We start from the raw sequence: 144,179 nt of genomic DNA on the forward strand, positions 1-144,179 counted from the left end.
TTGTACTTAAAAAGTAGGACATGTGAGTTTAAGTTTTACATGTCCTGGCAGTGGAAAACTCCTAAAGATTTTTTTTCCATGGTTGTAAGGCCTATCTCTCCCATTGACTAACACTGGGTTGCCCATTTACTAACACTGAGTTGCCATATTACATTTAATAAGCAATAACATTGGAATGGGAGAGATATGCTGTCTAGACCCAGATGAATTGCAATTATAAACCCTCTTTAATGGCAAAGGCAGATTTTAAGTCACAATTTTGAAAAAACCACTTTTAGAATTTAAAACTTTCTTATCCTAACCATTTGTGCCTTTCATCAATGTCCTGTGTCACATGACTGTAAATGGCTCAGCTGTTGGAGTTTGTGTATTGCTTTGAAACCGTGACAAAAAAGGGGATTAGGTGTGGACCGGATGCAGCATGCTGCCCAGATAGTTGGCGGCAGTGTTGTACCCAGTCCCACTTTTACTTCAAAGGGCTTGACTTGAGCACACACAAAGGAACCTAACACTATTTGTTTGTCACTCCAAACTTCTTGGAGTCCTGAGAAGGGAAGGGAAGAACTTTATAGAACCAGATGCGGGGAGGGGAGGGAAAATGTCCACTTCAAAGGCTGGCACCAGGTATCAATACTGCACTCCTGAGCCACTCTTCAGTACACTTCTGAACCTATGGATGTTACAGAAGAAGGACTGCCTTCTTCTACAGAGGACAGTCCAACTGCTTGAGGCCTGACTTGTTCCTCAGATGACTGCCCTGCTGTATGAGGCCTGTCCTGCTCTCTGAGAAGGTAGACTGGACTTGATCCATTCATCCAAGCTGCATGAGTGACTCCAAAAGTCAGTTAGCTGGCCTTCTCTCTGGTCTACAGGGACAAAAAAAGCTAAAAAAGTCTTGTTGCAGCTGACCAGCTGTATTAGACTTTCCTAGATCTGCAACTGAACCTGCCTGAGCCCAGTTGACCTCTGCTGGAGTGAGTTCCTGATCCTAAACGGTGTCTTCCAATACCCTTGGCTGGCATAGGTGAAAGCTCCTCCTTACTTAAACTGGATTTTCCATCAGTTCCAACGTGAGGCCAAACAAAGCCTTGCCACACAGCTGAGAGCTTCATCAGTATCAATGCCAAGTGATGCAAAGCATGGCAAAACCTCGCTAGACGAATATGTGACAGAACAACTAGGTCCTAAACAACTATAGCCTAAACCACTACTGCTAAACAACTAAAAAGTCTCTACAACTAAGTACTGAACAACTACTGTCTGAACAACTACTGTGTCTGAATAACAATTGCCTGAACAACTAATATATATATATATTCTAAACAACTAATAAACCATAAAAACCAAAAGGAAAACCTTACCTTAAAATTAGTTGTTCAGGCAATTGTTATTCAGACACAGTAGTTGTTCAGACAGTAGTTGTTCAGTACTTAGTTGTAGAGACTTTTTAGTTGTTTAGCAGTAGTGGTTCAGGCAAGTAGTGGTTTAGACCTAGTTGTTCAGGATGTTTCCCTCGCTGGACAGTTGAAAGCTTCATTGGAACCATTGAGAACCGATGCAAAGCAGCTCTGTGCAAAACTCATATATAGTTCTACTGATTGGACTATTGCTGTTCTTGCATCATTTTACTTATTAAAATGTATTCTATAATTATAAATCGGGTTGGGATTTTTCTTATTTTGTGTTTTCACTTTATTACTGTTTATGTGCTGCATCCATACTCAACATAGTACCTTTGAGCAAAGCCTGACTGCCTGTGTGCCAAGTTACCAGAGGGTCAGCACATGTTAATTTAGTTTGTTTTGTGGTTCATCCTGACAAGGATTGTAGTTATTATTTGAGAAGGGTTCTCCCATCAACAAATAACCCAGTTTATTAAACTGCTAGCATTAATAAGTTGAAAAAGTAGCACCATCCCTTTTTATAATTCACGCACCGATTCAACTTGACCAAAAGAAGGAGTAATTGTGCAAAAACATATGTAAAAAGATAAAAGGTTGCATACCTTATTTTTCCTTTAAAAAATCAGCAATGAAGAAAAGCATGAAAAGCGTACGTGGTCTGAATTTATATTCCCAGATGTTACACAGAATGAAGTCATTTCAAGTTGGAATGGAAGCAGTATGCAACAGCATGTTTGCCTTTAACTTCCCTTCATTGGCATTCAATGTCTGTTTCTAGGCCTTTTTGTTGCTTTGCCAATGGTAGAATTCCCAGTAAAACTTCTACTTGGCACTCAGTGGACCTCAAAAAGGCCAAATCAGTTTTACACATACATAACCAACATGCACTATTTTGCTTCAACAGAAACTGTTTATGTTTCTGAAAGAGCAAACTTATTATATTTTTATTTTTCATTGATAAACTTATGACTAACTCCAAAACGGGCAGCAGAGTTCTGTTCAAAGTCTTTCATGAGTGAATAATACTTGGGAGGAATATTTGGAAGCCATGAGATTGAACAGTTGGGGGATGAGGTATATTTTCTGTGCAAGGATTTCCAGAGCTTTGATACATTATAGTTCTTTCATTTGTTGTTGTCTAAGGGGCTTATTTACAAGTCCTGTGCACCCCTGGTGTGTCTTTTTTGTATCGCACAGGTGGCATATTGTACAGGCCCCTATCAACAAGGCCACGCAAAGCCGCTTTGCGTGATTTTTACAACCTTGTAGATATGGTGCAAGGAAACCCAGCGCAAGTTGTTGCGTTGCCTTACACTGCCTCAGGGAATCATTCCATGGGTGTTGCGATGGGTTTTCCCACAGAACACCCATGGATTTTAACGCATACCCAGATTTACATGGCATTATAAACCCGGAAATGTGTCAAAATCTTAAATTTTCCCAGGGGAGATGCAACAAGGAGAATTGTCTTTATGTCTCCTAATTTTTGCCTCTTTCTAGATGTGCTGCATTCTGCAGCACACATTTAAAGAGGAAAAGGCATCCATGAATTCATTCTGTGCAGGAAGGTGCAGGAAAGATGGGAGATGGATCTGGAAAGGAGTAGGAAATGAGCTCCAGACTTTCAGGGTTTTTCAAGAGAAAATACAGTTTAGACTGAAATGGGATACATAAAGAAACTTTATTGTCATGTTACTATTGCACTATTTTGAATTTTAAATATAATATCAAAATAACAATAAGCAATAACGCTTTGATTTTTTCAATAATTTGAAAAATGTTATTACATATTTTGTGATGAAATAATTCATATATATAATTGTATATATTTTGAAAAATGTATTTATTTCTATGGTTAACTATTTTAAATAATTTAGTTACATTTATTCACATATTATTGTTTTTATAATTCCATTCCACCATTATTTTCTATGAGAAGGTGTTGCAGAACCAGTGGTTGGGCATGTGTAGTGCTGGACCTAATGCAAAAATGTAAGTTTCCTCAAAAGTATAAGTTACTACAAACCTACAGTTTATGAATATAGAATAGTAGAAAATGTACTCCAAACTGTAATCTTACTCAGAAGTGCAGCTTGTAATCGCTCCATATATCTTTGTCACCGGGTACAAGCATAATATCCACTACAATGCACATTGCTCGAGGAATGAAACACGTGTAGTCTGGCACATTTTCACATCTAGTGATGGACATTGAGAATGCTATAAACACTAATATTAGGGGCAGGTAGGATAACTACATGAACATGCACATACTTGTATTGCATGCTCAATACAGTTACCGCAACTTTGGCATGCTAATATGAAATTTGTGCTATATAACTTTATCATGTTGTTACTGCAAGTATGCTGCACTTCTTTAATTTTGAATTGTCTCTGGGAAAGAAATCAATGAAATGTAGCGTATGCATCGTGCAGCATTTTAGTAGCTTAGCTACTTTAACCCTTCACATTTTCTCCAGAGTTGTTTGGAATTATATGCTATTCTATACTTATGTGTGGGGTTGGGGATGGTGCATATTTTTGCATCATCCAGTTGTGAGGGGCAGGGCAAGAAACTACTGTGGATCTTTGTTCTTTTGCCTCAAGCATTTTACTCTGTAGTACAAGTCAATAGTAGGCAATAATCCCACACACTCACATTTAGTTCTTGTTTGACAACATATTATATTTGCTATTTTCTCAGAGGGAATCACTGAATTTTCTGTCATGAACCCACACTTTCAAAGGAATGGATTTGACATGGTATTATCACTGGAGCAATCTCTCTTTGATTAGTATAGTCTCATCATAATTCATAGACCTATCCCAATTATCAGAAAATGTTATTTCCATACACCAGTCTACCATATACCATGGAAGTGTGGGTGTTTCTCTTGTGGCTGATTATGGGATCTATTCAACTTGGTTTAGGTAGTGGCCACAGGATGTGGGACAACAGAAAGGAGAGAAGGCACCAGAGACGTGAAATTGTTGGAGTTGTGTTGTTCTGAGGGGATTACTGTGATTATGTGTTGATTTGTGTTTATATCTACCTGTGTGTGTGTGTGTCGCATGTGCATGCATGTGTGTGGGTGTATGTATATATATGCATGTGCATCCTTTTTGTGTTGGTATCTACATGCATAGAACATGGTACTGTGAAATATAGTAATGACCACATGCATCAAGTGTCCACACTTGCATTTGTTGTTCACTACTCACCTCTAGTGACCATTATGGGTACATGGTCAACATCCCTGACGTCTTGCCCCCATCTCTAGCTTAAGGTAACAGACAATCCTTGGATTAAGGATGACATTCAAGTACAAGGGAGGCAAAAGTTGCCACCTATTTGGTACCCATATATTTATTTGGTCAATTTGTTTAAGGAATAGCCTACATGAAATAAATGGGGCATCCCTGGTAGTCGATTGCAGGCTATGGCATCTGAAGGTCAATCCTGATAACTAGTGTCTATCTGACGTTGCCTCCCACTGTGTTAGTTTGGCCTCCTTTTCAATCTGCTCACTGCTTCTAATGTAGGATGAACACTTCTAGCGTATTATGACCAGCTGTGATATCTTGTCACTATCACAGGCAGATTGTCACAATTCTAGACATCTGATTGCCACACGTATCACCTTGTGGCAATTTCCAGTTTTTAAGTAGTAAATCTTGGAAACTGATCAGCAACCCTGAGTTCTGGTGATCAACCCATGAATAGCAAGCACATCCTTATTATCTGATAGCCATATTTGTGTCTCATTGGCACCTAAGTATAAAATGACCATTTATGACATACAAAGCCCTCATTATGAGAAAGTCAGAGAAGGAGCAGTGTCCCACAGGGATATTGTTCCACTGTATTACAATGTGCCCAGTATTTCCTGGCTATGAATTACTGGGTCTAAAAAACATGTTTTTACTGGAGGCAGGTTCAAACCCTGTAAATTCATTAGGAGGTCCTAGGATCTCATTACCTGTGTTATTGTGATGGGGCCAGCAACAACCAACCCTATCAAAACAATGGAATCCTTAGGAACTTGGCAGATCTGTTTATTTTCACGCAGTGATAGGGTGAAAACAGGCCAAAATGTCCAGGTGAAAGTCTGGGCCAAAATGAAGGACTGCCTTTGGGAATCAGGCCAAGAGTTACTAATTCTCCAGTAATTACTCATTTGTTAGCTAACCTCCAGGGTTCATCTTTTCATGGGCTAGATTTTACATGATCCCCTCAGTTACCAATACTCTTAGTATTGGCATCTCTGGGGAGGGGAAATCTCAACCTATTTCCTGGGCCCCTGATAATAAGGGGCTTACTGTCCTTACCTGTTATAAGGTGCGAATCACCACTACCTGGTGGGCACCTCTGGTATCCTTCTGTGGTCATCCTTTCTGAAAGATTGTCAGGTCTGAAGTAATGTGCCCACACCAGGAATCTAGTGCCCCTTCAGGGCATAGGGTAATAAATCCAAATGTTTATTTATTTATATTATGAATACAGTGTTCGTCCACCTGCAGTCATCTTGGGACTAGCTAGCGTAGTCTAAGTCTAAATCCCAATTTAAAATAAATGATAACCTTTCAGCAATAAAGAAGGTTTTTTTTTAGACATTTACGTAATCTTTACAGATTAGCTCTTGATCAAATCTGAAATGGGTGACTGGTCAATAATTTGAGAACTAAGAACACAGTTCTTCTTTCCTCTCTCCTTTGTATAATGTAGAATATTCAGAGGCTTTTACTTGCAGTGTAAGGTGGAATTACATTAATATTTTGACAACCCAGTATCAGGATATAAACTGGCATGCTTTGTACCTATTGCAATTTCTTGAGGTGGGAAGCTGGAACATACAGATATATAGCGTTTCAGCAGTCTAATCTCACAGAACATTTTAAAGCAGCTGAGGCAGCCTCAAAAACAATGGTAGGCAGCCTAAAAAACAATGGTACTATAACATATTTAAAAGCGCATCAAAGAATAATCGAAGAAAGGTGAGTAGACTGAATACAAATTCCTCAGGAGTGGAAATTCCCTTGCGTAGAGAGAGGGAAGCATCACAGGGAAACATAGTAGACCACCTGAATGGTACTAGCCAAGTAAAATCAACGTCTCCAGAAGACATCCAAATGTTCTTGTCTACAAACTTGGGGTGTGAGTTAAACGAGCCAAATGAAATACAAACTTTAAAATGAGAAGCTTCATGTAGAGAGCATACTCACATTAAAAGATTTCTGACAGGCCTCAGGATTATTGGCAGTCAGGTTACTGCAGTAGGTCACAAAAACGTGTCAACCAGCATGGGGAATGTCACAGATCAAGAAACCACTACCCTAGCAAGCACTGGGTCTATACACGTGCGATCAAATGATCAGCTTGCACATGTTGGACTTGACACAGCTGTAGCGACTTTTGTTGCATACCCAGCGCCTATGGAAGATAGCTCAGGCTTTGATCCGGAAGTCCAAGGAATTGTACTAGTTAGTGACACGACAGGGATGTCACTTTCAACATCTGAACATGGGAACAGGGCCTGTGCTGATAGCATTGACAGTGAAAGGGAGATCCCACAAGGGCCAGCAGTCGATTTGGATGGAGGGCAAATCTTCAATGCTGGACACCTACGTATAGGTCAAAGCGTCAACACAAGTAACAGAATGCTTTACTGCTGATGTGTTCCCAGAGAAAATAGGAGAAAATTTGGAGAAAATAGTTCCTGCAAAGAGGCAGGAGTCCAGCACTTGCCAGCAACAGCCACAGTCACTAATCCACCAGAGATTGTTTGTGACTCAAATTCACAAGATGATGCCTCAGCTGGATCAATATAGTTGAACGTAGTTCCAGAAAGAATACCTCCAAGGGCTTCTGACCATGCAGTACCAAATGAAGCAACTAGGCCACCTCTCCCGCACATGACTAATTCAAAGCGGCATGACGTAAGAAGTTCTGGTGCATGCACTGCAAAGCCCAAGGTCAGGAGGCAGAGCCTAGATGTCAAACGTCAACCGGCAATTTTATTATTCACCCCAATCTATCGATAATGAGGTCAACATGATATCTAAACAGGAGCAATTTTCTGAGAGTCCTGCATTTTGTTGAAGAGCTACATAAGTTGTCATCAAATGATCTATTAAGAGTTGGCTTTACACACACCCACCATACTGGAGAGGAGGACTCTGCAATCACTTGGTAGGCAAATAAGCAGGTGACAGACAGTATCTCTGGCAAGAGTGAAACATTGCCTAATTGGGGAATACCCGTCCAGGAAGTTAGCCCACAGCCGTACCCTAAAATATTGGAACTGGGGCATGAAGAGGCACCAGGCCGGTGAATTACACAAGGCAGGGGTCCTGTTGTCAGCACTAGGCACTACTAGTAATATCTCAAAAGAGAAAGCACGCAGCTTAAAAGTTAATATACATCCACTTAATGAAAGCCCCAACCAATACCTTGTTGAGACCAACCAAAGTCAAACCAACAGAGGCCATTTATTTAACCTACGATGACGAGCGGAAAGGTCATGCATGACCCCAATTTCCACCTTATTGTATTTACCTCCCATAGGAACAGTGAATCCTCAAGCCAGGCTAAAAGTACTCAGTTGGAATATTACCGGCTTAAAAGCAAACATGGATGATATGGACTGCGTGAATTTTTATAAATCAAATAGTGTTTGTTGCTTCCAAAGAACTTGGGCCCTAGGTGAGCTTAATTTGGATGGGTTCACTGTTTTTTCGACAAGTGCCACAAAAGGCAACAACGGGTGAGACTGAGAGGTTGCCTCACAATTTTGGATCTCTACATGACTAAGTATTGGCAGTTAAGTCTTCAGCCCCAATTAACCAGAATCTTTAAAAATTGGTAATCTTGAGCAATCACTGGGTGTTGATAGTGGAAAACATCTATTTTCGACCAGGCATGCAAACAGATTATCACAGGCAGATGGCTGTCCTCTCCACCACTAAACTTGGTGCAAGCAAAACAAATTTCATACTGGTATGTGGGGACTTTACCACAAAACCTGATAATGCGATGGCTAAGTTAGATGTACTTCATAATAACACCTTGGGTAAACCTACATATCCAAGCTTTTTGTTAACCCGCCCTACAAAGAGCGGATTTGCAATTACATCTTTTGCGCTTAAGTATGATCTTTGGCCAATAAATGCAGCCATTCCCTCTGATACCCTACTCACCATAATTTTTAAGCTTGGGGAGCACACAAGTCTGATAGACTACATTCCAATTAATTTGAAATCTTAGCACCCAGTTGATGACTTCAAAATCGAGCAAAGAATTGAGAGTGATCATAATCCTTTGATAGCCCACCTAAAGTTCCACTGAAGAATCACTTGGTAACTAAACATGTACCTGAGCACCGGAAAAACACCTTTCAAGTGTCCATTAATAGAAAATCAATTGCATGGTGCTGGCTTCTAAATTCAAAGCCATATTCAGATCTATATTCTGACAGAATCTGCATTCTTGTGGCATAGGCTTCCAGGGATTACACAGATTTGAGTGTCTGATTACTACTTCACGGGGGCAGAGTGCCCGTCAACAACCCAGTGGATGCAGAGCCGATTGTAAAGGCATATGGAATATGGATTGGTTTAATGAAAAGTGCGGCAAGCTAAAACATGAACTCTCACTGGTTTTGAAATCACAGCATTCCACTCCTGATGGGGAAGGACAGCTGAAAGAGTTAAGGAAGAAGTACAAGCACCTTATTAGGATTAAGCAAAGCCAAAATGAAACTCAAAGCCTGGAAGGCCCTTATGGAAGCTATCGGTCAGAAAAACAGTAGGCACTTTTGGGAGCTAGTATGGTGGGGAGTACAAGGGACTCCCAGGCAACTGGAAAATGTCATTACTTCCTTCGCCCGGTTCAACCACTTTTTATCATTATCTAGGCTCCCAAGTCAGGTTAGTCCAAGTCTCCAGGACCAAGTTCTAGGAAAGGACGTAGACCAAATGCACATCCATCAATCAGAAGAGACTCAAGATACTTCACCTTTAATTATGTCGGAGGTTGAAGCAACAAATGAGAGGGAATTCTGCGAAAGAGAGGTACGCCTGTCAGAAACTAATCAAGGCACCAGGTCCCGATGGGATTAGAGCGGAGGTATACAGAGCGGAGATCAATCATTGGAAAGCTGTACTGACTATGGTATATAATGCAATCTGGTACCAGGAGACAGTTCTAGCATCCTGGAAGGTGGCAATAATTGTACCTCTGCACTAGAAAGGCCCACAGAATGACCTGGCAAGTTATTGCCCTCTTTCCCTGTTGGATGTAGCGTGACAAATATATGCCAAACTACTGCATACTCGTTTAGATGAATGGCTATGCGAGCCAACGGTGATCAATAACATCAAAGAAGAGTTTCAAAGAGGGCAAAGAACAATTGACCAGGCCATGCGACTATTTAATATCTGCTTGAAGTATGCAGGTGTTAAAACATTCAAACTGTATTTGACATTTGTAGACTTAAAAACTGCCTTTGACACTGTTGACCCAGATCTGCTCTGGCAAACATTAACAACATATGGCAGCCCTGTGACATCATTAGTAGCTATTACAGAGCTTGACAGTAATAATGAATCATTAGTCAGGTACAGTGAAAAAGAGGACGTCACCAAGAGCTTTGATATAAATATTGGGGTCTGACAAGGTTGTATGCTGGCCCCAGCACTGTTTAACATCTTCATTAACAATGTTGCCGATTTTTTGGGGAGCTTTAAACTTTAAACCTTGATGTCCCAGTCTGCGTAGGCAATAAAATATATGGTCTTGCTATTAGTGGATGATACAGTCCTTTAGTCCTGCACCGAGCTGGCCATGTATAACTCCTGCATGCATTAGAGACTTAGGCCCTCATTACGAGGCTGGCGGTCATCTGACCGACAGCCTTGCTGCGGTGGTCTAACCGCCGCAGACCAGGCATTAAACACTTCCGCTTTAGAAGTTGTAGGGTTTGGCTGAAGCCAGACTGCTACAATGCCGCCTGGCCTGCCGGTGCAGTTGCACCGACGTGGGCGGCTGTGAGCTCTTCTGGGCTGGAGGCAGGCCGCTGTACGCATTATGAGGCAGCAAACTGCCAGGATTTTCATCACGAAAACACTGGCGGAAAGGCACCTGACAACAGGAATCCCCATTCCTGTCACCAGCACATCCCCCCTCACACGTCCACACACCTCCATGCACCCCCCACCCATCCACACACCTCCATGCACCCCGCCCTTCCATGCACTTGCAAACACCCCCACCCAACCGCACATATCCATACAAACATCCCCACCCACTCTCACACTGACCTACACACACCCCGACTCGCACTCACAAATAGGCACCCACCCCCCCTTTTGGACGATCAAGTTGCCTTTTCTGACGAGGTAGTCAACCGGGAGGGTATGGGTCATGGCATTTTCTACCACCAGCACAGCACCGCCGACAGGACTCCACCACGATGTATTACGTATCGTCATATGACAGGTGGTGTCTTGTTGCCATGGCGGTGCTGGTGGTGGAACCACCTCTTCAACTCTCACGGCCAGGCCGACAGAGTCGGATTTCCACCTGTAAACGGGCGGAAGTCCTTTCATGTCTCCTAATATGGTGGTCAGCAGCCAGCCAGCACTGGTGGTCTGTTGACTGCTGCAGCTTCGGCCGTCTTTGACAAAGACTGCTGAAGTCATAATGAGGGCCCTATTGTACAATAAAGGACCTGAGGATCAACACATTCAGAACACTGTGACTATTTAGGGGGTGAGTTTCAACTCCAAGTTGTCCTGGTCTCAGCAATTGATTAAGGACAAGGCATTATTAGGTCAGTATGTCAGTGGGGTGCTTGGCTTCACTAGGAGCCAGTGGAATAGGCAGATTGCCCCTCCACTTGAAGCCTATAGAGCTCAGGCTCTTGCCACAGGCTTGTAAAGTTCAGAGGTCATGGGGTATAAAAATGCAAAAGGCTTAGCCAAAGCAGAAAATCATTTTATGCATCGCCTCCTCACACTTGGTCCTGGGACACCAAAGGATGCTTTACAGTATGATCGGGGTATGAGATCAATAGAGCTGCATATTGCACTTTGTCCAATCTTATCCTGGGTAAAGGTGTGGACCAAACCTGAGCTGGAATCTTATGTGAGCATTGTATGCGAGGTCTTGTCCTTTGCCAAACAAATTAACTTACCCGTATATAGTCATGTGGCCAGCGTTTTGCAGACAATAAGTTGCTCCGCATGCTGGTTTGCCCCAGAGAGATTGCGGAAAGGAACTGTCCAATTTGTTAAAGAAGCGTGCTTGAACTAGGTGCCCACTAATCAGTCAGGTTGGAAATTGGAGCAGCTTTGGGACTTTAAGCCTCTTTCGTCCTTTGAAGCATATTTGGACAAACTCATTCCCCTTTTTAAGAGATCCTTGTATGCCAACTTCAGACTAGGCACTTTACCAGTTAAGTAGCACACCAGGTTGTGCCACAAAGATGGGATTAGCTCATCTAACTGTGGATGTGCTCAGGGAGGGGAGGAGACTGTAATGCACTTTGTGCTGCTATGCACTTTCTCAGCCAGAATTAGCAAAGAATATCTCCACCCACTCCTTTTAGCACACTTGATAAGAAGTTGTAAGGATGCTTTGGAGCAAATTGTAAATCAAGGCCCATATTTATACTTTTTGACACAAAACTGCTCTAACGCAGTTTTGCGTCAAAAAAATTCGCGCCGGCTAACGCCATTCTGAAGCGCCATGCGGGCGCCGTATTTATTGAATGACGTTAGCCGGCGTTAGCCGCCGGCGCCGTCTGGTGTGCGTTAAAAAAAACGACGTGCACCAGGCAACGCCGGCGTAGGGGGAAAATGGAGTATGGGCGTCCAAAAATGGTGCAAGTCAGGCTGAGGCAAAGAAATCGCCTCAACCCGATTTGCGCCATTTTTTTTTCACTCCCAACCCCCATTGAAATGACTCCTGTCTTAGCAAAGACAGGAGTCATGCCCTCTTGCCCAATGGCCATACCCAGGGGACTTCTGTCCCCTGGGCATGGTCATTGGGCATAGTGGCATGTAGGGGGGCACAAATCAGGCCCCCCTATGCCACAATTTTTTTTTAAAAAAAATACTTACCTGAACTTACCTTAATGTCCCTGGGGTGGGTCCCTCCATCCTTGGGTGTCCTTCTGGGGTGGGCAAGGATGGCAGGGGGTGTCCCTGGGGGCAGGGGAGGGCACCTCTGGGCTCATTCTGAGCCCACAGGTCCCTTAACGCCTGCCCTGACCCAGGCGTTAAAATCCGGCTCTAATGCGGGTTTTTTAGACCCGCCCACTCACGGGCGTCATTTTTGCCCGGGAGTATAAATACGACGCATATGCATCGGAGTCATTTTTTAAGACGGGAACGCCTACCTTGCATATCATTAACGCAAGGAAGGTGTTCACGACAAAAAATGACGCTAAATCCATGAACTTTGGCGCTAGACGCGTCTAACGCCAAAGTATAAATATGGAGTTAGTTTTGCGTCGAAAAAAACGACGCAAATTCGGCGCAAACGGAGTATAAATATGCCCCTCTGTGCGATTCCGTGGAGATCCACTAGCAGACAAAATTAGACATTATCTAGCCGTAATGTGCTTGCTACACTACTTACGGTTCCTACAAGGAACAGCATGCTACCAAAACACAAGTGAATCACGCTGCCGTGAACAATCGCATTTCTGGCAAAACTGTGGAATTATGTGAAAGATGTGTTTGCTTACTGCATGCTCAGTGTTGTCTGATCCTGCACCCTGAGCCGTATTTCGCCTGATTTTCACCTGTAAAGTAACAGCCCAGGGTAGAGATAAATAAGGGAGCAGAGACTGGAGGAGCCTTGTGGGACTCTACAAGTATCCATTTTTAGTGACAGAAAGGGCCTAGTGTGGGCTAGTGTGACTGTGAACTAGCCCTCGGGGGAAGGGTCGGCAGTGCCGTTGTGAACCTTCTCAATCTGGCTAACACAACTTCCTGCTTCACTTTTTTAGTAGCCGCATGGAGATGAAGTTATTTGCCCGGAATCACAGGATGTTGAGCCTACATCGGGACTCAAGGTTCCCTAGTTCCAACGCCGGCAGCTCTGTTGATGCGTGCTGGATTGGATTAAAAAACATCTGTATAACTGCCACAATTATTTCAGTCACCCATAGCGTATACAATAAGCTACTCAAACAAAGGATGAGAAAGTAGACAGCCTCAATTAATTTATGGCTGAGCAGACAATGATTATATATCAAGTGCAGCTGCATGACAAAGTTTAATTATTCTATTGTTTACATCTCCTGCCCTTTGTCAGTATCTGTTTATCAAATGCCCACAGAGCTTCCGTCTTTCAGTCAGCCAACCTCTGCATATTCTGGGCAAGCCCCACAAGGGCTGGTTGATCATGTAACTCCATTCCAAATCAATACAAACCAATTAGCAATTGCATGCAGAATCACAAAGGATTCTCACTTCTTATTGACCAGACAATGACAGGTGATCTCAAAGACTGCACTCACCAGGAGTAGTAGTTCTGCTTGGCCATGGAGGATGCCAAAAGAGCTGCCCTGAGTGCTGCTTGGTGTGCTGCCCCTCAGTGGGCCACAGCTTGCTGTGCCCTGGCTGGTCAAGTTGGTGGCAGCTTTGAGGAGAACAAGAAGAGGCTGTGGGCCCGGTTATGCAGTATACAGACAGGTAGAGCACAGATTAGACTCACTCCAGCACTGCTCTGCTCTGCTCTGCGGCCATGCTGTCCAGGACCTACGGGAGGCCAGCTGGGTAGGGACAGTCGGAGCGTGCAGTCGGGTGCTTGGCTTTAGCTCTCTTTAACAGAGGCCACAGGTTGTTTCGCTTTCTCCTTTGTAATCGTTCAACAAGAGATTTGCTTGCACAGGTGGGTGGATCTATGTCGGCACACAGGTGCATGTTTAGGTTGATCAAATTGATGGGTTGGGCACCAGTAATCTCTGCCTTTGTAGCGTCGCGCGGGGCAGCTTGCTAGCAGCTACAGTGGAAATAATACACGGAGGCTTCTTACGAGTGCTGATAACTCCGTTTAGTGCGTCACTCCTTAACTAACTCTTCCCGCTCTCCTTTTCTCTTTTTATGCCCTCCCTCTCCCGTCATGGTGCAAACCACCTTGGAGGGGTCGGGCTTCAGACCCCCTTTCCTACTTCCTTTATTGGTGTTGACCACATCCGTTGTCAACACTACATCCCTCCCCAACAGGGAAAGGGGTGGAGGTAAAACTTCAAACAATAACAAACTTGGTTACTTGAAAACGGCTCATTGTTCAAAAATCATTTATACGTGAGGCTTACGTCAGAGCAGCATGTTAGATGATCAGTCACATGCGAAGTCAGCATACCGCCGTGATGGTCCTGGGTTGTGTCGTAGTAGGTATCTCCCCGCACCCGACTGCCCTGATGTTTGCGCGCCTTCTCTGTTTGGACCCGACGTCTCTGCTTCTGCCGCTTGTGCTTGTCCTTGTTCCGTTGGTAGTCGGTCTCTTGCCTGTTCCTGACAGTGTCCTGTTTCTTCTTGTGCGATGCTCCAGTCGCTGGGTTCTGTGTCTGACTCGGCTCTTGTGTCCGTGTAGCTCCCGCCCTCTCTGCTGGATGTTTGTGGGGTCAGCCGCTTGAAAAACGCCACGTTCCTGGTTACCTTTTCTTGCCCCCTCTGGGCCGTCACCATCGTACCTTTTACTGCGGTCACTGTCCATGGCTTGACTTCAAAAGGTAGTCGGAATTTGCTACTTGGATGACGGTCTTTTACTAGCACCGTGTCTCCAACTTGCATCCTTGTCTGTTTGGCTCTTCTTTTGTGGGAGGCGTATGTGTTTGTAGCATTCCTCCTGGTTGTTGACTTGCTGGGTGGTGGTGTATTCACTGCCCAGGACGGATGGTGTGGGATAGCGTCCACTACCGTTCTGCCGAAGCAGAGTTGACTGGGTGTGACTCCTGTGGTAGCATGTGGTGTTACTCTGTACTCCCTTAGGAACACATAAATTGCTCTTTCTATGTCTCTTGCTTCCGCCACCGCTATGCGGATAACTTTATTGAGGGTCCTCACAAACCTCTCCACCTCGCCATTTGCTTGTGGCCACCTGGGAGTGATGCGTCTGTGCTTCGTGTTTGCGGATGCTAGGAACTGTTCCCACTCGCGGCTGTTGAACGGGGGTCCATTGTCTGTGCGGATTTCACCGAAAAACCCGTGAGTGGCCATGATCTTCTCCACCTTGGGGATGACTGTTTGTGCTGATGTTGATTTTACCACTTCCACTTCTGAATACCGCGAGAAATCGTCTACCATGATAAGCATGTGCGAACCGTCTGGTAGGTGCCCAAAGTCCGCACTCACTCTCTGCCATGGCGCTGTTGGGTCTTGCTCTGTTATGATGGGTGCGGGGGGGTCGGGGTTGCCACTGGCTTGGCAGGCCAAACACCTTTGGATTGTGTCTTCCACTAGTCTGTCCAGGCCTGGGAACCAGACTTTGTTCCTGATGCGGGCTTTGGACTTGACAATCCCTTGATGCGCTTCATGAGCTAAAGACACTACTCTGTTGGTGAGGCTAGCTGGTATTACTAGGCGGAGTCCCCTGAGTAGGCAGCCTTCCTCGCTTACTGACAGTTCTTGGCGTACGTTGAATAGTGCATGCAGGCAAGCTTGGGCCTGCTGCGTGCGAAATGAGTCCGGCCTTTGGAGAGGTCTCCACTCTCCTGTGCGGGTTGCTGTTATGGCTAGTTGCAAACACTCATCCAGTTTGGTTGCTGCCACTACTTCACTAAGCGGTATGGGTACCGGCCGTGCGCTTTCCACTATCAGTCTCACATATTCTTCTGTATCTTTGGCTTCCTCGATCTCTTTTGACATGGCTGGGCGTGCATGTCTGGAGAGGAAGTCTGCTGGATTCTTTGTGCCAGGCCGATATGTGAGCGTGAAGTCGTATTCTTGTAGCTGCAGGATCCACTTCTCAATTCTTGGGGGTGGCTTGGATGACGACCCTTTGAACAGAGGTAGTAGTGGCTTGTGGTCTGTCACTACTGAGAACGAGTTGCCATAGAGGTATAGGTGGAAATGGCGGCATCCCCAGTGGATGGCGATGGCTTCTCTTTCAATTTGGGAGTACCTTTGCTCCGTGGGCGTGAGCGTGCGGCTTGCAAAAGCGATGGGGGCCCATTCGCCGCAGTCTTGTTTTTGCCCAAGTACTGCCCCTAGCCCCGTGGGGCTTGCATCTACCATGAGTTGCGATTGCCGCCGGGGGTTGAATTTGAAGATCAACATCTTCACTATCTACATCAGCTGAGGTACTGACAGAAGTGCTCCTAGTGGTATAACTATCAGAGGAAGTACTGAGGGAATCATCTTCCTCCTCAACGTCCTCTTTCCCGATGGGGGTTTCTTTTTTTGCCATGGCCATATCAAGTTCTACTAGCAATTGTGCAGATGGACCTTTGTGTTTTGGATTTAGGGCCCATGTCAAGTTCATCTGCCTGGCACAGGGCCTTTAATTGGACCAACATAAGAGTTTTTGTAGGGGCCCAGGTTAAGCTCCTGGTAGGTGCCAGGGTTGGGATCTTTTTAGAAAACTTACACAAACATTCCAAACAGTTTTTAAGGCCTAACTATATTGTCACTTTTTAAATTTCTAATAAACAAGGACAGGGGACTTAACCAAGATCCTAACAGACCAGATAGGAAATTTGGAAAAATAAAAATCATTTAATACTTGGGTGTTGGGACAAAGCAGATATTGGCTGTTTTCAATTATTCTTGTTTTCCCGTTTTTTTTTCTAAGACTTTGGTTATGGGACTACATTTCTCTTTTTTACTCTTTTGATTGCTTCTCTTTTCATATTGGTGGCGTGCATACTTATTTTATGCTTTCCCTCATGCAAGGGGATATCACAATGTGGTGATTTCTTATCGCTTTACTTTCTAATAATATTGTGGGTAATATTTAAGATGGTAACTCTCTATTTAATAAAATGACATCAGAACATGTTCTATTCTTATTTGCACACTAAGTCACATATGGCATGTCTTGACTTGCACTAATATCACGATATGTTCTGCTCTTAACAGTCCTTTTGGATATTGATCTCAGATATAGTTGTGTTCTCATTTTTTGCAGCCCTGATGAAGTCCGTGAGAGGGTTCTCTCATAGGACGAAACACGTGTTGGCTGTGGTGGCTATATGATTATGAAATTCAAGGACGATTTTCAATTATTATGATGAACTGTGTGTTTCAAGAAATAAATCTATTCTGAACTATGGATGGTGTGATTGCCTTTCCACACTGAAGATTCGACATATCACTAACTTCAAATTCTATATTCATGGGTGCCCTGACAGTTGGTTTCTACATTGTTAGTTTCCTAGGAAACATTGGAGGAGTAAGGAAGGTCCTCTTGCCAGGAGCACCATGCCACAATTGAAACGTTAATACTACTATATGGACTTACTGTGAGCGCCCAATTTCCTATGACTCTCTTCCTTGGTGCTTTCGTCTTGAGTCTTAGAAGAAGTAGGACTGCCCAGCTAAACATCTGGTCTGCACCAAGAAGGAATGCACCGACAAGGACTGTGCCTGATTCACACTCTGGGCTTCACCACAAAAAGGACTTTGTCTTGCTTCTCAAGATTCAGGAGTGGACACCCTGTAAGCAACAGGCACAAAGGACCTACCAAGAGTCCCCCGCATCAATCTCTGTAAGAAGAGCCCAACTGACCAATGTCCTGTGGACTTTCAAGGATTTAACCAGGTGCATAGTAGGAATTGTACTCCCAACTCCCAAGGAGTATTTCAGAGCTACTGAATCCTTGGCCCAAGTGATTGGACACTGCAAGACCTCCAAAAAACCTTGTTGAAGAGGATCCATATGTTTAAAGACGTTTGGAACACTTTTGAAAAAAAGCTTCATAAGACCCTTTTTCAAGAGTCAAGCTGACGATGTTGAACTGTGACCTGCCTGAATTTCAGGTTCGTCCAGCTAAAGATCTAGAGCTTTTCACCATGGAGAAGACCTCCAGGAGTTCACCGGGACATCGCGCTGAGCCAAGTTGCCTTCATCGAACTGCAAGCCGGCCTGAAGAGGAGACCCGCTCGATGTTGAGGGAAAAAGCTCTGAAAAAAGACTAAGGCCGAAGGTGAAATTATGACGGAGGCCTACTACTCAGTGTATCCAACTTGGGCTCCATTACGGTTGCCCTCAAACTTTGACACCTTCAGACGCGACCAGATATCTGCAGTTGGTGCTTTTTGCTTTTAAGCACTAAATAGCACATTTGTTTATTAGATCTTTAAAAATTCACTTCTTTGGTTTCCTACATTGGCTTTTTGTTGTTTTGGTGTCATTTTCAAGATAATTTTTTTTTTTTTTTTAAATTAGTGTTAGATTTTATTGTGTGTTGTGCCTTTCCAATTTACTGTTTTGTTGATATTAAATGCTTCACACATCTGACCCCCAAGTTGATCCTAACTGCTTGTTGGCCAATCTGCCATGGGTTGAGCAAGGATTAATTTAAGGTTACCTTGACTAGACCTTAATTGCGATTGTGTCCTTATTACTAAGCATGGGTACCGACCTGCCCTTACTAATCAACCACTTTCCAGCAGTGAGTACAATACAGTGAAAGAGGTAGTCATGGAAAATGATATGTAGTGAGACCTGAAGTGGCCTGACCTTTGGCGGTGGCCAGATATCAGTGGAGATATCAGTGGAGTCAATAAGGAACACAGAGAGGCATGTGGGAAATGCAGTCTGTGCCTGAGGAATCCCAGGAGGATCACTGAGTTAAGTGCACAATGCACAATGAATCAGCCATATTAGCAACTTCCTCACTGCTCTATGGTGTTTATGTGTGTATGAATGAGTGTGCATCTATACAAGATGGTGCAAAATACCATTCTTTCTGTGCTCTGAAAATTGCACTGTTGAGTCCCTTTTCAGCAGCCAAGAATTTACATCCCTGATTTCTCTCGGCAGTGCCATTTTACTATTAACATCAGTTAGAGTAGCATCTCTTTTATGTAATCTTTGCTTGCTTTCAAATTAGTACTGTCAGCTCCCACCAAGTCACAGCAAACAGCTATGTCCTGGGGGTGGGCACCCCGGGACATAGCAGGAGCCGGCCCTGGTGGGTGGCTATCACCAGGGCCATCAGTGACTCTACGAGGTGGGACATGTGGCCCCCCTCAAACATCAGTAGCTTCGGGGAGGTGGTGATCCCAGGGCCTAGGGGTCCACAGCAGACCTTTTTTTCTTTTAAAATTAGCCTGTGGAGGTGGTTGTCCCCAGGGCTGCAGGGGATCAGGTGGCCCCCGTGTTCTATTTGTTGAAAGTTCCAGGGAGGTGGCAGTCCCCTGGGCTGCAGGGGGCCAGGTGTCCCCCTGTTAGTTTTGTTTAAAGCGCCAGGGAGGTTGTGGTCCCCCGAGCTGCATGAGGGCAAGGCTGCCCCCTGTGTTAGATTTATTTTAATCACAGGGTGGTGGCGATCCTTTGGGATGCCAGGAGGGCACGACATCTCCCTGTTACAACTGTTTAAAGCCTCAGGGAGGAGGTGGTCCCCGAGGCTGCGAGGAGACTCTGTAGCCCCCTGCGTTTCAATTGATTAAAGCACCAGGGAGATGGCGGTCCCTGTGGCTGGAGGGAGGCCAGGCAGCCTCACCGTGTTAGATTTATTGAAAGATCCACGGATGTGGCGGTCACTGGGGCTGCAGGCGGGGCCATTCAGCCCCAGCATAATTTTATTTAAAACCCCAGGAAGGTGGTGGTCCCCAGGGCACATTAAGAGGGTGGGCAGGGCAGCCCCTCCACATGATGGGAATGCTCTGGGACTTGGCCCACCTGGGGGCTCCAGTTAAACAAGCAAACACATTTTCAGAGGGTTCACCACTACTCCTTCCAAAAATGTTAACAAAAATGCTTTTTTGCTCTGGGGTGAGGGCTCTGTGATTCCAGCACCAGGGCTAAGGGGTTTAGGGTGTACCTACCCTGGCCTCTTTTCTTTTTTCTTCTTTTTTTCTGGGACTCAGCTGATACCAAGTCCCAACATGGCTGCCATCTCTTACTGCTTGAAGTGTTGGCTGCCAATCAGATCTCAGCACAAGATCGAAGGGGTTCACGGAGCCTTCACATCCCTGTATGTACAAATATGATTTTTCTTTAATTTCCCCAAAACAACTGAAGGGATTTACACCAAATAACAAAAAGGTCACTTTCTGAACCAAGAGCTACCTTTCTACCAAATTTTGTTTAATACCGTGTAGAGGTTCCGTCTATCGCTATTCAAAATTCCTATGGAAAAATTAATTTGGAAAACAAGATTTGGGATCCCCCCTTTTTCTCTGGACCCACTTGATGGATCACCTCGAAACAGACAGCAGCTGAAGGAAGCATTAGATTTTCTTGGACAATGTTGTGAAGATTCATCAAACGGCGCCGACCGCCACTAGTACGTTGTAGTTACGACCATTTTTACCATAGATGGAGTGTTTTTTGTTTTGCCAATAACGTTGGCGCTCTTTGAGGAATCTTCATGACATTTTCTAAACTTATATTTTTGTCAACTCAGCTGCTTTCTTGAATGTTTCTTTGAGATCCATCAAGCAGGGACTGAGAAAAAGGGGGCAGTCCTAAAAATGTTTTTTTGTCATTCTCTGTCAACGGGATTTATCAATTTTTTTAGCATGACTACAGCCCTAACCGCTGAATGGATTTACACTAAATTTGGCAGACAGTTAGATCTTGGTTCCAAAAGCACACTTTTTGTGATTTGGTGTAAATCCATTTAGTAGTTTTGGAGATATTTAAGGCTAACAAAATTGATATATAGGGATGCAGATCCTTCGTGGAGCCAACTGTCCCATGATAATTACTGATTGGCTGTCAACCCTTCACCAAGGAATTGTTGGCAGCCATCTTGGGCCTCGTCTTCAGCTGAGTTCCAGAATTTGGTTTAAAAAAAATAAGAAAAGGAGCCAGGGTAGAGTCATCCTGACCCCAAGGGAACCCTGCCAGGGCTAAAAAGACATTTTTCAAACAAAATCCTGGAAAAGTCCGTAAATTTTGGAAAACTATGCAGATTTTTCTGAGATTTTTATTTTAAAAAAGGAGGTCTCCTACCCTTTTGTTTTATGTGGCCCCATGTGGGCCACGACCCAGGGGCATTGAGTAAGGAGGGTGGAACTTAAATTAGTTCTGGGGACCACCACCTTCCGGGAGCTATTTATGTTATAGGTGCGAGGAGGCCACAAGGACCACCGCTTCCTGGAAACCAACATCTCCCTGGGGCAAAATGCTTTATTTGTGTTCGGGTGACCCAACAGCCTCCACCACAGCCCCAGGGACCACCACCTAACTAGCACGATAGATAAAATATGTGTGGGGGTGTGGCCCCCGCACAAAGGAGGCCACCACCTACCTGAGGCAAAATGCTTCATTTATATGGGGAAGGTCCTACAGCCTCCCCCACAGCCCAAGGGACCACCGCCTCCCCAGGGCGATTGATCAGATATGTACAGGGGGCTGTGTAGTCCCACGGCAGCCCGTGGACTGCCTCTCCCTGGGGCATTTTTAAAATTCAATGCTGGGGGCACATGCCCCCCTGCAGCCCCGGGGACTGCCACCTCCACGGGGCATTAATAAATTAGAATGCAGGGGGGTGCCCGGAAACTTCCCCAAAGCCCCGAAGACCACCACTTCCCTGGGACATAGCTGTTTGCTCTCAGTTGGCAGCAACTTTGACAGCTGCTGCCAAGACAGAGCAAACACTCCACTCACAGTGAGGGAGAGCTGTCAAATGGCATCAAACAGCTTTCCCTAACTGCAAACGGAGGTTTCTTCTGTTTCCCTGCCCGTGGGCAGGGAAACATTGGAAATAATTGCTTTTGGGGACAGGGAGCGAAATTTTTTCAAACTGGGACGGCAAGAGGCCATGAGGCTCCCCCGCAGTCCCCAACCCAACCTGGGTGAAGGATGGGGTCCCCAGGGCCAAAATCAGCAGGGGGAGAGAGCCACGGGTCTCCCTATCTCCAAAAAAAACATAAGTATTAAGGTCCGGCTCAGGGGGTAGTTGTCCCCGAGGCCAAGATCAGTGAGGAGAGGGGGGCCGTGGGATCCCCTACTTATTAAAAAATTCATTACTTAGGATGGCCCCCCAGGGATGGGGTCCCCAAGGCCAAGATTAGCCTGGGGAGAAGCGCCATGGGTCCTCCCCTCCCCCAAAAAACTATAATTATCTAAGATAGGCCGGGCCCTAGGGAATGGGGTATCTGAGGCCAAGATCAACCTGGGTTTGTGGTCCACACGACCCCCCTCCCAAAACAAAATCTATTTAGGCCCCAACCTTGAGGGAAGCGGTTCCCGGGTTGAGATTGGCCTCAGGTGGGGGGTGCGGCCCCCCACTCTAAAAAAAATAATTGGAGTATGTGGGCCCTGGGGGCTGAAATTGGCTTGAGGAGAGGGGCATGTGGACCTGCAGCAGAAGTTACTGAAGAAAAAACTGTGCATGGTGGGGGCACGGGTTATAGTTACCTAGAGCTATGAGTTATAGCTGTATATATATCTTATATAGCTATAGCTATATCTATATCTATATCTATATACATCGATATATATATACATAGATATATATTCACTGAAAAACCAAAGGTTACAGGGATGTTATAATTAGGTTCTGAATTTACTCGTACTTTGTACAAAACTGTAGAAATTCAGCAGCAATAGTTACCTGAGCAAATTATGACTTGCGCTCACACAATGCACTGCTTATGATCTCACATATTACATCACTCATGACATGGTCAGTGACATCACTGTTGACATCACGGATGACATCTTATTCTATTTCCTAACTATAATGTACCTATAACCTTAGTTTTTTTCAGTCAATTACTAAGGTTTTTTTAATTCTATTCCTTAATTATAGCATCCCTGTAACCTTGATTTTTTCAGTGAATTTCTAAGTTTTTTAAAAATTCGATTTCCTAACGTTAATATACCATGAAACTTTTTTATTTTTATGGAACTTCTAAGGTTTGTTTAAGTGTATTTTAAAACTATAACTTGTGTATAATTTTTTTTTTTTTTTTTAGGTAATTATATTTGTTTGTCATTCATACTTAGATATTAACACCAGGGGGCATATTTATACTCCGTTTGCGCCTGAATTGCGTCGGTTTTTTGACGCAATTCCGACGCAAAACTAACTCCATATTTATACTTTGGCGTTAGACGCGTCTAGCGCCAAAGTCCATGGAGTTAGCGTCATTTTTTTAGCGTGGACACCTACTTTGCGTTAATTATATTCAAGGTAGGCGTTCCCGTCTAAAAAATCGACTCCGAGGCATGTGCGTCGGATTTATACTCCCGGGCAAAATTCACGCCCGGGAGTGGGCGGGTCAAAAAAAATGACGTACGGCCGCCTTTGCGCTGTTTTTTAGCGCCTGCAAAAGGCAGGCGTTAAGGGACCTGTGGGCTCTGAAGGAGCCCAGAGGTGCCCTCCCATGCCCCGAGGGACCCCCCCTGTCACCCTTGCCCACCCCAGGAGGACACCCAAGGCTGGAGGGACCCATCCCAGGGACATTAAGGTAAGTTCAGGTAAGTGTTTTTTTTATTTTTTTTGTGGCATAGGGGGGCCTGATTTGTGCCCCCCTACATGCCACTATGCCCAATGACCATGCCCAGGGGACAGAAGTCCCCTGGGCATGGCCATTGGGCAAGGGGGCATGACTCCTGTCTTTGCTAAGACAGGAGTCATTTCTATGGGGGTTGGGAGTGAAAAAAAATGGCGCGAATCGGGTTGAGGCGAAAAAATTGCCTCAACCTGACTTGCCCCATTTCTTGACGCCCAAGCCCCATATCCCCCTACGCCGGCGCTGCCTGGTGTACATCATTTTTTTTAACGCACACCAGACGGCGCCGGCGTCTAACGCCGGCTAACGTCATTCAATAAATACGGCGCCCGCATGGCGCTTCAGAATGGCGTTAGCCGGCGCTAATTTTTTTGACGCAAAACTGCGTTAGCGCAGTTTTGCGTCAAAAAGTATAAATATGGGCCCAGATGTCTGGGGAAAAAACAGTTAAGAATCATTTCCTTAAGCTCTCTGCCACAATGAAATGCACCAACCATGTACAGTGATGCAAATTCAATTGAAAAGCCCAATCCTACTTATAAAAGTGCAGCTGTTACTGTTTTATATTTTATTCAGTATTTACACAATTCTAAAGTAGTATTGTAATATTACCATTTCTTTTATTTAATCTTGGAACCACAGCGCCATCTGCGGTTCCACAAAAGGAGAGTGGCGAAGCTCTATGGTTTCCATTCCAATCATGTGACCAGAGTTAATCCAAGGTTCGGATCGGATTTGCGCTAAAAAAAATAAAAATTGTTACAATATTCAATCTTTCCAAATCCAATCCAATATATACTTACAATTCACACAACCTCAATACCTACCTTCACCCCAAATCAATCTACAACAGTCAATGGAATCACTTCTTCCAGAATGTACCTACTGCCCTCTATTTCAACTGATTCTCATGTCATACCAGCCTCATTCAGCTGCAGCCATCTCCTGTGTGCTTCTCCAGATTACCTCCAAGATGCTCAAAGTGTGGGCGTGGATTGTGGGTCAAAGCTTTGTGTCTTGGGCCAGACAGAATGTAAAAGAAGTGGTATTGACAAGGACCTAGGTTTGTCTAATGTGGATATTACTAGGATTGGCCAGAGAGTGTTAATGTGGTATCATTTACTTTCTTCGGCGGAAACTACTAAGCATGGCCAATATCCAGACATTATGATTGTACACTGTGGTGGCAATGAGCTAGGTGTAGTCAGAGGAGTTGGTTCGGAAATCCTAATGAAAGAAACCTTTGGAAAATTAATGACACTTTCCACACACTGCTTTGAATTTTTCACACATTTGCCAAAGGCAGAAGGCAGAAGTGGAATTGATCAACTCAGTAATACCCACAAATTGAGTAATCCAGGAAACATGTCAATAAAACCGTTTCTGCTTTCCTCAGGGCCCATAACATGAGTTTTATATACCCCAACAACTTGGGTGTATACAAAAATGACAGAGTTCACCTAACAGGGAAAGGCAACAAAATTTCCCTGCATAACTTCAGAGACTGTATCCTCTATCATGTGTAGTAATAACCTAGACATCGTAAACACAAATGCTCTTTTTAAAGACAATCTATTAACCATATGCAATTATATTTATGTTTATAGTATTTTTCAAATCTCGCTCAGATCCGCAAATAACCCTGCAGATCTCGTAAATGGAAAAAAACACTTTTTTGGATGCAAGGGTGGGTGTGAAAGTGTCTCTCCGAGTGTGAGAGTGAGTGTGAGACTATCTGTTTAGGTGTGAGAGTGCTTATAACAGTGTCTGCCTGGAGTGTCAGTGTATCTCTGGGTTTGACACTACATGTGAGAGTCTCTATGTTAGTGTGATACTGAGCGTAACAGCCTCTGTACTGTGCAAAGGTTGTCATTTACAGTTGCTCAGAAACGGCAGAAGCACTATAAAATATTATTTGTATCTCCCCCGCCTCACTGCATATCTAATTCCTCCTTGGGGTCTTTGATTTTATTTTCATCTCCTTGCCTATGAAGACACAAATTTCATGTTTTAAGCCAAGGTCACTTCTATTATCTTAAGTGTGCGTTTATTGACTGTGTTCTTTTCTAAGAAAGCCAACCCATATGTTTCTTGTGAGGATGGATTTAGAGAGGGGTGCTAATTCATAACAGCATTAAAAAAGGGCGACCAGTTGTAATGCCAATAGGCTAAGTACTCCAAACGAGAGATGTCCTCATTGTATTATTAAAATGGCATGCAAGTATTAGCCTATAGGAAAAACAAACATTCATTGTGTTTATCACTTTCAACGAGACCCTATATTTCGTTAGATATGAACATTATTCAATAAAATGACTTCTCTTTTGCATCAATCACAACCATTAATGCCCTGCAATAATTTCCAAAGATGTTTGCCTTGCCTCGTACTATAAAACTTCGTCTTTGATAAACTGGCAGTACATTTAGTTCTGCCTGGTTGCATATAAAGCTTTATTTATATATGTCTTTTAAGACATCCGCACAGGAAAGAATAAATCTGATATATGACTGTATCCATCTGTTATTGTAGTTAAAGACATTCAGATATGCTGCATGTTGGAATTATAGTGTGAAATATATGTAAATATGCAAATATCGTTAGCAGCCGGACATTTTCTACCATAATCTGTAACAGGCAAATACTAATTAAATTAAATTCAAACATGTAAGCATTTTGTCATTAACAAAGAAGAAATCAGTCCTGTAAGCAGAGGTCACAACATTATTTGGGCAAACAATAATAGATTAGACTTTCCTTTACTTTAAATGGTCTATCTTCTTACCTGTGGTGTAAAACCCTGAAAAAAATTAGAGTTCAAAGTGACTGCATTAATCATTCTCGTTCTTCACGCTACTGAAAAATATTTTTGAGTCACAAAGCAAGGCTTCAAGGGGTTTAGACCCAGATTTACAAAACTTTCACGTAACCCCACAAGGGAATTTGCTGAGCTGAGTTGAGTGAAAGAAAAGAAAAGCACAATATTTACTAAAATAGGGTATACTTTTGTTCTGCCCTTGCACTGGCATACTTGGGCAGCCTAGTGCCAACACAGGCATCTTTGCACCACAATGCAGTGATGGCTGTGTTGTGGTTATAATGGTTTGTGTGCCTGAAAGGATACCTGCAACAAAAAAACAAAAAAACATTCCTAGCGGTTTATTCCTCTTTGCATTTGTCCTGTAGGATGCAGTACACATGCGAAAAGGAAGTATCAAGGAGAAAGATATTTTGTGGTATTTTAGGGTAAGTTAAACGTAAACCTTCTGTATTTTGTTGTTGGAAGATTCTGTTAGTTCTGCAATGTGCATCTTCAAAGCATCTTCTGTGCGCGACGGGGCACTGCATGAGGGCCCCTGCACTGCCCAATGCAAGTGCATGGGCAGTGAAGGAGCCCCCATAGGGGCCCTGGAGCACCCCTTCCGCCAGCCCTTCCCTGGCAGGGGACCCCACCAGGGAAACGCTGGGGGAAACAGGGTATATTATCCAGAGGCAGCGCAGGGGCCATGCGGGCATCCCTGCATGTAATAAACATTTTTTGCCCTGGGGAGTGGTGGTCCCTGGGGCACGACAGATCGTGCGCACCCACATATATTAAACTGACCTGGGGAGGTGGTGGGCTCACCATCATTCATTTAATGTTTTGCTCCGGGGAGGTGGCGATCCCTGGGACTTTCATAAGTCCTAGGAAAAGGGCCCCTTACAACGCCTCATATTTTTTTGCTATGCCCCTGTGACCTGGCCCACCGGTGGGGGGGGCACAATAAGAAGCAAGCACGTGAGACCACGCTTGCTTTTTGTTTTTTCTAAATTCACAGTAAAATTCACAGATTTGCTGCACTTTTTGCTGTGATTTAAATACTTTTAAGTCTTTGGGTGGTCCCTGGGGTACCCCTGCACCAAGGCTAGAGGGGCAGGGTAACAGTACCCTGTCAACTTACCTTTTCTTTCCTTTTTTTGATAGTCAGCTGCAGTAGAGTCTCAAAATGTCTGCCAACACTTAATATTTGAAAATTTCTAAATGTAATGAGCTACGATGGTGCCCCCACGATGACGTTTACCCACATTGATATGATATTTAAATGTTCTATACACTTCCATAGATGTTTGGTTTGAAATGGCACAACAAAAAGTCAGTCTGCCTGTATTTTGGTAAGCTTTTGATTTACAATGGATGTTTAAAGCAACATTCCAAGATGGTGCCCATTGAACAGAGCTGTCAGACACTTTCAGTGGTTCTGTCCTTTGACTATGTTAATCATACTGAGTGTGAGCCCTTTGTCTATGTTTATGGCATTATGATGTATATGTACAGTACAAATGTATTTTCACTGTTTATCCGTGATCAAGGCCCAGCTGGGCCTAAACATGTTGGGGGAGAAGCCAAAATAAACATCTAATCCAGTATGCTTCAGATGTGTCCATGCATATCTCTTGTGTGAAGATACCGGTCCTGCATGATATGGGACCCGAGCCTGGACTGCCGACTACAGAGGAGCACTGGTGAATTTGCATCATTAATACCCATCCTCAGAGGTCAACTGAATCTTTGATCTTGATGATGAAATCAGTAGTTAGGATCACACAATCACAAATCAATTGCATAAAACCCACTAAACAATATTAAACATCCATGAATAATTCAACACTAAAACAAAACTCCAAACTGAGTAAAGTTTCAAAGCTTCATTACAATCCTATAATCAATGTTACATAAAAAATGGTGTGTAAAACTAAACTATAAACATACATGAAGATTAGAGGCTGATCAAAGCATCTGAAAATATTCAATCTACTAAACATCAATACTGTTAGACACTCCAGAAGATGGAAAAATAAATTGGATATCATCTAACTAGGATAGCTCACTATATAAATATGTTGGTGTAAGATACTAACTAAAAAAGGGAAACAAGAAACCACATTTAGTTATACCTCTCCTCATGGGACGACAGTTAGCGCTGATTTGTCGACCTGAGCATTCACAATTTTCTGTAGTCTGCTGGCAGCAGCATCAGGTCGTGCAAAACACGGGCTGCACATAGGACATATCAGCAGTTCACAATTAGTTGGATGTATTAGTAACAAACCATATAACAGAATAGGGCAGTTAAGACTACGATGAGAAAACTCCTCAGGAAACTCAGAGAACAGAATGTGAGAGAACAGAATTAAGCAAGCATAGAACTGATTCTCAAAAGAGCTGGCGTTGGACCGACGTCTTCTGTTCCAAAGTTCTTCACTAATTAAAATAGCCAAAATCCATTCAATTGGTCCATTGGTGGGAACACACTGGGAGTAGATTTCAGCATCCAATCATTATACATGGCACCACCAAGTTCTGATACATTATGAAATTCTCTCAGCAAATGCTCATTGTTTCTATCATGACTTCACGTGGTTCTGCTAAAATATTACATTTTCTAATAATCTGCAACTAACATTTCCTTCCCCATGGCAGGCAATAAACTAAGCTAACATTATTTCACATAAGCTTCATGGATCTTTCAGTGCAACAGCTGCTAGAACAAATATTGTTACATTAACTAAACTTGAAGCATGCTCTCCTCCTGGAGTACAGTAGAACATTCAACATCACATTTACAGCCTAGAAAAAATAATTCAGGTTAAAGGACAACCTGAACAAATACAATTTTCCACAACTGTTTGCAAAATGAAGCTTCAAGCCTAGTCATGCTAAGAAAGCCTTAAATCAAATGTGCAAATCAAATTATTTTTACAGAAGCATCATTCATGTTATGTGAAAGTACTGTAGTTTTAAACGTGTTCTTATTTTCTAAACACATTATTCATAATGCATTTAATTAATACTCATGATACATTTGACTTTCTACAGTTTTCACTTGAAATAATACTTTCATGTTAATGTTTAATAATAATTCACAAAAAAATAAATGAGCAATATTTTCAGGTTAAATGTGTGTGTCAGTAATACGAAAGGTAGGCACAATTGTCCACTACATTTTAAACTTGCACGTTTTCATTCCTACATTAATCTTTTCTGTTAAGCTTTGAAAATGCATGTTTATTAGCTGCCATATGCTACATCTATGCCACTCATGAAACGTTTTGGCACAAAATCGGCCTTTTTAACACATGCTGAGCGCACTACTGTGCCCACCATTTAAGCAGTTGAGCAGAAAACATGGTACATAATCATAAAACTAACACTCTCACTGAGGTTATCTTCTTCTCTCATGCCAAAATCATAAACAAATGGCTAAACACAAATGTCTATTGCTTAAAAACTCTTATATATGTAAGTGCACTGGTGTATAGATATATATAGATATAGATATATATAGATACATATTTATATTTAGTTGGACCATGTTTCAATGGAAAAAGCATTTTTTGACTTGCCTATATCCTTGGCACTGTTTGACCAAATTTTCACAAAATGTTCCCAAAAAATGTGCCCTGGTGATTCTTGTTGTGCATGGAAAGTTTCAAAGTGATCCGTCATGCGGGGGCTGAGAAAACAGGGAGAGGCGCATTACAAAAGTTGCTTTTCCCATGTTAATTCCCATACGATATTTGAACACGACTACAGCCTGAACCAATGAACAGAATTACATCAAATTTGGCAAAAAGCTAGCTTTTTTATGCAGATTATACTTTCACTTATTGGGGTAAATCCTCTCAGTAGTTTGTGCGATATTAAAGGGAAAATAAATGTGTATATCACTGGCACGAAAAAAGACGAGCTTATGCACAGCTTTGATTGCCTGCCAAAACTTAAAACCAGAAAGTGTTGGCACCCATCTTGGGACTCAGCTTAATCCGAGTCCAACAAAAAAACAAAAAAAGGGTCTAGTGTGTAGTCGCTCAGACCCCTTAGTTCTGCTGCTGGTATCCCCCACATTTTCGCTGCAATCCACGGTGGATTTGCGGATCCGCTGAAATAAAAATAAAGAAAATGAAGTGTGGCATTCTGAAGTCCCCGGGTGGGCCAAGTCCTGGAGGCATTGCTAATTTAATGCAGGGGGTCGCCAGTCTTCCCACCAGCCCTGGGGACTGCAATCTTCACAGGATTTACAGAAATATTATGCAGGAGGTGTGTAGCACCCCACATCCCGGGGGACCACCACCTCCCCAGGGCTTTAAAGAAATATGGTGTGGGGGAGCCTCATGGCAGTTATTATAAACAGTGCCCAGGGGTCCACTGCTTCCCCCACAGCCATGGGAACCACCACCTTCGCAGGGCACTTAAGTCAAACAATGCAGGGGGGCTGCACAGCCCACCTACAGCCCCGGGGGCTACCACCTCCCCAGGGCTGCAAAATAAAGTGAAGTGGGTCTGTTTTGGACACCTGCAGGCCCAGGAACCTCTACCTCCCCGGGGCTATATTCATTGTAAGGGGGCCACAAGACCCCCATTGAGGACCAACTGATGTCCCTGGGGACTACCCCCCCAGGACCGACTCCTGCTATATTCCGTGGTACCGAACCCCGTGACACAGCTGTTTGCTTTTGCTTGTTGGGAGCTGGCAGCTCCCACGAAGCAAAGGCAAACAAAGTCCACTTTTTGACAGCGGGAGTATATTTTACATCAAAACATAAAATATTCTTTGTCTCTCTCCTCACTTTCTCTCTTTCTCTCTTTCAATCCTTTTCTCCCACTCACATGCCCACTCAGACCCATACGCACCCACTATCAGTCCCACTCAGACACTCACGCACCCACTCAGACTCTCACACACCCACTCTCAGACCCACTGACACCCTCATGCACCCACTCACAGACCTGCTCAGACACTGACACACCCACTAAGACATTGATACATGCACTCTCACACCCAAACAGAGACTCTTACAGCCAATCTCACACCTATTCTCACACCCAGAGAAACAGGCTGTGGCCAACTCCCATTGCGCAAGGCAACTCCCATCGCACAAGGCAACAGGTGCATACACAGTGTAGGGTTGGGTGGTTAGGGTGGTTGGTAGCAGGGTCTGGCTGCAGGCCAGGCATTGAGGGCAACCCCTGCACGCACAGGCAAAGGCCGTGCATGGTGCAAGTTTGGGTGATTATAGGGGGTTGGCTACGGCTGTGGTTGGTTGATCTTAGAGCAATTGAAATTGGTATACGTTAAAAAAACATTGAAATTCACTGAACAAAACAAAGGTTACAGGGACGTTATGGTTAGGAAATACAATTTAAAAAACCATGGGCTAGATGTATCATTATCCTAGTTTGCATTTACTGAATCACAATTTTTAAGAAATCGCTATTTAAGAAATGCAAAATTGGATGTATGAAAATTGCGATTCAGTAATATCGATTTCTTAAAAGTCGCAATCGCTATTTCCGAATTGCAATTAGGGAATGGGACTCCATTCTTCCCCATGGGCCTGTAGGTGAGAATGGTTTTACATTTCTGAATTTGCAAATTCCTGTTAGGAATTCACAAATTAGGTAATGCAAATCCCAGGGTGTTGGGGGCCTAAGGCCCCCTTTGATGCACCCCAAACACCATCAGTGGACATGTGAAGCGCACACATGCCATAGGGGCATGTGTGCACTACATGTCATTTTTAATGCATTTTTAGAATTGCACATGGTTACCACCAAATCGGATTTGGTGGTAATTGCATTTCCAAATGCCCAATTCGCATTTAGAAAATGCATGATACATGTGCTTTGGAATTCGTAAACAGGAATTTCCTATTTGCGATTTCCTATTTAGAGAATCACAATTTGCAATTCCCTAAATGGAGTCGCAATTTCAGGGAATCTCTATTTTAGTGATTCCTTAAAATTGCACTGAGAATGCCTTTCATGAATCTTGAAAGACATTTTTGCATTCGCAAACGGCCCAACTTTGTTTGTGAATGCAAAAAGCTTTGATACATCTAGCCCCATATCAATTCACGGAAAAAATAGGAAATACAATTGAAAAAAACAACGGTTACAGGGACATTATTCTTAGGCTCACATTTTAAACACCGAAAACCATGGAAAATCATCAAGTAACTATAACTCGTACCCTAAGGTAACTATAATTCTCACCTTGGGCATGCACTCCTAATTACCCCACAAATTACAGCACTCATGACACCTTTGATAACATAACTGATAATATAAATTTAATAATTGCAGTAAAACATTTATGAAAAAACTGTGCATGGAAGGGGTCGCCAGTTATAGTTACCTTAGGGTACGAGTCATAGTTACTTGAGATAACTCTAACTATAACAGGTGAATTTCCATGATTTTGTATGCTTAAAATGTGAGCCTAACTAAAACGTTTGGTTTTTACAGTGAAAAAATTAAATAAAAAATATATATATAATAATATTATATATATATGTATATATATATATAGATATATATAGATATATAGATAGATATATATATATATACATAAACAGTGCCCTGGTGCGCACCGCTCCCCCACAGCCATATATTATATATATATATATATATATAAAACCACAAGCACATAGACACATACAGTATAGTATCTACTGGTGGTCACTATTAGGTAATTATAGTTAGGACCTAGGGCCAGATGTAGGAAACACTTTGCGAGTCGCAAACGGCAAAATCTGCCGTTTGCGACTCGCAAATGCGTGTTTCCTATGCAGAAATGCATTTTGCGAGTCGTTACTGACTTGCAAAATGCATTTCCGAATCGCAAATAGGAAGGGGTGTTCCCTTCATATTTGCGAGTCGCAGTGGTATGCAACTCCATTTGCGACCGCATACGCGGTCGCAAATGGAGTCGCAGTTACCATCCACTTCAAGTGGATGGTAACCCACTCGCAAATTGGAAGGGGTCCCCATGGGACCCCTTCCAGTTTGAGACTGGACCCCAAAACATTTTTTCAGGGCAGGGAGTGGTCTAAGGGACCACTCCCTGCCCTGAAAAAACCGAAACAAAAGGTTTCGGATTTTTTTGAAATGCAGCTCGTTTTCCCTTAGGGAAAACGGGCTACATTTAAAAAAAAAAAAACTGCTTTATTTAAAAGCAGGTCGCTAACATGGAGGTCTGCTGACGTCAGCAGGCCTCCATGTTAGCGAGTGCCTATACTCGCAATGGGGCCGCAATTTGCGACCCACCTCATGAATATTCATGAGGTGGGTCATTGCGACCCCATTGCGAGTTGCAGTCGGTGTCTGAGACACCGTACTGCATAGCAATTTGCGACTTGCAAATTGCGAGTCGCAGGGACTCGCAATTTGCAAGTCGCAAATTGCTTTTTTGCTACATCTGGCCCCTAGTTTCTACTGAAAAAGCATTTTTTGACTTGGCTATATCTTTGGCGGGGTTGACAAATATTCACAAACGTTTCCAAAATAAGTGTGCCCATGGGTCCTGTTGTGCACGGAAAGGTTTGGGGTGATCTGTAAAGTGCGGGGGTCAATAAAGTGTGTTTCTCGTTTTTAAATTCCATAGGTGTTTTGAACACGACTATAGCCCGAACCACAGGATGGAATTACACCAAATTTGGCAGGAAGGTAGCCTTTGGTCCGCAGATCATAGTTTTTCTTATTTGGTGTAAATCCATTCAGTAGTTTTTGAGATATTAAAGGAAATCCGACTTTGTATATCTGGGCGGAACCTAAGCACAGGTGCCATGGTGAGATCTGATTGGCTGTCAGCACTTCAACAACAAAGTGATGGCAGCCATCTTGGGACCAATATATATGATAGCGCCCCAAAGAAATGTATTGTAGTGAATGGCAGGTTTTGAGGGTCACAAAAAGGAGAACATATGAAGGGTGATAATACATTTTTATTACAAAATAAATCATTTGTTGATGGCGTCATACTAATTTTAGGAATTGCTGTGTGTTCTAAGGTAATTTTACCCTACTGGGATTTCATGAATCATGTTTGAGAGAAAGCTGTTTTCTCATGATTTTCCAATAAAGGTTATGGAAGGAGCTTCAGAGGCTAAAATGAGAGCATATTTTCTGTAAATTCACACTGTCTTTCTCAGCCATATCTCAGCCATACGAGAACAAAGTCAGACATTATCAGTAAAACATGTACTTACAACAGCAGCAGTCTGTCAGTTGATCCCCCTGTGTTCTACTACAGCCTCCCAGTGTGTTCTAAAGAACAATTAGAGCACTAACAGTCTTACTTATGACAAACGTGTGGCACACCTGAAGCCATTCTTGATTGAATCAAACTGGCAAAACTTAAAACATTTAGAGGGTCATTATGACCCTGGCGGAAGGCGGAGAAGCTGCGGTAAGACTACCAACAGGCTGGTGGTCTTTCCTCAGCGTATTATGACCATGGAGGTTACCGCCATAGTCATCTGCCGGTTCTCCGTTCCGCCCGCCGGGCTGGAGAACTGGGTCTCCAGCCAGGCGGCCGTCACCATACCGCCGGCGGTATTTTGACCCGGCTTACCGCCGTGGATTTCCAGCGATTGGAACCGCCATGAAATCCATGGCGGTAAGCACTATCAGTGCCAGGGAATTCCTTCCCTGGCACTGATAGTGGTCTCCGCCACCCCCCACCCCCACCCCGACTCCCTCCCCTACACCCCTCACCACCGCTGGCACCCCCAAAGGTGGCAGGGCCCACCCCGACCCCCAACATCACAGAACTCACACACACACCGACATACATGCCTACATCCACACACACAGTCCGACACGCACACCCACATACAAACATACACGCACACATCCATACAGACATACCCACAGACATACACGCACTCATTCCAAATACATGCAACACCCCGCAAGCATACACGCACTCACACAACCCCTCTACATACACAGACGCACACCCCCATGCACCCAACAACACACAACACCCCCCACCCCCCTCCCCTAATGGACGATCGACTTACCTGTTCCGTCGATCCTCCGGGAGGGGACGGGATCCATTGGGGCTGCTCCGCCGACACCACACCGCCAACAGAACACCGCCACACCAAATCACAGGACGTGATTCGGTGGGCGGTGTTCTGTTGGCATGGCGGTGAAGGTGGAGCAACCTCCACTTCCCCACCGCCCGCCAGTATGGTTGTTGGCGGCTCTCCGTCGGAAAAAGGACGGGGAGCAGCCAACAGTCATAATATGCCAAGCGGCAAACCGCCACTACTGGCGGTCTTCCGCACGGCGGTCCCTCGTTGTAAATATATTAAGGTTGTAATGACCCCCTTAATTTAGAAAGGAACAAAATCAGGGGTTTCATTTTGTCATACAAATTATGGTTAGTGCTGTAGCGTTTGTGTGCTAAGGTAACTATAACTTGTGCCCTTGCCATGCACTGCTAATTACTCAAGATATTACATCAATCAAAACATCTTCCTTGATAACATTAATAATATCACTGTAACATTTGCAGTGAAATTATTGATGAGAAAACTGGGCATGGCGAGGGCCGAGTTATAGTTATCTTAGTGCATGAATTATAGTTACTTGCAATAACTCTAACTATAACAGCTGAATTGCTATCGAATCTGTGTGTAAAATCTGAACCTAACTATCACTCCCCTGTAACCCTTGTTTTCTTTGTGAATTTGTAAGTTTTTTTAAAATTCTAGTTCCTAACTATAAAGTCCATGTAACCTTTGTTTATACAAACACACTGACACAGGCACACAAACATATATATATATATATATATATATATATATATATATATATATATATATATATATATATATATATATATATATATATTCTACTAAAAAAACAGAAAATGTAATATGATGTTCTATTTCAGTTAGGTGCTATGACCTCATCTATTATTGAGGAAAAACAGAAATTCAGTGAAAGAACCAATGGTTAAAATGATGTTATAGTTAGGTAAAGCACTGAGAAATAACTAAAGTTAGAACATCTAAAAAACACTTCCAGTTATAGTTAAGTGAATTAACATCGACCTGTACTCCTATCAGACACTGCTTAAGATCTATCATATTACAATTTTCCCTTTCTTTAACAAATTGTAAATGATTGGCTAGATAGCATACAAACCACTCTAATACCTTTCCTTCAAAACCTATGCATTCTTAAATGTGTGACTGATTGCCTCATGGTTCACAGTGTGACAGTATCATACGATGCATTAACTAAAGGAGTGAATAAGGAATTGTCTTTAAAAAAAAATATTTTTTAGGATCTTTTTGCGGTCTGGAAGTGGTTGGGAATTGGTTTAGAGGTGCTTTAGTGCCAAGACCATTCTGACATTCTTAGGCTTTTTTTAAATCATTGAGTTCCCAGGTGTACCGAAGCACAGTGTAATATTATTTTCTTTGATAACACAGAAGTCCTCAATGATCTTGGGAACATGACATCATTAATGTTATTAGATGCATCTTTAATGCCTTGCTCTTCAAGGAAAGTAAGGGATACTGGCTACAAAGCAAATAACGAGATTGTTAGCATTAGTATTCTTGCTATGTCTGACTCTAAGTTTTGATCTTTTAGATTGCCCTAATGTCATAATTTTGAAAGACAACATAGAAAATGGGATGTTGTGGGACCTGGTGATGAACAGTGAGACTGAGGAATTTCTTGCCAATCATTCAACTATGGATGGGCCTCGGTTAAGCTGCAGGTGGGAAAACCGAGCTACTTCTCATGATTGAAAGGACAGCACCAATTGTCCTCATGTGTGAGGCTACCTCCTGAAACTGTCCCACATTTTAATCCCTGTTGGTCACACTTGACTACGAAGCATAACTATTGAAGATTTAGGTGACTGCAGTGGATGGCACTTGTCCCATAATGAGACCCAGGAACGAACGTGAACCCCCCCCAAACCAAAGGAAATGTTAAGGCCAATGTGCCAGAAACCCTCAGGCCCATATTTACACTCTGTTTGCGCCGGAGTTGCGTCATTTTGTTTTACTCCAAATCCAACGCAAACTTAACTCCATATTTATATTTCGGCACTAGACATGTCTAGCACCAAAATATTGGAGTTAACTACATTTTTTGCCTGCTGAAAACTACCTTGTGTCAATGAGATGCAAGGTAGGCATTCCCAGGCAAAAGAAGCCTCAAAGGCCCTAGCGCCTTATTTTATCCTCCTGTGCAAAAATCACGTAGGGGGAGGAGGGCCTTAAATAAGGGGGCTAAGCCTGTTTAGCGCCATTATTTAAGCCTGGGTATGGGTAGGCATAAGGGGCCTGGAGGCAGATTCCCATGGTCAGTGACCCTGGAAATTGCCCACAGGTGCCTTTCCCTGTCCCCAGGGACACCCCCACCCACTCCTACCCATACCAGGAGGTCACCTACGGATGGGGGTCCCATCTGAAGGTAAGGCTGGGTAAGTATTTTTTTTTTGTGTCCAACGCCGCTTGGGGCCCTGACTTTGGGGCCCCCTGCATAGTGATGGCCCCAATGGCCATACTCAGGAGACATTTGTCCCCTGGGCATGGCCATTGGGGTGGTGGACATGGCTCCTGTCTTTACTAAAGCAGGAGCCATGTCCCCTGGGCTTGTGCACCAGAAATTGGCGCTACACTGCTTAGAGGCAAGTTTTTTGCCTCTAAACAGTGTAGTGCCATAATTTGATGCACAGGCCCGATTCCTCCTACGCCTCCCAGGCCCTGTTTGCGTCCCTTCAAAGGACGCTAACAGGGCCTTAGTACCAGCTAGTACCATTCCTTAAATATGGCACCTGGCCGGCATCTAGGAATGGCGCTATCCGGCACTATACTTTTTGCTGCAAACCTGTGCTAACGCAGGTTAGCGGCAAAAGGTATAAATGAGCCCCTCAGTGCCCACGTAGGAGCAAACACCTCTGTGTACTATGGTATCGAGCTCCTCTGTGCAAAGTCTGCCATATCAAGCTCCTTTCTCTTTATAGGGAGAATGTGGTGGGAAAGTCATCGAGGGATTCACAATATATAAGAGCCATATTGAAATATCATAGTTATTTCATGATCCTTAAATCAAGAAAAAACAATAAGAGTAAACAAAAATATAAAAATTTATATTTTAATGGAAAACACTTGGAACGCATTTGATGAATACTGACTTCATTAGCACTTCAGTCACAACCTTCACCATTCTCTTTTATAAATACTTTGGTTGATTTTCGACTCATGCAGTGTATAAAGAACCATCACAGGGACAGAAATAAGATACTGCACAGCTTACTTTCCTGCACGGATTTAGGTCACTAGCACAAAAAAATTAAGAAAGATTTATATTCTGTTATAAGAACTGAAAGCCAGTACAAGCTCATCCAATAGGAAAAAAAGTAAAGTATTCATTCCAAGTTTTCAAATAGCTTGTTCCATCGTAAAGTGCTTTGGAAAAATAAATTGTTTTCAAATCTTACTCAATCACACACACAACTGTATTCAAAGGAAAGAAACAGGAGGTACTGTATATTATTGTTAAGTGTGATATCTGAGCTCTTGGCAACCAACTCATATAACAAATTAGACCAGATCTCTTCCAACAATATGTGATAATTCAAGCAAACAGGCAATTGGTCTCTGCTTCAAACCCCACCCTTGGATTGTGTGCCTGATAGTTCTCTCCTGTTAAATGGACTGCCAAGTATCTATCTTTATAGAAAGGCAGTCCTCTCATTTTTTCGTATTTAAACTGTGCATAGAAATAAAAGATAACTGAGTTTGAAAGCATTCAGAAAGCCAGTGGTGTTTCCTTTTTGTATTGTGTGTAAGCAGAAGGGCATGCAGGAAACAGGAACATATGCTCATAGAGAAGGAAAAATGCGCAATTTTAGTTTCTGTGAGAAGACAGGGCAGCCACAGAGTGTCTGGTGGGCCCTGTGCAACTAAAATGGGTATCCAGCAGCAGAGCAGGGTGCCTGTCCGAGGTTCCGGCATAGGAGCTCTCTAAGAAGCATCCACCACCTTGGGTGGTCAGGCCATGCCGACAATGTACCATTTTTAAATTAAATTAGTTCACACATTTTGTTAATTTAAATTTTATTCCTTGCAAGGTACTTACAGTGTTTTCTATACAGTTTTCGTCTTTGGTGGTCTGTTAGGAATTCGAGTGAGTATCGTTGTCAGGCAGGATTATTATTTTTCCCATAAGAAGTACATAGACTTTCTGTTCCTATTATATTGTTTTGTTAATTCATCAAGTATTTTTAATGGTTAGTTTGCTTTACAGTAACTTTCATTGGTTAGTGTTCATTTAGTTTGAATTTGTTTTCAACTATTACCTTTTATGGTGGGTGCTAATTTGCATTTCTGTTATAATGTGAAATATATGTTTTTGTTGTTTGTATTATGGATATATTTTTTATATTTAATTAACAGATTTTTCATTAGTTTATTTATTATAGGGTAATTTTTGTTTTATATGTGTTAATGTTATTTTTGATTTTATAATATTATAATATGTTTGATAAAATATTTGTTAGACCGGGCATCCTTGTTGTGGTTTCCCATGACTTTTTGCCTTCTGATTTCCTGTTTTTCTGATCTCCTTTTTGCTGGCTTTAGGATTCAGCAAAAAGAGCAAGTGATGGACAGAATGCTGAACAATATCAATCATTCACCCCCAGTCAGCGATCAGGGCCTACATCCATTCTTTGCCCACCATTCCCACTAGACAGTCACACACAAAGGGAGCTGTGGTGTGAAAATTACATCCTGATGGCCCATCACCAGGCTGATGGGCCTTCCTGGTCTAGATGGGAGGAAGGAGCTGACACTTGCACCTGAATAGAGCTGTGCCTGTCCCCACACAGAAATATGCGTAACTCCCTGCAGAGTGTCCAGGGAAGGAAGGGCAGAGATCTTGTGCACTTCAAAGTCCTCTCTTTAAAGTCTCGCCACATCAAAGACTCAACTGGGTATAAGTACTGGACCCAAACCCCACCAAATCAATATACTACTGGATCAAAGGACATTCTTCCAGGAAGAAGGGCTGCTGTGCTGCGAGGAGGGACTATCACTGTGCTGATCTGCTTTCCCATGTTGGCCTGCTGCCTTTTGCTTCTTGCCTGGGAGTGAGAAGGACAGGACCTATCTCTTTACATCCTCTAAAGAGCCAAGTGACCCGAAGGGCTTGCTGGATTTCCTCCTGTTCTTAAGTCTTAGGGCCATCAAAGACTTCCTACAAACCTGCTCAGTTGCTGGACTCTGCCAACTGTGATTTCTGTTCTTTCAAGAGGGACCAATTCAGTTTGAAAGTGGATTCTGCAGCTGTCTCCCTGAAAATAAACACCATTGCGCAGTTCAGAACTGCTGCATCCTCCCTCGATGATGCTGCTGAGGTTGAGGAATTTGCATTGCTGATTGCACAGCTCCATATCGCTCCTTCACAACCAGCCCTGGCTCATCGCTTTTGCATTCCGGCTGCACAGCTCGACAATGACGCATTGCCTTCATTGCAAGGGTTTGGCACAACTCCTCGTGGACATCGTATTACCAGCTGCACAGCTTGACAACAACACATCATCCAGACCGAGCATATTGAAACAGACACATCGCATCTGCATCACTTCCTTGTCATCAACACGACCCTCCATCCAAGGTACTTTTAAATGGGCCCTGCATGGGTCCAGTTGTCAGCCTGCCCTCCATCGCCGTCAGCCTGAACTTTGGATTTACACTGGTCTAGCACAACCTGAAGCAACGTTTTAGCATTATTGATTTCTAGGCACTCTATTGCAGCTGATTCTTTAAAAAATCATGTCTCAAGTTATTTTTATTAGATATTTGTCATTTTTCTCTTTTTTTTACTAAATATTCTTTATTTCCCTAAAATGATCACAAGTGCAATGAATACCTTGAAAGTGTCAAATGACTATGACACCTTCATTTTGGTACTGCTTTATCGTTCAGCAGTATTCTATTTGATTTGCGACTACTCACAGTTCACATTCTGAATGGCAGAAAGGAATGAAAAAAAACATCTTCATACGGTTAAAATCCTTTCTTTAATCTCAAAGTCCTGGCCCAATTTGGAGTTTGGTGGACAGGGTGCTCCGTTGTAACGGCAGCATAGTACCCTGTCAATCAAACTCTCAGTCCACTCACCCAATTTGGAATCAGGTGGATTGCCAGGTTTAGGCCGTTGTAGTAAAATTTACTCCATCAACAAAAAACATCCTCTGCTGGCCCAGTGGAGTATGGATCATTGGAGATAAGCCATCTGATCATCTGCCCTATTTTGGATTTTTTTTCTCTGTACATTACCATTGGAATATCCTGTCAGTGGCAGTCAAAAGAAAACAAATACCCTCACACCATGGGAGAATAATCCCTTGGTGTTGCATCTATTAGTTCTTACTTTTCCAAAATCAAACTTCTGCTTTAGGAATTTGCTTTTAGTAAAGTAAAAGCATTCAAATCATTTGTTTAAGTACCCATGATAAAAGCTACTATATGCCCATTGAGGATCTGTGGACATTTCACTTCAGGGCAAACATAAAATTACTCTTGATGAGGTGTTTGCCACAGGGTAGTTGACACTTTCTTCTTTTTTTTACCGGGAGTGACCCCCAAGTCAGTTTTCCTTTCCACCCTGCTGACTGGCATTTTCTTTCCTTCAACTACTGCCCTGCTTAATTAGGTGCTGCAGCACAGGTGGCAAAATTCCCACGTGCAAGAATGATGCGGCACAAAGTCTGCATGCCCCCACTGAGTTCACCAAAGGACTGGATTTGAACTTTCTGTTTGGTAGGGTGGAAAACGCAAGCCCTCTGCTTCCCTGACTGCCTTAACTCTGTCCGTCAAACTCAAAATTAAGTCCTCAGTTTTTAATTCTAGATTCTTTTGAACAAACGCTCGCCCAGTAAGTCTCAGATTTCTACAGGGTTCCATCTGCTTTCCCTGCATGATTCCTCTTTGCCTACATTATGCAACATATCTCAGTTCAACAAGGTGGATCTGTCCATAGACACCAATACCCTGACAATACCCAGCTGCACCTTCATGTTTAAGACTCCACATAACAAATCTGAAATCCTTCTTAGAAAATCTAACTGAATATATTCTCTTGCTTTAAAAATAAACATATTCCCCAGTACAAAGGAGGCTCAATGCTTTACATCCATTTGGCAATTTTTCATCTGTAGGGGCTCACAGAAAATCACTAGGTTTCATTAACAGCCAAAAGCTAAATCTACATGATCATATTGCCAAGCTAACCAAATCACCCTCCTATTAATTACTCCTATTCAGGAAACATCCACCTGGACAGAAGTAATGCAGTCCTGATGTGCATTCCCATATTCTCTTCTTCCCCTCCCAAATCAATACTTCATGAGTCCACCAGGCTCCTTAAAGACGCCAAGAAATCAGAAAATAGCATACCCATCTTGAAGCAGGTCCACTGACATCTCCTCCAACCAAGGACCAGCTTCAAGATTGCCTGCATACCCTAAAGAACAACCCATATTTGATTACACTTGTAAAAACTGAACCTCACAGTTGGGAATCACAACAAAAGGAACAGACTCAGGCTGATCCTATAAGTCCACAAATCTAAAAAAAATCCAAAACATTCAAACAGGTCTTCCCATGACTTCCACAATAATTTGAAACTCAATTCCTGATCACATCAGATTCTACCCTAAACCAGTGGTCCTAAATGTCTAAAAACTCAGCACTTCAAATTATATTTCATCCACAAAGACATAATGCTCTCTGCTATATTAGCCTATCCTCACTCCATATGACATTCTTCTAGCTGTTGGTTGTAAAATGGCAATCTTTCTATATTAGTTATACTATATGGCTCAGTTACTCTATAGTTTACACTTAACAATAAGAATCATCATCATAATTATAATAGTGGTCTTGCAAGTGTGATGGTCACATGTTCTAAACCATAAATGAATGAGCTGATGATCACAAGTTCTAAACCACAAATGAATGAACCAAGGGTAAGCAATATATTGACCCTTTCCATTGCTATATTTTTTAAAGTTCTTATTTATGCATTTACAAGAAGACATATATGCATTATAAACTAAAACAGATAATGACTCTGGCATTTATTTTCCATTGTTATCAACATATTTGTGCTAGTATGGTGACTTGGCCCTCACGCGAGTACCCCCAACTCACTCCATTGATGCAATTTGTCATCCAACTCCCTCAGCTACTATTATTACAAGTCACATTTTTTCCTTGATCTGTGGAAGTACTTAGAGGTCCCTCCTGTGTCTCTACATTCTCCACTATACCAGCCCTGATGAGTCCCCGGGCTACATAGGTGTTCAGATAGATGATTCAGATATAGATTTGTGGTCTGCTTTAGGAGTTCCTACCTCCTCAAATGGCACAAGTGTGTCCTCCAGACATCTAAGTCCTCAGTTACCTTTTCATGTCTATGAGACAGCCTTATGTGGGTTTTCTCTGCTACCGACTAGTCAATGGTGTCCCTTGCACACTGGTCTATTGCCGGTCTCCTATAACCTTGCCATACTTTAGCAACGTGCCATTTCACTGGAAGTAGTCTCTGTTGAAACAATTTATTTTGCATCTTTCCTTGTTAAGGTCACCCTACAATACACAGCAAGCACAATTTAGAGGATGGGCCTAGGGTCAGCTGCGTTGTTCCCATGACCCGCTCAACCACAATCCCCCAGTATGTCAATACCACATCACAATGTCATGCCAAAATGTAAAAATATTGCTGCTCCTGTCCACAGCGAGGACATGTAGCAGAGCGACCAATAGAAATCCTGGTCAGTTTAAGTTGCATAAGATGCATGCAATGTACATAAGTAAATATCAACTTAAATCTGGCATATCCAGGGACCCCCCTAAACCAATTAGCTAGTCCTTTTCCATTCAATAACTGAGAGTTCCCCCTTCAGCCTGCTCTAACCACCAACATTTTTCTGGGACTGTCCTCCTTAAGGGCTTTTATACATCCAAGACAACAGGTGTCACCCTCACCCATGCCCAGGAGTGCCTGGAGGGCCTCCAACTGGGCAGGTGCCTCTGAAAACTCCCTCCAAATTTATCTTGCTGTCCATTCAACTTCGACATACTATAAGTACTGATCCTAACTGAAGGAGAGAACCTCTTTCCCCTTCTGATAGGAGGCAAAGTATATCCCTGGGTATATATGCCATCTTACCTCCTTCATTGAGTAATTGACATGGGAAAACTAATATCCCTAAATGGCTTCAGTGCCCACACATCTAGATTCCTGGAGAAAGAAGGCTACCGAAAGACCCTGATGGCTATTTGTTCCCGGATCCAGGCAGTATATTACACCATAAAACAGAACTCCTCTGCCAAGCTCGAGTTCCAGATAAGGGAACTCCACACTCAGACTCGTGCCCTTCATAAGTAGTTTCAGCATGGGTGCATCCAAATGCATACCTTGCAACAAGTGACAAGGAGCTGCAGGCCTCTGCCCATGTTGTCCCAGATCTGACTTCAAATTGTGGTCCCCATATCCCCGTATAGCACATTTCACCCAGTGGAGGTCATCACTGAGTTCTCCATCCGATCTGGGGGCTCATCTCCAAATCGATCCCTCTCAGACACCAGTGTCTCCTCCACTGCCAGTTGCCAGTGTGCTGTCTCCTTGCACTATTACTCTTGGTGTCTGCCGGTTTCTTTTGTTTCTGGGCTCAGATGGGAACCATGCTCCCTGCTGCCTGCCCTTCTCTCTTTCTGATTGGAGGATCTCGTCCCTGAACTCTAGCCAGATACACACTTTCTCTGGGCACTCAAAGAAATGCATTTTATTTTATGCCACCACCTTTGATCTAGCAGGGTATAATAGCATGCATGGAAGGTTCCGAGCCCTGAGTTTCTGCATCACCTAAAAGAACGTCTTTCTTCTAGTCTGATCCTTTCTAGTGTGGTCAGGGTAGATTGCTATTTTCTGATTGCCATATTGGACACTTCTGGACTCCCTTGTTGCCTTAGGAATAATGTTGTGGTCCTGTTCATTGAAAATGCTGGCTCTGAGCCCTCATGAAGGGCCCCCAGCAGCAGCCTCACCCCCTGCTCCCTATGCACTCTCATGGAAAACATTGTTGACAATCCCTGGGACTTAAGTGTCTGTAGAATCAACTGCTTCAGAAAGTGATCTGGCACTGCTTGCTCCACTCCTAAAAATCACCGGTGTAAGTGGCACGCCATATCCTCCACTCTGTCCTCCAGTGTCTTTGCTGCCACCATCATCTTAGACATCTGTTCTTTGAGTGGTTTTACTTCCATTTATAGTTTTCCAGTTGATAACTCTGCTGATTTTACCTTATGTATTTCAGTAGGACGCAGGCTGACCTCGAAGGAGACGAGTCAATCTTTCCCTCCAGCACCAGCGGGGAGCCTTGAATAGCTGCCATCAGTTCGGCCCTCATGGGCTTCCCCAGAAGGTCCCTAAAGCCCTCAGATGTTGTGTTTGGCAGTACCTTGTGTGTACTGAGTGATGGTGTTCTGCTGAAATCATTCCCCATGGGCTAGGGTCCCAGTGGCATTCACTTATTGTGCAATTCAGGTTGCCGACCCCAGAGTCCCGGTAGCCCTCATCAAAAACTGTCTCTGTTCAGCACAGCAATGCCCAGGGAGAGTCACCCTCACACATTGCATGTCCTGGCAGACTGACACTTCTTGTCAGTGAATTACTTATGGGTGAGCCTCCTACAGCTAAAATCAGGTGGCCTATTCTCTTTCAGACTCCTCAATGAGAAATGCAGTTGTATGCATAAGTGTAGCAGCCAACTTTCTGGTCAAGTTCTCTGAACAGTCTTCACCACATCTATCATGTGTTCCCCATAGTGCCTTTGATGTTATACCCACTCACCCACATGTGTCTATGTGTTCTCACTCCTTCTCACTCTGGTATATTTTCCAGGGAGTTAGCCCTCCACACGGCATATCCATCACTGGGGGAGCCTATGTGTCCCTCTGACCTCAAAACCACACGGCATTAGGCGCCCAGCTGGCACCTCATGCGGGCCTCCCATAGATAGTGCCTATGGATACAATCCCACAATAATGTCTGCTGGGGAAGTTGCCCACAGTAGCCACTCCACCAGTGGCTGCAGTTTAGCCCCTGGAGTGCTAGGCCTTCGAGCTCTAGGTGAAGGAGACCAAAACAACATGGCAGCCATCAAGCCCCTCTGGTTACTGCAGCTCCCATACAGTCCCACCAGGCTCCACCCAGACAGCTGCCAGAAAGCTCCTCTTCCTCGGACATGGGTGAGGGCCTCAAAGGACCTGCCAGAGCCTGATCAGCCGCCACCCATTTAGGATGTAACCACCACGCCCACTGCACCTTTGGGGATCAACACATAGGTCTTCCCTCAGGACTGCTCCCCGGTGATTCCGGCTAGTTCACAGCTCCCACCCCTTCACATTTGTCTGGGTAGGTCTGGTTTCAGTAAGAAATGGTGCTTATTGATTTGTCGGGCAGGATTCTGCAGGATTAATGTAAGGGCGATGGAGCGCACTAATTTCGGGTCTCTCCGGCCATCATGCTTGGCCACGCACCTCCAATGGTATATGGCATTAAAATGATTCGATGCAGGACATTTGTAAATGTTTTGTGTCAGAATGCCACATTTATACTAATTTATAACAGTAAAGTAAACTGTAAAAGCCTGTATTGTTTTATGTTTCGATTTATGGCTGCTTTATGCTTTCGAAATGACATATTTGGATTTAATATGACCAGCATAGTTAGAAACAGATATGTGATTTCATTATACTATATTCTTACATACAGAGCCGCAGAATACTTGCTATTATGTGAATAACTCTTGCAGATTTCACATTTACAGTTACTGGTCACAGTTGTATTCTCGGAATCGGCCTACCTGACTTACTGACATTAGTAGCTATAAACTTTTCATATAAAAATTAAACACGCTTCTGAAGTGTACAAAAGGGAAACACTTTATTTTTTTTTTAAAGAAATCCGAGACCTAAATGCTAAACACAAAAGAAGTGAAACATTTGTATTAAATAAGGAAATGTATTTTTAAATAATTTTCCTGAAGTATATTACCAGCTGTAAAAACAATACATGAAAGCATGGAAATAGGCATGTCATGCTTAGGTGATCTACAATTTAGAGCAATTCTTCTATAATGCATGGAAGCCTGTGAGAGAGCGTAGCTTTCATAACCTATATTAAAATAAAACGCTTATATCAATGTGTAATGATGCTGCATAGAAAATAATAATAATAGCGGTTTTGCTTAAAAGTGCACCTGAATTGTGATCACGGTAAATGACCACCAATGTATACACAAACTAATAATGATGAATAAAATGTTTATGCTATGTTTAATTAAGCTTATATTAACATTTATGTTATTGCATTTGTATTGAAAAGCTTTATAGGCTTTAAGTTAGCGTGAGCTGCGGGTTTTAGCTGCCCAGCTCTCATATTAAATGCATTTTTCTGTTTTTCCAGTGAGCTGACTCGCAAAGGGCCATGCCCCTGCAAATGTTATTTTTCTTCTAACTTGGAAGACGAATGTATCTATGTTGATTCCGTTCCCAAGCTCATATTTGGTGCCTTGGTTTAAAGGGTTGTGTGCAAATTGAAACAAATGTAGATTAATGAAATGTACAAGGTCACTTAGACCAATGGACAATGGATCTGCTGACCCAAAAGACGTGCCAAAGAGTGAAGTAACATCGGATGTGCCACCTCCGAAGAAGTCAATTATGAAGACCAATCAAAGTGTTATGAATTAATGTGGGGTTACAATTGGGATTACCTAATGCTAAATTTGATAGGTTAAAGATAGTGGGATATAGTAAATGTCCAATAGAATTTTGGGGGAATGTACTACGAAAAAGGGATAAAAACCCTTGTCACAGAAAGGTCATTAGAACTAGGTAGGGAATGATATTGATTTTATCCAGAAACTCTGTCACTCGGTTTGGTGACTTTGAAACATATTAAAACCATCCTCACCCATAGACTGCCCATTTTACACTTCTCCTCCTTAAGAGGAGAGTGTCCCTATGCCCTTTTAGTCGAGTTTAGACTGATGGCATTTTGACTGATGTCCTGAAGACGAAGACTGATCCTGTGTGCTGACCTAATCCTTGGAGGGTAATTATGACAATTAAATTTGTAATTTGTTTGTTTGCTTTTCCTTTCTAGGTACCAACTGCTCACTTTTGATAGAGACCATAGTTAGATGTTTTTCAAATTGGTTTTCTAAATTGTTTTGCATGAAGACCAACATGCCAATGCTAATTAGTGGTTAGGACAGGTGATCATCAAATTGACGCAAATAGACAAACGACTGACATTATGCTATGTTGAACTGATGCGTATTTGACACTTTGCTGTATTCTGATCTATGTTTGCGCCGTGTTATGTTCTGATGTTTACGATTCTTGCCTTATTGAAATCTTACCAAAGTTGCCATATCGTAACTATGCTGTTGTGTTTCTTGGCTTTGAGGTAGACACACTTAATTTTAGATTGTAACAAATAGGGAATAAACTTCATAAAATTCTATTAAAAGGATGGTTATTCATGGCTGAAAGGTCATGATTGCGTCATCAATTTGATTAATGTCTTTGACCAAAGTGAAATGTATTGTGATGATAAATATTGATGACATTATTGATATATTGATTGACATATTGATCAGCTATCGCGTCCTACGGTGTCTCTCAACTGGGTCAAAAGATTCATTGGCCTAAAACGAGTCCTAATGTGTAATAAATTAACATAAAGGGATGCGTTAACAGTTCTGGTAGCAGAGCGACGGTTTGGCCCTTTAGGGCCCTAGGACGGAGAATCATTGTTTAAATTTGTTTTTCTGTGATAATGCAAATTGGAGGTATGATGGGTTTCTAAGTTCACCATGACTTTTCCCAGGATCTCGGAGCTTGCCTAAGTGAGATGGGAATGTTCTCGGCGTCATAATGTGTGTGGTATAGGGTTTGCGCTTGCTCAGCTTATGCCTTTCTGCAGGTGATTGATGAAGTTTGTGTGTATCTAGGCTAGGTAAATGTTGTTTAGTAGGAGTGGGCGTACTCCGCCGTATGAGAGTAGGGAAGTCGGAGTATTTCATGTGAGTGTGGCGCTTTCTGCTCAAAATTATCCATGTGGTTGGTTGTTTATGTACGGACACGTCGTGGTCTAAGACTCCGGAGTATATTGACAAGTGTAGAAGACACTTGAGTTTATGTTGTAATCTGTGCGGTTTAATAGGTCAATCGGGTGTGGTTGACAAGTCAAGTTTGAGTTGAAAACGTATGTGTAAAACCTTCGATAGAGATTTGGCAAGTTCTAAAGTGCACTAGGACGAGCCATTGACAAGTCGAGAGTGAAGTTTGCGGGTCGAATTCTGCTTGCGTACGCGGGAGCTGAGAAGGAGAGAGTAGCGACCGATGCTTCAAGTGAAATCTCTGTAAAGTTCTGAAGCGAATGTGTTACCCTTCCTGTAGTAAACCGGCAGATTTGTACTGTCATTTAAGGTGCTCGCAAATAATTCTGCATTAGTTTGTGTGGATTCAGTGCGGGGCGGACGAGCCGCAAGACTTTGTCAGCTGCAGTGTGTGAGTGTGACGTCAGTGATGCCACGCTGAGATAGGTCAGTTGTTGAGAGGGGTCGCACACGGATTGGCTGCCATCCGTGAGAGGCAATAGGTTGAGAAAGGTGGGTGAAGAGTGTCCTGGGAACTAAGGGCCAGATGTAGGTACAAAAAATTTAGCGACTCGCAATGTGCGAGTATGTGCGACTCTCAAATTGCGTGTCGCTAATAGGAATGCAGGTAAAATGTCCGTGTACAAATTGCGACTCGCACCCGGAGTCGCAACGCAGTTAGCGAGTCCGATGTCTGCGAGGTCGCTGTTTGCGACCGCGCAAAAAACGGACTCGCAATTTGCGAGTCGGTGTTGCAAATTACGAGCACCATGTAAATTGATTGCAGGTGCTGCAGAACACTCCAGAAACCACTCCAGAACACTCTGGAAACACTCCCTGGCACATGATGATGACATCACAGCCAGGAAGTTTACTAATACACCTGGGAGGAGGAAGGACCACACCCATTTTAAACTGCTGAACAGCCAACAGGCGGAACAGCAGCTACAATGGCAGAAACACCCAGAAAGAGAAAACTTAAATTTTCTGAGAAGGAGCTGGAGGTGCTGACAGAAGAATGCTGTCAGCACTATGATGATCTGTTTGGAAAGGCAGCCCTCAATGTGCCAGACTCAACAAAAAAACAACTCTGGCTGGAAATACAGGAAAAAGTGAACTCCCTGGGGGTCAGCCACAGGAGTGTGGATGAGATCAAAAAGAGGTGGTATGACCTCCGCTCCCGGACCAAGGAGAGGGTGGCAGAAAGGCTCCTGGAGATGAGAGGCACAGGACGGGGACCATCATCCGTACCACCACCCACACCCCTGGAGGAAAGGGTCGAGGAGACCCTGGAGCAGGAGGCAGTGACAGGATTTGGAGATCTGAGCCCACTACATCAACTGGTGAGTACCATGTGATATGCCTGTACCCCCATCAATGCCATACCCCCACCCACCATGTACACAGGGGCATGCACAACCAAGATAGCTCCATTTCAGGGTAGCAAACACCAGAATGATGCATTATGGGCAATGTAGTCAAGTAGGCAGTCAATAGGCAAATGTTTATTAGGAAGTGTGCAACAAATAGTAGACACTGACAGTCTGTTCCCCATGTCCCACAAGTCTCCCACAAGACACCACCACAAGCCACAGCAGCCAGCCCCATGAGGAAAGCACAGGAGCTGCCGCCACTCCCACCTGCACCACCAACACCATCCCCTTGATGACAACACCTGCTGCAACAGTGGTTCTGGAGGCTGCGCCAGCAACAGCCAGGAGTGCCACGGTACAGCTAACAGGGCATCCACTGCTGCGCAGGCGACGCAGGTTGAGGAGAGCAGGGCTGCAGGCTGAGTCCGGGCGTCCATCGACCACCATCACCGAGGCACAACTGCTCCGTGGTCAGCGCCTGCAGAACAATATGTTAGGGAGAATTAGTGGGGTTCTGCACCACTTTGTGAGAAGCAATGAGGCCAGCATGCAGCAGTTCCATGCTCAATTGGACGTCATTGGCACAAACACTGGGGACCTAGCCCTGTCCATGCGGGAACTGGTGACAGGACTACTGTCACAGAGCGAGGGTGGGCGTCGCAGGGACCGGCAGCTGCTCCAGAGGCTGGACAGGGTGGCCTCATCAATTGGCAGACTGGCAGTCAACACCACTGGCCTGTCAAGAAGGACAGTTGGCCTCCAAGTGGAAATGGGCCACTTTGCAGGGGATGTGGCAAGAGGCCTGGGCCGGATCACACATGTGATCGATTTAATGGAGGCACGGCATGTGTCCAGGGGGACAGGGGACACCCCCCAGGACAGCGAAGAGGGCTCCACTGTGAGCAGTGTCTCTGCCAGTGACACTAGGGTGCTCCGGATTGGGAGTACCAGGCAGAGCACTGCAGAGCAACCTGGGACCAGCCAGGCTGGCAGAGGCCGCCGTAGGTCATAGACAAAACCCTGTCCCTGATGTTGGGGCACATGACAGCAATGTGCCCCATGCATGGTTTCCTTTTTGATGTACATGAACAGTTAGTCATTGTAAATAGTTCAATTTCTGCAGATATTAAATAGTTTTTGTTCCACTTAATAAATGGAGTTTTTGGTCAATAGGTGAGTATGGTTGAAGTTGACACGTACCTTCCAAAGTATTGGGTTGCAATGTGTTCCCGTCTCAGTCTGCCTTGATTTGCGATGCTCCGATCCCCATGATGGCGATGTGATTGCTCCTGCTCTTCATCCTCAGAATCAGGGTCTGCAGGGGTGAGAGGTAGCCCACGTCGGGTGGCAATATTGTGCAGGATGGCGCATGCGACAATAATTTTGAATGCTGTAATGGGGGTATACTGGAGGGCACCTCCACTGCCGTGGAGGCATCTGAACCTTGCTTTCAGCAATCCGAAGGTGCGTTCTATCATGTTCCTGGTCCTCTTATGTGCACTGTTGTATCGCCTCTCTGAATCATTGCTGGGTGTTAAGAATGGAGTCATTATCCATGGCCGTAGTGCATATGCACTGTCACCTGTTGGGCACAAACATTACAATGTTAGAAAGTCCTGGTTGGTGTGCAGGTTGATCTGTGTGTATGTCTACGAGGTGTATGCAGCTCTACCTAGGAGGTATCTGTCTCCAAAATCCCCACGTTCCAGGCGTTCGTGTATCCCACTGTCCCTAAAAATGTATGAGTAACATGGGTACTGCCTGGGAATTTTGCAACAATGTCAGTGATGACATAATGAGCGTCACAAACAACCTGAATATTGAGTGAGTGGGTATACTTTCTGTTGCGGAACAGATATTCCAGGTTAGCAGGGGGGCATATTTGAATATGTGTCCCATCTACACACCCTATGACATGGGGAAAGTTGGCAATCCGGTAAAATTCCAACTTGGTGCTGTTAATTTCTGCCTCATTCCTGGGTAGGTATATGAAGTGAGACATGTGTGATAGTATGGCATCTAGGAATGCCCTGAGGAACCTTGATAGTGCACTTTGAGATACCCCACCTGCCACAGCAATGACCCCCTGATAGCTCCCCGAGGCCAAGAGGTGCAGTGAGCATAGCACTTGCAAATGCGTAGGGATGGCGCAGCCGTGCAGAGTCTGACGTTCAAGCTGTGGTTTTAGTAATTCAATTAATTCTAGTATGGCTGCGCTGCTAAGGCGGTATTTGTCATATATCTCTTCCTCAGTTTGCTGAAAAATAGTCTGCCTTGTTCTGTAAATCTTCTCCTGTCTCTAGCTCCTCCTCCTCCTCTGCTGTGCGGCGTGGGCTCTTCTCCTCACTGCTATCAGGTATATCTCCGCCATCTTGAGTAACCCAGATGCCTTCTGGGTCTCCTTTTATACTTTGGTAATGGTTACCACCTGCTCTGAGTTAGTGGTAAATGGGACATGCAAACTGGGCTTTTTGCGACTAGTCGCAATTTGCGAGTTGCAATTGCATATGGTTTGCTACTCGCAAATTGCGACTTCCTATTTGCGGGTCGCAAAATGGGGTTGCAATTTTTGTGAGTCGGTAACGGCTCGCATCGCTTTTTGCGAGTCGGAAATGGGATTTTTGCATCACATTTCTGATTTTGCGCAGTCGCAAATAGCGATTCGGCCCATTTGCGACTCGCAAAACTTTGCTACATCTGCCCTAAGTCACTTTCTGTTTAAAATACAAATAAGAGAAAATCGAAAAATGAATTATGTCAAGGCATTTAAAAGCGCTCTGAAAGGAGACGCGTACATTATGGCAACTGATGGGGAGCCTACACCACCCGAGGGTACTCCACCTTACATGGCTATAGAAGAGAAGCGTGTCGCGCCTTGCTTATGGATGAAACAGTGGCGCAAATTAACAGAGAAGGAGGGATGTTTAGCGTTCCCGGAACATGGGACGTTCAATCTGAAGGTGCTAGAGAACTTAAGGTGGATGTTAAGGACACAAAAACAACCTCCGAGGCCAGCTCAATATGAGGTTTTAGCGATTTGGGATCTGATGGCTCTTAAACATAGACAAGAAAGGTTTCAGAGAAGACGAATAAGGGCAGAAAAATCCTATGCAGAAGCTAGGTGGGATAACGAGAACAAAATGTGGAGACGGGGAATTGTTGACGGACTAAAATTGTTTCCAGCAATAGCTCAGGGAGAAGAGTCACAGGGAAAGAAAGCCTCTTGTAAAACAGATAAGGACTCTAGTAAGTCTAAAGAGAATAAGAGACCCTGGGAAGAAGAAGATGATTCAGATGATGAGGACTTCATGGACAGATTATTACATGATATCCGCCACCTTATGCGGTGAGCGACAGTGCCCTAAGCACTAGCGTGGATCCTGGGAACCAGACACAGGAGAAGGGAGTTACTGATACGGTACAGACTAGTGATACGACTTCGATACAGAACGGTGTCAGTGTACCCACTGCACCAGACATGCAGATAAAGTTGCAACCTCCACCGCAGATACAGAGAATCTACCCAGACGTCCCAGTACTTGAGACTACTACAAATCTGATAGTGCTGCCAGACCCAATATATACAAAATCAAGGTTAGTGCAGATTGAGTCAACTCTGAAATTGCTGTCCCAGCCCAACCACAATTGATACCGGGGTATAACCCAGTGGCTGATCCTCCATTAGTGCCTGTCCCGGGTACTTTGGAACAGACCTATGGAGTTACTGCTCCACGGAGTTTGGGACCAGGTCAGACACCTGCTGCCATATCGTTACCAATTACTGTCGGTCCAACAGTGCCATTGTATGCACAAGGCAAAACTGGCGTATGTGATCAGGGAGTAATGACCCAAGATGCGATAAGAGGAGGGTCTATAGGAACCCCCCAGATAATGGCTCCAGGAGAACAAGCAGTCGAAAAGCTGAGGTCCTTAATAGACCTTAGCCCAGTAGAAGCGCCCTTGGAAGCAATGCGTCAGGCAGGGTTAGGGGTTTTAACTCCACAGACGATGAGTACGAACACCTCACAGTCGCCAATGATACATGCAGGGAACGTTTCACAGAATGGCGAGAGAAAACTTATAGTTCACAAAAGCCTACAGTGACTGCAGTGGAACCGGAAAAGGTAGGGCAGGATGACTACCTAACTTTTGTAAGACTGGGAGTGGAAGCTGCTGAATTAGTGGAAGGTACAATGGGAGTAAATAGATTGGAATCATATGCTGAAGCAGAACTGAGATTCCTGTGCCCCAAGATTACCAAAGAAGTAGGCAAGGTGCATCAGAGATTAGCAAACCTGGCAGGCAAATATAATATTGACATTGAAAACACTAAACATTTGAAAAGAAGCTACAGATTAGACTTTGATTCGAAACATTTCGAGCACATGAGGTCTGCGTGAATGAAGGCACATTTAAAAGAATTATTGCAAAGTGCGCACATTTGAGGTGCATTGGAAAAAATGGGAAGGCAGATGGGCAAAGAAAAGAGATAAGGAAAAAAGTTGACAGTTCAGGGTCAAGTCAAGCCAAAGCCTCATCCGATACAGAATCAGTAAAAATACTACCCATGAGAGAAACAGCTGGTGGTGTTTTAGTACATGTACCGTGGTCCAGAGGAGACATCCTATCCTTTACTAATGATTATCCCAGATTGAGGGAGAAACCGATCGAGTGGTATCAGCAAACAGATAGGTTTGTGAAGCTTGCGAAGTGTCTCTGGGAAGACTTGAACACCTTGTTTGAGATCATTGTTCCGCCTGATTTGTGGCTCGAGTGTAAGAGAGGGGTAGATTGGCCGACCAAGGAACCAGCAAGGGATAAGGTAACCGGAGCACCCTCTGAAGAGGTGATGAAGTATTATCATAAGGTGATTGAGTTTTTGAAACAAAAGGTGTCGCTGAAGGTGACTGATTGGCAGAAGATTGACCGGACCTCACAAGAAGTTAAGGAATCAATACATGCTTACTATGAGAGGTTGCTAAAGGCATTCAAACACTACAGTGGTACTGAGACTATAGAACCGAAGGACATGAACCATCTCGTGTTCAGATTCGTTGAAAGGCTGAGACCAGAAGTTAGCCAGATGATTCAGAATCACTTGATTTGTTGGCAAGCGAAGCCAATTGATGAAGTGTTGCAGTACGCAAAATACTGTAGCGACGAAATTGAGTTGAAGCAGAAAAAGTTGAAAGAGAAGGTGATGGTGATGCAGATAAGGGCTGCACAGGCAGGAATACAGGGAAATGGAGTTCAACAGATGATACAGCAACAACCGCAAATGAATAGTGTGTTTCAAGCGCAGCTGAGAGATCAAGGCCGAGGGTTTGTGAATCACGGTCCAGACTTGAATACCGTTGTGGTTCAAAATGACATACAGGGGGTGAAAAAGATGTCACCATGTCACGCGTGCGGGGGCGTGGGGCACTGGAAACGGGAGTGCCCGAATGTGGTGCAGGATGGTGTTGTTCAGCAAAGTCATAATGTCAGTACATTGCAAAATGTGAGAGGTCCAAAACTGAGACATCAAAATCCGAACTTTCAAAATAATCTGGCACAGATGCAAGGGGTACAACCCATGCAGCAAATGCAATTGCCACGTTTTCAGACAGTGCAGTTGCAGCAAGTACAACAGCAGGTTCCCTTGGTACCTAGACAGCAAATGCAATTACCAATGGCTCCAATGGGACAACAGCAGGTCATGCTTCCAAAACAGGTCACAGGTCAGGTAATGAGTCAAAATAATACAGTACAGCAATTCCCATTACGAGGTGAAGATGGCATGAATGAAGAATGGTCGGATGATAGCTCAGATAGTGAAGAGTGCAGGCTTGCAGCATCCCTAGAGGTGGATCAGAGGGGTCCCCATGTGGAAGGAAAGGTAATGGGTTACAAGGAATAGTTTTTGGTCGACACTGGAGCTACACGCTCTACAGTCAGGAGTTCAGAGGTTCCGAAATTACCACTTTCGGGGCGTACCATAAGGGTAGTTGGAGTAGCAAACTAGTACCTGACAAACACGATTACAGATCCAGTGCAAGTTGAGATCGGCAACTTCCAGGGACTGCATTGATTTGTAGCCTGTGATTCAAGTCCGGTATCCCTACTGGGAAGGGACTTACTGTGCAAGACAAAATGTTCGATTACCTGTTCCAATGATGGAATCGAAGTACAGACAAATAGTGATGATGAAGGAGATGAAGGTCAGTTTTCAGAGGAAGAGACAGGGACGGCAAATGAATATTATCCTTTGATTACCTTGTTTCCAATGCTTACAATGATTGATATACCTGTCGAGTTACAGGGAACAGTGACAGAGAGAGTGTGGGATCTGACAGGAAAGGAAGTAGGACTAATAAAAGGTGTGGAACCAGTTAAAGTTCAAGTAAAGCCAAATGCAGTGTTTCCCCAGGTGCCACAATATCATATGGCACAAGACGTTCTTATTGAAGTGTCACAAATATTTGCAGATTTTCTGAAACAGGGAGTCCTGAAAGAAGTCTTGAGCAGTCCATTTCATTCTCCTATAATGGGTCTGAAAAAGCCCTGTGGGAAAGTCCGAAATGTGCAGGATTTGAGGAAAATAAATGAGATTGTGGTAAAATGTTGCCCATAGTGCCCAATCCAGCAGTGATCATGTTTCAAGTTCCGTGTGATGCTGAATGGTTCACCATTATAGATTTTTCACAGGCATTCTTTTCGATACCTCTTCACGAGGACAGCAAAGTTTTGTTCAGTTTAAAATTCCTGGATAAGGTGTACAGTTGGTGCAGAATTCATCAAGGGTTTTCTGAATCACCGTCCATTTTTAATCAGATATTGAAAAATGATTTGGAATCCTTAGTACTGCCTTTTAACTCGACTCTAGTGCAATACATTGATGACTTGCTGATTGCATCCAAAACAAGGGATAGCTGTAAATATGATACAATTGCCTTACTGAATCATTTGGGAAAGAACGGACACAAGGTGTCACCCAAGAAGCTGCAGTACTGTCAGAAAGAGGTGAAATACCTAGAGCATCTAATTGAAAGAGTGTCCAGGAGAATATCGAAAGAAAGAATAACAGCCATTTTGCAAATGAACCCTCCAACGACAAAAAGGGATGTCAGGATGTTTCTGGGAATGGTGGGCTACTGTCGCCAGTGGATACCCAACCTCTCGATCATCTCAAAACCTTTAATAAGACTGACAGGCAAAGAGATCACGGATGAGCCATATACCATAGCTTTGTCCAAAGAGGAGCTTGAGTCATTCATGGAATTGAGAGAGTGCATGTGCAGGGCACCAGCGTTAGGTATGCCTGATTATACAAATCCTTTTCTACTGTTTTGTAATGAACATGATGCTTGTTCTTTGTCTGTCCTGACACAGGTCCATGGAGGTGCAAATCGCCCTGTAGCGTATTTTTCAGCTACCTTGGACCCCGTTGCAGCAGTCTTACCGGGTTGTTTGCGCACAGTTGCAGCAGTTGGTCAGAGCCTTACGCAGTGTGAAGGCATAGTCATGGGATACCCCCTAACAGTAATGGTTCTGCATTCAGTTGAAATTTTGTTGACTCGAACTAAAACTCAGCACATGACAAATGCCCATCTTACTAAATATGAGACAATCATACTGGGGTCACCAAATGTTTCGCTGAAACGATGTACTGTATTGAACCAGGCAACTTTACTTCCTGCTGAAAATACTGAAATTAACAATGAGGAAGAATTTGAACATGATTGTCTTGAGGTAACAGAATTATGTACCAAACCACGACCAGCTATTCAAGACACACAGCTGAAAGAAAGTGATTGTATCATGTTTGTTGATGGGTCCTGTTTAAGAGATTCCATCGGAACACTGAGGGCTGATTACGCTGTATGTACCATAGCTGGTATCATTGAAGCTTCCTGGCTCGAGAAAGTGTTTTCCGCACAAGTGGCAGAATTAATTGCCATTACTAAGGCATGCCACACAGCTGTGAATCTGAGAGTTACTATCTACACTGATAGTAGATATGGATTCGGAATTGTACATGATTTCGGCCAACTGTGGTCGCAGAGAGGTTTCATGACCTCTTCTGGTTCTCCTGTGAAAAATGGTGAACAAATAAATGATTTGTTACATGCAATTCAGTTGCCTCTTGAGATTGCCGTGGTGAAATGCAATGCTCACGTTCAGTCACAAGATTTTGTGTCCATGGGAAACGGTTATGCAGATCAAGTCGCAAGGTTTTGCGCATTGAACTGTATATCATTCAAGGAACAGTGGGAATTGTTACCGCAAACTGAAAATGACACATGCTTGAACCTTGCATTAAGGGTGGTCAATACCCTAGATGAGTTAAAAACATTACAGGGTCATGCTAGCAAAGAGGAAAAACGATCCTGGCAAAGAATGCAATGTGTACAGAGGGCTGATGATTTGTGGGTCTCAGAGGAGGGGAAATTAGTCTTGCCAAACAGCCTTCTGTCCCAGTTTGCCAGGCTATACCATGGACAGGCTCACCTTGGGAGAGATGCAATGATCAGGTCATTTAAAATCGATTGGTTCAACCCAAAGTTCAGACATGCCGCAGAGGTTACCTGTCATAGGTGCATCATCTGTCAACAGATGAATGCTGGAAAAGGGACTGTGGTAACTTTGAGCCACATTGGGAGAGCTGGTGGTCCTTTCAGCAAAATGCAAATGGACTTCATTGAAATACCTGTTTGTGGAGGATTGAAGTACGTGTTGGTGATTGTGTGTGTTTTCAGTCACTGGTTTGAAGCCTACCTCACACTTAGAAATGACAGTCTCACAGTTGCAAAGCTGCTGCTTAGGGAATTAATACCAAGGTTTGGGTTCCCGGTCTCTATAGAATCAGATAGGGGCAGACACTTCGACAATGAGGTGATTAAACTCCTGTGTGCCGCACTAGACATCGAACAAAAGCTGCATTGTAGCTATCGCCCTGAAGCATCAGGACTAGTAGAGCAAATTAATGGTACTCTGAAATCAAGAATGGCAAAGATGTGCGCAGCTACCAATATGAAATGGCCAGATGCATTGCCCTTAGTGCTGATGTCAATAAGAAACACCCCTGACAAGAAAAACAGGACTCCCCCCCCATGAGATCCTCATGGGTAGAGCTATGAGGTTGCCAGCAGTACCTGCAAATGCTCTAGTGAATATCACAGATGATATGGTGTTGGACTACTGCAAAGGTTTGGCTTCTGTGATTCGCTCTTTTTCTCACCAGGTAGAGGCTAACACATTGCCACCGATTAAAGATCCAGGTCATACTCTACAAGCCGGTGACTGGGTGGTTGTTAAAAAGCACGTAAGAAAGTCGTGTTTGGAGCCACGCTGGAAAGGGCTGTATCAAGTAATCCTGACAACAACCACTGCCGTGAAATGTGCAGGCGTTCCAAATTGGATACATGCCAGTCACACAAAGAAGGTAACGTGTCCGACTGACGAGGAACTTGAAGTTTCCGGTACAACAGTTCCGGGAAGAGAAGTCTCAGGGCCAGAAAACAGCCAAGAGGGAACTGAGACTGCAGGAGAGCCCACTGAGAACAGCCTCGTCCCTCAACCAGTGAATGAGTTCGAGAGAGGTGACAGAGTGCCTATCTCAGTAGAGGCGAGAGGAGAACTAAGTCAAAGAGAGGTTCTCTCAGAAGTAGACGGATACGGGTTAGAACTTGAACCTGTTACAGATCAAGAAGAAGAAGAAGGAGAAGAAGGAGAAATAATAGAAAGAGACCAAAGTGTACCACCATCCCCAGAGCCAGTTGCAGGTCCATCAAGTGAAAACACCATATCACAAGAGGAGGGTGCTGTCCAGCGTCCTGAAAAAACATATCGGAAGAAGACGCACAAAGGTGATAACTGGCCAGAGAAACCACTTTTAAGGATAAGAAGCATACCAGATGAAACAATAATAGAGGAAACTGATACATCCCGAGAAGAAGATCTAAGTGAAGGAGAACTGCAAGGTGAACGAAGGTTGAAAAGAAAGAGAATCGCAAACAGAAGATATACAGGTCCTGAATGGGCGATTGCTACAACATTTGAATGGCAAAAAGAATTCCTAGCATTCTGTTTTGATCGAGAAGTACCAGGTCAATACTACGGTACCTGAATTAATTCAAAGAAAAGACTTTATTTTAAAAAAACGAAATTGAAAACTAAGAAAAGGACCTATAAATTACCGGATGTGAGACTAGAACCAGATTTGACTTCGAAAAACCTGATTACGACAAGCTGCTAACCTGATTTGACAAAGGGGTCCTGGAGCGAGTGAAAACACTGTAAATACACGCAGAGAGCAAGAGAGAAAAGAGTTCTAAAATCATCCTCTAGTTGATTGTTATTCTGCTATTTGATTCTATACAGACATGGCTTATAATAGAGGTAGTAACAAGGGAAGTAAGGTGTGTGGTTGGTTAAGCCTTATAATAGGTATTGTGTGTGCAATAATAATTGTGGGAGTGATTGTGGGAATGCCATGGTTGGAGAAGAAGACTATTAATGCTACTTCAAAACCTGAAACTACAACACTAACACCGCGGGAAAAGTTTGAGCAGGATGCGAGACACTTGCATGAGGGAACTAATTCAAAGGGGGAACTTTCTACTAATGTCTTCTATCGCTTACTGAATGAATATGTGGAGACCATGGATGCGGAAGACTGTTATGTGTGTACCAAGATTCCTTCGTCTGTGCAAGAAGGGGTCACCTATCATAGCCTCCCCCTATATATGGGATTAGCTGTAGTTTGCTACTAACCAGATTCTATAATCAAGAGCATGTGCAATACTTTTATTCAAATCTGGATGTTGTGTTCTCTTTTGTGCCTAAGCATTGAAAGAAAGATTAGAAAGAGGCTTAGAGAAACGCACACATGCAAATGATTATGCTTACACCGCGATCAAAACACAAGGCAAACTAGCTATAGATGCATTACATGTAAGCAGGCTTTGTACATATAGGCCACAATCTGAGCAGGATAATTTGTTTTTGGGAACGAGTGAATGCAGACATGTGTTTTTGTTTCAGAGTAAGTGGACATTTATGTTAAATGGACAGGATCCAGCGATCCCTGGGATCTATTACATCTGTGGACTTAATGCTTATTACCATCTCCCTAAGGGATGGTATGGGACATGTTATTTGGGAATAGTCTTCCCAAAGATTTAACAGATTGATGACTTAAAACAAATACCTAAAACGTCTGAATTACAACATGCTAGACAAAAACGAGAATCAGTAGCTGCTGTCATTGGTGATATATTTGGAGCTATAATCCCTTCAGTAGGGGTTATCTTGAATTCTATGAAGATTCAAAAGTTGTCTACTATTGTGGATAACATGCTGACAAATTTTACAGGGGCTATACTCCTGATGGATACTGAACTTGCTGCAGAAAGAGCTATGACTCTTCAAAATCGGCTTGCTTTAGACATTCTTTTAGCAAAGAGTGGAGGGGTCTGCAAGATGCTCAACGAGCGCCATTGTTGCTCGTTCATTCCGGACAATAGTAAAAAGATTAGAGGTATGCTTACTAAACTAACTAGAGATAGTGCAGATTTGAAGGATCTGAAAGAACCTGGAGTTTGGGAGAAATTTGGAAAAGGAATCGCATGAGTAGGAAGCTGGTTTACCAACATTTGGAATGGGGTACTTGCAAAAAATATGAATGGGTCTATTAATTGTTCTGGCTTGTTTATTAGGATTATGGGGGGCATGCAAAATTAATGATAAAATTAAGAGAAATTGGACCAAAAGAACCAGGAGAAATGAAGAAAGCGAAAGAGAAAATGTTAAATGAAATTTGGGAGAGTTCACATAAGGGACAAGACGTTGAAATGCGCATTATGCATGAAGTGAAATATAAAAATAAAGGGTTAAAGGGAAAGGTTAGCGTGATGACGAGCGTCATCAGAGGAGGGACTGAGAGAGCGTAGCTTACATAACCTATATTAAAATAAAACGCTAATATCAATGTGTAATGATGCTGCATAGAAAATAATAATAATAGCGGTTTTGCTTAAACGTGCACCTGAATTGTGATCACGGTAAATGACCACCAATGTATACACAAACTAATAATGATGAATAAAATATTTATGCTATGTTTAATTAAGCTTATATTAACATTTATGTTATTGCATTTGTATTGAAAATCTTAATAGGCCTTAAGTTAGCGTGAGCTGCGGGTTTTAGCTGCCCAGCTCTCATATTAAATGCATTTTTCTGTTTTTCCAGTGAGCTGACTCGCAAAGGGCCATGACCCTGCAAATGTTCTTTTTCTTCAACTTGGAAGACAAATGTATCTATGTTGATTCCGTTCCCAAGCACATATTTGGTGCCTTGGTTTAAAGGGTTGTGTGCAAATTGTAACAAATATAGATTAATGAAATGTACAAGGTCTCTTAGACCAATGGACAATGGATCTGCTGACCCAAAAGACGTGCCAAGAGTGAACTAACACCGGACGTGCCACCTCCGAAGACGTCAACTATGAAGACCAATCAAAGTGCTATGAATTAATGTGGGGTGACAATTGGGATTACCTAATGCTAAATTTGATAGGTTAAAGATAGTGGGATATAGTAAATGTCCAATAGAATTTTGGGGGAATGTACTACGAAAACGCTGATGGTATGGGGGTGGCGGAAGATGTTACGGTAGTGGTGTGTGCACTAGGGTCCGCCACTGCCAGAGGACCCCCATCGGAGGAGGTCTTTGAGTCACTACCTCCTGTGGTAGTAGCCTCTCCCGTGGAAATCCCCTCTTCCTCCCACCCACTGGTCCCCTGAGCATCCGTTGTCTCTGCCTCAGAGGATCCGTGGGCCGCTGCCTCCCCACTTGCCAGTGCCTCAGCTCCCTCGACTGATGTAGATGCTGTACCAGACAAACACGAGAGAACAGGGATGGGGAGACAAAACAGAAGAGACACTTGTAAGTAGCTGAATGCTGATACACAATGGCCAGACATACACCTACCCAGCAGACACACATAACATGCAGTAAACAAAAAGAGGTGAAGTCCCACTCAGAGAGTTCTTGATTTTATTGTTGTGCAAACATTAAAGTCCCAGTTTCACAGTCAGTCACTGGTTAGTAGGACAGAGAACAAAGTCCAAAATCCAAATATGATAAACATAGGATGAATAGAAGATCAGCCAACACGTGTTTCGCCCCCTCTGGCTATATATAGACCGGGGCTTTCTCAAGGCTGAAAATAAAAAGAGATGACAAATTGCAATTCAGAAATATTCATGTGAGTAGATGAAATGTCATTGAGAGGCACCATCAAGAAAGTGAACGAAAAGGGGAATCCCATGCAAGGATCGAAGGGAGTGTGGTAAGTCAGGATGTGAGATAATTGGAGCCCAATGCTAGATAAAAGGAAGAAACGTTGATGCGTAAGTGCAATTAGTGACTACAGTCAGACCCCGACGTATTTGAAAGACCAAGAAAAAAGAAAAACAACCTGTGGTATTTTCCAAGATAAAGTAATGATAAGAGAAATGGTGAGATTGTAGAAAAAATTATAATCCGCAATTAATTCCAAAATCCCAAGTGTCAGATAAGGCTAAAGTACCACCTAGGCTAGCTAGTGCTCGAGACTGAAGGGTGGAAATGCTAAGGTACTGACAAACATACCTCGCGAAATGAGGCAGACATGTATTAGTAACAAATTGTAATAATCCTTTTCTGTAAGATAACAATAGTCTATCAGTTAAAACATTCAGGGTTTAACAGTACGTATATAAGAGAGTATCTTACAATAAGTCAAGCAACTGAAAGACCAGATTTAAAAATACATTACAACATTTAACATTTTTGAAAGTAGTACTTATACTTGAGAATGTGAACAGGAACCATCATATGGCTTAAAATTCAGAAATTACATTGCAGTGTTCAAGATAGGAAAAACGACTGGGAAACTTAAATCAGAAAGAAAAGAAGAAAAAGAAAGGGAAAAATGCTACATGGTAATATATTAAATATGACGTACTGGACAAAAAACAATGAAACAAGGCGGCTAGTATCGATCAATAGATCCGTTAGTTTCAGAGCACAATCACATTGTATAGAAAACGTAGTTTAACTACAGCTGTATGGCAGGCACAGTGTGTAGAACTTAAGTCCATCTTCATAGAAAACGAAGTTACGGCATTCAGAGAGCCCGAACGTTCGCTTTAAGAACATTAATAGTCTTTTCCCTTACCTCAAGCGCTGCGGAATCAAAGTGCCGTGCAAATACGGCCAGAAAAAAAGAAAGAACACGGGAAACGGGACGGACGCGCCCGCGTCTAAAGTCGCGTTTAAATAACCCGTGTCGAAATGAATATAATCAAAAGGGAGAAAGGACTCTCCCGTAACGCGCTAAGTAGCGCCATTTTGTTAAAGAATGTACACAAATAGTTGTCCTGAAGAGTCAAATAAATACATGAGTGCTGATACGATAGAATCTATTTATGCTATATAGGTATTTCTTCCAATAATCTAGTACAAAAAGAAAGACTGTATAATTGCCTAACAAAAGGAAAATAGAAGTAATAAATCAGCCGATTGCATTTTCTCCAGGCGAACTCTAGTTAGAGTTAAATTGTGGTCACGAAGTATATTTGTAATGAAACCTGAAGGGCAATATGAGAGCAAATAATGGAGGGTAGAGAAAGAGAAAGAAAAAAAGAAAAGAAAGGAGAAAAAAGGCAAAAGTTTTGACTAAAGAAGAAAGAGAGAGAAAAAAAGAAAAAAGATAGAAAGAAAGAAAGAAAAGAAAAGAAAGCTAAAAGGAAAAGGAAAGGAAAAAAGTGGAAAAAGACATTAGGTTACAGGTTCTTTACATTAGCCAAAAATGCCATTCATGGTCTTTGTTGAGCCCATTGTTTACAGTATCATATTTTATTATTAAACGGCTCTCTTCCTGGCGTAGTCGCAATGGTGTGTTGCCTCCTCTAGGGGAGGGTGTGATACGTCTTAAACCACAAAAAGTAAAGGTACGTTGGTATTGGTGATACTTAATAAAATGTTCCACCATGGGTGCTTGAGTATCAGACTTTTGTATATTCCGAAAGTGTTCCTGTATTCGAATTTTTAAAGGCCGGATCATACTGCCAATATAAGTCAAGTTACAGGGAAACCAAATGGCATAGATAACAGAAGTACTAGAACAGTTTATAAAGTCGGTGATCCGATATGTGCAGTTGTTAATGCTTACTGCTGTAGATTTAGGCAGGCCTAATTTGCATATAGAACATTTGCTGCAAGTGTAGAAGCCTTCAGGTTTAGATGGTAGGAAAGTAGTGGGAGACTTGCGTTGAAAGAATGAAGGACACAGTTTATTACGTAAGTTAGGTGCCCTCCTAAATCCTATTTGTGGGTAGCTAGTAATATGTTGGTTAATCGAAGAGTTATTCACCAGTAAAAACCAATTTTTTTTGAGTGATTTACGAATATGCTTGTGCCCATTGTGAAAGGCCGTGATGAAGCGAATGGTCGTGTTCTTGTTGATTTGTTTAGGTTTATTCAGCAGAGAATTTCGATCCATACTTCTCACTTCATTTCTGGTAGTGTTGAGAGAGGCCTGATTATACCCCCTGGAAAATAATCTCGTAGTCATTTCAGAAGACGTTCTATCATAGTCATTTATATTAGAGCAATTGAGTCTAGCACGTTGGAATTCTCCTTTGGGTATATTCCGAATGGTACTAGCCGAGTGACAACTGGTGGCATGGAGAATCGAATTGGCAGATGTCATTTTGCGAAAGAACTTTGTCAGGAGTTTGTTATCCTCAACATAAATCAAAAGATCTAGATATTCAATGGAGGAATTAGAAATTTGGTAAGTTACTTCAATCTCCCAAGGGTTAGGTGTTAATGACTGAATAAATTTGTGAAGGTGAGCCTCTGAGCCTTGCCAGATAAGCAAGATATCGTCAATATACCGTCCCCAAAAGATGATGTTTTTGATAAATTGGTCGGAACGGTCTGACCAGAGCCAATGGTTTTCAACAGCTCCCATCAGGATGCAAGCATAGGATGGAGCAAATTTTGCTCCCATCGCAGTTCCTTGCAGCTGTAGATAAAAGTTGCCGTCAAAGAGAAAGTAGTTATTTTGCAAACTGAATTTGAGAAAGTCCAGGATCATAGCATTTCGTGTCAAATATTGAACTGATCTAGTAGACAGACATTTGCTCACTGCTGTTAATCCATCAGTGTGTTTGATGGAAGTATAAAGACTGACTACATCAATCGTTGCAAGGAAGAAATCAGATTGCCACTCAATATCTTGTAGCTTTTGTAAGATATCTTTGGTATCTCTCACATATGATGACAGGTTTGTCATGAAAGGTTGGAGCTCTTGATCAATAAGGGATCCCAATTTGGAACATATGGAATTAACTCCAGAAATAATAGGTCTGCCCTTTGGAGGATGACCTGCTTTATGGATTTTGGGTAAAAGGTACAGGGTCGGGATAGTAGGATGTTGGAGAAAAAGGGCAGTCTTTTCGGAGCTGGAGAGAGTGTGGCGGGAGTGCCAGTATTCCAATCTTTCTGACAGTTTCTTTTGTATTTCAGCTGTCGGGTTATGTGAGAGTTTCCTGTAGCATGTCTTGTCTTGAAGCTGGCGATAGGCTTTGGTGAGATAGTCATCCGTGTTGAGGACAACAATATTGCCTCCTTTATCAGCTTCCTTAATGGTAATGTTGTAATTAGACCTCAGCTGTTTTATCGGCTCAATATGGCCACTGTGAATGTTAGTAGGTAAGTATCTACGTTGGTCACAATATCGTTTATATTCATGATCAAGATCATGGAGAACCGCTGTGGAAAACAGATCAATGGAGTTGCCCGCTGGAAGCGTGGGGGTAAATGTAGAATGAGGGCGGAGATCAGAAGAAAAGTATTGGTTAGTCTGAAGGTTAAGTTCCTCAGCAATAGAGTGTAGAGTGATATCTGGTTCAGTGGTGTTAGAGAGGTTACATAAAACGGAAATGTCAGATAGATCTTGAATCGTAATATCCTGTGTGTAACAAGTAGAAAAAGATGGGGTAAGGGGTGTGGGTGTAGAGGCAAAGAAGGACTTAAGTTTCAAGTGACGAATGAATTTGAAGAGGTCAATTTTGGTTTGAGTGATATCCCAGGTATTAGTAGGGCAAAAGGACAGACCCCGATTAAGGATTGATTGATCTGTGGGGGATAATTTGTGAAGGAAACAGCTAAGTGGTGGGAAATAGCCTCATTGAAAAAATACTTAGAGAATGATCGAATACCACGAGGCCTTCGCATACTGATCTTTCCACCAATGGACACTACTTCTCAGGAACATTTACAGAAATGGGAAACCAACCTGAAAATGGCCTCAATCAATATGATTAACCAACTAATTTAAATTTCCGAGGAGGAGTATAATAAACATCGTAAAGAAGTTGACAACTTAACCCAGCGTATCGAAGAAGCCAATTGGGGAGAAATCACCACCAAAAATTATGCTATTCTTAACAGTGTTATGGACAGATATGAGGAAGATATAATACAGAGAAAGAATCGAAAATTCAGAAGAGATCTATTTGATTACCAACATGGGAGAGTATATACTTTCAGTAGGAAATATGATAATATTAAGGATTCAAACCTTTCTTTAGACACACCAACCAATCATGACACTCCCCCTCATCTGAGGTCGAATCAGTAGACGACTCTACAGCTTGTACTCTAACTAGACCACAAGTCAATTTTTTAGAAGAGGCAAGACGCCATCGACTGGGAACTCTAAAAGACACAAGAGTCAAACCACAAGATATCATTCCAGTTACTCCAAATACCTCAGGCATACAAACCAGAGCTCGGAGCAAAACGGTCCAACCCTAAACTCAGAAAACCTAATTGTAAATCTCTCTAACCACGAATTATCCCCCACAGATCAATCAATCCTTAATCGGGGTCTGTCCTTTTGCCCTACTAATACCTGGGATATCACTCAAACCAAAATTGACCTCTTCAAATTCATTCGTCACTTGAAACTTAAGTCCTTCTTTGCCTCTACACCCACACCCCTTACCCCATCTTTTTCTACTTGTTACACACAGGATATTACGATTCAAGATCTATCTGACATTTCCGTTTTATGTAACCTCTCTAACACCACTGAACCAGATATCACTCTACACTCTATTGCTGAGGAACTTAACCTTCAGACTAACCAATACTTTTCTTCTGATCTCCGCCCTCATTCTACATTTACCCCCACGCTTCCAGCGGGCAACTCCATTGATCTGTTTTCCACAGCGGTTCTCCATGATCTTGATCATGAATATAAACGATATTGTGACCAACGTAGATACTTACCTACTAACATTCACGGTGGCCATATTGAGGCGATAAAACAGCTGAGGTCTAATTACAACATTACCATTAAGGAAGCTGATAAAGGAGGCAATATTGTTGTCCTCAACACGGATGACTATCTCACCGAAGCCTATCGCCAGCTTCAAGACAAGACATGCTACAGGAAACTCTCACATAACCCGACAGCTGAAATACAAAAGAAACTGTCAGAAAGATTGGAATACTGGCACTCCCGCCACACTCTCTCCAGCTCCGAAAAGACTGCCCTTTTTCTCCAACATCCTACTATCCCGACCCTGTACCTTTTACCCAAAATCCATAAAGCAGGTCATCCTCCAAAGGGCAGACCTATTATTTCTGGAGTTAATTCCATATGTTCCAAATTGGGATCCCTTATTGATCAAGAGCTCCAACCTTTCATGACAAACCTGTCATCATATGTGAGAGATACCAAAGATATCTTACAAAAGCTACAAGATATTGAGTGGCAATCTGATTTCTTCCTTGCAACGATTGATGTAGTCAGTCTTTATACTTCCATCAAACACACTGATGGATTAACAGCAGTGAGCAAATGTCTGTCTACTAGATCAGTTCAATATTTGACACAAAATGCTATGATCCTGGACTTTCTCAAATTCAGTTTGCAAAATAACTACTTTCTCTTTGACGGCAACTTTTATCTACAGCTGCAAGGAACTGCGATGGGAGCAAAATTTGCTCCATCCTATGCTTGCATCCTGATGGGAGCTGTTGAAAACCATTGGCTCTGGTCAGACCGTTCCGACCAATTTATCAAAAACATCATCTTTTGGGGACGGTATATTGACGATATCTTGCTTATCTGGCAAGGCTCAGAGGCTCACCTTCACAAATTTATTCAGTCATTAACACCTAACCCTTGGGAGATTGAAGTAACTTACCAAATTTCTAATTCCTCCATTGAATATCTAGATCTTTTGATTTATGTTGAGGATAACAAACTCCTGACAAAGTTCTTTCGCAAAATGACATCTGCCAATTCGATTCTCCATGCCACCAGTTGTCACTCGGCTAGTACCATTCGGAATATACCCAAAGGAGAATTCCAACGTGCTAGACTCAATTGCTCTAATATAAATGACTATGATAGAACGTCTTCTGAAATGACTACGAGATTATTTTCCAGGGGGTATAATCAGGCCTCTCTCAACACTACCAGAAATGAAGTGAGAAGTATGGATCGAAATTCTCTGCTGAATAAACCTAAACAAATCAACAAGAACACGACCATTCGCTTCATCACGGCCTTTCACAATTGGCACAAGCATATTCGTAAATCACTCAAAAAAAATTGGTTTTTACTGGTGAATAACTCTTCGATTAACCAACATATTACTAGCTACCCACAAATAGGATTTAGGAGGGCACCTAACTTACGTAATAAACTGTGTCCTTCATTCTTTCAACGCAAGTCTCCCACTACTTTTCTACCATCTAAACCTGAAGGCTTCTACACTTGCAGCAAATGTTCTATATGCAAATTAGGCCTGCCTAAATCTACAGCAGTAAGCATTAACAACTGCACATATCGGATCACCGACTTTATAAACTGTTCTAGTACTTCTGTTATCTATGCCATTTGGTTTCCCTGTAACTTGACTTATATTGGCAGTACGATCCGGCCTTTAAAAATTCGAATACAGGAACACTTTCAGAATATACAAAAGACTGATACTCAAGCACCCATGGTGGAACATTTTATTAAGTATCACCAATACCAACGTACCTTTACTTTTTGTGGTTTAAGACGTATCACACCCTCCCCTAGAGGAGGCAACACACCATTGCGACTACGCCAGGAAGAGAGCCGTTTAATAATAAAATATGATACTGTAAACAATGGGCTCAACAAAGACCATGAATGCCATTTTTGGCTAATGTAAAGAACCTGTAACCTAATGTCTTTTTCCACTTTTTTCCTTTCCTTTTCCTTTTAGCTTTCTTTTCTTTTCTTTCTTTCTTTCTTTCTATCTTTTTTCTTTTTTTCTCTCTCTTTCTTCTTTAGTCAAAACTTTTGCCTTTTTTCTCCTTTCTTTTCTTTTTTTCTTTCTCTTTCTCTACCCTCCATTATTTGCTCTCATATTGCCCTTCAGGTTTCATTACAAATATACTTCGTGACCACAATTTAACTCTAACTAGAGTTCGCCTGGAGAAAATGCAATCGGCTGATTTATTACTTCTATTTTCCTTTTGTTAGGCAATTATACAGTCTTTCTTTTTGTACTAGATTATTGGAAGAAATACCTATATAGCATAAATAGATTCTATCGTATCAGCACTCATGTATTTATTTGACTCTTCAGGACAACTATTTGTGTACATTCTTTAACAAAATGGCGCTACTTAGCGCGTTACGGGAGAGTCCTTTCTCCCTTTTGATTATATTCATTTCGACACGGGTTATTTAAACGCGACTTTAGACGCGGGCGCGTCCGTCCCGTTTCCCGTGTTCTTTCTTTTTTTCTGGCCGTATTTGCACGCCACTTTGATTCCGCAGCGCTTGAGGTAAGGGAAAAGACTATTAATGTTCTTATAGCGAACGTTCGGGCTCTCTGAATGCCGTAACTTCGTTTTCTATGAAGATGGAGTTAAGTTCTACACACTGTGCCTGCCATACAGCTGTAGTTAAACTACGTTTTCTATACAATGTGATTGTGCTCTGAAACTAACGGATCTATTGATCGATACTAGCCGCCTTGTTTCATTGTTTTTTGTCCAGTACGTCATATTTAATATATTACCATGTAGCATTTTTCCCTTTCTTTTTCTTCTTTTCTTTCTGATTTAAGTTTCCCAGTCGTTTTTCCTATCTTGAACACTGCAATGTAATTTCTGAATTTCAAGCCATATGATGGTTCCTGTTCACATTCTCAAGTATAAGTACTACTTTCAAAAATGTTAAATGTTGTAATGTATTTTTAAATCTGGTCTTTCAGTTGCTTGACTTATTGTAAGATACTCTCTTATATACTTACTGTTAAACCCTGAATGTTTTAACTGATAGACTATTGTTATCTTACAGAAAAGGATTATTACAATTTGTTACTAATACATGTCTGCCTCATTTCGCGAGGTATGTTTGTCAGTACCTTAGCATTTCCACCCTTCAGTCTCGAGCACTAGCTAACCTAGGTGGTACTTTAGCCTTATCTGACACTTGGGATTTTGGAATTAATTGCGGATTATTATTTTTTCTACAATCTCACCATTTCTCTTATCATTACTTTATCTTGGAAAATACCACAGGTTGTTTCTCTTTTTTCTTGGTCTTTCAAATACGTCGGGGTCTGACTGTAGTCACTAATTGCACTTACGCATCAACGTTTCTTCCTTTTATCTAGCATTGGGCTCCAATTATCTCACATCCTGACTTACCACACTCCCTTCGATCCTTGCATGGGATTCCCCTTTTCGTTCACTTTCTTGATGGTGCCTCTCAATGACATTTCATCTACTCACATGAATATTTCTGAATTGCAATTTGTCATCTCTTTTTATTTTCAGTCTTGAGAAAGCCCCGGTCTATATATAGCCAGAGGGGGCGAAACACGTGTTGGCTGATCTTCTATTCATCCTATGTTTATCATATTTGGATTTTGGACTTTGTTCTCTGTCCTACTAACCAGTGACTGACTGTGAAACTGGGACTTTAATGTTTGCACAACAATAAAATCAAGAACTCTCTGAGTGGGACTTCACCTCTTTTTGTTTACTGTCTTGCCTTAGAGGACGTGGGTCCCTGTCCTCTGGTCAAGTCCCCCAACCTATAAAATAGGCATTTATACAGGAGTCTAGTGGTTCTTGGGCCCTTCCGCTTTTGGATCTGTTTGTTTACACATAACATGCAGCATCGTGCACCATGCCCATGGCCCTGACTACTGAGCAGAATACTGACCTACACCCATCCCCTGAAATTGTATTTGAGTTGAGGTACGTGAAACCTGACAGGGACACCCCTACACCCTTTGTGGAGCAGACAGTAGCTGGACACCAGTCAAATTCCCTGCTGTAAGCACCATTAGCCCTATCGCACACACACTCATCCTTCCAGGCTGAAGTATGGGCTGTGAGTACTCACCACATTGTGACTGCTGTGCAGCCTTCAAGCGCCCATCCAGGTCTGGGTACGCCACCGCCAGGATCCTTCGCATGAGGGGGGTCAGTGCCCGATGGGCACCCCTTCCACGTTGGGAGGACTTCCCCAGCTGTGCTTCAGCGATCTTCCGCGCCCAGCGCCGCAGGTCCTCCTACCTCTTTCGACAGTCGGTGCTCTGCCGGTTATAGACCCCCAGGGTCCGTACCTCCTTGACGATGGCATGCCAATGTGCCCTCTTCTGGTGGGCGTTGACCTAGTAGGGTGACACAGAAAAGGAACACAGAGGTCAGGCACCTGCACGATGGCAACAGCTGGCAGAATGTCAGACATAGGACAGACAGTACTCCCAGACAAGCAGGACAGTGGCATGCAGCATTCCATGCACCAAGGCCCATCCTGGCTCACAGGATCACACATCTGTGCAATCCACTCCATCCATTACTCACGCAGTGCCCCTCAAACCTGGACTCACCTGTACCTCTGGCCGGCCGTAGAGTCTGCCGTACAGGGGCAGGACCCCTTGCACCAGTTTCTCCAGTTCTTCCTGGGTGAAGGCCAGGGCCCTTTCCCCTGCCCCACGTGGCAAATCCATAGCCAGAGGTGGGCCACAGCAGTATACAGAGTGGAGTACCTGTCCGCACAAGATCAGGGAGTGAAGTGATCAAATGATGATGAACACGTGTACGTTCCGCGGCGGTATGCACCGTCACCACCGGCGGAGATCAGGATAAGCCAGGATTCCGCATTGGCATCCATGTTAGCCAATGAAGGTGCGAACAGCGGTCAACACCGCTGTACGCTGTGAAGTCAACCGCTAGTGGTATTAGGTCACTTCCACAAAGAAGGAGCAGAACTACTGTGGGCAGACATTTGCCATCACCTACGCATCTAGAATTTCATGATACTCACAATGCTGGGCCTACTAGCCATATGAAACACCTAGTCCTCTATCTATTTAGTATATAATAACACATGATTTACTCCGTTCCCTCCTAGTGATGTACATGTACATCTGTCAGGTTGCAGTTATTGTACAGACACTACTATGAACAATGCACTGCTTGTATTTAGCATATCTGCCAATGTATGTGTGCCCATCACTCCTTTTTCTTACCCCTCATAGGTACCGACCCTTGTGGCAAGGAAGGGCACCCTCTGTGTACAGACCACTTGTGGATATGGGGACCATGGTGGAGCGTCAGATCATAATCACCTACAGACTCACATGTGCCACTATTCAGGACCTATGTGCATTACTGGATCCTGCACTGACTCCCGGAAACCATAATCAGCATGTCATTCCAACTGAGGTGCAGGTGCTCTCCGCACTATATTTCCTGGCCACAGGCTCATTTCAAGTGACAGTGGGCATGGGTGCTGGTTTCTCATAGCCAATGTTCAGCCAGGTACTGACAAGATTTCTGAATGCATTTGTACAGCATCTGCAATCCTATGTGCGATTCCCCCAAAGTGCTGACCTCCCTGCCATCAAGTCTGACTTCTATACCTTTGCAAACATTCCCCATGTGATAGGTGCCATTGATGGTACCCACATACCCATCATCCCCCAAAGAGTGAGTGAACAGGTGTAAAGAAACAGGAAGAACTTTCACTCCATGAACATCCAATTGGTCTGTACTGCAGATCAGTAAATTTCCTATGTGAATGTCATGTTTCCGGGTTCTGTCCAGGATTAATTTGTTTTGAGGAACAGTAGTGTGCCACAGAAGATGGAACAACTACAAGAGGACAGAGGGTGGATCATAGGTAAGTTTGCATGTCACTAACTGACGCATTGCAGAACACCAGCCTGTCTGACTAAGGACATTACAATGACGGTTCTGTATTGACCATTTCCCTAGGTGATTCTGGCTATCCAAACTTGCGTTGGCTCCTTACACCAGTGAGAAATCCCAGGACAGATGCAGAGAGGAAATACAATGAGGCCCATGGACGTACTAGGAGGGTGATAGAGCCTACTATTGGTCTCCTGAAGGCTAGATCCCGGTGCTTACATATCTCTGGGGGTTCCGTGGCCTCTGGGCCTGATAAGGTGTGTAGAATTGTGGTGGCCTGCTGCATGCTGCACAATGTGGCTGTGAGACATTCAATCCCCCTTTTGGAGGTGGAGGGTGCTATAGGTCCTGATCAGTTACCTCAGAGAGGTGAGGAGAGTGATGATGAGGATGAGGAAGGGAAAGATGTCAATTCCAGGAACCAACTGATACAACTCTACTTCCAATAACTGTGTGCGACGTAAGCTTGTCATTGGGGTTAGTGACTAATACTGTAAGTGTGCCATGTCATATAGGGGGAATTGGTCATGATAGGCGAGACATGGACCTGTTCAGCATGGTACTGACAGACAATATATGCATTACCTCCTTGCATAATTTGAAACACACATTACCACCACGAAGCACAAATTGACAATACAGTAGTTCCCTGCCAGTTGCATCCATACTCCACTTTGTTCAACATTGAAGAGAGGGGACAGTGTTACAGGTGAGAAATGTTGTTTATTGGTCAAATACAGTGAAATGTGCTATGTACAGTGATGGAAGTCGTAAGGGTTGGGTGTCCTCAAAACAGACTTGGTGGCAGCCATGTTGGATGTCATAGGTGGGTCCTATTAGTAGAATAGTACTTTATTTAGCCCTCAGCTAAGTGTAGTTGGTGAATGGGTGGGCTGGTTGCTTTGCAGTAGTAGCAGTGTCAATTGTTGGAGTGGGGCTTGTTCTTATCTGGGTTTCCAGTGCCATATCTTGGCCTAAGACTACGTTTGGGCGCCTGATGTGGAATTTCTTGAGGTGGCATGGTTGGTCCTTGTGATTCCTGGGAGGGTATTTCCTGTGCTGTTTCTGCTGCTTGGGTCATCTGTTGCTGGTTGTTCAGGGCTGTTGTGGGTGCCTCCTGTCCAGTGTGGGTGTCTGACTTTTTGTTGACCAACTGCAGCAGTGCTCCAGCAATGGTGGCCATTGTGGCATTGTGTTCTTTCCACTGCTCCATGGCCTGTTGGTGTTGTTCCAGCTGCATCCTCTGACTTTGCTCCAAGGTGGATACAATCTGTGACAACCTGTCTTGGGTATGTTGGTAGGCCCCCAAAACCTCTGCACTGACGTCCTGGGCTGCTGCATCCATCTGGTGCCCTACCGCCTGACCCACTGGGGCACTTGACCTTGCCCTGGCCCCCTGTCCCTGTGTCCCCTGCGCAGGTCTTGACGTGCCACTTGTACTGGGGCCCTCGTCTTCCTGCATGTTGGGAGTTGGAGACTGTGGCCTCTGTAGCTGTGTTCCACCTGTCTGTGCCCTGGGTCCACTGGTGTGGGTACGCCTCCCCTGACCTGCTGGTCTTGACTGGGTCCTAGGGGTGACAGTGTTTTCCTGGGTGGGGCTGCTGCATGGTGAGCATCCAGGGCTGTGTTAGGGGCCTGCCTGCTCCTCAGTGTCCATGGATCCTTCGTCAAGGTCTTGTGATGTGCCTCTGTCTCCCTGGAGTGCTGTGGCACTCCTTGTCCCCTCCATTAGGGTTGCATGGGTGGTGATGCCTGTTGGGGGACTGAGACATGTCTGTTACATATGCATGAGGGTTTGAGGTGTACAGAACTGTGCAATTTAGTGCTGGTGTGCCTTTCAGTTGCCTTCCAGGGTGCCTTTGTGATGTGGTCATTGCATATAGTGTCAGTGGTGGGGCTACATTGTGGTGGGGGTTATTATTCCATTGTGGGCATGTGCAGGGGTGGGTGGGTGTACACAGCGGGAGTGATGTGGGCCTGGTAGTGAGTTGTGGATGATGCAGGGTGGTGGATGTGGTGGGTAATGGCTGGGTGGGGTGTGGGTCTAGGTGGGTGTGGGTAGGGTTGGGTGGTACATGCATTACAGGTATGGTGTATGGGGGTAATTGTAGATGACTTACCCGAGTACATTCCTCCAGTGAGTCCAGTGAGTCCCTCTGGGTGCAGGATGGTGAGTACCTTCTCCTCCCAGCCGGTGTAGTCGGGTGGTGTTGGTGGCGGTCCTCCCCCAGTCTTCTGCACTGCGATATGGTGCCAGGATGCCATGGCCCTGACCTTCCCCCGCAGGTCGTTCCATCTCTTGCAGATGTTGCCCCTTGTGCGTGGATGGTGTCCCACTGCATTCACCCTGTTAACAATGGTCTGCCACAGCTCCATTTTCCGCGCAATGGGTGTGTGCTACACCTCGGACCCGAAAATTTGCCTTTAGGATCTCATCCACCATGGTCCTTAGCTACCTTTCGATGAAGCGTGGATTTTTTTGGAGGGGGCATTATGAGGGTGGTGGATGGTGTCAGGACTGGGGACAGGGTTTTGGTGCTCGTGTGTGGGTCGCTATGCGTGTCCTGTCTGCTGGCGTTCTCTCTCTCTCTGGCTCTGGTGCTCTCTGTCTTCTGGTCCTGGTTTCATTGCAAGGGATTGTGGGGTGTGTCTAGGGGGTGTTTTATGGTGTTGTGGATGTGTGTCAGGTGTGTGGGTGCTAGGCCTAGCCAATGTGTGCACTGGTTGCTGTTGGGCACACTTGCCGCCCGTGGCGGTCGCAGCCGCCAATGGTCGTCCGACCTCCACTGTCCGCCGAGGTGATTTGTGCATCATTATTTGGAGGGCGGGATGTGGGTGTGTTTGGCAGTGGCGGGGTGGGGTGGGCCGGGATTCCCGCCGACAGGGTCCTGGTGGGAAGTGGTGGTGTGAGAATTTTTGGCGGGGTTGCGTTTTTCTATCATTATATGGCGGGTTTCCATTCGCCGCCGCCGGCGGGATTCTGTTCACCACCACCACGGCGGTCAGTGGTCTTTCCCGCCATGTTCTTAATGACCGCCTATCTCTTTCATTTGAATGACCAAGACCCCAGCATTTTAAGCAGTTTGTTGGAAGGGCAATGGTGTGTATTATAAGGAAGAAAATACCCTTAGAAGAAAGTTTCAGATAGAGGTGAGCTGTGTATGCCAAGCTGAAGTCGGGAATGTGTGCACAAGGAGAAGGGTAAATTTGTGGTCCAAACAGGTCAGAATCCAGACAGGAATAGTGCAAAAAATGAAGATGAAAGCATAGAGGGAAGATGGACTGGAGAATAACCTAGATTGATATGAAACCAATCTGATGAACTGGAGGGGCGAATAGAGGTTTATATGACGTGGAGGAAGAATAGATGCACTTTCAAAAGAAAATGGAAAGATCCATCAGGGAAAAATAAAAGCTGCCTAAGAAGGTCAGAAATGGTAGGAGTGTAAGGTCAAATGAAAAAGGGAAGGTGAGAGGTGTCCTGAGAATGTGAAATGAGTCAGCATTTTAGTTGAAAAGACAGAGGAAAGTGAAGAAACAAATAGAAATCATCAATGAGAGAGAGTTGTTTAGAAAGAAAATATGGAAAGCAGCAATAAAAGAAAGTGACAGATAATACAGGCTTTAGAGTGAGGAGAAGAAGAGAGAGAATTTCAGTTGTTACAATGCATATATTTACCATGTCTTTCTTTACACACATGTAATAGACCTTGTTGACATTTACAACTGATCTTTGTATCTACCCATCTCTAATACCTACCCTTCTTTATCCCTGAACTCTAAAACCCTTATTACCCTTTAGTATTGCCTACCCTTTTCAAGTCCTGGACCCAAACAAGCCCCTTGCTACCTTTCACTTATCCCTGCCTTTATCCAACCCTGAACCCTAAAAACCCTACTTACCTCTACCTTTATCCATCCCCGAACTGTAAAAATCCTTACATCCCTACATCTTCATCCATCCTTGAATCCTTTAAACCTCCTACTAAACTTTACTACCCCCACTCTTACTCATTCCTGAACCCTAAAACCCCTATCCCTTCATTACCCCTACCTTCTCCTTACAGTGAACCCTAAAAACCCTCACAACCTCATATTCTTACCAATCCCTGAACCGCAAAGAAAAATTACTATCCTTTACTACCCCCTGTTGTTACGTATCATGAATCCTAAAGAGCCATGCTGCCACTTCCCTACACCTAATATTACCCAAACCTGAAATCTAAAAACCCTTACATAACCATATTATTACCCATCCTTACATTCCTTAAGATTTCTAAATTCCCTTATTAAAATATATTTAAAACACTTAACTGTGTGGTAAAGTCACACTTTGTTAAGTGCCAGGAAGTGCTATAAATGGTACATACCTGATGACTGATGGTGAAGGAGTCCATGCAATGTTCATAACTCGAGATGCTTATCAAGAATTAAAAGAAAATTGATCAGCCTAGGCAAGGGCAGACAAAAGGAAAGCTAGGTGGCAGTGATAGAACGAGAGATGATCTACTAGATTGATTCTTTCAAGCCCATTATACTTATTAAAAATAGGAACACTGAGGGCCTTATTTACAAAGATTTAGTGCCACCTTAGCGTCTTTTTTTTTTTTTTTTACGCTATGTTGGCGCTAATTCAACACTAGATTTACAAGGTGGCACCAGAGGTCTCCAGCGTCACTTTTCCTGGGCTAGCATAATTTTTCATTAGCGTCAGATACCGACAATGATATGCAAGGAAGGCATTCCCTCTTAAAAAATGATGCTAGCCACCTAGCATCATATTTACAAGCATGTCAAAAACTAACACACCAAGGAAAAGTCATGTTAAATTTGATTTGCATCAAACTTTTAACACCTGGTCAGATCGGGCATTAAAATCTCCCCCAGGCACAGGTATGAAAGGAGAACACTCACAGAAAACCCTGGCAACTTGGAGGACAACATAGACCTACTCCTCTTACAACTTGGGACACCAAGTAGATCAGTGCAACCTTCATTAACGCCACCACAACAACGTGCACCACCACAGTTACCACTACCCAGACCACAGAGGCCATAGGAAAAGGGAGCAGGTCTACCACCAGTGGGCATCCCTGATTGGCCTCGGGGGGAGGAGGTCATTACCCTCTACTGGTTGTGCAGAGAGTCCATCATACAACTGCTCAACATCATTGTGCCACATCTGCAGCCAACAGTTGAGCGGTCCACCAAGATCTCACCATAGACCAAGCTCCTGGCTGTGCTTCACCTCCATGCACCTGGATCCTTCCAGACCACAGCAGCACGAGTGGGTGGAGTATCACGGCCCTCACTGTCCCCATTCCTTCCCTCTGTTCTAGATGCAATCATCCACCTCGCACCACAACACATCTTCTTCCCCAAAACCCAGCAATTGCAGCAGGAAATTAAACAGGATTTCTATGCAATGGCTGGGTTTACACATGTCCTCAGAGCCATAGAATGCATCTGCTAACGCGTCCTTCTATGTTAATTTATACACATTAGGACTCGTTTTAGGCCAATGAATCTTTGGACCCAGTGGTGAGACACCGTAGGACGAGATAACCGATCAATATGTCAATCAATATATCAATAATGTCATCAACATATATCACCACAATATATTTCACTTTAGACATTAGTTAAGACTGTTAACGCAACCATGACCTTTCAGTCATGAATAACCACACCTTATTGAGTTTTTGTGAATTTTATTCCCTATTGATTACAATCTAATAGCAGATGTATTAATCTCAAAACCAAGAAGTAAAAGAGCATAGGCACAATGCGGCAACCATGATAAGTTTTTAACAATGTAAAGATCACAAACATAAGATAGTAATATGAAGATAAACAAATCAAAATGCATAGAGCCTAATAAATGTCTTAGTTCAGCTGAGCATCATGTCAGTCACGTCAGTGTCGTCAGTTGAAGTGAATGCCTCATCTAGCCACTAATTAGCATCAGCATGTTGGGCTTCATGCAAAACAATTTAGAACATCAATTTGAAAAACGTCTAACTAAGGTTTCTAATCAAAAATACACAGCAGTTGGTACCTAGAAAAAAAGGCAAATAGATGAATTTTCAATAGCAGCAGCATAATTACCCTCCTCGGAATAGGTCAGCATACAGGATCAGTCTTCGTCTTCAGGACATCAGTGGAATCACCGTCAGTATATCTAGTCTAAGGGCAGGGGACACTTCCCTCTTAAGGAAGAAAGTGTATTGGGGCGACTAAGGGTGAGGATGGTTTTGTCTAAGTCTCAAGTCACCAAATAGAGTGACAGAGTTTTTGGATGCAATCGATATCATTCCCTACCTAATGCTCTTGAGTTTCCTGTGTCATGGGTTTTTATCCCTTTTTCATAATACATTCCCCCGAAATTCTATTGGATAGTCACTACACCCCACTATCTGTAACCTATCAAATTATACATTAAGTAATGCACTTGTCATTTTACGATAAATCATAACATTTTGATTGGTTTTCATAATTTACGTTTTTCGTAGGTGGCACATCCGGGGTTACTTCATTCTCTGGCACGTTCTTCGGGTCAAGAGTTCTCTTTTCCGTTGTTGAATGTCCTTGAAAGTGTCCATATTTTGTTGCAAAGCGTATATCTCTATACTAATAAGCAGCTAGCATGCGGATGGGAATATAACTGTTAATGATACAATAAGCGGAGAAAAGAACAATTGCTGGGCCATGGCCTTTTGCAAGTCAGCACACTGAAGAAACAGAAAAATATGCTTTAATATGAGAGTTACACAGCTAGTTTTCGACTCACGCTAACTTAAGGCTAATGGATTCTAATAAATGCAATCTTCGTATGTGTTAACATATTCAATTAAACATAATCATTTCTTACGGTCGACATTAGTTCATGCATATAGTAATTCTTTATGTTTATAGGTATGTTAGAATACATTTCAAATGAATAATATTTTATAACTATTAATGCAGCCTTGTTAATTGTAAGCATTTCACATCTAGATATATATATGATATTTAAACTACGCTCTCTCAGTCCCTCCTCTGATGACGCTCGTCATCACACAATCTTTCTCTTTGATCTAATTTTTCACCTTGCGCATAATACGCATTTCAACATCTTGCCCTTTATGTGAGCTTTCCCATATTTCATTGAACATTTTCTCTCTTTCACTTTCTTCATTTCGTCGGGCTCTTTTAGTCCAGTTTCTTTTCACTTTGTCATTGATTTTACATTTACATTGGCTGAACTCATTGACAGTTTGAGGGACGAGGCTGTTCTCAGTGGGCTCTTCAGTAGCCTCAGTTCCTTCTTGAATTATCTCTGACTCTGAGACTTCTCTCTCTGAAGTTGCTGTACCGGAAACTTCAAGTTCCTCTTCAACAGGACACGTTACCTTTTTCGTGTGACTGGCATGTATCCAGTTGGGAACCCCGGCACACTTCACAGCAGTGGTAGTCGTCAATATTACTTGATACGGCCCCTTCCAACGCGGCTCAAGACACGATTTTCTCACGTGTTTCTTGACAACCACCCAATCTCCAGCTTGCAGAGAGTGACCTGGATCGCCAATCAGTGGCAACGTGTTAGCTTCCACCTGGTGAGAAAAGGAGTGAATTACGTCAGCCAAACCTTTGCAGTAATCCAACACCATATCATCTGTAATATTCACTAGTGCATTTGTAGGTATTGCTGGTAATCTCATAGCTCTGCCCATGAGGATTTCGTGGGGAGATAATCCCGTCTTCTTGTCAGGGGTATTTCTCATAGTCATCAGCATTAGAGGTAAGGTGTCTGGCCACTTCATGTTTGTAGCTGCACACATTTTTGCCATTCTTGATTTTAAAGTACCATTCATCTGTTCAACTAGTCCTGATGCTTCAGGGCGATAGCTACAATGCAGCTTTTGTTCAGTGTTGAGTGCGGCAGATAGAAGTTTAATCACCTCATTGTCGAAGTGTCTTCCCCTATCTGATTCTATAGAAACCGGAAACCCGAATCTTGGTATCAGCTCCCTGAGTAGTAGTTTTGCAACTGCAAGACTGTCATTCCTACGTGTGAGATATGCCTCAATCCAATGACTGAAAACACACACAATCACCAACACGTACTTCAATCCTCCACAAACAGGCATTTCGATAAAATCCATTTGCATTTTGTTGAATGGACCGCCAGCTCTCCCAATGTGGCTCAAAGTTACCACAGTCCCTTTTCCAGCATTCATCTGTTGAGAGATGACGCACCTGTGGCAAGTGATTTCTGCAGCATGTCTGAATTTTGGATTGAACCAATCAATCTTAAAGGACCTGATCATGGCATCTCTTCCCAGATGTGCCTGGCCATGATAAAGCCGGGCAAACTGTGATAAAAGACTATTTGGCAGAACCAATTTTCCCTCTTCTGAAACCCATAGATCATCTGCTCTTTGTACACATTGCATTCTCTGCCAGGATCGTTTTTCTTCCTTGCTAGCACGACTTTGTAATGTTTTCAGTTCGTCTAAAGTATCAACCACTCGTAATGCTAGACTTAAGCTTATGTCGTTTTCGGTTTGTGGTAACAATTCACACTGCTCTTTAAACGATATACAGTTCAATGCGCAAAATCTTGCGACTTGATCTGCATAACTGTTTCCCATAGACACAAAATCTTGTGATCTGGTGTGAGCGCTGCACTTCACCACAGCAACTCCAAGAGGTAACTGAATCGCATGTAACAAATCTCTTATTTGTTCACCGTTTTTCACAGGAGAACCAGAGGAGGTCATGAAACCCCTCTGTGACCAGAGTTGGCCAAAATCATGCACAATTCCAAATCCATATCTGCTGTCAGTATAGATAGTAGCTTTCAAATTTACAGCTGCGTGGCATGCCTTAGTAAGAGCTATTAATTCTGCCACTTGTGCAGAAAACACTTTCTCGAGCCAGGAAGCTTCGACAATGCCAGTTATGGTACATACTGCATAACCGGCTCTCAATGTTCCTGCTGAATCTCTTAGACAGGACCCATCACCAAACATAATGCAATCGTTTTCTTTTAACTGGGTATCCTGTATGTCTGGGCGAGGTTTGGTACAGAGTTCAGTCACCTCACGACAATCATGTTCAAATTCTTCCCCATCTTTGATTTCAGCATTTTCATTGGGAAGTAAAGTTGCTGGGTTCAGCACAGTGCATCTCTTAGTGTGACATTTGGTGGCCCCAATATAATCGTCTCATATCTAGTGAGACGTGCATTTGTCATGTGTTGTGTCTTAGTTCGTGTCAACAGAATTTCAACTGAATGTGGAACCATTACTGTCAGAGGGTATCCCATGACTATGCCTTCACATTGTGAAAGGCTTTGACCAACTGCTGCAACTGCCCGCAAACAACCCGGTAAGGCTGCTGCGACAGGGTCCAAAGTAGCTGAAAAATATGCACCAGGGCGATTTGCATCTCCGTGGACCTGTGTTAAAACAGACAAAGAACAAGCATCACGTTCATGACAAAACAACAGAAAAGGTTCCTCATAGTCAGGCATTCCCAATGCTGGTGCCCTGCACATGCATTCCTTTAATTCTACAAATGATTCAAGCTCCTCTTTTGTCAAAGTTATTGTGTATGGCTCATCCTTGACTTCTTTTCCTGTCAATTTTATTAAAGGCTTTGAGATGATTGAGAAGTTGGGTATCCACTGACGACAGTAGCCCACCATTCCCAAAAACATCCTGACATCTCTTTTTGTTGTTGGGGGGTTCATCTGCAAAACAGCTGTTATTCTTTCCTTTGATATTCTTCGAGACCCTTTCTCAATCAAATGTCCCAAGTATTTCACTTCTTTTTGACAGTATTGTAACTTTCTGGGTGACACCTTGTGTCCATTCTTTCCCAGATGATTCAATAATGCAATGGTGTCATATTTACAACTGTCTCTGGTTTTGGATGCAATTAGCAAATCATCAATGTACTGCACAAGAGTCGAATTAAAAGGCAGCACAAGAGGTTCCAAGTCCTTCTTCAATATTTGATTGAAGATGGATGGTGATTCTGAGAACCCTTGAGGAATTCTGCACCATCTGTACACCTTGTCCAAAAATTTGAAACTGAACAAAAATTGGCTGTCCTCATGTAGAGGTATCAAAAAGAATGCTTGTGATAGGTCTACCACAGTAAACCATTCAGCATCACAAGGAACCTGGAACATTATTACCGCTGGGTTAGGTACCACAGGGCAGCATTTTATCACAATTTCATTTATTTTCCTCAAATCCTGCACAATTCGAACTTTCCCACAGGGCTTCTTTAAACCCATTATGGGAGAGTTACACGGACTGCTCAAGACTTATTTCAGGACTCCCTGTCTGAGAAAATCTGCAATTATTTGTGACACCTCAATGAGAACGTCTTGGGTCATGTGGTATTGTGGTACTTGTGGGAACACTGCATTCGGCTTTATCTGAACTCTGACTGGTTCTACTCCTTTTATCAATCCTACTTCTTTCCCAGTCAAATCCCATACTTTCTCTGTCACGGTCCCTTGTAGTTCAACAGGTAGGTCGATCAAAGTATGCATCAGGAATAAAGTAATCAAAGGGTAGTCTTCATTTGTCTCTCTTCCTTCCTCTATGAATTGACTCTCATCTCCTTCATTGTCACTATTTGTCTGTACTTCTATTCCATCGTTGGAACAGGTAATTGAACATTTTGTCTTACACAATAAGTCCCTTCCTAGTAAGGATACTGGACTTGAATCGCATACAACAAATCTTTGCAGCCCTTGAAAGTTGCCAATTTCAACCTGCACTGGATCAGTAATCGGATTAGTCAGGTACTGATTTGCCACACCAACCACTCGTATAGTACGCCCTCAGAGAGGTAATCTCGGGACTTCTGCACTTCGAACTGTGGAGCGTGTAGCTCCTGTGTCGACCAAGAATGAAACCTTATATCCCATTACTTTTCCCTCTACGTATGGGCCTCTCTGATCCACTTCTAGAGATGTTGCAAGCCTGCACTCTTCACTGTCTGAGCTGTCAACTGACCAATCCTCATTCATGCCATTTTCAACTCGTAATGGGAACTGTTGTACAGTGTTACTTTGATTTGTTACCTGGCCTGTGACCTGCTGAGGAAGCATCACCTGTTGCTGTCCCATCGGAGCCATTGGTAATTGCATTTGCTGTCTAGGCACCATAGGAATCTGCTGCTGCACGGGTTGCATTTGTACTGACTGAAAACGCGGTATTTGCATCTGCTGCATGGGCTGTACCCCTTGCATTTGCACCAAATTATTCTGAAAATTCGGGTTTTGATGTCTCACTTTTGGATCTCGTGAATTTTGTAATGTACCAACATTAATGCTCTGCTGAACTGCACCATCCTGCACCATATTCGGGCACTCCTGTTTCCAGTGCCCCACACCCCCGCACGCGTGACATGGTGACATCCTTTTTACTCCTTGCACATCATTTTGAACAACAACATTATTCATGTCCGAACCACGGTTCACAAACCCTCGACCTCTGCCTCTTGGCTGTGCCTGAAACACGCCATTCATTTGCGGTTGTTGCTGTATCATTTGTTGAACTCCATTTCCCTGTATTCCAGCTTGGGCAGCCCTTATCTGCATCACCATCACCTTTTCCTTCAACTTTTTCTGCTTCAACTCGATCTCATTACTACAGTACTTTGCATACTGCAACACCTCATCAATCGATTTAGCTTGCCAACAAATCAAATGATTCTTAATCATTTGGCTAACCTCCGGTCTCAACCCTTCAACAAATCTAAACACAAGGTGATTCATGTCCTTCGGTTCGATAGTCTCAGTACCACTGTAATGTTTGAACGCTTTCAATAATCTCTCGTAATAAGCATGTATTGACTCCTTAACCTCTTGAGAGGTCCGGTCGATTTTCTGCCAATCGGTCACCTTCGGCTACACCTTTTGTTTCAAAAACTCAATCACTTTATGATAATATTTCATCACCTCTTCTGAAGGTGCTCCAGTCACCTTATCTCTTGACGGCTCCTTCGTAGGCCAATCTACCCCTCTCTTGCACTCGAGCCACAAATCAGGCGGAACAATGATCTCAAATAAAGTATTCAAGTCTTCCCAGAGATACTTTGCAAGTTTCACGAACCTGTCCGTTTGTTGATACCACTCAATCGGCTTCTCTCTTAATCTAGGATAATCGTTTGTAAAAGACAAAATATCTCCTCTAGACCACGGCACATGTACTAAAACACCACCAGCTGTCTCTCTCATAGGTAAGATTTTTACCGATCCCAGGTCAGGTGACGTCCTAACTTCATTGGACACTGGACTGTCTCCCTTTCCCTTATCTCTTTTCTTTGCCCATCGGCCTTCCCATTTCTCCAATGCACCCCAAATTTGTACACTTTGCAACAGTTCTCTCAGATGTGTCTTCATGCCTGCAAATCTCATGTGTTCAAAATCTTTGGAGTCAAAATCTAATCTGTAACTTCTTTTCAGATGCTTAGTGTTTCCGATATCAATATTATATTTATCTGCCAAATTCGCTAATCTCTGATGTACTTTGCCTACCTCTTTGGTAATCTTGGGGCATAAGTACCTCAATTCTGTCTCAGTGTATGATTCCAACCTGTTTACTCCCATTGTTCCTTCCACTAACTCAGCAGCTTCTGTCCCTAGTTGTACAAAATTCAAGTATTCATCTTGTTTTTCTTTCTCGGGTTCAATGGTAGTCATTGCAGTCTTTTGTGAGGTACATGTTTTCTCTAACCACTCATTTAACTGCTGTACTGTAAAACCCTGCAGTGAAATATTTCCTGCATGTATCATTGGGGTGTGCGAGGTATTTGTACTCATAGTTTGGGGAGTTAAAACTCCCAACCCTGCTTGACGCATCGCTTCGAGAGGTGCCCCTACTGGACTAAGGTCCATTAAGGGTCTTGGTGGCTCATTTACCTGTTCTCCAGGGGCCATTATCTGGGGTGTTCTCATAGGCCCTCCTCTTATCGCTTCCTGAGTCATCACTCCCTGATCACACATCCCTGTTTTACCTTGTGCATACAATGGTACGGGGGGACCAACAGTAATGGGTAACGATATAGCGGCAGGTGCCTGACCTGGACCCAGACTTCTTGGGGCCTCAACACCATTGGTCTGCTCCAGTGTACCCGATACAGGTACTAACGGTGGTCCCGCTACAGGGTTATACCCTGGTATCAACTGTGGTGGTTGAGACATTAGCTTCGGAGTCGATTCAATCCGCATTAACCTTGTGTTTGTGTATATCGGGTCTGGCGGCACTATCAAGTTTGTAGTAGTCTCAAGCACTGGAACATCATGGTAGATTCTCTTTATCTGCGGTGGAGGCTGCAACTGTATCAGCAAGTCTGGTGCAGTGGGTACACTGACACCATTCTGTATCGAAGCTGTATCGCTAGTCTGTACTGTATCAGTAACTCCATTTTCCTGCGTCTGGTTCCCAGGATCCAAGCTAGTACTTGGAGCACTATCGCTCACTGCATATGGTGGCGGACGATCATGTAACAATCTATCCATAAATTCCTCATCATCTGAATCATCTTCCTCTTCCCAGGACCTTTTATTTTCTTTAGTTTTGCCTGAATCTTTGTTGGTTTTACATGAGGCTTTCTTTCCCTGTGTCTCTTCTCCCTGGGTTATTGCTGGGAATAACTTCAACCCATCTACAATTCCCCTTCTCCACATTTTGTTCTCGTTGTCCCACCTAGCCTCTGCATATGATTTTTCTGCCCTTCTCAGCCTTCTCTGAAACCTTTCTTGTCTATGTTTAAGGGCCATCAAGTCCCAAATTGCCAAAGCCTCGTATTGTGCCGGTCTCGGAGGTGGCTTCTGTGTACTTAACATCCACCTCAGATTTTCTAGTACCTTTGGATTAAACGTCCCATGTTCTGGAAACGCTAAACACCCTTCTTTTTCTGTTAATTTGCACCACTGTTTCATCCATAAACAAGGTGCGACACCTTTCTCTTCCATAACCGTGTAAGCCGGAGTACCCTCAGGTGGTGTGGGTTCTCCATTGGTTGCAACAATATACACATCTCCCTTTAGAGCGCTCTTAAATGCTTTGACAAAATTAATTTCTGCGATTTTCTTATTTATATTTGATCAGAAACGGCTTAGTTCCCAGGACACTCTTCACCCGCCCTTTCTCAACCTATTGCCATTCACGGACGGCAGCCAATCCGTGCGCGACCCCTCTCGACATCTGACCTATCTCAGCACGGCACCACTGACGTCACACTCACACACACACAGCAGCTGACAAAGTCTTGCGGCTTGTCCGCTCTTCACTGACCCTTACAACTCATACAAACTAATGCAAATTATTCCAAGCACCTTAAAAGACAACACAAATCTGCCGGTTTACTACAGGAAGGATAACACATTCGCTTCAGAACTTTACATAGATTTCACTTGAAGCCTCGGCCGCTACTCTCTCCTTCTCAGTTCCCGCATGTGCAAGCAGAATTCGACCCACAAATTCTACTCTTGACTTGTCAATGACTCCTTCTAGTGCACTTTAGGATTTGTAAAATCTCCATCGAAGGTTTCAGTCACACGTTACAACTTAAACTCGACTTGTCAACCACGCCTGATTGACCTATTAAACCGTACAGATTACAACATAAACCATATTCGTCTTCAATACTCCGGAGTCTTAGACCTCGACAGGTCCGTACACAACAACCAACCACGTGGATAATTTTGAGCAACAAGCGCTACATTCACATGAAGTAAGCCAACTTCCCTACTCTCATACTGTGGAGTACGCCTACTCCTGCTAAACAACACTTAATTTGGCCTAAATACACACACATTTTTCACAACCACCTGCAAGATGCATAAGCTTAAGCAAGCGCAAAGACCCTAACCACACACACTATGGCGCCGAGAACATTCCCAACTCATTTAGGCAGGCTCTGAGATCCCGGGAAAGCCATGGCGAGCTTAGCAACCCATCATATCTCCAAATTGCATTATCACATAAAAACAAATTAAACAATGAAACTCCGTCCTAGGGCCCCCAAGGGCCTAACCGTCGCTCTGCTACCAGGACTGCTAACGCGTCCTTCTATGTTAATTTATACACATTAGGACTCGTTTTAGGCCAATGAATCTTTGGACCCAGTGGTGAGACACCGTAGGACGAGATAACCGATCAATATGTCAATCAATATATCAATAATGTCATCAACATATATCACCACAATATATTTCACTTTAGACATTAGTTAAGACCGTTAACACAACCATGACCTTTCAGTCATGAATAACCACACCTTACTGAGTTTTTGTGAATTTTATTCCCTATTGATTACAATCTAATAGCAGATGTATTAATCTCAAAACCAAGAAGTAAAAGAGCATAGTCACAATGCGGCAACCATGATAAGTTTTTAACAATGTAAAGATCACAAACATAAGATAGTAATATGAAGATAAACAAATCAAAATGCATAGAACCTAATAAATGTCTTAGTTCAGCTGAGCATCATGTCAGTCACGTCAGTGTCGTCAGTTGAAGTGAATGCCTCATCTAGCCACTAATTAGCATCAGCATGTTGGGCTTCATGCAAACTAAGGTTTCTAATCAAAAATACACAGCAGTTGGTACCTAGAAAGAAAAGGCAAATAGATGAATTTTCAATAGCAGCAGCATAATTACCCTCCTCGGAATAGGTCAGCATACAGGATCAGTCTTCGTCTTCAGGACATCAGTGGAATCACCGTCAGTATATCTAGTCTAAGGGCAGGGGACACTTCCCTCTTAAGGAAGAAAGTGTATTGGGGCGACTAAGGGTGAGGATGGTTTTGTCTAAGTCTCAAGTCACCAAATAGAGTGACAGAGTTTCTGGATGCAATCGATATCATTCCCTACCTAATGCTCTCGAGTTTCCTGTGTCATGGGTTTTTATCCCTTTTTCATAATACATTCCCCCGAAATTCTATTGGATAGTCACTACACCCCACTATCTGTAACCTATCAAATTATACATTAAGTAATGCACTTGTCATTTTACGATAAATCATAACATTTTGATTGGTCTTCATAATTGACGTTTTTCGTAGGTGGCACATCCGGGGTTACTTCATTCTCTGGCACGTTCTTCGGGTCAAGAGTTCTCTTTTCCGTGGTTGAATGTCCTTGAAAGTGTCCATATTTTGTTGCAAAGCGTATATCTCTATACTAATAAGCAGCTAGCATGCGGATGGGAATATAACTGTTAATGATACAATAAGCGGAGAAAAGAACAATTGCTGGGTCATGGCCTTTTGCAAGTCAGCACACTGAAGAAACAGAAAAATAGGCTTTAATATGAGAGTTACACAGCTAGTTTTCGACTCACGCTAACTTAAGGCTTATGGATTCTAATAAATGCAACCTTCGTATGTGTTAACATATTCAATTAATCATAATCATTTCTTACGGTCGACATTAGTTCATGCATATAGTAATTCTTTACGTTTATAGGTATGTTAGAATACATTTCAAATGAATAATATTTTATAACTATTAATGCAGCCTTGTTAATTGTAAGCATTTCACATCTAGATATATATACAATATTTAAACTACGCTCTCTCACATCCATGTGCAACTTGTAACACCTGCTGCAACAGAACATGTGTACCACATCCGGAAGCACACACACTCGATGATTGTGTAGTTCATCGTGGATCATCGTGGATTAATCATCAATGTGGTAGCCAAATACCCAGGCAGCATCAATGACTCACTCATCTTCAGAAACTCTATCATCAACCCAAGGTTTCAAGATGGACAATACAGGAATGGCCTGCATGTAGGTAATCAAACAGCAAGTACCTAACTGACACAAGAACAAAGACATATGGGGGACACAATACACAGATCATTCTCTGCCTACACAGAGAGGAACTGCACATTGAGACCTGTCATACCTACACTATGCCCCTGTACACAGATCTAATGAAAGCACTCTGACATACAGGTGAAGACATCTCAAACCACTTTTGCATACGTTGCATGATGGAAAGACACACAGCTAAATGCACAGCAGATAGGAAACCGGCACTACATGTCTGTGTGCAAGGGAGGTGTACTGTCTACCCTGGGGGGTAATTCCATGAAACACTATGTCAAATAGCTCACAATTTACATGTGTGAAGTTCAATAGTACACACACACATCACTTGCCATGCCACAGATTCAGCAGCCTTAGCTGGGAGGTGCTCATGCATCAACAATATACATTCTGAAACCTAACACATACACAAAATGCCCCTGTTGCAAGTGTCAATGTGTACTCCCTAGGCAACTTGTGTGCTGTTCCACTTGTATGGATTATACATTGGCATGATTCTTCAAGTAATGTATACCAGTTCCCTTTCCAAGAGATGAAGTATAGTGCAGGAAGTTGTTTTGCTGGTCTACAGATTTACACCCCCAAATCTGCAGGATACATGTGTTGTGGGCACAAATTGTGCACAAATACATCACACATGTACACAATGTAAACACATTTTGAAATGCAAACTTGGTTTGGAAAATGTAATTTGTCACATCAGGTCACCAATTTGGGATGTGTGTGTGCATACTGTATGGATGGCATCAAGTCCACTGTCATGGACAATGTGTGTTGTGATTCCCTCATCTAGTTCTAGTTATTGTGTTGTGTGCAGACAGCAAACCCAGGGGTGCTGCTGCTGGCTCACTCATGTTACATACAGTTAACTGCATTGAATTGCCATTGCTGGGTTTAATCAAGGCTTGTTACTTGTTGCTGATAATCTGCACAGTTGCCATTGCCAAGGCTTGTTTATTCTGCTCCCATGAGGCCGGTTTGTAAACACCTGAGCCTCTGCACATTTCTAGACTGCTGCTGTCCTGGTTGCTAGGCATCGCCCTGCTGCTCTTCTGTTTGCCATGTGCTACATGTGACTTCTTCTAAGAGAGACTGATGCTGGCAAGCCTGGTCCTTAGTAAGTAAACTTACAAGGTGACGCGTATAGGTCGATGAACCTTTTGATTCGCATTGAGTATCCTAGCTATGTAGTAATCAATGACTATCAATAATCAATACACAAATCAATAATCAATAAGCCAAACATTGATCATCAGTGAATAGCATCAACATCTGATGAATAGCCACACCTCAATTATACGTTTTATCAAATTTATTTTCCTATTTGATACAATGTGAAGTCATAAGGTTAATTCAAACTTTATTCAATTCACTCAAGATTAATTCATTATTGACTACCAATAACATAATCCAATCAGTACTTGAGAAAACATGCGTTCTAATGCCTCAACATAAGCCAATAAAGAACTTCAGCAAATCAGTCCATTAATCATTTGTCACCGTATATCTCAACGTCTCAGAATAGGAACCCCACCTAACCCAGATTAGTATTGGCATGTGGGACTTCGTGCGAAAACAGTTTAGAACATGAATTTAGAAAAACATCTAGCTAGAAGAAAAAAATATAAAAACAACACAGTTGGTACCTAGAAAGAAAAGGCACAAAAGTCAATTAGTCACATTTTCATTTTTATGGATAAGCAACAAAGTCAGTCTTCATCTTCAGGTCATCAATCGATCAGCAACACATCAGGCTTTCAAGAGCACGAGCCCAATGACAGAATCTTGAATCTCTTCTCCCCCAATCTTGCATCAGTTTCAGAATAAGTTCTCTCCCCGATCAGTTCTGAAGTTTTTACCCCTGTAACAGCATTATATTAAAGTTACCCAGCCTATTCCCCAAAACCTAAATGGTCAATTAGTCACCATATGTGATGCTAGCCGATGTCTTTTATTTTTCAAATCTCGGAGTTCTAATATTTCGTTGCTCTCAGGTTGTCGATTGGTTCACTGTACGATGTCCTAATCATCCGGCTCATCAGGTATCGAAAATGTTGCATATTCTTCTCCAGTCAGTGTCTCTATTGCTCGAGTCCTGGAAAGTACACCTCGTCTGCTTTACACCGGATTTGATACAAATTTGATTCCCTCATCTCCTTTCAGTCGGTTCATTGCAGAATATTCTATCTAAGAAAATTTTATAAACATAAATGGTTCATGGTCAGTTCAATGCGTCAGCTTCTCTACATTGCACGATTATTCCGCTTCTGCATGAGGCCTGGCAAAACTAGGCCACAACTTCGGCTACGTTAACTCTACAGTATAATTCAAAAGATATGTTATACATTTCAATATGAAATATTACTACATTATTATTACGCATTTCCAATAGTTCATGCATTTTAATCATTTTAGTATAACTTGTGCATCCTGGTGGCCAATCTCTGTGGGAACATTTTCAAACGTGCACATTATTCTTCTACATACATTTTCTTCTACCTTTTATTATTATTATTCAAAATTCATAAATATTCATTAATAATTTATAATAAATATATCTGTGTCAGCACTATAAATAGCCTCACACAGGTTAGGCAGTGCTTGGCTTTGTTTCCTGTTTCTGGGGAGCTGAGGTCAAGAGGGTCAGCCAGCTCCTCCAAGCTTCTTCACTGTTGCCAGGCAACCAGGAAAAGGACTAAGCTGAGTTCCATAGCCAGCCCAGCAGAGCATTCCCCAAGGCTTTCTCACTGTTGCTGGCAACCAGGATCCAGGACTTCTTCCAGTAAAGTTAAGTGACGAAATAAAAGGCACTCACAGTAGTGTGAATGTTTTTGAATGCTTTTGAACTAATCCTTTGTGTATTTAAAAAAAAAACTTTGGTGACTTTCAGAAAGAGAGGCATTCAAGGTGGTTAGCAAGACTGTCTGAAAGACTGTTTAGCCTTGATTATTTTTATTATTACTCTTATCCAATCGCTTGTTGTTTTAAACTTGTGACCTGGGAAAAAAAAGCAACAAACCTAAAACCATGTTCTAAGAATATAACCCTCATTAATGTTTGTGTGCCGCCTGTTACTAACAAAATCACAATTTCCTACAAATCATTTTCAGCATTGATCCATACTCAATTTCAATCGTGTTTTGAAAGTCTTTTGAGCTTTATTGTTCAACCAGTGCTTATGCATATTTGCTTGTGGGAAGAAAATATTCCTGTTTTGTGTGTTTTAGTTAAGTTACATGTTTAGTGTGTGCAACAATGTCAAGAATGATTACTTAACACAATATAGGACAAAGAGAAGTCCCAGGCACATTCCTGCCAGCCCTATGGAGTGGCGAGAAGGAACAAAGAAGCGAGTTGAGTGGCACGTCACTCATACCTGTTCCTTTCCCATATAGAACCTGACTCCTCAACAATGCAGTGAAACTGACCACCTGCACCTCAAGAGTAGGGGCCCGGCAGGACCAGGCAGCAGTGGCAGTATCTCTCTCTCTCTGTCATCCAAATCCCCCTTCCTTTGGAGACACCTGCCGGGACTCCTGTGTTAAGATTGACAGTGCTGAGAGGTGTCCTGGGAGTACGGGGGAACCATCATCGCCCCTGCAGACGACCTGCTTTTCAGGTGAGTGGTAAAGCTCTCACAATGTGGGACAAACAATGGCATGGGCAAATGTAATGTAGGACAATTCCAACACCTGAGAAGTCCCCTGGGATGTAGATAAGGAGCCTCCTCATGAAGATAAAGAGCATGACCACGCAAATCATCTTGACATACAAAATAATGTTGCTGGGGCACAGCGACAGCCTACATTATACAGCATTTTCTTACTTAATTATATGTGGAGTAAGGCATAACTGCCAAACAGGTAATTTCCATGTAACTGGGGTTTGGAGTGTATGTCTCAGTGCTATTTCACAAGATAAATCATATCAAGGAAACCATAAGTAGATCCCAAGAGTTCTTAACTTGTGTGAACACTGTTGTGATCCACTACGTACCAGACACAATTCACTGAGCTCATAAAAGTGCGGTGTGTAATGTTTGCATTGCCTCCAAGAATACATGTTTGACTGAAAACACACATATCTGCCATTGAACTGTTGTACCAAAAGGAAAACAAATAAATAAGAATCACTTTGTGAAGCATCAGGGCAACACTGTATGCCAAGGACTGTGAATAGTTGTCAGGAACTGCAACACGTGTTCACTGTTAGATATTTGTCAAATCAATGGGTTAAACATGCATTACACTGCTGACAACTCACAACATCCACATCTTGTGCACCTACGTGTATGACAACTAGCAAGTGTATCAATCACAGAGTACAGTACATCTGTATGTGTAGCAAAGTGTCCAACAAATCAGTGGGCATATTGCTTGTATGCCAATCAATGTCATTGCATGTCTCATGCTGTTTACTATGGGTCTGAGTACATCATCACGCATCATTACTTGTTTGTACATAGATGTGGGGGCATTCGCTGTGAACAGGAATCCCCCAAACTATCCATACTCACTGTGCAGATGCCAAAGGATATTGTCAGTGGTTGTGGCTGAATACTCCTTACAAACACACCCACAGGGAAGCCAAGCAGAGTCACAATAATGGCCATAACTTTGTCTGCTACATAATGAAGGAGGCTACCAGAGTACACCAGTATTACTCCAGGAGTCATGATAGGTTGAAGGACCATTTACCCTACTCCCCATCAAATGGCAATTGAAGCAATATCACTGTGATGCACATTGCAAGACGCATGTGCAGGACATAATCTCCTGTGGGCCAATGACAATAAGGAGCAGGAACAGCTGGAGGATGAGTATATTGAAGATGGGAAGAAATCCCAAAATGTAACATCAATAGCAGCAACATTGCTGAGTCCACAATTTTTTGTCTAGTGTGTGGTAAATGGGTGAGTGACTCAGACAATGTCAGAAGAGATTAATGACAAGAAAAACTGTACCCATGTGAGAAAACATATGACATCACAAACAATGTATAGCCTAATCATCTGCCAAATCACAGTGTGAGAAAGTCATCCAGTTTGCACATACTATAACATTTTTAACAGTGAAAATGGTGTTGATTGACCCTGGCTGTACCTTTGGTCTGCTATCCAGGCCTAAAGTCACCAATCTGAAGAAAATGTATATGGTACATTGGTACAAGCAAAAGTGCAACAGACATAGTAGATAATAGGGCAAGGTTGACTCCAACTTCCTATAAGTCCCTAGTAGATAATAGGGCAAGGTTGACTCCAACTAACTACAAGTCCGAAGTAGATATTAGGATAGGGAACATTGTAATGTCAAACATACACACATGGACCCATGGAAAGGGAGGTGTGTGTGGAACACAACCATTCATTGGTGATACAGCAAACCATAGGCCTAGGGAAATGATGTCCAATAGACTCCAAACACAAATACAGTTCTTGCAGGCCATGCAGCAAAAAAACAACACTTTGCCCAATGCTTGTATTTTTCGGCAATCGTGTATGCTATAAATTGTCTCATTACATCTGCGTATCAGAAATGCTACTTTTGTTAGTGATGCATCCTCTAAAATCCACGCTTAGCAATGGGGCATCAAAAAAATGACACATGGCCCAAAAACATGCCACAGCAGCTTAGGAAGTGATGCAATGCCTCAACCATGTCCAAACCAGGAACTGCAAAGTAACTTTCACTTTCTCGTCCACTCACAGTCTTTTTGTCTGTGTTGGAGAAAGGTTCTGTGTTGCTTGAGCTGTGTTGAGGAGTGTTGATAGAGATGTATTTTGTGCTGTCTTCTGTTCCTATAGTGTCCATGACCTTTGTTTTTGTCTGTCTTATTGTGCTTTGTATATTTTTGTGATTGCATTGTCAGGTGTTTGTCTTTGGAGTAGTATAGTCAGTTGGGGTAGTTGGCGTTAGATTGGGGTATTCTTTTAGTTGTTAAGAGTACTGTGGGTAGGGTTTGGGCCATGTCGGGAAAGGGGAGGGCCCATCACCTCAGTACCAATGAGTTGCAGAGATTCATATGGCTGACTATGCACTACCTCCCTAATATGGTGGTCATTGAAGGTAGAGTAATACAAGACAGAGGCACGCAAGATAAGATGGTGGAGGGTCCTGTTCCACATGACCCATGTCTTCAAGGTGGAATGCACAGCCCACCAGCTGAAACATCGCTGGGCAGATCTTGACACCAGGGAATGGGACCATTCTGAACCACCTTGGAATTGAAGTCGGTGGAACTGTCGATGAGTACAGAATCTATGTGGCTGACTCTTGTTTTGTAATTGAAAGTACATGTTTGTGGGCCATAGGACCTCCTTTAGCAAGTCATGACAAAGGAAAGGGCTGTGACTAGTATATCTTTCCCAAACAGCATCCAATGCAAGGGCAGCAATGCAACATTGAAGAGAAAAATTACGTGTTCTTGTCCTTGTCCCCTGTGTTTAGTCACCAAGATCAGATTGTCGACACACCTGTGTCATGGTGCAAGGGTACATGTTTACCAGGGACAAGTGTCCATGTCCACTAAGGGGCTGAATATTGTTTAATGTTGCATAGTCTTGTGTATGTGATGAGAACACCAATGCAGAAGTAAAGGGAGTCATGGCTTGTTGTGTCCTGTGAGTCATGCACATGGAAAGAGGCATCACAATTAGTGATGCCTGGAAATAGTGCAGTAGGTACTCATCTACAAAATGTGACCAATGTAGATGAGACATGCATGTATGTTTCCAACACATATGTGTACATGACAGCCTGACCTACCAATGAATGTCACTGAGACATGCCTAATAGCCTATTTGCTTATTCCCTAACCTAGGTCTTCTATGTACATTAGCAAATCAGGTGGCCTGAACAATAGTTGACCACACTGTTCATTGTACAGCAGTCACAGTGCTATGTCTCATGTTCTCTCTTTAAAGTGTCCCCAGCTGTATACCATTGGTGAGGTGGCAAGCTTTGAAGACCGCAATGCTACCAGTGAGTGTCTACCTGTATGTGTAATATGCAATGCAAGTAGTGTGTGTGATGTTGTATGTAGTGTGCAGTGCCATGTACCAGATGCATGTATGTTACTACAGACATCGTATGCTATACATCGGGGCTCATTTATGTGGAAGCACAACCAGAGACTTACTTTTTGTGATGCTGTGGTAGCATGGTGCCATTTTCCACATTGGGCCCCTCCGATGCAGTGTTCTGTGGCAGAGGGGCAGGTAATGACTATTGCTCTGGGTGTTCCACTGCAACACCCATTCCTTTTGACACTGTCCCAGATTTATGAAAAATTGTAAACCTGAAGCAGCATAAAAAACATACACCATCCCAGGGGTGGCCTTAGCATGGCCCACCAACAAGAAATACTTTTATTTCTCTTCATTTTTTGCTCTTTCAATGTGTACATTAAAGATTGTTTTTGTGCATGGAAAATGTCCCTTCCAGCACAAAAACAATCTCCCCACAAACGCAGCCATCCTTGCACCATGGCACTTAGGCAGCTAATTTAGCCCTGTTGCACGGGGAAACACAGGAATGTGCCATATTCTTTTCAAGACAGCGCATCCCTACATTTTGGAAATGTTGGAGCGCCGCACTGCCAAATTTGGTGCAGCACCACACTATGACATATCCAAGAAAATGAGGCCCATGGATTTGGACTGTATGGTTGATGTTGTCTGTAGGATCAGCATCCCAAGGAAACTATGTACTGGTGGCAACATGTGCTGAAAGGGCCTTGTAAATGGTAGACATGCTGTAAGAGTGCAAACACAGTGATGACAGTAACAACAGGTGCCAGAAGTACAGAGTCCTAGACATGTATACAGGGTGACAAAATGTTGTTCTCTTAACATGCTACTGCTCGGTGTGGCACATGTAGCACACAGTAGCTGAGGTCATGGTGGGAATAGTGACCATGTGAATACATCCCAAAGATTAGCAGGACAGTGGTTAACATACCACACTCATAAAACTGCCATAGTTTGCTCACCTATGTGGTGTAATGCCCCATAATCTGTGAAGTATGTGGAAACTTTGCAAACCCATGTGATCCTCTCAGATCTTGACATATGTGTTTGGCCTGAGAAGTTTTCTTATAATATTGTTATGTGACATGCCATCACTCAAAACTTAATAAGTCAGTGGTGGTCCAGAATGTGTCCATAATGTGATGCAAACAACTTCACACAATGTACAGCATTAGCCAGTGCTGTTCAAAAATCCCTGTGAAGATGAGGTGTAGGTCGCAAAACTGATGTTTGTGATGAGCAACTTGTGATGATTGCAGATGGTGTTGCAATTTCATGCCTGTTGTTCATTAACATTAATTACATTAAGCTGACATTTCCCATTTCTGGTTCAGCTGCCAACATGACCCCATCTCAAAAGTGGGATTTTGAAAAGCTGGCGGAGCACTACCGCCACATCTGTCAGGTACAGAGGGAATCCAGGAGGATGAGCCATCTGTATGGGTAGGAGCATTCTTCTGGATTATGGAAGGACTTTTCTCAAGGGGGACCACCAAAAGGACCAGCCACCTACAGCACCCACAAAGCAGGCAGCTTGAAGGCCAGAGACCAGAGACAGGGCATGGTCCACTGGAGGTGGAGAATCAACATCAGTTGGACACACCAGTGCCCCTACAAAACGGACAGCTGTTCCTCCCATTGTTGAGCCACCATAAGTCCAATAATTTCATGCAGAGCTTTCAGCCCAAAGACACAGGATTGCCTCAGTGAAATTTAGTAATATGGAGGTCCTCAGGATACTGAAGGAAATGAAGGATTCAGTGTGCCTCATTTCAAAAGCCCTAGCACCACAATGCACTTCTAGAGTCTCAGTGACTTTGATGATCCAATGGCACAGTGTGCAGACCACTACTTTACCAGCCCTCACCACACCAACTTGTGTCATTATTGGTGTCCCAGGGGTGTTGGTGTGTGTCTTACCCCAAAATACCCATGGATATGGTAAGGAATGTTACACATGCACATATTTAGTTATCTGGACATGTATCAACTTCAAAACCCACATGAGTATGGAATTTGAAGTGGTGCAACAGTGATATCTGACACTGTAGTCCCCATTTTTGCTGTTTCAGTATGTGCTTCATTCAGCAGCACTCATGAAAACTGGATTAGGATGAACATGATTGTTCAAGTCCAGAAAACTATCCCTTTTAGTAGATGGGCATGTCTACACCGTGGTGCAAGTGTGACTGTGTTGGTGCTAGGAAGCAGTGAGTACACTATCACAGAGGAAAGTACAGGTATGTGTTGCATTTTGATACATGACACACATGCCTGCACTTTCTACATGACACAGCGCAATGCAAGCTGGCTGTGTGGGCTACACAGCATGATTTCCTCATACATGAGCAATCAGAACTCAATTCCATGGCCAGTGGTGCAGGGTGGTACATCAGGTTCCTTGTAGCTCTGGCCTGTATGCCCAGGCAAGGCAGAGAAGTACCATCTTTGCTATATAAGGTGCATTTCCATCCTCTCAACCTGCAGTGGTACACAAAATGCTGGCTAATGCCAATGCAGACACCATTGGACCATAGTATGAGGATTCCTGCATTGTGGGGATGAACTTTTAGGTGAATGAAGAGACAGCTTCCTTCACAGTAACTATCCCAAGAGATGTTATTGTCTTCCTATGTCATGTGTGCTGCAATCAGCAGCACACATGGGAATGATCCCACAAGACGAGTAGTGAAGATATTTCTCACCGTAATGTCATTCTTACACCACCCGTGGGGTGACGTAGGAATGTGACGACACATTCCTTGCATTGTTAATCTACGTGTGTGTCTGGTTTCTTTTTCTTCTATGGGTGTTATACGTGTGCACCCCAAGCAACACCCATGAAATGTGCCTTTCACACAATGTTCTGCGTGAACGGTGTCCATATTTCCAAGGCCATGAGAAGCAATGCAATTTGGCTTTCTGTGGCTTTGTAAGTATGGATTGGCACACTGCATCACCAAAGTGTCAATGTGAATCACTCTCCTGTGGGACAGTGTTCCATTAGTGCCCTGTACCAGGGGACCAAATTGGGGTACACCTGCAATGCTGCAGCACTTTAAACAATGTAGTAAGTGAAGTGCTGTTTCTGTCCTAGAATGTGCAACTTGTGGTAGGTCAATGCACATTACAGTGCTTCTGTCTAGGCCCGCTTACGCTGCTATTGCCACCCTTTTATAGGTGGAGAAGTGAGGCATGTGCAGCACGTGAGAGTTGTAGGTAAGCCGCTCAACCTGTATGCTTTTTGACCATTAGCATGCCAGCACCGTGGACTGTAGCCTGCAGAGAGTACATTTTGGTGCAGGGACATGGCTGCCTTCCCATTTTAACATTACAGTGCTTCTGTCTAGGCCCCTTGCGCCACCGGTGCTGCCCTTTTTATATATGGAGAAGTGAGACACGTGCTGCACAAGATAATTGTAGATGAGCCTCTCCACCTGTTTGCTGTTTGACTATTACCACACAAGCATCCTAGGTTGTAGCCTACAGACAGTACATTTTGGTGCAGGGACATAGCTGCCTTTCCCTTTTAACATTACAGTGCTTCTGTCTAGGCCTCTTGTGCCGCTGGTGCCATCCTTTTTATATGTGGAGAAGTGAAACTGCACAAGAGCTCTAGGTGAGGCCCTCCACCTGTTTGCTGTTTGACCATTAGCATGCCAGCAACTTAGACTGTAGGCTGCAGGCAGTACATTTTGGCACAGGGACATGGATGCCTCTCCCTTTTGACCTTACATATTTCCCACATTGCCGCACAGTGGTTGTTGTTGTTCGTCATGTGCTGCACTGTTGTGTCCTTGGACTCCTGTGAACGATTCCTCAGGGATAACAGCTTCCACCATCTCCACCAGGTCATCAAGATCATCCTGGGGTGCCAGACTTCCTCCTCCAGTCTGCAGTACTGCCTTGAGATTGCGGGACAGATTTTCCTTTGTTCTGCGCTTGCAATTGTACCAGTGCTTCTTACAGTCGACAACTGTCCTCTTGACATCTGCCACATTGTTGACTTTGTCAACTATGGACTCTCACATTGCCCCTTTCTTCCCTAAGGGCAATTTGAAGGTGACAAAAATCTGTTGTTAATGGAGTGTTACCTCCCTGAACATAATGCTGTTCTCCTCCTCACTGAACCTGCACTTCCTCTTGCTCTTCCCCTTCTCATGGGTCTCAACATGGACATTAGGGCTGGTACCTGGGTTGTTGGTGTTGTCCGAGGAGCTATTTGGTCCTGGGTTCTCCATTTCTGGGACTCCAGTGGTGTTTTGTGTGTCTCCTGAGTTTTATTTTTTGGCAAAAGTGTCTTGCAGCAGTTGTTAGTGATGCTAGACTTATAAGTGTCAAAACAGGTTCCGCAAATCAGACTAACGCCACTTTTGCAGCGCGAGCATGACTTTCCTTTACAACGCGGCACAATGGTTTGCATAATTTTTTTACGCTAACTAAATCCTAACACCATGGTGCACCGGTTTATAAATATGGCGCAAACATGGCATTAGAATCTGATAATAGGCGGAGGTAACATTTTTGAGGCACAACTGCGCTTGCACAGTTTAGCGTCACTTCTTGTAAATGAGGCCCTGGGTGTGAATGGCTGGATTGATTCAGTATTGGGATAGCAAAGGATAAAAGTAAAAAGGAAAACAGTGATAAGGACTGAAATAACTACATTTTCTGATAATTCATAGAGAGGCCTGGGGTGTTGGATTTACAGGACACATCATAGTACTGTTGCAGTAGATGAGGTGGTAATTTTGATTGATCACGGCTGGTGCTCATGACCGTCATCCTAGGAAATATAGTCATTGAGGATATTTGTTTTAGGATATCCATAATTAATACATTCATTCACATAAATACACACTGATGTGACAAAATATACAGACAGACAAGGTTTAGTATTGTTCCACATGAGCTATCATGTTGTCTGGGTGCTTGAAGCATGGCAAATCATCTTGATCTCTTTTTCGTGTGCTAGGTGCTCTTTGAAATAATTCATGGGGTCCAGATATCACTTCTACAATACTGAACAATATTGAAAGCTTGAAAGGAAACGCTCTAACAAAATATTCACGTAAGAGTATTAACTCAATTGCCTGAAGGCGCCCTTCACAATAACAATGTTTTTCCTCCACTGAGTGTCCCATATTAGGATATGTATAAGGGGAATTTGTCCTCCAAGGAAAGAAACAGAATGGGTGGTCTACTTTTTTGTGCTAGGCAAACTTTGGTGTTTGAGTATTACAGAAGGGTCTGTGCAAGCCTTTTACAATACCAAATGTGCCAGTGAAGATTCCACTCAATCAATTCAAAAGGGGAATTTCACTCTTTTCCATTGGGTAATTCTGCAGGCAAATAAAATATTTTTTCATTTGATAGCCAATGTGGGTACATTGCCAGAGAGGTGCACCACTCACACATGGCACAGATTTTCTGTTAAAAATACTCACCATCAATGGGCCGATAATAGAAGGATCTTGTTAATACATTGGCCACTACCCCCAAGGCTGTGATATTTCAAAGTTCACAGCAATGGAAAGGACCTCGATCACAGGCAACATAGAAACAGACAGCTATGACTGGATTCCTGTAATATGTATCTGTCTTAGCTGATCCCATCATCATCCATTGAAAGAAGCACTACTAGAATGCATGCAATTAGTGATTCTCAGGACCCCAACATCTGTTGGAAGCCTGATGATTACCATAAGAGTGACTGCGGTTAGGGAATACCTGATCTGGACTTCAGATGTCCAGTAAATACTGAGGCCACTCCCAACTCATTAGCAAGGTAGCAGTTGAGATAGTGACATTTTAGGGATAAAAATAGAAGTCAGCTGGCATTTGGTTCAATATCAGCCCTTTGCTAAATCTGTAGGAAGGAAATACTCAAATTTACTGGATTTTTTAGCATAACATGCAGAAATAGATGTTTCTGCAATGATTACCAGATAATGTGGCCAGTATTTCACACAGAGATTTCAAGAGCTTTTAGAGAAAAATTCTCTGTGAAACACAATGTTACGTGATCTTGATGAAAAGTAAGGTGGAGTTTCACAAATTGAATATATGAGAATTTAACATCAATCATGTCTTTGCAGTGACACTGCCCTTAAAGCGATTTTCACTGCAGCAGGGCTAGATTTACCATAAAAAATTGTTGGTTTGCATTATTAAAAATAAATAATGTTATCTCTGCCTGGGAAACAAATGTAAAGTTCATTCTTACATTTTTTAAACTAATTTAACAAATTCAATTTAGTGATGCATTTTGTATTTGTAACTAATACTTTGTAAAAGAGACATTTAAACAAAGTCACATTTAACTTGCCTAAAGCCTTTAGAAGCCCATTTGTCTTATCTTCCAACTGTCATCTAAGAGCTGAATAGTTAATGAGGTGTCAATTGGCTCCCACGGCAGGGGTTGTTCATTTCCCTTGCCACACCTCTAAAGTGGGCGCAAGAGCTCTGCCCAAGAGAGGAACGATTCTGCCATCTTAGTTGTAGGTAGAGAGGGTTACTGTGGGATTGTTTTCAATAATGCACCAGGGAACTTATGCAAAAGTGGTTAGAGTGACCCTAGGGAACAGTTTCTCCATTGGCTAATAGGCAGCAAGAGTAACCCCTGCCCACAGACCAGTGGCAGGCATAAATGTGCCACCCCTGTGTACACTCAACTGAACTCTTCTGGATTTGTGGAAAACAGAAGAAGTATTGCACCTGCTATTGTGACCTTTGAGAAGAATCCTAAAGGCTGGACCTGCTCCCACATTTACGCAGGTCTATGAAGTGGACAGAGAAAGGTCAGTTGGCTGAATTACAGTTAATCTAAGGAGACACAAAAGTTGCAGAAAACCAACTTTCCTGATGGGGCCTAGCTAACCAGTTTCAATTGTACCAGCCCTAAACACTGCTGGTGGCTTCTGTGGAGTGAGTCCTGACCCCAAGCCCTGTTCCTGAGATTATGGACCCTTTGGTTGGTGTCAGAGAACACTCCTTCTGCCTAGCCCTGAAACCTAGGACTTAGAAACTCTTTAAAAACTTTCTGTTTGGAGACCCAACAGAAGACCAGGACAAACCTGCCAAGTCAATCTGACCAAGATGTGTTGCCACTGAACTAAAGATTGTGGTTGCCACCAATCTGAGCATTCCCGCACCAGAAAATCCATTTCAGGGGATGTTGTGGCAAAGGTATCTGGCCACATGGAGCCCTGTTCAGCTGCAGCTTTTAGCATGGCCCCGCCAGAGGCACCAAAAGTATTCGGCCGGTGAGGGACTTTTCTTGGGCGTGAATTTTCAATTTCTCCTGCTTGGAGCTTTCCCACTAAAATTGACTGCTTCACCAGGTCTTTGTCCAATGGCTGCCTGCCTTTGTGGAAACTATCCTGGCCACAGCCTACTGCCTTGTCCCACTGAGGATTTTTGATTTCCATTTCAGAGAAGGTAAAACATCCAACTGGGATGAACCTGTCCTTTATATTCAACTTGCATTTCATTGCAGTCTGCCTTAAACTCTACCCTTATCCCAATCTAGTGTGACCAGTCAACAATTCATCTCCAGTTCCCCTTACATAATTTTTGTTGTTTGGTTCATTTTGTTTATTAAAATAGTCTATATTTTAATAAATTGGAGTCAGGTATTTATTGTGTTGTTTTTCACTTTTGTTTACTGTGATGGTACTTCTATATGCTTTACACATATTCATAAATTAAGCCTTTCAGCTCTGTGCCATAGCTAGCAGGGGCTGAGCTCCTGTTGAAATTACTGAAACCTTTATTGGACCTAACATGAATAGTGACATTACTACTTGGTGAACTGCCATCCACCCCAACAAACAATCAACTTGTCACACCCATAATACAGTTTGTGAGGAGTGAGATGTTTAAAATGTGCTGTGGTCCTGGTGACTGATAGTCCAGCATAAGAGATCAATTGGACTTTCTACTCCATCACATTCAAAGATTCTGTAACAAATAGGTTATCAGAATTCCCTTTCTGCAGTTTCTTGACTAGTAAATAGTCCCTTTTGCTTAAGTCTGCTTTTTGTACTTATCTTCTCGCATCCTCCTATTGCTTCATCTTTGCCTTCTTTTCCCATGGCTGGGTCTTAGTTTTCTGTCCAAGGGTGATGGCATCAATTGGGGAAGTTTGGCATGTGAAAATCCACCACAAATGAGGGTGGCAGGACTTTCCCTTTTGCAGACCATTGGATGCTCCTATTTGCACTAAGCAATTGACACATAGCATTGTCTATTACTGTTCTTTCCACTTCCGCTCTTTATATTATCATTTGTAAAGTAATTATGAATCTCTATAACTTGCCGTTGGCTTGTAAACAAAAGGTGCATATTAGAAATGGGGTCTTTGGTTGGCACTCAGTTTACCCCTTGTCCAAGCAAGGACCCTCACTCCAGTCAGGGTACGTCACACACAATCCAAATTAACCTGTGCCCACCCACTGGTAGCTTGGCACTAAGAAGTCAGGCTTAACTTAGAAGGCACTGTGTAAAATATTTGTGCAATAAATCATACAATCACGCTATATAGCACCACAAAAATACACCACAGACTTTAGAAAAATATATAATATTTATCTGATAAGATGCAGGTCAAAACGATCAAATATGCAATAAGTAAATGTAGAGATATCACTTGAAAAATGATACAAAGTCTCTTTCCAGCACAAAGTACCTGGTTCGCATGAAAAATTGTGCATCGATTTGTCAGGCTGCACATGGCAATGCGTCATTTATTTTCCACGCAGGAACGGCTGTGCATCGATTTCCAGTGCTCAGTCGTGGATCCTCTTCGGGTTGCAGGGTTTTCAGATGCCCCGGGGATGGTGTTTGGATTTCCTGCGCTGGCAGGACGAAGTCACAGGAGCTGTGTCGATCCGGTGGGCGTTACGTCTAATTTTCTATTGCACGGCAGGCGCTGTGTTGATTCCACTCTGGAAGTCGGGCTCCGTCATTCCAGCTCAGCTATGCGTCGATCCAGTGGGCCGTGTGTCGACTTTCCAGTCACTACACTGGTGCTGCGTCGATCTTCTTGTTGCAGGCTGTGTCGTTCCAGTTTGGTGTGCAGTGACATTTTCACTGCGGTGCAGGCTGTACATCATTTCTGGCAGGCCGTGCGTTGAATTTTGCCACACAAGGAGTCCTTCTTGAAGAGATGAAGTATTTTTGGTCCTGAGACTTGAGGGAACAGGAGGCAAGCTATATCCAAGCCCTTGGGGAGCACTTCTTCACCTCAGCCAGAGAGCAGCAAGGCAGCAGGGCAACAGCAAGGCAGCAGTCCTCACAGAAAGCAGTTAGGTGAGTCCTTTGGGCAACCAGGCAGTTCTTCTTGGCAGGATGCAGGTTCTGGTTACAAGTTTCTTCTCCAGGAAGTGTCTGTGGAGTAGAGTTTCTACCCGTAGAAGTGTCTGAGTTGATACCCAAATGTGCCTTTGAAGTGAGGGAGACATCAAAGAGTGGCTTAGAAGTGCTATTTCAAGGAGAGGGGGGACTGGGAGATTAATGGTCCAGTGTACAGCCTCCTGGGCATAGTCTAAACAAACAAAAGGTACACTGTTCCAATAGAAAGCAAAAGGAGGACACAGGACAACCCTACTGGTAGAAGCACAAGCCCTCACACATCTGATTGGATGTCATGCTTCATCATTGGGCATGCTCCTCGTCAGACCAGCGCTGTAATGAAAAAATTGTTGACCCATTAGAGAGGGGGTAAGATTTTTTTTTTCCCCCTATAATTCAGTTTGCAAGAGTGGTTGAGCATTACATGAATACACTCCACTTGTTTTTTAACCTTGGCCTTAACCTTTTTCTAACCCAATGAATACATTGATGATGAACAGAAGGGTTCCAAGCCAATTTTACTGTTTTCTGCTCTCCTTCCCTTGTTGATCTTGTTAGGCGGTATTAACCACCATATTATTTTCCAAAGGCATATTGACATTGTTAAAGACCTCCGGCAAAGAGCGTCCTACATGGGGAGCCCGTCAGACATTGCAGCTGCAGGCCCACTGGTAGCATCTAATCTACAGGCCCTGGTCACACATAGTGCACTCTACCAGGGACTTATTAGTAAATTAAACAGTCCAATTGGGTATGATCCGATGTTACATTGTTTTAAGGAGAGAGCATATGCACTTTAGCACTGAATAGCAGTGGTAAAGTGTGCAGAGTCCTAAAGCCAGCAAAAATGAGGTCAGAAAAAGAGAAGGAGGATGGCAAAACGTCTGGGGATGGCCCTGCAGAAAGGCCATTTCCAACAGTGCAATTCTCCTGTGTTTTATAGCTGGCTGGGTAATTCCTGAAATTCAGTACTAGTGTATTTTAGACCATTGTCTGACTTTCGTATGCTTTGAAGAGCCAAACTGCAAAGATGTCATCCTAATGAGCTAAAAAGAAGAGCTAAAAAGGAGAATGGTAATCCATCAGAATAGAAGATAGTTGCCAGAGTTTATGGGACCAAAGAAGTCAACTGTTTCTAGAACCCACACCCGATCTGATGGTTCAAAGTTTCAAGGGGCAGTTGTTTTGCAATGCATTTGCAGAGGTGATACATCTGGGAACATTCTCAACAATTGTCTCTAAGGGCCTCATTTAATACAAACTGGCACATCACTCATGATGCACCAGTTTACGTGATACACCCTGTGCCCCCCTAACAACACCATGCACCAAGGCACTCGTTAGCAATGCTGGTTAGAATTTCTTACTCTGTTGTGGCGCTTTGCTAGACTAGCGTAACATTTTTTGATGCTAGTCCATCAAACCGCGGGGAGGCCCATAGAAGAAAGCAGTCTTAAAAAATGACGGTAGAATGATGCAGTGAAATCTTGTAGACTTCCCTGCACGGTACCTGTGGGCCTCCTTGCGGGGGAATACCTCCCTGTCACCATGGTAGCACTGTATCTATAATACAGTGCACCAAGACACTCTTTAGCAATGCTGGTTAGAATTTCTGACACTGTTGTGGCGCTTTGCTGGTCTAGAGTCTAAAATTTTGATGTTCGTCCAGCAAAGAGCGGGGAAGCCCGTAGAAGAAAGCACAGTGTTAAAAAATTACGGTAGAATAAAGCAATGAAATCTTGTAGACTTCCCTGCACCGTACCTGCGGGCCTCCTTGCGGGGAATACCTTCTTGTCATACATTATGCCTGGTGCAGGTATAATGTAGTGCAAGAGTTTACAAACTGGCACAATGCTACCATTGTACAGTGTAAATACGGAGTGGGGTGGGGGTCTGTTTTGTGCAATCATAGTGACAGAAAAAAGTACGCTATGGCAAAAATGAGCCTGTAACTTTGGAAAAAATCTTTCCCTCACTACCCCTTTTGTTGCCACTACTCCTCTCTGTCCTTCGTGTGCTACATCAACAACTTGACTTCTTAGGCTTTAGGAAATGTAAATCCTAGATCTTCAGAAAATCGTTTCTGTATTTATTACCACTAGCCCTTAATAGGTATTGTCTGTCCAGATTTCTAACAACGTTTTCTCTTATTAAAACAAACAACTGTTTCTCCATCTCACTATTTTATTCAGTCTGCATTACTGTGGTATGTTTAGTTGTTTCCTTGATTTTAATTATAAATATCTTCATAACATATCATCAGCCCTGTGTATTAAGCAGCAGATTTTCTCATCACTCTAACATATTATGACTAACACCCATTGTTACTGTCATAATAACATTGACAGAATCTTACTTTGGAATAACAACTGAACATACATCAAGTTAATACCCTACATGAAACAGCAGATGCAAAACACCTGGGGTATATCTTGCAGAATAGTTACAGACAAATACCTAACAGATCATCTTTAAAACTAACACTGATATCCATTCGAGCGAGGATGTTATTTCCAGTTAATGATCTCTTCAGATGTTCCACTGAAAATCTTTATTCACTGTTAATGCTGTCCTGAAATAACCTTGCAATGAAGATTTGTAGACCATTATTTGTTACAATGATCTATGTTTTCCCCAGTATCAACTTCAATGATTAATAAACGATCATATATTTGGATGTCTAAGAAGAACAATTGCTGCACGTTGCTTTTTACCCACAAATGTGGTCTATTTTATTGTTTGACTATGACTTAATGTAACATAGTATATGCAAGTTATCCCTGGAAAGGGGCACCCATAAACCAAGCCTAAGCAGAGGCAAGCACTAGATACTGATAACATACATTGCACAGACATACCTTGCTTGAGACTCAAAGAACATTTAAGTACGTAAGTTAGCATGGAAAAAAAAACAGGCAGGCAAGCCACAACAAAATAGCAGCCAGCCTAGCATTACATTTGCACTAAGAGTGTTCCTGCTCTGTCATTGGGGGAACTTTTAGGAAAAATCCCCACCACAACATCAGGGCTCGCTAATTAAGGTGGGCAGTTTGTCACCAGGGTGGTGGAAGCAAGTCTTTGCTGCCCCAGTGATTTGGTGGATCACCCACTGTACTCAAAACCATGCCCTTGATCAAAAATGTACTGATAGAGCATTTCAGCTTGATTTGAGAATGTTAGGTGCTTTTTGATTTAAAATAACAAAGTAAGTAGCCTTAAAACACTAGGGCCCATATTTATAATTTTCAGCACCATATTTGCGTCATTTTGTGATGCAATAGCAGTGCAAATTTGCAAAATATAATTGTATTTTGTACGTTTGCGCTGCTTTTGCGTCAAAAAATGATGCATATGCGATGCTAAAAAGTATAACTTTAGGCCTAGATTTATCCAGTTTAAATCACGTGGACTCCAACCTTACAATATAAGAAGTGTGTGTTATGAGGGTTGAAGTGTTAAGCATTCTGAAAATTTTAAAACACGGATTCAAAGTACGATTCTGAATTTAATAATAGGATGAGAGCAGGTACAACTATACACAGCTCTATGTTAGAGTCATTCTTATTTTAATGTTTCCTCTTTTCATAAACATCAATGTTTAAATATTCCAAAACCTTGCAAAGAACGGCACTTCTTGGTGGCTTAACGTATTACAAAGTAAATCTGAAAGTTGTTCTTATTTCCACAGACATAAATGTTTTTACTGATGCCAATCACCACTTACTACATTGGCTTGCAAACACTGAACTGACTGATGAACTTTACCCAACCTACTGCACAACGTACACCAGTGTAACAGCTGACTTGCTTGATGAGAGTTGTAAATTAATTTCTAACCATTGACAGACAACCCAATATTCCCTCAGAGAACTGGCTAATAGTAAACAAAACAAAGATTGTTCATGGAGGACGTATTTCAGCGTATTTCATTTATATGTTGGTCCAATGATCCAACATTATGCACTCTACCACAAAAGTCATGTGCCTGGAGTAATCAAGAAAAACGTACTGTGACCCACAAGTGTTTTAATCTGTTTGCACAAAAGACAACGAAAATCAGCTAACACTGTTGTCCCTCCATAAGATCACTGCAATATGTAAATATTAAGAGATCTTAGAGAGGAAACATCTTCTCTTAACACAATATATAACAGCATTTCATGGTAGAGGTTCCAGGTCATGTTTACCAGCAGTGAGGAACTTGATGCCAGTATCAAAGCTTGTGTGCTAATGAGGTGCAATCATCAACATTTTGGTCTTCAGCGGCCAACTGGTCCATGAGCCCATAGTCAGGACTCAGTGTTATATAGTGCACAAAATAGATCCAACCTATATAAAGATACAGAGAACAGACTTTCAGCCAGTACGTTTGAGAACCTAATAATTAAAAAGGGGACAACACGTGCACCCCTTGCTTAGACACAGTAGTGATCGCTAACTGCATGCCACCATGAACCAGAGCCACAGGTGTGACACCAAACTAGACATGTACTGGCCTTTACAGTTAACCACGTTATACCATATAAACCATAACCAATCAATCAAATGAGCTTTATTCGGTTTCAATATAATAAGCCATAAAACATCCACATACATAGAAACACACATTTAAAATATTAAAACATTATGTATATCAAGGATACAATGAAGGACTTTATGGCATATCACAATTTTATAACACCATAGACTTTCTACATATAATAGCAGCCCTAAAGACCTTGACATGATGTAGCAAATGTATACAGAAGATAGGGACTGCAAGAAAAAGTATGCTGGTCGACGTTTTCTAAAACCATGAGACCTTAACAGTGGTAATATCCATTTCCTTCTCTGCTTGTTGTAAAGTTTGCAAAATAGAACAGTGTGCATTGTTCTCTGTATTGACACATCATTGCAGGGACATTTTACTTAGCTTGATGACCAGTCGTTGACCAAAAGGAAACTGATCAGTCTATGGAATATATCAAGCCTGAAGTGGGTGAAGGACAAGCTGTCTTGGGCATTATGAACAGTTTTTAGATATGGTCACATAGCATATGTAATCATCGTCATTTGATTTGTTCAAGCGCTGGTTTTCAGCAATTCAGTAATGAGTAATGACTGACAATCAACTTTAAATTTTTGTTGTACTGATACCATCTAAAGTTTCAGGTTGGTCAAAGAATTCAGGATGCTCCAGATGACACACAAATATTTATTATTTGATATATTTCAGCCATGGTATTTAAAAGGCAAAGTGAGATTTGAGGCAGTCCCTGATAATATCACGGTTAAGAATAGTTTCCTCGGCGGACCAAATCTTATGCCACAGTAGAATCTTGACCATGCCAGCTAAAAAGGATAATCCTAGTTCTGCCTGACATACATAGGAGGAAAACTACTGGGTACTACTAGGAGATACCTTAAAAAGGTATTCTCTACAAGCTGTAAGGCTTGACACTCAATGTGACCCCAGACACCAGCCCAATATAGGGCTGTTCACAGACACTTTGATTTGGAGATGACTAATAACTCCTTGGGTGGTCTCAAAACTTTACAAAGGACTGTAGTAGTTTTCAAAAATTGAGGCTTCATAGCATTAATAGCCTGTCTCCAAGAAGCCTCCCGGTCAAACAAAATACCCAAATATGAAAAGGTCTTAGTGAAATTAACCTTCGTGTCTTCAATTATATCACGACATTTCATAGACCTTTTCCTGCACTTCATAACAAAGGTTTTACCTTTATTGACTAACAGGCCTAAATTCCGCATATAATTAATAAAACTCATTAATAGGCAATGGAACCTAAAAGGAGCATGGCCCATGAGCACTGTCATCAGCAGAGAGAAAGGCCGGGTTCGGGAGGTGTCCAGTTTGTGGTAGGTCCCTGCATTGGTCTACCAATGTAGTTCCAAAGCTGTTGATGTACAATGTAAATAAGAAGGCTGCCAATACACATCCCCGCCTGACCCCTTTCTCTATACTGAATAAACAGGTACACTCTCACTTAACATCATGCTGCACCCTGGCCCTGCTCCAAGAGTATAATTGTCTAAAACTGTAGTAAGGCTGGATCGACTCCAAGGTCTACAATAGTGGCCCACAGTTTATCATGATCAACACGATCAAAGGTCAATGTTAAATCTACAAACGCTAAAAACTGACTGCCATGCCTACCCTGGGCGTACTTCACAATTATGAGCTTCACATAGAGTCCCTGTTTGTTCATCCCTATACCTGTATGAGAACCGTATTGCAGGATCTATAGGATTTAATTTGATTCTGCCCATTCCTGTGACCTATTCAAAATGACACGTCCCTCTACTTTGACTAGTGTGTCCTGTAACGTGATTGGCCGGTAGCAGATGGGGTTAAGTCAGTCTCCCTCCTTCAAGATTGGTACCACAAGTGACTAACCAGGTTTCTAAAAAAAATACATATTACAACAAGCTTGTAAAACCACTGTCAATAAGAGAGCCCAGAGAGCAGTGTTAGCTTTAAAAAGGTCCATAGGTATACCATTTGGACTTGGAGCTTTCCCCCCTTTGCTCGCTTTTAAAGCCTTTGTAACCTCCTCCAGTGTGAAAGAAAGATTAATAGGGCTGTGAGGGACTACAATAGTAAGAATGGGTGATACCAAAAAATCGGGATCTCTCCGCTCCTTCATTGGATTCTTATAAATACAGGAGAAATGAGCTACCCATTCCGATTCACTGATGGGAATCTCCAGCCAGGATCCATCTGTTGATCTCAGAAAAGGAACATTTATCGCATGCCAAAAGGCAATGTTTTAATTACTAAGACTTGCTGTGTGCTGAGACTCCCACGCTTTGTCTCTCAGGCCTATCCTCCACTGGTTTCAGGCTTGTGTGTACTCCCTCCACGTGGCTGTATTTCCTACTTATACTTAGTCGATTTATGTAGGGCATCTCTTAATTTTCTATGGGCCTTAGATCATACTGAGTTGAACCACCCTTTCTTCTTGCATGTTGAGTACCTCCTCAAGACAAAAAGACCATCCTTATTCCCTTTTGGTACTGACTGAAAGGCTTCTAAGACTTTAGCATGGTCCATTGGATCATCTAAGCACACCCTAAAAGCCTCACTATATCTAGTAAATAGTTGTTCTAAAATTTATCAGGCTCTGTTTGTGACCATCACAGAGAGCTGTCCACTATAGGAAGATTATGACTGTTTTTTTAACATCATCAAACAGGAAAAGACTTACACTCTGCAAAAAGTAATATCTCACAGAGTTTTGAGTAAAGTCTTAACCCTGGAGGAATGTCTGTTGGAAAATAACACATAATTTATAATGGAATTTGCACCTCTCCCATTAAAGGTAGAATTATAGGCAACTGGTGGAGTACATAGGTCATTAGAAAAAGCAACATCTTATTTAAACAACAAATCATTTAAGTTATCTCAGAGGGAAGTGAGTGGAAAATGTGTATGACCTATGTTATTGGTGATTGTTAAACCACATATAGGATAGGATTTGAGCACAGGTTGATATTGAAATTCCCACCCCAGTGTGCAATCAATTCCTTCATAGTACAGTTATAGATGATGTCAAAGCCCTTGTCTAATTGCAGGAGGGCAGCACATATTCCTGGGTTAGAAGCATTGTTATAATAGTTCACTACATCCAACATGCAATCAGGGCATAATTCAATGGTTATAATTTATTGGACTATTTGGAGGCCACCATGTTTATATTAAGACGTGTAGTTCGAAACATAGATGAATAATCACCCTTGGATCTAACCGAGGTGGACAGCATGGCTGGTGCATGATATGTCTTGTGTTCATTGACATGTACAGGATCCACTGCCCAGGTCTCCTGGAGGCATAGAATATAAAAATTGGTAACAACAACAACACTTTCAAGTACTGTAATTTTGTTATGTAGACCTGCTGCATTCCACTATAAGACCTCACTGGGACCATTCACATGGGTTTCAAATAAGCTAACACCAGTATTTAGAACTAGGGCTTGGCTATGTATGGGCAAGAGGGGGTGCAGTAGGTATACCTAGGCAGGCCTCAGTGGTTGGCAATCCTTCCCTACTTAGATGGTTAGAGTTCAGCAGGCCAATCACCAATAAGGCCAGAAGGGATTCTACAGTGAGTCAATCTACACCATCTAAAGCCATTAGTCTGTCAAATTGATTCTTAGTAGGTACAGTGTAGGACAGCCCTATTAGGCACCCAAAATTTGAAACTCCCATCAGTCTTGGTAACTCCACCTTATTTGGTAGTTGATAAAAGCAACAAAATGGTAACAATGGAATGTGATGACAGGACACCCTGAGAATACTAACTCTACTTTAAATTGTATCCACCATACGTGGGCTTTTAAATGTCAGGACCACACAGTCACCTTGCAAGGCTTTACAGCCCCCCCAATCCAAATTACTCTTCTCACCATCCTTATGTCTGCAAAAAGGGCCTGTGTTAGTCTTGCTTCACTACGCACCTAGTACAATGCTTTTCTTCTCAGTGTGTTCCATAATTCGTTTTCCAGAGATGATAGAGTTGGAACATTAGCCATGGTCCCCACATAGGGTGTAGCAGCTGGAGGTAGATCGAGAAAATCAGGAATAGATAAATAACTTGCCTTTCTGCATCTTTTATTAGGAGTGTAAATAGTTGCAGAAGTACTTGGTTCACCTACCTTGTGGTCTCTGTTTAACATGCGAGAAGGCAAATTAGAATAAGATACTGTGCCAGCCGTGCTATTTGTGTAGCTATTATTTGGTCGATCCTTACCTGGCCACACTGAGTTCTGTAAATCTGTAGTAGGGGCCCACTGGGTAGTTGTAACTACTCTGTCTTCTTCAATGTGTTTCCCAGGTGTCTTAAAGAAATTCTGACTAACCAACAGGGTATACCTAACTTTTAACATATCAGAGGTTCAATTTGCAGACTTCACTAATGTATGCAGTGATTGCACTAAGGAAATTAAGGTGTTTAAATCACCAGAAGATGAATTAGGCCTAGTGTAAAAGGCGCAATTTTACTTTTTGACGTAGCAGGGACTAATTTGGGAGTTAGATTTAGTTTTATAGTTGCCGTCTGCTCATTTCCAACCTTTGCCTTCCCATTTTTAAGGCTAATCCTCTGGTTCCTGGCATGCTTTGAAGGTGGTTGCAGGTCAGGGTCACATGCAGGAATACAGTCAGAAACAATTTGAATACATCAAATGCTACTCCTCTGTATGGTCTTTATTGCTGTGTCAACTGGTGGTCAAATGGTTTTGGGCACCTGCAATGGAAAAAGTATTGAGCCCTCAGTCCCCGTCTTCAAAAAGGGCAATCCCCAGTCCCAAAATGTTATCGCCCAATCTCACTGTTGGACTCTGCCGTTAAGCTGATGGGGAGATTAGTCCTGGCCTACCTTCTGGATTGGGTTGGGGCAACCAGCATCCTGTCGGAGGCAAAATAGGGATTTCATGAGGGACTGGGCCCAATAGAGCAATGTTTAAACCTGTACCTGCTGATTAGCAAATATACCATTGCAAAGCAGGGCTCCATTTGCCAGGCATTCATGGATTGGTCCTGCGCCTTTTATAGCTTGGCGAGGTTCAAGCTCTGGGAAATACTAACTGACATGGGGATTAATGGAGACCGTCCCGTTTCCTGAGAGCTCTCCATTATGACCACTGTGCTTCATTTTGGATTCGGCCCTTAGGTGAGAGGACAGAGGGTTTCAGAATTTGATGCAATGTACGCCAGGGGTGTTATCAAGGCCCCTTGTTGTTTTTGCTATATATGAATGGCCAAGGTCCTTCCTTGTCAGCCAAGGTCTCAGATGCCCCAATATAGGTGGCAAAATTTTCCCTTATTACTATATGTGGATGATGCAATACTGCTATCTAGAGCTCTCAACAGTTTAAAGATATTATTCAATGAATTTGTCACCTTTATGGGTTTCCTAGGTTTGGCCACCAATCTTTCCATAACCTTCATCATGACATGTAGCCTAAAGCAAACTAAGATACAGGGACCCCTATTTATACTTTTTTAGCGCTGCATTTGCGTCGTTTTTTGATGCAAAATAGGTGCAAACTTACATAATACAATAGTATTTCGTAAGTTTGCACTGCTTTTGCATAAAAAAATGACACACATGCGGCACTAAAAAAGTATAAATATGGGCCAGGGTATTAGGCTGCACTTACCCAGGTTTTCTCCTGTTTGGGTGTAGGTTTTGATACCTAGGGGAAATGGGGCCCTGTACCTCAGTGGTACAGCATACATTTTCAAGGTCAGTGAGGACGTTTGTTGCCTGGCCAGATGCATTGGAAAAGAAACTGTAGCCTCCCCTATTGGAAATATACAGGAGGAAATGCCTCCCCATTTTGATGTAATGCGCATGTATATAGAGGCTACAGTAACCCAAAGCAACTACGGGGGTGCAAAATGAAGTACTATGGAGACTTCTGGGTGTCCCACCGACTTCTTCCACCTTCATTTTGCACCAGGAGCTAGGACTGGAATACGTGGAGGACTCCATCAATCTGGCTCCACTGTTGTTGTGGCACTTGATACGGATTAGCCCGCATGCCGCCTTCACAAGGAAATATTGCTAGATTGCCTAGTGTGTGATAGAGGGCTGAATATCCCCTGGATTTTTATGTGAACTCTTTGCTTGAGGACTTGGTGGTGTAACAGCTTTTCTACAGCCCTGAAACTGTCTAAGCAAGTTGTGGCTTGGGTTAAAACCCTGTTTAAAACAAATAGATACAATCTTAGAGCAGCAAATGAGTCCTTCAAAACCACTGTCAGAGAGTATATACCCTGCATAACAGTCCAGGTATGGCACCATATCTGGGGTGGATAGACTCTTCATGGGAGAGAATGTTATTAATGCGATTCCATCTGGGTTTTGTAAGATGACATTTGCATTCTCCTCGGGGGCAGCATGACGTGGATAGTACTGTAATATGTCCATGCAATTTAAGTTTCACCACAAAGATTGTTCCATTTTGTTTTATTTTGTAAATTTTACCAGGATCTTAGCAAAATGCATCTATTCCCCATCATCAAGAAGTAAGGAATTCGTTTTTCCCTTGCAGCCCTGGAGTACATTCAAGCCCTGGAATCTCCAACTATCTGTGTTAACCTATGCTCTTTTTTAAGAATTGTTATCAAATGAAGGAGTTCACTGCTGTTTTAATCTGTTTAAAAAAAAATTGCATCAGTGTTGCTTTTAGCATAGATAGAAATGCTATGATATTATTTAACTTTTTGCATCTTATCTGACTACCCGGGCAGGTGTCTATCAGATGGGATGAACTCCCCTTGTGAATTGCTGCTTATATCTTGATACTTTTTTTTAGGAAGTGTATGTTCTGGTGATAGCTTATATCTTTACACCTTTTTAAGAATTGTGTGTTCTGGCCTGGGAGCCTATGCTGTATACAATGTAAAGCAATTGAGATGAGTAATCGTTTTTTAATTCGTAAGGCATTGCTTTTTGGCTTGCTATGTGATTAACTCTTTTTCTGTAATGTGACATATTTGCTATCTGCTGCACTGTTATGGTCACAGTTATAGTCGAAATAAAGGTCTAAACTTACAACCAAACCTCAATGTGTTAGCTTTTCTGACAGCAGATCACAAATTACTCAATTGAGTGAAGAAGACAAAATCTACAGAAATTCCCCAAAACATACATGAAGGGCAATGTACGATTTCTGTGCCATGTTTTTAACCAAGAATATCAGTGCTAACGTATTTACAGCACAGAACCCCATTTTATAGATTGGCCATTTGGTTGCCTTTTGCACCCAGGCCTGCAGCTAATCCACAATAATTTAGCACAGATTGTTGCCCTTCTGTCTAGGAGATTGCTGATTTTATAATCTGATGGTAATCTAGGATAGCCTTTCTAGAACACTGCGGCAATATAGGCAGGCACCATCATTTGGGAGTTATCGAAGTGGTCCATGAGACTTATTTAAGGATCGTATTAAATGAGCCTAGAATATGGGATATTTTTTAAAGGACATTTCAACCTAATTAGGAACCAGCGACCAGGGTTTACAAAAGGCCATGCCATCTTTAAATGATATGTCACCTTAACAACCTCAAATGATGGAAATGATTCATTTGATTCATGTTGATTGTAATCAGGAAAGGACTATGGCTCTCATTACAACCCTGGCAGTCGGTGTTAAAGCGGCAGTAATACCGCCAACAGGCCGGTGGAAAAAAATGGGATTACGACCATGGCGGAAACTGCCAACATAGACAGCCACTTCAACACTCCGACCGCTATGGCGGTACAAACAAACAGCGCGGCGGACACCGCCAATAGACTGGCGGGAGACAATGTACCGCCCACCCTATCACAACACGGCTATCCGCCACCTTTTCTGGTGTGGAACCGACGTGAATAAAAACAAGGCGGAAACAGTACACAGAAGGGAAAACACTCACCTCTCCACACCCCACGAGGAACCAGGACGCCATGGAGCCCGAATTGCAGATCCTACCGGCAATGGTCTTCCTGCTCCTCTATCAGGAGCTCCAACGACTGCAGCGATGACCACGGTGAGTACTGCACCTACAACACAGGGGCGGGGGAGGGAAATGAGAGTGACACACACACGCAACACACCCACCCTCACCCACAACACCATACACACAAATACATGCTGCAACATTACATATACACCCCTCCACCCCCCCCTGAATAACGCAAGGACAAAAGGAAATGATTGTCACAATTGTAATCAATAAAAATCCATTAGTCAAAAGTCAAAATCCAGTTTATACAAATATGTACACCCCACGAGGAGCCAGGACGCCATGGAGCCCGAATTGCAGATCCTACCGGCAATGGTCTTCCTGCTCCTCTATCAGGAGCTCCAACGACTGCAGCGATGACCATGGTGAGTACTGCACCTACAACACAGGGGCGGGGGAGGGAAATGAGAGTGACACACACACGCAACACACCCACCCTCACCCACAACACCATACACACAAATACATTCTGCAACATTACATATTCACCCCTCCACCCCCCTTGAATAACGCAAGGACAAAAGGAAATGATTGTCACATTTGTAATCAATAAAAATCCATTAGTCAAAAGTCAAAATCCAGTTTATACAAATATGTACACCAAATACACAAGTCCGGATAGTGCACCAATCATTGTCTGTGGACCACTGGGCCCAAAATGCATGGGTGAGGCCCACACATGATACCTGACTCCAAATGGAGAGAACACTGGAGGGGCATCACATAGAAAATATACAGGCACCTCAGAGGCAGGGGGAAGGGGGGCACCTCTGCCTGATGAACGCACGACGCCACTGCTCCACGAGGGGGCTCCATGCCCCTTGATGTATCCTGGGGAGTGCAACGCCACAGTCTCTCAAGTCTTTTCAGTGGGTGGTTTGCCCACTGCTTTATCCTGGGGAGGGCAAAGCCACAGCCACAGTCTCTCAATTCTTTTCAGTGGGTGGTTTGTCCACTGCTTTATCCTGGGGAGTGCAAAGCCACAGTCTCTCAAGTCTTTTCAGTGGGTGGTTTTCCCACTGCTGTATCCTGGGGAGTGCAAAGCCACAGTCTCTCAAGTCTTGTCAGTGGCTGGATTGCCCACTGCCTTATCCTGTGGAGGGCAAAGCAACAGTCTCTCAAGTCTTTTCAGTGGGTGGTTTGCCCATTGCTTTGTCCTGGGGAGTGCAAAGCCACAGTCTCTCAAGTCTCTCCAGTGGGTGGTTTGCCCACTGCTTTATCCTGGGGAGTGCAAAGCCACAGTCTCTAAAGTGGATAACAGTCTCCACTGGTTCTGGAGGGGGCTTTGTGCCCAGAGTGCTTCATCCAACCAAGGACTGAGGTAGTGGATGCCTTTCTCCACTGGTTCTGGAGGGGGCTTTGTGCCCAGAGTGCTTCATCCTGCCAAGTACTGAGGTAGTGGATGAGATACTCCAGTGGTTCTGGAGGGGGCTTGGTGCCCAGAATGCTTCATCCTGCCAAGGACTGAGGTAGTGGATGTCAATCTCCACTGGTTCTGGAGGGGGCCTGGTGCCCAGAGTTGCTCCACGTGCAGTGTGGCCGGTACAATTCCCTCACCTGGGTGTGTGTGCCACGAGATTGCCGAGGTACAGGTAGCATGATATGCCATGGAGGCAGCAACATACCCCACACTGCTGCGGCTTCGCATTCCATATGCAGGTGACAACTGTGATGACAGTGATGCTTCATGGAAGCTGCCCACGGTCCTGGAACTCACCACCAGCCTCGGACGACTGACCACTGGGGATGGTACTGCGGTGGTGCTACTGGCTGAAGATGTCACGGGACTGCTGGCACGGCGGTGCTTGCGGTGGTGTCAGTCGTGGCGGTGCTGGCTGCGGGGTCTGTGGCGGCGGTGCTGGCTGCGGAGCCTGTGGCGACGGTGCTGGCTCCGGGGTCTGTGGCGGCGGTGCTGGCTCCGGGGTCTGTGGCGGCAGTGCTGGCTGCGGGGCCTGTGGCGACGGTGCTGGCTGCGGGGTCTGTGGCGGCGGTGCTGGCTGCGGGGTCTGTGGCGGCGGTGCTGGCTGTGGGGTCTGGGGTGGCGGTGGCGGGGACTGCGGTTGTACAGGTGGTGGTGCAGGTGGCGGTGTTCTCCGCCGTACAGGTTGGCTTCGACATGGACAGAAGGTGTGACACTGGTCCCTCAGTCGGTGCCATCATGCCCTCTCCTGACCTGTCCTTCAGTTTTTGGCCCTTCCCCACCTTTGATGGTGGCGCAGCTGTCTTGCCACTATCCCCTTTCGTTTTCCCTGACCCCTTGGTGGCAGGTGTTTTCGGCTTCTCCCTCCGGGATGTGGGCACCTTTTTTACCTTGGCAGGTGGCGGAATATCCTCGCTCCGTGGCACACTGACAGCCCTGATGGTTGGCGCACTCCATGACCCCGCAGTTGCTTGCACCACTGTGCCTGGGGATGTGGTGGCTGAGGTGCTGGGCTGGGACTTGGAAAGCCTGGCCCTAGGGGAAGGATAGGGGGGGAGGTGTAGGGAAGAGGTCAATATTAGCCAGGAAAAGTTTTTTGGCACACTGGGACGGGTCGATGGAGGAAGTTTGGGAGTGGAGGTAGAGGTAGTGGTTGTAGGAGGTGTACATCTGCTGAATTTGTGTGAAGGCGCATGGGCTGGAGGCTGTTGTGAGGTGGATGGCTGTTGGGTGGGTGTGTGCCTGCGTTTGTGTAGTTTGGGAGGAGGGCTCACAGACACACTGGGAGAGGACACAGGGGATGTGTGAATGGTAGTGGGGGTGGTGAGTGCACGTGAGCGGTGTGTGGTGATGGGTGTGCTGGTGATGGAGGTAGTGGCTGAGGATGTAGTGCATGCAGGTGTGAGTGGAGACGAGACTGGGAGGGAGGATGGAGATGTGGAGGAGGGGGACACAGTTGAGGCAGTGGATGTTGGTATGTGTGCATGGGTATGATGCTTGTGTGAGTGCCTGTGGGATATGTTGGGGACTATGTTTGCCTGAGCCACCCTTGTGTGTTGAGGTGTGTGCATGCTGGTCTGATGGTGTGCTTGGGATAGGCTGAGGTACAGGGGATTGGGTCTGGTTGGAGGAAGTTGGAGGGGGGAGGCTGGACACAGGGACAATGGCTGCCATCAGTGCTGCGGCCAGAGCCTGAAATGCTCTCTGTTGGGCTGCCTGGCTAGAATGAATGCCCTCCAGGAATGCATTTGTTTGTTGCAAATGCCTCTCAACACCCTGGATGGCATTCAGAATAGTAGACTGCCCAACAGTGAGGGATCTCAGGAGGTCAATAGCCTCCTCACTGAGGGCAGCAGGGCTGTCTGGGGCAGGGCATGAGGTGCCTGGGGCGAAGGAGATGCCCACCCTCCTGGGTGAGCGGGCACGGGACACACGTTGAGGGGCTGCTGGGAGAGCGGTGCTGGTAGGGGGATGGAGGCTGTACCTGTTGATGCGGGGGCACAGACGGGCCCGCCACCATCAAGGGAGCTCTCATCAGAGGAGGAGTCCCTGACACTGCTGTAAGCTCCTGTCCCCGCCGTGGAGCTCCCCTCACCCTCTGTCCCACTGTTGGCTTCAGACTATGTTGTTTCGCCCTCCAGGGCCAAGTGGGATGCAGCTCCCTCCTGCTCTGTGCCAATGATCCTCCGCCTGATGATACTATTGCACACAAGAACAGGGAGACCACAAAAAGGGGGGGAAGACAGAAGAAAGACATGTTCAGTGCATGCAACACCACTACCGTTGGTGGACACTACAGACACAGTAGACCTCTGCACTACGCCATGCGCTTATAGTTGCTAGATTAATCACATGCCCATGGGGTACAAAGCCTAAGCCCGATTGCTGCACACATGGAAGTCACAGGAGCCTGACTAGGTGTAGAAGGCACTACATACTAGTGGGGTTGGGGTGCCACTGAGCCTGCCTCACAAGGGACCTTGCCTACCAAGATCGCCCTGGCCTAGGGGAACCCACTGCCCACCTCCCACAACCAGACACCTCGTAATGCACGCAGAGTCAGCTGAATGAGAGTGTACTCACCCCCTGGTGGCTTCTGTGATGCCCTCAAGTGCCCATCCAACTCCGGATAGGCCACCGCCAGGATCCAGAACATCAGGGGGGTCATGGTGCGTAGGGCACCCCTCCCACATTGGGAGGTCATCCCCAGCTGGGCCTCTGCCGTCTTCTTGCTCCAGTGGCGAAGGTCCTCCCATCTTTTCTGGCAGTGGGTGCTCCGTCTGTGGTGGGTCCGGACGTCCGTGGCGATGGCATGCCAAATAGCCTTCTTCTGGTGGGCGCTGACCTATAGGAATAGTACAAGGGAAAAGGAAAATCTTTACCCGTCCGGACCATCATACTCATTGGCCCACGTTCCCACCCTTGCCCTGACGCACATACACTCACCGTCCGCACATGCAGGCCTCAGTCCCTCCCCCCCCATGTATCTTCCATCCACACCACTCCAAACAGGCATTGCCCATGCAGCATGCTCACAGTGTACTCACCTGTTTGTCTGGAGGACCGTACAGTTGTGTGTACTGGGGGAGGACCCAATCCACTAGTTTCTCCAACTCCTCCGAAGTGAAGGCAGGGGCCCTTTCCCCAGACACTTGAGCCATCGTCACTTCCAGACTGAGGGCACAGCAGCACTTGCAGTGTAGGTCCTCTCCTGTTGAAGGTCAGTTATCAAGTGAGTGAACAGACAGAAAATGACGGTCACGTCCACGGCGGTGCGTACCGTCGCCACTGGCGTACATCGTCATTGGCTCCTCGGACCCATAGGGTTCAATGTTAACCAATGCAGGATTGCGCTGCGGTCTTCGACCGCCTACCGCGACTGTGTACAACGCCAGTGCAGTTACATCATATCCCCTTGTCCCACCTTACAGGTCAGGCAGCCACCATTTCAGTGGGCCACATGGCATTAATATTAACTGCGTCACACCAATGTAGGCCTTGAATACACACAGTAACAGGCACATTGCGGATTAATAAATGTGTGCAAATGACATGTTGTGATACCTCAGTGTTGGCTGACTCTCTGCCTACTGTTCTCGTCCATAGGGCACGTCTGCTGGGGCAGGGGATGAGATGGTGGCATCCTCTGGTGTACAGACCGCTGGAGGACCTGTCGACAATGGAAGAGAGACATGTAATAGTCACCTACAGACTTGATTGTTCAACAATCCATGAACTGTGTGCCCAGTTGGAGCCAGACCTGATGTCAGCTATCCGCCATCCCACAGGAATCCCCCCTCTAGTGCAGGTCCTCTCAGTACTCCATTTCCTGGCAAGTGGTTCCTTTCAAACAGTGGCCATTGCATCAGGGATGTCCCAGCCAATGTACTCTAACATGTTGTCCAGAGTGTTGTCTGCCCTGCTGAAACACATGCGCAGCTACATCGTGTTCCCTCAGCTGGAGGATTTGCCCACAGTGAAAGGTGACTTCTATGCCCTGGGACATATCCCCAACATCATAGGTGCCATTAATGGGACACATGTGGCCTTGGTACCCCCCGCAGGAGTGAACAGGTATATAGAAACCTGAAGAGCTACCATTCTATCAATGTGCAGATGATGTGTTTGCCCGACCAGTACATCTCCCATGTGAATGCCAAATTTCCTGGCTCAGTGCATGACGCTTACATTTGGAGAAATAGCAGCATCCCTTATGTGATGGGACAACTCCAGAGGCACCGTGTGTGGCTAATAGGTGAGGACAAGGACCCTATACAGTGTGAATAGTTGTCTGGGTATGGGATTGTCCCTATGGGTTAGTGTGTGTCTAACAGTTGTCCCTCGATATTTGCAGGTGACTCTGGTTACCCCAACCTGTCATGGCTACTGACCCCAGTGAGAAATCCGAGGACAAGGGCAGAGGAACTCTACAATGAGGCACATGGGCGAACTAGAAGAGTGATTGTATGCACCTTTGGCCTCCTGAAGGCCAGGTTCCGGTGCCTCCATATGACAGGTGGTATTCTCTCCTACTCACCAAAGAAGGTGTGCCAGATCATCGTGGCCTGCTGTATGCTGCACAACCTGGCTTTGCGACGACAGCTGCCTTTTCTGCAGGAGGATGGTCCAGCTGGTGGTCTTGTGGCAGCAGTAGAGCCTGTGGACAGTGAAGAACAGGAGGCAGAAGAAGAGGATATCTACAACACAAACAACATAATCATGCAATACTTCCAGTGAGACACAGGTAAGAAGATGTAACTGCCTCCCACATCTCATACTATTGTTGGAGCTAGCATAAGTCTGTCATTTTCACTCAGTGTATGGACCCTGACTTGTCACTTTGCCTTTCCATTTCACAGATGTGGGTCCCACTTTGTGCCCTCTGCTATATTTCCTCCAGCCCTACAGTTGTGTTACATCGGTATGTGAACAATGAAATTGACATTGCTATATTCCATGGTTATTGCAATTACACGTTTGTGAAAGCACAGACTGACTCCAGATTGTTTTGTGATTGAAGTGTGTTTATTTCTGTGCAAATAAGTGGAGGGGGTTGTAAAATGGGCAGGGGTGATGGTGGAGGAATGTCCATGGCAGAGTCCAGTCCATTTGTTTCACAGGTGCATTGTGCAAGGGGGGATAGGAAGTGGAGCAATGGCAGTTTATAGATGGCCAGGGTGGCAAAGTGGGACGGAAGGGTGACATTTAGGGGAGCCTCATTTCCTGCCGGGGGTCTTGGCAATGTTCTCTGTCTTGTTCCTGGATCTCAGGGACTGTTTTCGGGGTGGTTCTCCATCTGCAGGGGGTGGGGTGCTGGTGTCGTGTTCCTGTGGCGGTGCCTCCTGTCCACTAGCGCTGGCGGAGATGGAGGGCTGTTCATCGTTCAGGCTAGTGTCAGGGGCCCCTTGTTGTCCCACAGTGTCCCTCCTGGTGTTGACAAGGGCTTGCAGCACCCCTACAATGGTGACCAGGGTGTTGTTAATGGACTTCAGGTCCTCCCTGATCCCCAGATAGTGTTCCTCCTGCAGCTGCTGGGTCTCCTGAAACTTGGCCAGTACCGTTGCCATCGTCTCCTGGGAATGATGGTAAGCTCCCATGATGTTGGAGGGGGCCTCATTGAGAGTGGGTTCCCTGGGCCTGTCCTCCCCCGCCGCACAGCAGTCCTCCCAATTTCCCTGTTTTCCTGAGCCTCTGTCCCCTGAACTTTGTGCCCACTGCCACTGCCCCCAGGTCACTGATTTTCTTGGGTTGGTGGGTTTGCCTGGGTTCCCTGTAGTGGCGGGCACACTGCTGATTGACGTGTCCTGGGGACAGAGGGATGGGCCCACTGGGTGGGTGTTGTGCTGGTGTTTCCTGAGGGGGAGGCTCTGTGGTGGCTTGTGCCAGTGTCAGGGGAACCGACTGTCCCCAGGTCCCTGATGGGCCTGGCTGGTCATCTTGATCCAGTTGTGCATAGCTGCTGTCATCACTGTGGGTCTCTTCTGTGGGGGGACTGGACATGTCTGCTACCTCCTGTCCGGTGACGTTGGGTTGGGGTCCTGCAGGGGTATAAAGGCATGATTATTGCATCTGTGTTTGCCATTGTGTGCAATGGGTGATTGACCCTGTACTCCAGTGCTTGCATTCTTGTCTAGGTCCTTGTGATATATTTGGGTTGGGGTCTGTGTGGGTATCTGTAGTGGACATGCTTTGGTGATGGGTGACCATGCTTTGGTGTTGCATGCAGGGCTTGGTGTTTGGATGGGTGGTTTGTGATAGTGGGGCATACATGAGGTGTTGGAGTGATAGGGATGAGGGTGAGGGTGGGAGTATGTGATGGCATGCAGGTAGGGTGGGGGATATAATAGTAAAGCTTTGACTTACCAGAGTCCAATCCTCCTGCTACTCCTGCGAGGCCCTCAGGATGCAGTATTGCCAAGACCTGCTCCTCCCATGTTGTTAGCTGTCGGGGAGGAGGTGGGGGTCCACTGCCAGTCCTCTGTACAGCAATCTGGTGTCTGGAGACCACGGAACGCACCTTCCCCCGAAGGTCGTCCCACCTCTCCCTGATGTCATCCCCTGTTCTGGGTTGCTGTCCCACTGCGTTGACCCTGTCGACGATTCTGCGCATAGCTCCATCTTCCTTGCAATGGAGGTGTGCTGCACCTGTGATACGAATAGCTGTGGCTCTACATGGACCATTTCCTCCACCATGACCCTGTGCTCCTCCTCAGAGAACCTGGGGTGTCGTCGAGGTGCCATAATGTGGTGTTGGTGATGTGTGAGGTGGTGTGTGTTGTGATGTTAGAGGGGATGTGTTGTTGTGTGTTGTTTGAGGTGCGTGGAAGTTGTGTAAGTGATGGTGTTGTGTGTCTGTGGATGATGGTGTTGTTTATGGTGGTGTCTCTCTCCGGCGTGGTATCAGAATTCTGGTAGTAAGGGTTTGTGGGTGATGTGGGTGTGTGTTTTATATTGGATTGGGTGTGTGGGTGTGGTGTGTGTATGTGTATCAGGTGTGTGTATTTCGAATTGTCCAATGTGGTTGTGTTTTGTAAATGTGTGTGTATTTTGAGCGCAGCGGTGTGTACTGCCAATGGAATACCGCAGTTGAAAGACTGTCACGTGGATTTGTGGGTCGTGATAGTGTGGGTGTATTCCTGTTGGCGTGACGGTGTCGGTTTTGTTATCGCCAGTTTATCACTGACCTTTGGTGTGGCGGACTTGTGTGGGTGTCTGTATTATGGCGGATTCCGAGCTGTGGGTCGTAATATCTGTAGCGGAAATCCGCGGGCGCAGCAGTATGTTGGCGGTCTTCTGCACGGTGGTAAGCGGCATTTACCGCCAGGGTTGTAATGAGGGCCTAAGTGATTTATATTCAATACTATATCATGCCCCAAGACATTCTGGAATGCATTTAGGCCTTGCAGGGATTGCTAATATTTTAAATCTTTACTAAACCTAAAAAAACAACATTTTGTGATGATAGAATTTGAAAAATTCCAAACTGACTCATTCTGGTCATGTACTTTTAGATTCCTGCATTAAATCATTATATTTTATTTTAAGAGTGGCAACAGCCAGTTGTTGGTCATACTTAATGCACCTAGCAAGTCTAAATAAAGTTCACTTGTTTACCCAAAGTATAAGTTTAAACCAAACCTCTGACTGAAGAAGTTATCTTGTTGTGACGAATATCTCTCCAGTAAGCAAGAGAGAAGAAAATACCAGTTAGAAAAGATAATCATAGCAAATGAGATTCAGATAAAATGATTTTAAAAATGTTAAAAAGAAGTGAACTCATTGGTTTCAAAGGATTATTGTTAGATAATTAGGACAAGCAAACTCATATGGGTCTTACACAGGAAGAACCTGACTCAATTGCATGTAAATATTTCTTATAGCAACCAAAAGGGAGAAGTCAATCTCAAGAATGGTAATCATATTCTCCTGCTGGAGGAATACAGTAGTTATACACAAATGTAAAATCTATTACACTGCAATGTGTAAAAAAGTGATGAGTAAATATTATAGGGGTATCAGATCCAATTGTCCACTGGGGTTCCCCACTCTAAGTAAGGCAGGTTTACCATCAAATTGGTATTCCTAAAAAAGATTTTTGTGAGAAGACTTCTTTCTGACATGGCTTATCCATAAAATTGGGTTCCTTGGTGAGGGGGGTGAAACCCTACTCAAGCAGCAACGATAATCCTTGTCAGGATGAGGCACAAGCAAACCCTAAATTAACATGTATTAAACACTCTGGTAGCTTGGCACAGAGTAGTCAGGCTTAACTGAGAGCAGTATGTAAAGAATCTGTGCAATACTTCAAACAGTAACAAAGTGAAAACACAACACAAGAAAATTCCCACACAAATTTAGAAAAATAGGTCAATTTTATTAAATCAGTCTAGACCAAAATGCTAACAATTCAACCAGTAAAACTGGAGAAATGCAGTTTTAAATATTTCAGTGAAGATAGCACCAAAAAGCACAAAGAGCCAACTGTGGATATTTGGTCGCACTAGACTGGGACAAACAAAGTCACAACCACGATTGAGCTCAAGCCTGCTACAGGCACCCAGCTAGGCCCTCTGAACAACAGTGTCTTCCTGGTTGTGCAGAGTTACTTCGAGGATGTGTCCTGCAACCAAGCCTAAGTGAGGTCCTGGTTGGAGATGTGTCACAGCTTCAATTCAGAGAAGCTATGATGTTGTAATGCGAGGTCCTGCGTCATCACTGTGGAGGCCACTGATGAGGAGGCATCTGATACACAGTCAGGCTTGGGGGGTGTCTCTCTCACTGGCTGATTCTGAAGAAGCTGCAGGGTTTGTGATGCAGAGTCCAGAGTCGATGCTGAGGCTGCCATCAACAAGAGGGTTGCCATGTGAGTGTCTGCTTCAGGGTTTGTCGATAAGTGGCTTTTCTCAACGGTGCTGTGAGCTTTAATGAGAAGTCCTTGCATGATGAGCGTCCATGCAGAAGAAGCAAAACATTGTGTTCTCCTAGGGGTTGTGCAGATCAGCAGAGGAGATGCTTCAGCTTTGCTAGATTCAATGATCGGCTTGCAGAGCACCTTTGGGTCCACTTCTTGAGGTCCAGGACTGAGGTGACACCACTTGGCAGAGTCCTGGCGCTAGGTTCAAGATTGTTGGAGTCTTCTGTCCCTGAGACTCTAGTCTGAAAGCCAGCCAACTAGAACTTGGAGTCACTCTGGGGTCCTGGGTTTATTAAATGCAGGTCCTTCTCACCCAGGCAAGAAGGAAGCAGGCAGCAGGATAGCACAGCAAGGCAGCAGTCCTTCAAAGCAGCAATCTAGCATATTGGCAGTCCTTTCAGAAACACAGAAGTCCTTCTTTCTAGCAGAGTCCACAGGTCTACAAGCGTACTGAAGAGTTGCGGTCTGAAGTCCAGTGTTTATACCTGGTGCTCACTTTGAACTGCAGAAAGCTTCTAAAGGTTTCCACCCCGAAAGGTATCAGGCCTCACCTTCCTTCCTGTTCTGGCTCCAGCTTGTCTGGGGTCTCAATAGACTAGTGACAATCCCTTTGTGAGAGTGCTCAAGTAGCACCTTTGTGATGTGCAAGTGTAGTTACAGCTTCTCCCCTTCATTAACTCAGGGTGGCACATCCTGCCAACACCTATCTTCCCTTTGTCACACTGTCTGGGAGCAATACATAAAGACAAATCCCAGCTCCAACAGTCATGTGACCCAGAAACAGTCTGCAGGAACCAAATAGTTAGTGCAAGAAAATGCAAATTTTCTAAAAGTGGCATTTTCAGAATTGTGATTAGAAATCCTACTCTAGCATCAAAGAGGGCTTTTAAATACAAATCTTTAGCCATCAAACTTCACTTGTCTATCTGCTCCCAAATGGAATTTACACATTATTAAAGGTAATAAAGTAACTCCAATGTAATCTTATGAGAGAGGTAGGTCTTTCAGCAATGGAAAATGTCGTTAGGAGTTTTTTCACTACCAGGACAGGTAAAACAAAAACATACATGTCCTACTATTTAAATATACTTCACCTTGTCCTCTGTGTCGTTTAAGGCCTACCCTAGAGGTGACTTATATATATTAAAAAAGGAAGGTTTAGAAAATGGCAGTTTAAAACCGCATATACAGACCTGAGGCATGTTTGAAGGGCTACTTAAGTCGGTGGCACAATCAGTGCTGCAGGTCCACTAGTAGCATTTAATTCAAAGACTCTGTGTACATGTAGTACCACTTTACTAGGAACTTAAATTATATGTACAGATTGGGTGTAAGACAATTCTACCATATTTAAGGAGCGAGCACAGGCACTTTAGCACTGGTTAGCAGTGATAAAGTGTGCAGAGTCCTAAAGCCAACACAACTAACTCAGAAAAACAGGACGGTTGAAGGCAAACAGTTAGGGGGGAACCACAACAAAGGTGCCAGGTCTAAATACCCTACAATTCTTCTAAGAGATACTTGTTCCCTTTGCCTATGCCAGGAACAGAGGCATTTTTATGAAGTGAAATATCAAGAAAAAATTTGCCTTTAAATATTTTAATAGTAGATCATGTATCATGCTGATCGATCCCATGTGTACCAGTCATAAAGAAAATGTAAATAAAGGAATGTAGGCATTTAACATAATAGTACAGCTCCTCGTTCCTTGCCAAGTGATAAAGTTTAATTTAAATGTCTGAATATTCATGGTAAAAACCACTAGATTTTTTTACTTGAACATCACAGTAAATAGACACATAAAGAACAAGATCATAAGTCATCCTTGTTCTAGGCTTCAAACTTTGAATAAAGCGGTTTTGGTATTATTCTATGGGTAATAGGTTAGCATGCCATGCAATGCAGCTTTTTATTTCTGTAGAAACTCAAGTGACTGGTGGAGGGATTTCTGGTTCTCCAACAGTAGCTTCTGACCTTAAATAATCCAGTGCAGAAGTCATAATGTTGGCTGCTGATTAGTCTGCAAGGTTAATTGCTTTTAGGGTTGTAGATTAGGTTTCATGAATAAGGCAGATAGAACTCTAAACTAACCATCATTTGCATTTAGTCTACACTCAGTCATAATTAAGAGTTCAACGCAGACAATGGTGTCCACTAGTTAACCGAACTTTTACACTTTGGATAATTGGAGTTCCATCAATTTTGAGCCCTTTTGCGTTTTTAACTACTGATTTTTAAAAAGTGCTCATCAAGCTAGTCCTTGAGGAAGCATAGTTCTCTGGGGTCCTATATCAAGCTAATAAATGGGGATAAGTAACTCTTGCAGGCAATTAAACAATTATTTCCAATGCAAAGAAGTTATGGGTTCCTACTGTACTGTTTCTTGTTTGCAGAGAGGGTGGTATGACTTTAGTAGTCATTGAAATAAAATAATATGTGGGGAAATATATGTCATTGGATATATGTCCTTTTTCGAATACAAGTGTGAGCTTGAGATTGAGGTATATTTACTATAATTCTGTGGTTTAGAACAAAGTGTGTACTTTTCTTTCCAATACTTTTAAATGATTCACACAATTTATGGGTCTACAAAGAAAATTAGACAGGAACAGAATTGCACGTTTTGTTATTATCTTATTTATTGCACAGAAATGGGATGATAATCCAACCACACTGTAGTGGTTGCCTCTAGACGATCAAGAGCATCCCGCTTCGAAAGGGTTATATGTCTGAACCTGTAAGATCAAAAGAACAAACCACTGGATCAACCTCTGAATTAAATATACCAGTTGTAGCATTTTCATCAAAGTCACATTTAAATTTGTTAGATTTTCTGTGCACAGAACACTTGTCCATGGCCTGTATACTTGCATATGCCTTAGCTGAAACTACATCTGACATACTAGTAGCAGTTGTAGTGATAGTACCAATCTTGATTAGCATTAATAATAAAGTTGGGTATCCGTGGATGATGCCTGGTTGATCCTACTATGGCTTTGCGAACTGGTCCAAATATACTTTTTCTGCTCTTGACTCGCAGGGTAGTGAGGGCAAGCAGTCAAAACCTCCTCAGAGAGGTTGTTTGGGGGCAAAAGTTCAGAAGTCAACAGTCAACCAACAGACACAATAACATATTTTCCAGCCCAGTGCTTATTGTTTGGGTTGAAAGAAAGTACTTTAATAGCACAACATAAATGAATACTACAAACCACAATTACTTGATTCAGAGATAAGGTTGTAGTCCTATGTGTGTTCATCTGTGAGGCACTGCACTCTTCTGTAAACCCCCCAACCAACAATGTTCCTCAGTTTCAATAGTCCCTGGGTTGTAACATTTAACAAGGCACTGACTATTTCCAGGTGCAGTTCACTCAAAAAATAAAAAAAACTTGGTCTGTTCCCTCAGTTTTCCATTCCACTCACAGTTTTATGACCTGCAGTAACCTGCGGACTGTTGATGTAGTTTGTGTGGTGCAGGACAGACGCATGCAGTGGTCCTGAACCTAGTTGTGGCCTCAGTTGAAAGACAATGGCTTGGAGATGCCCACGAGGCGGCACGCACAGTTGCACTCATCTTCAGCTTTAGTGGCTTTCCTAGCTTCCCAGACTTTTGGTCACACAACAAGCTGTCGGTCACAAACCATGCTTTGAAAATCAGAAGTTAAGGCCAGTTCACGGCAAAAAACTGCACCATATCAGTCTTGGCTTCCTAATCATAGTCACAATCTTTCTTTGGTTGTTCTTCATGCCAAATGCTCACTGGGCTACTCCTCCTGGGTAGCCTGCCTTCAATAATTGAAATGCAGCCTAGGCCTAGTCAAAATGCTGTCAAACTCAGAAGTGGCATTCAATAGGGGCATTTTGAGACTAATTTTACCCATATTAGTCCTGACCCCTTGCCATACCTCCATAAAAAATTGTTGTCCAGAGATTTTCATTTTTGATTTGTGTTTTTGTATCATTAGCTAAACCACAGATAACACAGTGAAACTCCTCTGCTTTCTGATCAGTTGTTTGAGGTGTTCAAAGGATAGCCATAGATCATCTCCTGAGTGGACAAGCAGTGTGTTTGATTGTCTTCGCTTTCTTAGATGACTTTAATTCTTGTTGTGATTCACTGGTTTCTGAAGTTTTTTGATGAACATTTTCCAGGCATTTTTCCATTGTATACAACTTGTAGCACTTGTTGTTAGAATGATCAAATATTTTATCCTCTTCACCCATCAGTGTAAATCTTTTGTGAACATTGTCTTGCTGTATTTCTGCAGCATCTCAAACTCTCTTCTGTCCAGCCCCAATTAATGTTAGTTTTTCTTTTGGATTAGTTTGGCATATGACACATTTTTCTTTGCTGAAGAAGTCCTTAGATTTTGTAGCTAGCAACACTCTGTCAGGAAGAGAAGATCCTCTACTACCATCTGCTTCACTCATGTTTACAAATTTGAACCATGGTAAAGATGAAGCAAAAACAATATTAAAATAAATTACCAATATGATGGCTAAAACACATCATTATAGAGCCGCCATTTTGGAAAATGTCAGAAGGGTTGCTTGAGGAGTTATTTTCTGTCTCTATAAGACTACTTGACCCCCAAATTCTATGTTTTGATACAAAACTGAAGTGCATAGGTCTCATGGTTCCTGAAAATGGCATCATCATTGCAACACATCTGCCATTTTTAAAAATGTCATCCAGAAAAATTCAGACCGGATCAGCAATATCTACCCAAGCTAAATTAATTCTCTAATGATCCAAAAACACAAATCAAAAATGTAAATTCCTGGTCAACATTTTTTTTACAGAGATACATCAGGGGACTGGGATTATAATAAATGGGAAGTGTTTTCTGAAAACTGAAACATATTATCCCTTCAACAAAATAAATAGACACATTTGCATCTGATTGCATGGGGAACTTGTCATCTAGAGCATACATCAATTTAACATATACAATTGCTCATGGAGCTCTGTGATTTGCTCACAATTATCAGGAGTAGTCCAGCTTGCTCCAAACATATGAGTAGTTTTACAGGTGCTCTACATGTCTAAATCTGAGGACCTCACTCTCCTAAACAGTTGTATGTTTTCAATTTGAGATGCACTTTCTTACATGGGTGTAGATTTAAGAAAATTCTGAGTTCCCTGTGCACACTTAAATTCTGAGCCAGTCCCAGTTTTGCTGTGTAATCCTCGAATAATTTTATGAATTCCTTGTACTTCTGCGAAAATGTACACACCTATATTTTCACCTGCGAAAGAAAGAGCAAGTGCAAATATATTTTCTGATTTTTTTTGTCCATGGTTCCAATATATTTTCTCATGTTGAGAAACCCTTGCCCCCATAGAGTATACCTCATTGAATTAGGGGGTTGACATATTTTCTCTAAAACTTTTTTAAAGTTACGTACTGGTAATCTTGCAAGGATAACATCTGTGACTATTTCCAGGGTGGGAAAAGGCCCAAAAAGGTTTATGATTACCCACAAATGTGTTGGTAGATTGGTGCTCAACAGCTTCTGATGCACTCCCACCGCATAACACTTGCTCCCCACCCACAGAAGATGTATTCACATTGAAATGTACATTTACAAACATGGCAGCTCACAAGGTGCCAAGGTGTGACACATGATATCGGCTTCCTTCACATGGTCATCCTGTGAAAAGCCAATATCACAGGATTTCATCTTGTTTTCAAAGGTTAGCACTGCTGACGTCCATTAAGGGGTGAGAAAACACCCCAGGACATCAGCACCAGACTCAGCAAGATTTTTTTTTCTTTTTGGAGGAGGGGTTTGGGAGTGGGACGGGGACAAAAGTGACTCTTAGGCCCTTATTTATACGTTTTTAGCACTGCATTTGCGCTGCTTTTTGATGCAAAAGCGGTGCAGACTTACAAAATACAATTGTATTTTGTAAGCTTGCGCCGCTTTTGCATAAAAAAATTACGCAAATGAGGCGCTAAAAAAGTATAAATATGGGCCTTAGATACTTCTTAGACAAGGCCCCTCCCCCTCGAAAGGCCCTGCTCCACTCCTCACATGTTGAAATATGTGTTTGAGTTGGCAGGTATGCAACTAAGTAAAATATTTTTGAGAGGGGAAAATCGAATTTTCAGAATTACAACATTTATTTTGTATTGATCAAAAATCCTTTTTGCGTGTTTAAATTAGTCATACAATTGCAAAGAGCTTTTTGTTTCGGTCCCGTCACTGTTTTTGTACCAGAGAGAGAATCTCGGACAGACACGTCCTCCTGGCTGGACACTGCATACACTTCTTAGTGCTGATACAGAGAGGCAGGGTAAATATCTAGAACAATACAAATATATATGTTTCTGTTCTCTAGTAACTTGTGTATAAGGTGCTCAGAACACACGGCCTTCTGGCTGGGACGTGCACACACAGGACGCTTGCTATGTGTCAGGAAGATGTAATTACAAGTGACCTGGGAACAGTGATTAGAAGCAGCCGTGTGCACTCTAAGCCGAGCTTGACCTCAGAGATCAGCCTCAAGCAAAGTCCACCGAGAGCCTTACAATTAAAGCAATAAGTATGATTTCATTTCTTTCCACGGAGGTCATGGGAAATGTCACCTTCTTAATTTAAATCATAATCAGTTGAAAACTGCTCTCTGGACTCTCAGCGCCCCGCAGAGACATTAACATAAAACTTCTGCTCCATTTCAGGAAAAAGCAACATGCTTAATAAAAGAGAAAACACATAACCTTTGTAGACTGGAATCTATGATTTTATGGATTTATTACAAAAGTTTCCCAAAATAATGTTGATTTATGAGGTAAAGCGTATGCCTAGAGTATTTGGGAGTTTATGATGAAATGCCTGCAAAGTAAGCAAAACATGGCATTGTATTGCAGGTGTGAATTTCCATTAGTATAAGAAAACATCAGAGCCATCTGCTCATAGCCACGAAGAACAATGCTGCAACCAAGTTGTGCTCTGGTTGGACCCTAAGGCACATATTTATACTCGATTTGCGTTGAATTCGCGTTTTTTTACACTAATTCACGGCAAACCTAATTCCTTATTTATACTTTGGCGCTAGACACATCTAGCGCCAAAATTATGGAGTTTATGCCATTTTCTCGACTTGAAAACCTACCTTGCGTCAATGAGATGCAAGGTAGGCGTTCTTGTTCAGAAAATGACGATATGGCCTTAGTACCATATTTATCCCCTGTGCTAAAATCTAGCACGGGGGATGGGGACTTTAAATATTGGCGCTAAGCTTGCTTTGGGCCATTATTTAACGCCTTGCTCAGAGCAGGTGTTAGGGGACCTGTGGGCCTTTTTCCATGGTCAAAGACCATGAAAGAACCCACAGATGCCCTTCCTGGCCCCAGGGACACCCTCACCCACACCAGAGGGACACCACAGGATGAGGGACACATCCCAGGTAAGTCTCAGTAAGTATAAATGTTTTTTTTTACCCTCTCTGGGTCCCCTTCATGGCACTGGCCCCAATGACCATGCCATGGGGACATTCATCCCCTGGTCATGCCCACTGAGGTGGTCGGCATGGCCCCTGTCTTTAATAAGACAAGAGCCATGTCCATGGGGGTCGTGTGCCAGAAAATGGTGCTACAATGCTTAGAGGAGTTTTTTTGCCTCCAAACAGTGTAACGCTATTATTCGGCGCACAAGCTCCGGTTTCCCCTACGCCTCCCCCTCCCAGTTACCGTCCTTTACAAGGACGCTAACAGGGCATTAGCACCATTTCATAAATATGGCGCCCAGCCAGCATCCAGGAATGGCGCTAAAGTAGTTTTGTGTGTAAAAGTATAACTATGGGCACCGATCTACCAGAAAAGCAAAACAAATTTCTATTGATCCCTAATTACATTGACAAGTCTTACTCTTCTTTCCTTATCTCCCCTGACCTCCTACAGCTATGGACAATTAAACAGTTTTTGCCTAGAGGAAAAATGTAAGTAGGTATATCTATAGAATCAAATGGATGGTACCGTGAACATTTGTGTTGTCTTATCTCCAAAGATTTTGGACCACATTTTACAGATGGACTAGGTTAGTATAAAATAGATTTACTGCTAGAATGTTTGTGTTGCGATTAACAAATCTGTCAATGCTGCCAAATTCCTCTGTTTTACATACATTCCGCGGGTATTGGGCTGTGGTGCAGGGTAGGGGGCAATAGTGTCATTTTTAATGATGCTATTGATGTACTCTGCAGAAAAGTTTGATGCTGCTTCTGCATAGTACATAGGGGCACATTGTAGACAATGGATTGCCCCTTTTTAATGCCTACTTTGACCAGGTGTTAAAAGTTAGGGAAAAAATGAAGCAAGGAGATCTGTTAGATTTCCTTGCGCCATTTTTTCACGCACCCCCTTAACAGGTGAACACCCCCTTTGCATACTTATGCCTGGCGCACGCATAATGTAGTGCAGAGGTTTACAAAGTGGCGCAATGCATGCATTGAGCCACTTTGTAAATTTGGTGTGGGAATTTCGGCCATCTAATGAAACATTAGCGTAAAAAAAATGACGCTAATGTGTCGGTAGATGGTGCTAGGGGCTCTTAAATATGTCCCTAGGTTGTGTCACCACCTTCCATAAAAAGTACAATCCCATGATATATATGATCAAGAATCAAGCAGTGTCAAAATTAATCCAGTGAAGCACCTGTTCACTGATTGGCGAGTTTTGTGTGTGAAGGACCATAAACTGGCTGCGCAATCATACTTCCTAAAACGTGAAGAAAAAGGGATGGTTGTTATTTTTTTTCTTTTGTAACATGTAAAATAAACTATTAAATGTGGTGCACTAAAATATATTAGTGTACAAAGAGAGATTACATTTATATGTTAAATTCAGACTCATTTGCAAGTCATTTATAGTATATTAGAAATGGTATTCTTTATAACCATTTTATATCCAACAAGTTAGACTTTTAAATATATTCAAACTGAAAGTATATTCCTGTTCTGTGAAGGCTGCATTCTTTTTGTATGTTCTAATCTTCAACATGAAAGCTTGTTTTTCCAAAGCTGCAGAATCTTCTACTGAAATTCTGTTTTCTAACTTTTCTCAGATTTTCCTTTAGTATCAGAATAGCTTGTGAGCTAGATTCAACGGTCAGACAAGAGATCTTAATCTTAGAATCCAGACATCAAGTACTTTTCTTGATTGCTATCGAAGTCTTGGTCTTTTATATGTCGCTGTGATTTAATATTGTGCAGAGCCATAATTCTCCACTGATGGTTTTGTATTTTAATACAATGGTTTTGAGGCTCACCTATGTAACTTTGGCTTTGAGTCTGTAATAAAGCTCATTGAAACTTTAAATGGACACTGAGGTTCAATGTGTGACTATCAAATTGCACTGTAAATCAGTTGAATGATTGGGTAATCTCTTCACCCTTTGGAAGAGAGAAGAAAAGATTCATCAGACCCAAAATAATAAGAAAGGGCCCCAGGTTCCATAATGTGCAATGTTGTGTGGAATGGTGTTGGGAGAAGGGGGGCAAATGTGTGAATGAAGCAATGAGTGGGGGATGAGTATGTGTGAGAATGATTACATGAGTGGGTAATGAGTGTGTGGATAATTAATGGCTTAGTGAGTGAGTGAGTATGTGGTTGAAAGTTTGAACAAGTGCATACATGGACGGATGGGTCAATTGGAGAGTGCATGACTGGACACTCACAAGTTGTATCAATATTAAAGGTTGAGGTTGAGGCTTTAGAAAGCTGTATTTATAATTTTATAAAAAGGCTAAGAATTACCGATATTATGTAAAAGCATTACTCCAAAGCTGTTTACTGTTGTGCCAAGAACTTACACAACATAAAAATAGTTAGCTCATTTATGCCTCTGCAAGAAGTACATCAGTAAGAAGTATTATTATGCTAAAAGTGCCTCTATTCTGTCTAGAGTTAATATCATTATGTTAGTGCAAGGATAATGTAAGCTTGAGCACCAATGTGCTAAGAATAAGCACATGTCAAGGATTTACAACCACAACGCATGTTCAGATGTGTTATAAAACTGACTAGTCATTAGTATAAATTCAGCTTTGCAACCTAACTCACTAATCCCCAGTAGATACACAGATTGACACCATAGCTCAGTATCAGGCATGCTGAAATATCCAACAAGAATCAGAAACCATCAAATCATAGCTAGACTTTCACAATTAGTCAGAAAGCTTGACTTAATGCCCAGACCTTTACCTTTGCTTACTAATTCTTGGTACATGTTCATATTTTTCTAAGGGGCGGCTTGTACCCTTTGAAAGTGGTGGGGCGAGTGAAGTGCCCCACCACTTCCCAAGAAACCCCCCCTTCAAAGCCCCATAGTAAACCACAGTTCCCTCCAAAATCCAAAATAAAACCGTAACCCTAACTGGAAAATAAACACAACCACCACACTTACATGCTTTACACACACATGCATTACACATTTAAAATTAAAAAACAGCACTTACCAACAGGCTTTGCATCTTCCTTGTGCTCTTCTCCTTCTCTGATGCCGGAAGAGCTCCTCTAACCAATTCAGATGCTGCACTCATGCTGCTAACCAGCATGAGTGAAGTGACTGTATTGAACAGAGTGGCCTGACTGGACACTCCTTCAGGACCTGAAGGCCTGTGCTTGGTCTCCACCCAGCTGCCTTAAGACAGCTGAGTGGGGGAGCTTCCAAGTGCACATGTCACTTTGGCTGGGGCAAAATAGCTGGCCAAAGTGACATACGCACTTTGGAGAGTCCAGTCAAGCCACTGCTCCAGACCTCGAGGGAATGTCAAGCATATCTCTGGACTAGAGCCTGCTGCGCTGGTAAAAAGAAAATGTAAATGAAATATTTTTATTGCCATTTTATTCTTTCCTGCGTGGCTTACAGTGGGCACAGCGGGATGGGGTGTGATGCTCCCTCACCCTTGAGAAGAAAGCACCACAGATTTTACTCCACAATCATTGACATTGTATTTTTACACTTACCCTATTGTTCTGCAATATTTTGTGCATGCTCACATTTGGACAGCCACTCAATAGGCCCTCATTATGACATTGGCGGTAAATCCTACTTACCACCACGCTGACTGCCACCAACTTTGGGCCCTCGGCGGATATCCATTCACCATATTATGACACACATACACCAATCCGTCACTATTCAGCCACAGACACAATTACGCCACACCAAAGGTCAGCGATAAAGTGGTGGTATCAAAACCCACACCATTACACCAACAGAACAACGCCCACCACATTATGACCCACGAATCACCATGGCGGACATTTAAAGGCTGTAAACCATTGGCAGTACATACCGCCGCGCTCCAAATACACACACATACAAAACAACATTACATTGGTCAATTTAAATAACACACACCTCACACCCATACACACACCACACCCACACCACTATAAAACGCACACCCATATTACCCACAACCCTTTACGACTACAAATCATTGGCACGAGACAGAGACTAAGACCACAGACAAAACCAGAGCCACACACTACTTACACCTATACACCACCCACGCACCCCACATCACACACCCCAACACATCACCCTACACACCCTCACCTACACACCTCACACAACACCCATGGCACCACAAAGACACCCCCCAATTCACACAGGAGGAGCTAAGGGTCATGGTGGAGGAAATCATCAGGGTACGGCCACAACTATTTGGAGCACAGGTGCAGCAGATATCAATAGCTAGGAAGATGGAGCTATGGCAGAGAATTGTGGCCAGGGCCAACGCCATGGAACAGCACCTAAGAACTAGGAATGACATCAGGAAGAGGTGAAACGACCTACGCGGGAAGGCACGTTCCATTGCAGCAGGACACCAGCTCATTGTGCAGAGGATTGGGGGTGGACCCCTACCTCCTCCCCCACAACTAACAGCATGGGAGGAGCAAATCTTGGCATTCATGCATCCTGAGGGCCTGGCCGGAGTAGGAGGAGGATTGGACTCTGGTAAGTGAACTCTCTACTCCTACTACCCCCTTACCTGCATGCCATCACAAAACCCCACACTTACCCTCACTCCCATCACTCCACCACTTTCCACACACTCCACTATCACATCTCACTCATCCCAATGCCAAGCCCTGCATGCCTTACCAATGCATGGACACCACTCACAGCCCTGCAAGGACACCTATCACTGAAGCATGCTATCCCACCACTTACCACCTTACACAAGGGAAAGCTGTCAGGGCAAATACAACCAAAGAGGGGAAGCCACGGATGCACAATATGTCAGACACAGAAACAATAACACAGCATTTACATCCCCACAGGTACCCGAGCCAATGACAGTGGAGAGGAGGTGCCAGCAATAGCCAGTCCCCCAAAAAAGAGGGAC

Source organism: Pleurodeles waltl, chromosome 8 (genome assembly GCF_031143425.1).
Source record: "Pleurodeles waltl isolate 20211129_DDA chromosome 8, aPleWal1.hap1.20221129, whole genome shotgun sequence".
NCBI lineage: Eukaryota > Metazoa > Chordata > Amphibia > Caudata > Salamandridae > Pleurodeles > Pleurodeles waltl.